The 133,833-nt window shown below is 33.1% G+C and overlaps 2 protein-coding genes across 3 annotated transcripts; both read left to right on the top strand.

The window, feature by feature from the left end:
• Window positions 1–4,947: 4,947 nt before the first annotated feature.
• On the top strand, window positions 4,948–35,754 carry LOC124368793 (AP-1 complex subunit mu-1). Its single transcript, XM_046826168.1, has 10 exons — window positions 4,948–5,174; window positions 8,197–8,279; window positions 10,273–10,497; window positions 14,002–14,132; window positions 18,497–18,641; window positions 22,551–22,741; window positions 25,055–25,133; window positions 28,319–28,549; window positions 31,770–31,895; window positions 34,861–35,754. The coding sequence occupies exons 2-10, from the start codon at window positions 8,238–8,240 to the stop codon at window positions 34,957–34,959; spliced, it is 1,269 nt and encodes a 422-aa protein (XP_046682124.1). The 5' UTR covers window positions 4,948–5,174; window positions 8,197–8,237; the 3' UTR covers window positions 34,960–35,754.
• Window positions 35,755–49,322: 13,568 nt separating this feature from the next.
• Window positions 49,323–131,549, top strand: LOC124368792 (tetratricopeptide repeat protein 39B-like). 2 transcript variants are annotated; one of them, XM_046826166.1, is made up of 15 exons: window positions 49,323–49,452; window positions 56,055–56,113; window positions 66,177–66,205; window positions 91,515–91,619; window positions 94,772–94,847; window positions 99,573–99,705; window positions 105,513–105,645; window positions 105,735–105,834; window positions 107,921–107,986; window positions 112,620–112,787; window positions 116,051–116,214; window positions 124,117–124,278; window positions 125,430–125,659; window positions 128,393–128,633; window positions 129,825–131,549. In XM_046826166.1, the coding sequence occupies exons 2-15, from the start codon at window positions 56,081–56,083 to the stop codon at window positions 129,946–129,948; spliced, it is 1,764 nt and encodes a 587-aa protein (XP_046682122.1). In that variant the 5' UTR covers window positions 49,323–49,452; window positions 56,055–56,080; the 3' UTR covers window positions 129,949–131,549. The 2 variants fall into 2 exon arrangements, with proteins under 2 accessions (XP_046682122.1, XP_046682121.1); XM_046826165.1 differs by lacking the exons at window positions 49,323–49,452; window positions 56,055–56,113; window positions 66,177–66,205 and adding an exon at window positions 82,044–82,163.
• Window positions 131,550–133,833: the final 2,284 nt, after the last annotated feature.

The raw sequence follows: 133,833 nt of genomic DNA, 5'->3' as shown, positions 1-133,833 counted from the left end.
ATGTATGTTTCATAAGATTCTGCAAGAGTACACATTTGAGCTACAGAACTGAATTCATACCTGTATACCATTATTTTATACTCGGGTCTCATGTTACAAGGTATACAATCTCGTCACTCTAGAACTAGGTCCTCTCCTTCAGATCTACTGTATGTTGCAAGTGTGATTATAAAGTTTCTATACGGTTCACTCCCACCAATTACGTTTGACTTTTTATCTCATAATGTAATTATTCTTATATCGAAACAGCAGATATTGGGTTTCTAAAATAATTCTTCATAAGCAGACCAACAGGTTTTAGTATTCCTACACTACAAAAGGGCTAGACTAATTAGCAGTTCTGGTAACACTTTAAAATATAAATTTTGTTGATAGCATATGCGTCTATTAATCTTTCAAGGAAAGATACAGGATCTTTTCGACTATCATGAGAAATCCCTTGAGGGTTTGTCAGCACAACTGATGGTGTGGCACTCAACAAGGTGTGTTCAGATACTATTGGATACTGAATTGAGGTATCTGCAAGCATCTGAAACTCTTGGTAGGTAGTTATCTCATTATTCAATAAGTTTCTCTCATTCTACTGGACTCTTTATGCAAGTGTACGTATCACAGTCTTTGTGTTAGCACTGGGAGTAAGTTTCAAAATTGTATAAATAGCTGTCGATAGTAAAGATGATTTATTTCTTAAACCTAATCAATTATGGACTAATACTATCAAACCAGTTTGGATACAGGGGACAGACCAGATATCCAAAACTCTTTTTAAAAGTTTTCAACATTTGCGTCTCCTGTTTCTAATCCAAAATTTTGCATAATACCAACCAATGATTTCTTTTTTAGCTGATTTATCCAAAGCACTCGGAAGTCATCATTTGGGCTAGTAGAGATGTAATGTGCACCCTGCTTTTCTAACTCTACATTAAAAGTTGCGAGTGAAATGTTAACACCAGGATGTATTTCAGTACTAGGTGGAACCAGTGATTGAACTGTATCATCTGAACCTAATAGCTTTGCTGTTTTGGAACCACTACCACAATTTAATATGGAGCACTGTCCTAGTGCCAATGAAATGGATAAAGGAAATGTTCAAACATTCCCATGTCGCTAAAACTTAACACGCCTTAATCTCATTGGCTTAATTCACTATTTTTACTTGTTTTTTAATAAATAACAACGTTTCTGTTCAGGTGCCAGAACACTTGTGCACTATCGAGTGGGGATAATTTCCATTAGTAGCATCAATAAGCCTCAAGTTTGCTCAAAGGGCCCAGCACTATCAGCTCTTCCAGGATTCCAGTTCGAATTTATTAATTCCTCTTTTTACAACTGTTTAAAATTAAATTTTGAAGTGTTTTGCTTAGACCCCCTAAAGAAACGTCAATGGGTATAAATAATCATATCCAAACATTTAGCGTTTAAATGAAATTTTGTTTCCACCTTCACCTCAACTAATCAATCAGTCATGGCTGGAATTCATTAAATGGCCAGAATAAATAATTCTCTTCAGTTGGACAACAAAATGTACAGTATTCACATCACATAATGTTAGAACTAGTGTTGAATAGACCTAAACAACGAAGTCAACTGCAACTGTTGACGAAATAAAATTCACCCCTGAAATAAATCTCGAGGGTTTCTCAGTAATTACCAATTTGCCAAATTTCAATTTAATTTTAATTTCCAATTCAGATAAACATTCCACAATAGAAGTTGGAGGGTTCAATAGTTTAAAAACCTAAAGACCAAAGTGTAGAATCATCCTATGAGTGAACTGAGTTCAGTAAATTAGAGTTGTCAAAAATTTACTTTCACACCATGATAGAATTAGGGGTTCGGTAGATTAAAACAATCATGTGTGTAGAGGTTCAATCAGTACAAATTTGATTTTCAAATATGTAACCTCGCAGCTAAAAGAAATATATAATCACTAATCAACCTTAGTTATAAGCTTTTCTCTCTCCAGGGGGAGGAGATTTTTGGGGATTGTAAACTCTCCCCCCCCAACGATACAAATATTCAAGGTATATTTCTAAATTACGTTAAAGTTAAAGTAAAATTGTAGTCGAACTATGTATTATAGTTAATTTTTATTTTGATATTTAACTATAACCAGCCGAGATGTACTAAAAAGTAAGACTCGCGCTTAGTAATTTGTCGGAAGGACGAGTTCTTCTGCAGCCTGTAGTGTTTGACAAATATAACACGGCCACTATCGCTTCCACACTTCCTGCGGTTCGGGCGAGAGAGACAGCGAGTTATGATCATGACCATCTACCGGCCATTTCACTGAACTGCTCACTCGTAATAACATAGTTCTCATTTCGTTGTTGGTGATAGTCGTGTATTAGTGACTTGTTAATAATGAATAATGATAGTTGTAGTAGTACAAAAACAAAAGTACAAACCTATTTAGATTATTGATTTTATTATTAAAATATTTTATTTCTTAAAACTTATTTCGGTACATTTCACTCGCTGTTACTGGTACACTTCTTCGTATTGTTTCAATCAAAATGGTTTCAAACTTAGAATTTTGTAATATTATTAGCATTTAGCACATTCCGGGGGACTGGGAGGTACAGAAAATTTGTAGTGGTAACCCCCAGTTTCGGTCATCCTAGATACGCCTACTGTACGACCGTAACTGTAGGGTTAAATGATGTGATCAAATGAAAATCACCCAACAGTAAGAGTTTAAAAATGTCATGTTTGGTTCAAAGTATTTAGACAAAATATATTTACTTAAATAAATTTCAAAAGTGTTTGTTTTACCGAACAAAAGAGGTTGACAGATTGGAAAGAGAACAAACATAATTAACCTACAACCACTTTTAGAGTTGATAAAATAATATTTCAACGTATAAAAGTCACATAACAGTCAGATATAAGGTTTGATATTATAATTTATATTATTTTACAGCTGTTCAACCATGGTTCTGCGTACTGCCATCCGCTACCACACCGGCCGAGTGTCCTAAGGACCTTTTATGCTATTTTGGTGTCGATAATTAGACGCTTATTTTATGATTACATGAATGAAACTTTGGTACTGTTATATGACTTCACTCGGTCTCGTGGGTGGCAGCGCTTGGCGTGCAACTAAGACGTTGCGCAGCAAAAGTAGTATAAGTCAAGTCCATACATGGTAGGCTTGGCCTCGTTTATTCAGCTTTTAATAAGTCTGAGGTCTTCGCAGATACTATGGAGGAACAGATCAATTCGCAAGCAGCTCCAGAAAAGCTTTTTACATGTCTTGTTGCCGTGTTTAACTTATTGCTCTGACTTGTTCATTTCCTCAGCTAGAAGGGCGGAAAAAATCGTCCTTATTCCAAAGCCAGGAAAGTCACGTCTTTCCCCTGAAAAATTCCGCCCAATCTCTTTTCTCCCAATTATCTCAAGGGCACTCGAGAGGCTCCTCCTCACCCGTTTGCTTTCCAGAATCATACGGCTTCATTTAGCCTAACTGTTTGGATTTCGGAGAGGTGACTCAACAAACATTCCATCTTGCACGAATCGTCAACAAACTGTGTGTAATGTGTTCTGTTGCAGCTTTGCTGGAAGGCCTTTGGTAATTCCGGCATGAAGGCCTTCTTTATAAACTCGCTGAATCACTGTTACAGAAAGCTTCAGTACACCTTCTAAAGTCGTATCTGGGTGGGAGATTCTGTTGCATTTGCGTGAATAGTAAACTGTCAACTTCGAGACCAATCGATTCCGGATTGCCGCAGGGGACTTGCTGTGTACACTAACGATATCCCGACTATCCCAGGGGTTACGTTTGCTGACTACGTCATGCTTATGTGTCACAGCGTACGGAGTGCTCGCGCTCGGGCCGTAATGCAGCTGCAAATGGAAGAACTCTCCATGGCTCAACAAGTGGCGAATCACAATTGATACGGATAAAATTAATGCTATTTGTTTTAAGAAAAAACGGAAAATTCTTGGAGCAGCTGTATGGCCTGTTACTCTTTACAACGAACCGACTGCGCGGAGCTAAATGCGTTGGCGTTACTTCAGATTCCATGTTAATCACATACATGCCAAACTTATCGAGATCAAATGTATATATATATATATATATATGAGATATATAAATGACCTGCACGTGCCAATACTTCGCCGAGGATCGTCACTTTCTGTCAGCGTGAAATTAACATCATGTTTACTAATAATAAACTATAAAGTTATGTATGCGTCTTCTGCTCGGTGGGCTCTTTGTAGCCGAATCAACAAGCGAAAGCTGGAAACGAAAAGCTTTGGTATTGATTCGTTACAGGTTACGACGCTTGGAGAGTAACACAAGTGCAAAAAGTCTACTATATGGGACAGCAACGTCTGGTTGCCACACATTGAATACATTATCCGTCGTAATGGACCAGCGGATATATCCCGGTCTCGTCCAGCAGGTATCTTATACGATCCGCCGCGCCGTAATAGCTAATAAGACTGAGATGCCTTAGTTGACAACTGCATAAACTAAAGTGTTTTCTAGGCCTTCACACCCGACAGCGACCAAAATTTTGAAAAATAACTTACTAATAACTCATTTTATTGATATAGTGAATTCTTTGAGACTGGTACCGACACGATGACTGTAGAGCAACCTAACTTAAAATATAGGCTAATCAAGTTAAAGTTTATACATGTTGCATTTTCTTAACCACTTGGTGTGGCCTACGTGGTGTGGTTTTACTTGAAGTAATATCTATGACTTGGCTTATTGTACATTGTGACTAATAGACCAATAAAAATCATGAATCTTGACACTTCATTGGGGTATTTTAATATGTTTATTTAGCTGTATTTTAGAGAAAACCCCCATCTAATTGTGCATATGTAGATAATATAGATATTCTGTAATGTCAGAAAATGATAAGTGATTTTAGAAGCCTTTGAAAAACGTCTGAAAGTTGAACGTCATAGGCTAGTTCCACTTCAGCATCACTGATGAATTGTGGGTCATCATATGGATGTGTCAAAATGTTTCTCTTGCCCTAACCTCTATTATGTATTGGAGAAGCTAACCTTCTGCAATTACCTAAAATAAAGGGCGTTTTTCTCAAAATCTGTTGGATATTAATAATAGTGCAGTAATATTACTATTGATATGGAACATTAAAATGTATTTTTAATTGCCTTATGTAAATACATGTTTTACCTGTGTAAAGGAGGTAAGCTAATATAACATAGAACTATGTTTTTAAGCTTTTGTATTTAATGAACGTACATAAGAATTTACTATGTATATAAAATTTACTAACTTGTATCAGTTTTATTTACCACTGTTTTATAAATTGGTATAGTTTGATACTATACTAAGTAGGATGAGAGGATTTGGGGTTTTTGTTGTCCATGGGCCATACAATAGGCCTATGATGTTTAAGCCTTTTATTGCCAAGCAAAATGTTCTAGATTTATTCTTTAAATGTCTTGCCTTCACCCACATTTCTATTACAAAGGTGTCTGCCACTTTGGCCAAATTTACCCTTTTTCTTATAAAGGTTTAACTGCAATGGTTTTGAAAATATCTAGGCTTATTTGATTTTATTCTTAGAAAGTTATATTTTCTTAAATTGTAATTTATTCTACTATATATATTCACAGTTTCATATTTAAAAAAGAAATAAATGCTAGGATTTTATATATTAATTGTTTGAGTTTGACTTAGAGAAACAAAAGGAAAAATACCATTAGTACAACATTAATCACTGTATGACTTATTAAATTCTGTTCAAAATGAAAAATTTAAAATAGATGAAAATTGTTATACTTAAAACATTAATAATTTATTTAAATTGTTTAAAAAATTGGACACTGGCAATCTATGCCAAAATTGCAAATTTATAACTTTTCGGATGCTGCCATCTTTTTGCAGCTATCCAATGTCCGATTGGGTCTTGGCTCTAAGGTTTAGCATGTATGGCTCTTGTTTTTTACTAATTATTAACCATTGCAAACGTGTTCGTGCCAGTCCTATGACTATACTTGAGTCCTTGAAGTTGATTTCACTCAGTGAAGGTAACAGTAGTTAGTCACCAAAAAAGGTCCCCAGGTTTTACACCCTCCTTGTGACAAAACTTTGACAATAATGCATTGCTCTACAGAATGATGTGTGTACCTCTTGCTCAGATATGATGCTACTCATAGCCTATCTGGTCTGGTGATCTGACCCCCTCTTCTCAACCCTCAAATGGACAATGTGCCTGAATTTTAATATCAAATATTAATAATAAATCGTAACAATTCAATATATATCCCAGATTAAAGGGGGTGCTAATCAGTGCAGTGGGCATGTCCATGCCCTGAATAAGAAGCATGTTTGAAAAGGGTGGTTCTTATTCAGTGTCTTGAGCGTGTTCATGCTCTGATTTAGTACATATGTCAATCTATATAGTGTATTGGTATGATTTATTACTAATACTTGGTATTAAATTTCAACCATTACATAATTAAATACTAATGTAAAAAATGCTATACATAAAAATGCTTACAATAGGGCATTTCCACAGAAACGTCGACCTCCACCCAAAAAATGTTTTGTCATAAATTCCTATAGAACTATATATTTTTTAAAGCTCAAATACACCTTTATGAGAAACTGAAAGTAAATTTCCAAATGAAGTTTGGCTTTTAAGTATGATAGTTTTTAACAAAAATTTATTTAAACTTTTTGAACATTAGAAATACGCTCCTAAACAAACAAATGAAAAAAATATATATTATAGAGATTTTAAAAGTGAAACATTTATAGTTCAGAACCTTATAATGTAAGCCAACTTTTGGTATACTGATATAAAAGAAAATTTAAAACCAAAAAAGAATTTGGGTTATTGGAATATGTCTCACTCTTAATTTTACATCTGACACCAAAAAAGCACATTTAGTTTTGTGCTGAGCCACAACACTTTTTTAAATACATGAACATTTGGTTTTTTAACTAGCTTGTTAAGTACTTTAACAACATGCATTGAGAAAAAATTATCTTTTATAAATTATTTTATAGATAGATGTTGGACGTACAATATTATTGTGACAATCTGACTTACGTCCGACACTTACATCCGACCCCAAATGTATTTGGTTCCCGTAACAACCGATTAACAACAGCTAGGTCATACAAGTATTTTACACATGTCTTTTTACTAAGAATAATAACTTCTTAAGGTTTGGTTATGTTACTTTTAACACTTAATTAAATTAATAAATTGTCTGTAGGTTTGTCTTTCTATACAGCAACACATGATAAAACTGTGAAAAGCTGATGGGTATAATACCAATTAAAACCTTTAAATAAATTCTTTATAAATAAGTAAAACCTAATAAAAAGATTTTATTAACTCCATGGTTTGTGATTCAAGTTCCAGAGTGTATGATTAAAACATGTAACTGTTCAATAAGTGTATGTAAATGTTCAATCCTATGTATTTTATTCTCTACCACCTCCAATCCTTCTTTAAGTCAGACACTTTATGTCTGTCACCAAACTTATTATTTTATTAATGAAAACCAGATCATCAATCCAATTGATATAATTTGCATGTTTTCAAAGCATATATATTAGTGTTCCACCACAATTTTTATTGCATGTTAAAGTGAAAAGAATGAATAGAGTTTTTATAACTTATCTTAAATGAAGTCACCACTAACATTCTCAGCAGTTTACGTTCGACACCAGAGATATTTATTTTATTATTACTTTGTGAGTAATATTTAAGAATACTTTCATTTATCAAAATGTTCCTTATTGTTAGCTCTTTCAACAGAAGTAGTCAAAGTGTGAAATATTATCTGGTAAGTGCAATAAATTGAGAAAAACAATAAGAAAATGTATTATACGTCCAACACTGTGGAATTGCCCAGTACCAAAACTAGGCACTAACCATTAAATTAAAACTTAGAATGTTAAAACTTAGAGAGAAAAAATTCAAAATATACAAAACATTTTTCCACTGAGTTGCTTCCATTAATCAGTCAGTCATGAGAAATTATTCATAATTTGGCTTTAAAATACACTAATACGTTAATGATGGCTCTTAGTACTAATAGATCTAGAATGATCTACAATGTTTTGTAATAAACAGTTTGTCTATTTTTAATAATGAACTACTTCTGAGTAGTTTATGGTAGTCTACATGCATAATTTTTTGTAGGTGTTTTTGAAATAAGAACTACATTTTATCATTTTTTGTTTAGGTTACCTTACATCATTGAAGAGATACTGAACAAAAAGGAAAATGTCTGCGTCTGCTATTTATATTCTAGACGTAAAGGGGAAGGTAAGTTATTGCTCATTTTATTTCAAACTGAACTATATGCTAACTATTTTGTCTTGTTACCACTTAAGTACCGAGTTTTCAACGGTTCTGTCACCTGGTAATGCCAGGTTTATTTGCTGTGCACAGAGCTGCTCCAGAATCAGCGTACATGTAGCATTGTAGACTCTTGGAGCAATTGGAAATTCTTTAAATATTATTAAATATTAATAAAAACACTACTTTTCCAAATTGTTTATTATTTCGGGCGAGGCCTTTCAAAACCAAAGGTTTCATCTTCAGGCAACTCCACAAATAAATATTTACATATTATTTATATGTATTATATATTATAAATATTACATGTAGCATGTTTCTCGTCCACCATGATCAACTTCAGCAACATCTTCATTTCTCAAACTGCTGCCAGAATCTCCTGATTTTCATGTCAGATCGTGGTTAATACATTGAGTCCACATCCCGATCACCATCATTCTCAAAAAAATTACACAGCTGCTGATTGCTTAACTCACAATAATACATCTGGACAAATCTAAAATTGATAAAATGCCCTTATCAGTATTACAAATAGTTCCTGCCAAACTGACTGAACCACAATCAAAATAACAAAAATACAGTAGCAACTTCAAAGACACAAATGAAAAAACTACAAAACAATGTTCTGTTTCTAACGTTCAGGTGAAACTTCATCATGCGCGTTTGTGATAGTTCCTTAGTTGACCGTCAGAGTGTAGTAGCAATTAAACAGCACTATTGCGGATTTGCAGTAGTTCAAGCAAACACTACTAGAGGCCAATGTGTATCATAGAGCTGCCAGGCGGTGTAACGAGGCAGCTGTTTGGCATGTGATAACATGAGCGTGGCAGTTGAATGCAAAGTGGGATCTTCCATGTTAACATGGGTGTGGCTGTCGAGGGGTTAACATCTGCTCCTAGTTCAGTAATTTTTATACACTACACTTCTTTTATTGCTACATTTCTTCCAGATACAGCTGATTTTAATTATTTGCTACTTTCACTTATTGGGGACTATCAGAAACTGATTTCTTTTTAACCTATTTTACCTTTAAAATTGAACTCTAAACAGATTAACCCCCCTTGCTGGAACATATCTAAACCTCATCTGGCACACTATATTGACGCTTTGCCTAAACTTTTTTATTTTTTATCCTGTAAACTTAATTATTGATCAAAACATTAGGAATTATACATTAATATACTCAGAAAGAAGCTAAGAAAAATGTTTCTCTTGAAGAATAAGATTTTAGATTTGTTGATGGGCAATATAAACCTTACATCACTAAAACACTATTGGTCTACAGACGGCTTGTACCATTTTTGGATGGACCATGTCCCCCAATTGATTTGAGTGTATTTTAAGATGTTTGTGCAACCAAAAAGATGTTGATCATCCCATAAAAGATGCAGAGAGGCCAGCGTCTTGTTTTCTGTTGGTCAAAAATGTTGTGTGGTGTGGTACATTTTCTCTGAATCAATTCATTCTTTGATAGACTTGTTACACCCAATAATTATTTCTGGCTTGTTTTTCTGGTTGATACTGGATGATTATGCATCGTGGATAAATGCACGATTAGGAACATGTTATTTCAAAAGAACATTATCGCTTTGTTACTGTGATGATATAATTAAAACACATTAAGTATTGTTTTGTTACTAAAACGTTCAATGAAATAAGTAAGAATTCGTCAACAGGACTATGCAATATAACCGTAAAACTTACGTACACCATAAGAGTACATCAGAGTGTAAGATCTTTTTCAAAACTTTTATGCAGTAATCTGTTTCTTGTTTTCCATTTCATGACAGTTTGACGTTTAATTGTAAGCAGTGTAATGTTATACTGACAATTTTGTATGAGTGTAGTGATTTTCAAATTATATTTTAAAATGTAATGCTGTACATCAATTAGTTAAAACAGATCACTTTATGTGCACGTGTTTTTGCTTCAGCAACTAATAGTATAATCTTTATTTCAGGTGTTGATATCGCGTAACTACAGAGGCGATATTGACCTTGGGGTAATTGAAAAGTTCATGCCTCTGTTGATGGAGAAGGAAGAAGAGGGCATGCTAACTCCAATGCTGCAAACTACTGAGTGTACTTTTGCCTATATAAAGTACAATAACTTGTACATTGTCTCAACTACAAAGAAAAATGCAAATATTGCTCTTGTATTTGTGTTTCTGCATAAAATAGTCCAGGTAACCTCTTTTATCAATCAATTATAAACATTATACTGAATTACAACAAGTAGAAACAAGGCATATATTAATTAGGAGTGTAATCAAAATTGACAATGGATTTTTATTTTTAGACAAGAAAGGTTTTTGAATTCTTGAAAGATCTAAAAAGTATTAAGACACAGTTATTAACCTTTACTGATATTGTTGGCTGAGCGTTAGCGAAGCTTTTTACTCTTTGGGTTGGAATAATTTAATATCTGTCTGTCTGCATGATACCTCAAAAATGAACTAACCTATAGATTTGAAATTGTGCATGAAGCTTCATTTCTACACGAGGAACACAAGTTAAACTATGGTGCATTTTAACCCATGGGATTGGCTGAGCATGAGTGAATAGTGTTACATTGGTCTTATGGGTAACCATGATGGAATTGAGAACGTAGCAGAATAAATACATTTGTAAACAAACTGTGTACAACCATAAGAGATTTTAAAATATGTGACATATTAACACTTGTAACCTAACTATCCCAACACCTTTTAATGACTTTATGTGTAGAATTTTATTCATAAAGTAAAAAAAAAAAATAATAGAGTGGAAGGTTAATGTTAAAAGTTGGTGACAAGACTTGATTTCAGCACAAACTTTTATTGTACTATCATTCCTAGCTCATCAGAACTTTTATTAATTAAAACACTGCTATGAAACATGAGTCAGTGATCATCCTTCCATGGGGTTTGGCTGATCGTCATTGAAGCCTATTACATAATCGTCATTGAAGCCTATTACATAATCGTCATTGAAGCCTATTACATAATCGTCATTGAAGCCTATTACATAATCGTCATTGAAGCCTATTACATAATCGTCATTGAAGCCTATTACATAATCGTCATTGAAGCCTATTACATAATCATCATTGAAGCCTATTACATAATCGTCATTGAAGCCTACTACATAGTAGACTGACACAATTTATCTTTTCTCATTCAATTGGATGTAAATGTTGTATGATTGTCTGTCTGTCTATCTGTCCGCTGTACATCTTGAGAATGAAATGAGCTATAAACTTGAAATCTTGCATGCATTGAGCGAAGCCTGTAGTGCGACACGTGACATGGCGTACTTATTCCTCGTATAAGTAACACTTTAAGGCCTTTTCACACTGCAATCCACAGCGTCCATGGATGTCCTTGGATGTCCATGGACGCTGTGGACGTGCCATTTCACACTGCATGTGGACATATTTGTAGTAGATGTGTCATTTCCCCGGCTACTCTTACAAACGTCAGTCTTCGACAAAGAGATAATGTCTTCTAACGTGCCGTGGTGTAGTGATGGGTTTTGTGAAGACGTACCGTGGCTTGATTGTAAAAGTAGCAGTAGTGACGAAGAAACAGTACTGTTGTACAGTCATACAAATAGATCTAAATGGGTTAACCCAATAAACAAAAAAACGAGAAAAGTTTGGTGAGTACCACCATTTAATACGCGATCTCAAGTTGGATGACGACAGGTTCAAGACCTATTTTAGATTAAATAAGGACGAGTTCGAAGAAGTTTTGTCAATTATTGATGAAGACATCTCGAAAAAGGATACAACCTGCCGGAAAGCGATTAGTAGTCGAGAACGCCTTGTCTTGTGGGTCGACTGCGCATGCGCGTCCACTCGGATGTTCCAAGCTGATCGCTCCGAGAGCGATCTATGTGGACGCGTCCAAGACGTCCTAGGACATACGTGGATGTCCATGTACGCCAGTTTGAATGGTCCCATTAAAATACATGTTAAGCAATTGTTTTCCATTCCCGTCCGTGGATGTCCATGGATGCCAGTGTGAAATGGCCTTTAGGATAAACTTTAAACAACTTTTAATGCTGTCTATTCGGACAATCAAAATTTTGATAAAGAAAAATGTAATACCAAAGAAAAAAGTTTGAGTTGGAGTCCCAAACAGGTCTGTCTTTCCATAGCCCATTGTAAATGCTAGTGAGAGATCTCTACTGCTATATTTAGGGACACGAATCCAGAATGTGGGTATACGATGTTCATATTATATCCATAGCACTTTATAATAATTAATATTTGCCGTGATCCTGTCATTATTACTTTAAATTCATTTAAAAGCAAAAAATACGCAAGTAACACTTTTTATATATTATTTTATACAATACTGCAGAAAGAAAACAATCATACTGTGTGACTATAAAATGTCTTTCTTGACTGTTACGGCAGTACCAGAATATTTTGTATGTTTTATATTCCATACGTTATTTTCTATACGTTCCTAAGTATCAAAATTAGACTTAGTGCTGTATATATTATTATCTTGATTTCCATTAGAAATTGATTAAATTCTAAGGAGTTTAGTAGCGAACGCATAATTTTACTGCAGGTGCGTAAGCGTGTTTAATCGGAAGCAAGTTTTTAATGGTGGCCTTATCCAAAACTTTGATTATCCATTATAGGTTTTTTCCCATCAACTTTAAATAATTGGATTCCTAGTGTAATAATAAAATTAATAATATATAGTGTATTGAGTATCCATATTGAGAGTGTAAACAATCAAATGGCTACTTTCATAGTTTTTAAATATTGCCATTTACTATTTATTCGTGACAACAGGAGTATTGATTTCCATTATATTTCCAACTGACAGATTTGTGTGGTTGTGGATCACTCTGTGTATGAGTGGTACAGCACCACTAAGTATATGTGGTACGCTACCACCACAAAAACAATATGTTGTCGTCATTGCCGTTCAAAGAAATCTGTTGACACTAGATACATACTTTACTGGTATTATTAACTGTAAGTTGAATGTTACAAAAGTTGTAATTCCAAAATAGATGTTTTAAAATATTTTTACTGTGTATATTTAATTTTTATTGGCTGTTCAGTGTTCAAGTTCTGAAACATTTTTTCACCACGCTCAATTTGAATGTCAATAACAGCTGTACTTAATAGATCTTTAGGGAGTTAGGTACTGATGAGATAAATTAATAGGGGGTGTTGTATAAGTATTCGTAAGGTGTTGTTAGCTGTAGCGTAAATACCGTAAGGTTTAACCCCTAAGAACAATGTTAATACATAAGAGTAAAGAGTTGAATTGGATTCTTCTTCATCAGAAAAACTTGTTTAATGAGTTCAATATACTCCTCCATCGGACAAAATTTACATATACATAGTCACGATACACTAAAGTCAATAAAAGACACAACACTAGAAAATAAAAGAAGTTGGTGATCTGAGAATGGTTTGTGCAAAAAGACAGTGGAACTGGCACTACACGTGCCCATCACAACCTTCCCTGTCTGGGCCCACACTAATGCAATGATTCAGGGTGCAGTGGGGGGCTGGAAGTCCGGCCTCGTGCAGTGAATGTGTTAACTAATTGGATGTAAAACTGGGTACCAGGGTTAATTCTTTTAAATTCAAAGAAATATTACTTCATATTTGTTAAAGAATTGTAATACCATTGTGCACTTGGAAAACAATATTGATATTCTTTGTTTTATTTCAGGTTATGACAGAATACTTTAAAGAAATTGAAGAAGAAAGTATACGAGATAATTTTGTTGTTATATACGAGCTGTTGGACGAATTGATAGATTTCGGTTATCCTCAGACGACAGATAGTAAAATCTTACAAGAGTATGTATTATAATAGCCTAATTTATATTTTACATTACTTCACTGTAGGGGACAGTTCCTTTTTCTTATTTTAGAACCTATTATGAACTGTGGTAATGTGCCAATGTGTTAATGTTTCACAAATTACTTGATTGTGTTCAAAGAAATTATTTACAAAATGTGTACAAAATTATGTACAAAATTATTTTACAGATGTTTTATCAAAGACCGCAACATCTGCTACAATCCAATTTTGGTACTTTGGTATTATCCATAGGCCACTATTTTTGCGAGAGGTTTTCTTACCAGGGATCTAAAAAATAATTACACTAATAGAAAGAACACACTATATTTCATGTACTGTGAAAATTACAATTAATTGTGACGATCGGTTCTTGTTTTCTACTTCTCAAAAGAAAGCAATGTCAGCGAGAAGACCACTCTGTCCCTATCTACAACGTGTTATTATACAAAAGGCATCACGGACAGCCTGCGTGATGGCCAGGGGCATTTCCGATAAGTACTTTCCCGACCTCAGACCACGTCCCAGATCGTCCAACTTATCCTACGCCGACACTGTTTCTTTTGGGAGGTAGAAAAGAAGAACCGATCGTCATCGTTATATGTAATTTTCATAGTAAGTTAATTATAGTTTGTTCTTTCTAATTATGCAGATTTTTTAGGTCCCTGGTAAGATAAACTCTTCTAAAAATTGTGGCCTCCAGATAATTACCAAAGTACTCAATTTTTATAATTGTACACTTTTTGCATAAGAAATGGTTGTGGATGAAGGGTGCTGGAGAAGGGCATTGTAAAGAGCATTCTACAAACATAAAATCTAGTTAATGTGGTAGACTGATGGCCATCATATTAAGTTTACCATCTTTAAATATAATACTTTACTTCTGATATATACACTCTGTTTGCCACAATAAAGCATTATCTAGTCATCAAGTCTAATAGCCTATTGTAATCTAAAATTAAAAACGTGGACAAGCATAAATAGATATATTTCAACTTGTTGTTTCATTAGATTTATAGATAATTACAAATTATGGTGCAATTACTAAAATTAAAAGCATAACTTATTTTATTCATTATTAATTAAACTAAATTGGTCACTCCACTTCATTAAAGATTGGAATTTATTTCTACCTACATTATATCTATTAAAGCTAAATCTATTAAGTCATACTTGATGGATAGATATCAATTGTACAACTCTTTGGGGAAACTCGTTTGGTGCTCAACAGGTTTTTATATGGCAAAAGAAGGCCATGATATAGATATAGATGTATTGTGGGAATTAAGACATTAAATCATATAGACCTCATTTTATTGATCTAAGTATTCTAACGTTACCCTGTGTGTTTATGTTTCAGTAAATTATGCATGTTAAAGAGCATTATGTAGAATTTAATTTAAGAAGCAGTAAACATACATACAACACCAGAAATACAAATCTTATTAATGAACAATTTGTACGTCTAAGTAAGACGAAAAGAAGTTACATACATATTGGCATAAAGCTTTTTCACAAATTACCTCTAAATGTAAAGTCTTTGTCTGTAAATAGTTTTTAACGAGTTCTTAAGAAATGGTTTGTAAAAAAAGGTTTTTATGGTTTAGACAAATTCTACAATGCCTCATTGGATGATATAATATTTTAGGCGTAATATTGTAACCTACATGTTATTTAACAGCAATACACAAATTGAATTGAGTTGAACTGCAATACTGTGCCACTCAGATTTGAACTAAAACATTCAGTTATCTTTTATATTGCTCCCACATCTCAACCATGCATATCCTGCAGAAAAAAATCAAATTAGTAAAATTGAATTTGTCTCATTTTACAAAATGTTCTTGCTTACTGACTTAGTAGTCTGACCAAATACTGAAACACATCTTCATTTGCTTTTTAATGTCCTCATTAATAATGTCTCAAGTAATAGATATCTAAAGGTAATTTCATATGATTTCATTTGATACGAGGTGTGATCCAAAAATACGGTGAATAATTTTTTATTTATAAAAGTAATAAACTTACATTGAATTTGATTTAATCTTCTTCAAAATACTGTCCTTTGCTGGCAATGCACTTATTCTGTTTAATCCATGAATGGATAACCAGCAGGGATCACTTCTGGCTGGTTTATGCCTTCCAGTTGAATCTACCACTGAGCACAGCAAAAACCTATGTGTTACTTAAATATAGGCAACCTGGATGTATCACTAACCGCAAATGTCGAGATTCTGGGGTGCAAGGGCAGTTCGATAGGTCTAGTCTACTGCGGGAGATGACTGGTGGGGTTCGTTCCTTAACTATCAGAGGTTCTTGCTAGCCTCAACAAGGGTGTTGCCACCCCCTGCCTGCTTTTACTGGAAAGGTTCAGAGCTGGCCTCCCCTTCATCCGGCGGGACATGACTTTGAGATTAGTGCCCTAATTCTTCCTCATGGATCTCGATAGGAGGCGGCCCCTACCCCCTAATCTTAACCTTCCAGAATATCCTGTCACTCCGGAAGCAGCACTAAGGTTCTTACAGGACTAAGTGCAATTTATAAGCTTCTTGACCTAAGAGAAAAAAAAAACCTATGAATAGAAACATTTCTGGAAGGCTTTTTTTCAGAAGGGATTTTAGCTGCTCGGTCATGGCCGTCAAAATGTCCGCAGTGGTGTCAAAACGTTTTCCTTTAAGCACAGTTTTAATTTTTGGGAAGAGCTAGAAGTCGCATGGTGCTAAATCGGGTGAGTATGTTGGACGTGGACAGACAGGAACACTTTCTTGGCCAAAAACTTGCAAATAAGAAGCGAGGTGTGACACAGCGCATTGTCGTGTTGAAGAAGAAAGCAATTTGCCCATTTTTCTGGTCTCTTTCTTCGTATGTCGTTTCACAAACATTGCAATACGCCCTTATAAAATTCAGAGTTCACAGTTGTTCTTGTAACAAATTCTGATTGCACTATATATAAAAAAAAAAAAAAAAAAAAAAAAAAAAAACATGACCTTGATGTTCGATTTGAAATGACGTGCCTTTTTAGGGCAAGGAGATGCACTGGTTTTTCATTGGAAACTCTGCATTTTGGTCTCTGGCTCATATCCATAGATCCATTGTTTTTACTTTTTGCACATTGTCGTCTGTTTTTAAGGTTAATGACGTCCCGAAAGCTGCTCATCTTCAATCAACTCATTTCTGGTTTTAAATCAGTCATACCACTTGGATATAGCCTTCAGAGCTATCACATTATCGCCATACACAGATTTTAATATTTCTTGAGCATCTGTCACATTTTTTGCAACTTAAAACAAAACTTAATGTTAATGCGTTGTTTGAAAACCATGACATGTGACAGACACAATAAACACGACCTCACTTTAGCGACTCTCGCAGTTGACTGACAAGCTCCAACGTGTTGAAACTTGTCGCTGTCTATATCAACAGATCACACTACTAGGCAAATTTCATCATATGGATGTATTAGCAGTTGCCGCTATAAAAGTTTATTCATCGTAATTTTTGATCAAACATCGTATCATGTACTAAATTTTAAACTATTATCATTCACACTCAAACTATTAGATGACAAAAATGGTTACTGATTTAGTTCCGTATTTTTATTTTCAATTTGGATTTTCTGTTAGGAGTTTTAAGTACAGATGTTCAAAAGTGACTTACTTTTTCATGTGAGTTAGCATTCCAGCTAAGGTTGCAGTTATAAAAATCATAGTGTGTACTAGATGGAAGTTCAGTAAATTAAAATGTGTCTTGTAAAATGAAAACTAATTAGTGAAGACGTTGCCAAAATGTGAAAGTCTTTGAAAAAAATTTTAACATTGAATGAATATTGTTCAAAAATTATTTGTAAAGCACATTTACTAATAACTAATACCGTAATTTTTTAAATTAATTAATTTATAAAACAGTTTTGTTACTAAAAGTACTGATATTACGTATAGTTGTAGTATTTTAAATGCCTTGTGGGTTTCAATAATCTTTCTTCAAATTCTAAGATTGCCATCACCAAGATTTGTTTTCTTCCTTTGCAACTATTGGATTTTATAATATTATAGATATTATGTCTTTGAAGTAAATTATAGATATTATGTCTTTGAAGTAATATTTTTTTGAAATTATAAATTTTATATTGCCAAATTAATGTGCAGAAAACACTTACATAATTTTCCATTTTCTGGATGATGCATTTTAGTTGTATCTTCCAGAAAATTATTATTGGGTATTAAATTGTGTGACACCCTAATTATCTTTTTTGAATTTTCTACGTAATTTATTTCCAATACTTAATGTTGTTGTTCTTTGTTAAGATGTAAATTCATCTTACTATTTGTTTGGCATATTTATTAATTTATAATTTGTTTTTCAGGTATATTACTCAAGAAGGCCACAAACTAGAAATTCAGCCACGAATACCCATGGCTGTAACCAATGCAGTCTCGTGGAGATCCGAGGGTATCAAATATAGGAAAAATGAAGTGTTTCTAGATGTTATTGAATCAGTTAATTTATTAGTAAGTGAAACTTTTTCATTTTCCTTAACATACTGTTGATAATTTTACACTTTCTATTCTTAACAATCAATTCCCTATTATCTATGTAATTTTACACTTTTTACTCTAACAATCAACTCCGTATCATCTATGTAATAAATGTTCTGTGAATGCTGAACTCTTGAAACCTCAATATTATTTGTATTGGTATAGTACAATTTTACAATATTTACTCTAACAATCAACATTTTTGAAACACACAACATTTTTTGTCAGAAATTGATAATAATTCATACATAAAAACCTTCTTTAACCTTATAAATAAATAAAATAAATAACCTCTTATTTTAAGCGTTTTTCAACATACAGTTCAAAACAACTCAAATCATACAAAATGTACATATATATATTCCTAGTACTAAGGCTAATACCAAACAAAATATATTTCTACACAATTTACACTTAAAAATATCATGTTCCAATTGTAGCTTAAGTTTATTTTTAAAAGAGGCATAGCCGAGTGCTTTGAAATGCTGTAGGGAAGTGCATTGTAAAGCTGGGGAGAAAAATAAGAAAAAGCATTTCTCCCCACCTCGAGTCCAACCTTGGGTACCTCTAGTATTGTTGGGTACGCCAAGAATCTTTACAGTGTCAGATACTGTCAAAGGTTCTCCTCCTAAAGATACATACAGCGAATCACACGTCATGATATGTTTCACCGAAGGACGTTGAAAATGAACAATTGAGCATTTATTAGGGTTTAGTTTCAGATCATGATCATCTGCCTAAAGCTTGACTTCCAACAGATCCGCGTTAATTTTTTGTACAGCTGAGGCTACATTGGAAGGGTGGTATGATAATACCAGCTGAGTATTGTCTGCATATGTGTATAGAGGAACAATAACTTAGTTCAGATTCGAGATCTGCTGTGTAGAGCAGAAACATGATGCTGCCCAGACAGCTGCCCTGAGGCACCCTGTGACCATAGGTGACATCCGAAAGATGATCCTTCATTTTAGTGACCCGAGTTCTCCCAGACAAGTATGAGCGCAACCACATCAATGCAAGACTACCAAAGCAGTAAAAGCGCATCTTTGTCAGAAACATTTCAAAATTGGCGGATTCGAATGCCTGGGATGTCAAGAGCGGCCAGACTACCACAGAGGCCCTTGTTATCCCTAGATGAAAACAGGTAATCAGTTAGATTCAGTAAAGCTGATGTAGTGATGAAGATCTTTCTGAATCCTAACTGGCAGTCAGGCATGATATTGTACAGTCCAAGAAGGAAAACAACTGATTACACACAGCTGTCTCCAATATTTTGGATATCGCAGGCAATATGGAGATAGGTCTTAAATCAGACAAACAAGAAGGATTGTTAGTCTTTGGCAGGGGTATAATGAGGCTTTTTCCAATCAGTAGGAAAATGGCCACTGAATAGAGAAAGATTGATTATATGAGTAATGGTGCTGATGCAGAATGGGCTAACAGCTTTTACCATTTGTATGGAAATTCCGTAATCCAAAGGCGGTTGTTGAAATCCCATTTATTATATCCTTCACCTTAGTCTCACTCACTTTACAAAACTGAAAACTTGTTGTGTTTTTGTAAAAAAGCAAGCCTCTCTTCACTTTCTTTGTGTCCACATCCCATAGCAGCAAAATAACGATTTATGTCATTGGGTGTCACATTTAGCATTTCCAACTCACTTGAATCATTGTCTTTCACCCCGCCAGCACGATATGTTGCCCAGAAGGATTTAGAATCCGTTACAGTTCAGTCTTGCAGCAAAATCAATCCTACTTTGCTATTTCGAATTGCGTAGTTGAGATTGTTGCGTGCCATGCAATAAGCATTTTTACAAGTATACCTTTACTAGAAGCAAAATACTTTTTCAGCTTATTCTTTATGTGTGTCAGGTTTTTTATTTCACAGTTCCGCCAAGGTGCTTTCTTTTTGGTTATGCACTAGTCACGTATTCAGATCTCAGATCAAATACTCTCAAAATATCAGAAGCTAACATTTTTACCGCCTCATCCACCCCAGTCTCAAGTTTAGTTTGATTCTGTCCCAATCGACCGCACGAACCTCTGATGTAAATTTGTCTAGATCTAACTTTGAGACATCTGTACAAGTTGCAAATTTATTCTTAACTCTCCTTTCGGTTTTACAGGAACTGTCACAGAACAAAAGTTTGATGTCTGTGACGCGCCTGCCTCGGCAGTCAAAGATACTAGCGTTATCGATTACGCCAACTTTTAAGCTACTCAAAGATTTGCTCACAATAATATGGTCAATTAGCGCCCTCGTTTTGTCTGTTATGCGAGTTGGTTCTTTAATGAGCTGAACAAGGTTTAAGGATTCTAAAAGGTTAGTGAGGTATGTGATTTCGGGTTTGGTGGATTCCGAGGGGTTCAATATTTGTGTTCCCAATCAAAACCACCTTCTCAGCCAATATCAATGAAAAGCGCATGGTAAAGATTAGTGAAACATGAACAAGCAGTGTTGGAAGGTTTATAAGCCCTTATATGTTGAGGGCCAATACTGCTATGTATCTAGAGAGTGGTTAAGCTCATTGACCCAACAGGTCCTCCCACTGAATACACCCACAAAATCCAGTTATTCAGAGAATTTTGCAGATGTTAAAAAATACAATAAATCTGTTTCTATGAATAGATTTCAATGAAATTTTCAAAAGAGTTCTTCTATAGGTAATGGGTATTGATTATGTTTACTTCAATAAATTAAGTAATTTTATGTAAACTATATAAAAATAGTAATGATCAACTGTTGCACAAAAGTGTACATTGATTCCCAGTATATATATATATATATATATATATATATATATATATATATATATATATATATACAAGTTTCCTGCTACGTTTCAGCACTTGTCTAGCGAGTTTTAAAGACATATAGATATATAAGAATACTTGGGTGAGACAATCTCTTTGGTCGATATTGAACATTAGTTCCAGTTTCTCTGCTAAGTTTCAGCACTTCAGCAGTTTCAGTGAGAATGGAACCAATGTTCAATATCGACCAACGAGATGGTCTCATCCAAGTATTCTCTAGCTTATATGGAGCTGTGGTTTGCACTCGTCCAAGGAGGTTAATGGATTAGGAGAGACAAACAAACCATAAGCAAGGAAAGAATCTTGTATTCCTTTTAAGTAAAGTGGATGTATTTTTGTAAAACGATTAGCCTTGTTGTGAAATATTGAATATATTAAAATAAATTATTTAATACGCATGTATACAAAAATTTGTGTTTTGTAAAAACCACCCTAAGCTTATGACAGTACAATTGTACTATAAAAAATACAAATTCGGCACAATCCACTGTTTTTAATCAGTCAATAATAGGGTAAGTGAATTAAAACTAATTTGCTTAAGAGCAGTCAATTAGTACAATTTTGTAAACTTAACTTGTTAAAATAAATATCTATAATAAGAAAAGGAACTGCTTATTTAAATATACAACATACGATATGTTTGTTTGTGTAGTAATAAAATATATTGTTGTAATAAAAAATCATGGTCCGTATAATGGAGAATGGAGATAGTTATAGTACAAAGTAAACTATGCAACACAAAATGAATTCAGTCGGTCAGGTAGGAGGCGAGTTGAGTGTTGATGGTTGCTCTTGGCTATTCGTGCAGGAGGGAGATAACAGAGTGTGTTACAATGTATTGAGTGATAAACTATCTTATGTGTTTCAATTTGAACTTTCAAGACATCGCATTGAGATTGTAACTCAAATATTATTGTAGTCAGTTAATATGAGAAAGAGAACACGTGAAAATGTTGTGTCTACAGAATAGTTTGTGTTATAAATATTTTAGTCTTAAAAATCTGAGTTATAGAGTGAGTTATGCATCTTTCTCTCCAAAGCAATCAAGTTCAAAGCGTGTGTTTTTCAGGCAAATGCAAATGGAAATGTGTTACGCAGTGAGATTGTTGGAGCTATCAAAATGCGAGTGTACCTGTCTGGAATGCCAGAACTTCGTTTAGGCCTCAATGATAAAGTGCTGTTTGAGAGTACCGGTAGAGGGAAATCAAAATCTGTAGAATTGGAGGACGTCAAGTTCCATCAGTGTGTCCGTTTGTCAAGGTGAGATATCAATATGTAATACTTTTTAGTTCTAGTTAGCTGGTCCTTCATCAATTGATCCTCCAGCTATATCTCGTCAAGTTCCATCAGTGTGTCCGGTTATCAAGGTGAGACATCAATATGTAATACTTTTTAATTCTAGCTAGCTGGTCCTTCATCAATTGATCCCTCCAGCTATATCTGATACGCTACCTCTCTAAGGCAAATGTTCTTAAGAGGGGCATTGAGGAATTATTCCAATGCATGAAGTTTGCCATTTAACCTTTTTGATCCCAAAATGTTTTAGAAGTACAGTAATTTTTATGTTAGGTTTTAGCTAGATTGTATTATTTCACGGAAATGTTGAATTTATATTTCGAAATCATAATTTTTGTAGTTTTCTTGTAAAGAAAAGTTTTGTTCTTTATATAAGTGGATACTGGGATTCTAGACAAATACTAAATATCTTCAAAATTTATGTTAGCTTCTTAAGTTGTTAAGAAAATTATAATGTGAGTTCTTCAGTAACAAGATTGACATACTTACACTTAGAACTTTAAGTTGATGATAAATATGAAGAAATCTTTAATCTATGATTTAGGTACAAACTCAGGCAGTGCATTGACAATGTATGTTATCAATGAAAACTTTGCCAATGACTTCTCTACAGTTACAGTAAACCCAATAGCCTCCCAATATTCCTGCACCTCACCTCCTGTTACTAATTCAATTAAATATCCAAAAGATGCAAGGTTTTAGCAAAATTCTCTCTAAAATTCAATTTTATTGCTATTTGGTTGATTGAGCTATTGTTTTTTTACATAATGAAACAGATTATAACATAATGTAGTTTATAAGCATGTGAAGTATATTCAAATTGTTTTATTTCCAGGATAATTTTTAAAACTAAATTTTTTGTACATTTTTAAAGCAAAAAATTTATTTTAGTACAAAGCATAGTTATAATCCTTGATATTTGGTGTAGTTTTATAGAAAATTAAACTCGATGTGGAAAATTTTATTTAATTCATTTATCTTTATTTTTTCAATATTACATAGATTTTTTTAAAACCTGACATTTATGTTCTTCTCACACAAATCCAAGCAAAAAGTGGTTTGGTAAAACTAAACAAAATTCAATTTAATGTGATTTGGTTGACTGAGCTACTGTTTTTTAGCTAATGAAACAGTCTAGAATATAAACTCATTTTTGAGAAAACACAATCAAACTCATTAGAGGCTCTGCCATTTTCGCAAAATTCAAACTACACTTCCTGTAGTAACAACAAAACAGAAAGGACATCAACCAGTAACATGCTTGTTTACTCCAACCATAAATTATACTGCAGAAACAACATGTATCAGAGTCATTCAAAAATAAAATACAAAGTTGTACAAAATACATCACCGATCTATCATTTTACCGAAATATAACATTACGTACGATTCAATTATGTAACTGGTAAGAAAAAGTTCAAAAATATAGTATTATACCTTGATTTACGTTCTTTTTCTAGGGTTAGTAAATATTTATATGTATATAGTAAATGTTCTTTTGTTTAATTTTAATACATACACTTTATTATTTAAGCCCACACTAATGTTTAAAAATATATTTAATAATGTGTGTTGTCATCACGGTAACATCTTGTGATGAGTGTTTTGCTACCCCGTCGGACATTACAGATGGTACCGTGATATGTCGTTAATGGATTAAAGTTTCTGAGCTAACCTAATGTGAATAGTGCTCAAGCCACTTTGAAATCAACAAAGTTCCAGTATATTTATCCATTTTGCAGGTTAGCCATGATTTTGCAGTATATATATATGCTTCATTAAAATATGTTGAGATATAAAAATACTTTCACAATTATTAAAGTTAATTTACCAAGTTTTCTGAATGATGAAATATATTAAAAGAGATGATAAATAATAGAAAATACAGTTTCAACCAATATAAATGGCCACTGTCAGCTACTTTGGGTCTATTATTGGCAATTTTGTGGATTATGTGTGGTAGCCATGCTGTTCATTTCCACAAATAGTTAAACGTTTACTGTATTAGTGAGTTCTGTAAATCATGTAACAAGCACAGTATTGGATTAAACATGGAATTTAATGAACTGATCTTTTATGTACATGTTCATGAGCATATCTTCCACATGAAGATAGTAAAGTAATTTTGAGTTAGATTGAGATTAATACTCCATAATATTTAACATTTCATATATTACTTAAAACAAACATGATTTACTTCAGTAGTACAATAATGTTCCTAAACCTGAAATCTGTTAATACTTTTATGATTCTATGAGTGATCTGACTTTGTTTTAGATTTGAAAACGACCGCACTATCTCCTTCATTCCACCTGATGGAGAGTTCGAACTCATGTCCTATCGTCTCAACACTCATGTAAGTATAATTTGTTATTTATTTCACTGATATAAATGTCCAAAATATAAGTATTATTCATATATTGTCGTGTATCTCTGTCATTTTTTTTTTATATGAGACCTACCTTACTCCTTAACCCATTGCGGATCACTGACGAGCTGGGCACGTCACGCAGCGGCCGAACGGCACGATGACGAGCTCAGGTCGCAAAAGCGGTCTGCTTTTAAATTTCCCTCCAAATAGTTCTTTTAATGTCTGATAGATCGGGCGATCGTCTTCACTTGTCTACTAAGAGTGTTTAACAACGGTCTACGTTCAGAGTTTTCAAAAGTTTTATAAATATCCTACAGATCGCAGTTGTATGTCTAAGTTGAAAAATCATTCATATGAGTTTACTCTCTGCTTTTTAGCGCTTCTGATTGGGTGTTTTCCTCAGTTGTTATTGTAATACTTTTGAGGTTAGTGACACAGAACTAAACGACACAGGCGTACATGTTGGCGGGTTTAGTCTAGACAATGGCCCGGATGTTGTAATCGCTTCGCCGAGCCGCTTTATTTAGACTATGATTCAGACATCATCCCTGCCACCCCGGAACCTTGCTCGCGTCTTATCGTTCCTACATCACGGATACCCCACCAGGCCTGTGTTCCATCTGAACGAATACCTTCACAGCTGAATTTTCTAGTATACAATAGCGAGTGATACGATGTGGCGCACCATTGCTGTTCGTGCGGCCGCTGACCGTAAATTAATTCGTGTCCGCTGGCGCCCGCGCGCCAAAACAATACGATCCGCAATGGGTTAACCATGTTCAGCCCGCCCTCATGGCGTTATGTAACGGCCAGTTGTACACCCTGATCTAGTTCAGTCATTACATCATATTTACGTAATATACCTTACGTTACCTTCTTATTTTAAATTTAAACTGATTCAGGCTAACTTTTCTCAGGGATTCTACAGGTCAGGGAAATCAGGGAAGTCAGGGAAAAGTCAGGGGAAAAAAACAGGACTGGAAATCAGGGAAAAATCAGGGAATCCGGTCTCAAGTCAGGGAAAAGTCAGGGAATTTCGACGTTGGTCAGGGAAAAATATAAAATCCCTTTACACAAATAAACTTACTGCCGCTGCGCCGAGTCCAAGCCTGCAGACGACGCGGCGCATGTAGCAGGCAGCCAAAAACCCTGGGGATTGCATCGAAAAAAGTCAGGGAAAAATGAAAAATTTGGTCTAGAAATCAGGGAAAAGTCAGGGAATTTCATTATTGGACTCCTGTAGCAACCCTGTTTCTTATTTTAAATTTAAACTGATTCTAATTTATATTGAGGGTGACTACAAGAATTCGTTAGACATTTAGATGTCCATTCATTAGTATAAAATATTCTATGTTGGCAAATAATTACAACAATGCAATAAACATTATTTATTTTCATTAAATTTTAATTAAACAAAACTTGAAATACTGAATATTCCTCTGGACAAGTAACTCTCTGTCATACATAATTAATTCACTTCTTATGTTCAGCTAGTAGGAAGGTTCTCATGTGTATTTTGTAAAAATGATAACCTACTGTGTTTTACTTTGTATTTGTCGAAATGTTTGTTATTCTACTATGTTATCTATTTATAACGTAAATAATAACATTTGTTGTTACATGTTAATTTGGGATTTTGTAGTACAGTAGAGTCCCGTTAATCCGACCTAATTGCGACCCGAGCCCTATTCGGATTATGTGATTGTTCGGATTAGCCAAAATTACAGAAAAATACGGTTTTAAACTTGAGAATGGGTCTATTTTGTTATAGAATTATCAACATTGTTTATTAAAACATGTTTTCTGACTGTTGCATTGTATTTCTTGACAAATAAACGTGTTTGCGAATACTAAGCACATTTACCGTATTTAGTGTGAGAGTTCTATTGTTAAGCAAAGTGAGCGTACTGGATATTGTACGGGTCCACGCGTTCAATAGTTGTACGAAACTACGCGTCATCCAATAGACTCTCTTTAATGCGACAAAAGACAATAACTGAATTTATGTCATTTAACAATTAATATTGTACTCAATAATAATATCAGTACTGTACGTCCCATTTTTGTTTGATTTCACTTCTTAATACAGTAATTTAACTCATACTTAACCTATAAGTTTCAATTTGGTACTGTATTTAACTTCATTATTTATGTACTGTACCGTACACAATTTGTCTTAATAAAATACTGTATGTCTATTTAATTAAAGTTTTCTTTGTTTATGTACGAAATGATGCATCATTTTAATTTTTTATGAAATTAGTTCCTATAACTGTTCATTATCGTTATAAATAATTCCTCCTGGACCTGTTCGGATTAACCGACGTTCGGATTACATGTGTTCGGATTAGCGGGACTCCACTGTATAGTCTAACATAGCACCCTGTTAGTTTTAATCTAATCTAATATCTTTTTAATAGAATATTATAGATTAAGTAAACCCTAACATTTACCCACAAAAGTACTTTTTAAGATTATTCCAAATTACCTACAAGTTCTTTTGCACCATCAACGATTGTACCTCAAAATGAACTATACTACCACCAACTTATTCTCTGTTTCCGTGTTGTATAAAATACAAGGAACAAAATACTTTCACTTTCTAAACTGACAACTCTAGTTGGAGAATGAGAGTTTTATTGATGATCTGTAATAAATAATCAGCTGATCAGTTTGCTTGCAACTGATAAATGTAAACCAACAGGAGTGAGTAAATTAATATATGTATGTTACAGTGAATAGATTACACTGTTAACGATAATGGGTATATCATAACTATTTATGTTTTATTTATGGTGAAGGTGAAGTGAGTGTTGAAAATGTTGAAATGTTGTTGGAGTGTGACAGAAATGACAGATTTTGCCGAAATATTCTAAATAAATTAGATTATCTCTATGTTGCACTACTCATTATCTAGAAACATTTTTGTGAAAACTAATAAACATGAATTCACCCATTTAACTTAAAAATGGACCTTCAATTAATATAGACAAAACTTAGAATTCATATATTATTAATACCCCATTTCTGGTGGTATTATCCAAAATTAATGACACATCAATTACTTAGGTTCTTATCAATGACTATTCTTTATGATTACACCAGAAATTTCATGATACAAGATTTCGGATTTAAAATGTTTTTCATAATGAGAGAAACTTGACTTGCAGGTGAAGCCACTGATATGGATCGAATCGGTGATCGAGCGCCACGTCCACAGTAGAGTCGAGTACATGATCAAGGCCAAGTCCCAGTTCAAGAGAAGATCAACTGCTAACAACGTGGAGGTGGTTATCCCTGTGCCGGCCGATGCAGACTCACCCAAGTTTAAGACCACAGTCGGCAGTGTCAAGTACGCCCCAGAGCAGAATGCAATTACATGGACCATCAAATCTTTTCCGGTACTTATTTGCTGCTTCTTACAAGTTATAAGATTTCCTGAGAAAATTTTCTTTGTACTCAGTCATTTTTATCCTCCTATTCCCAATAACTATGTAATATATTAGTTTCACTGTTTATCGTCAAACGTACATATGACTTTTAACATAAACAGCCCAGTGTACTTTACAGACACAGCAGTACATACACTACTAGCACTCTGTGTGACATTGTACTTAAAAACCTGTGGTGTTACTGGTTAAAGCTGTGAAAGGGTTGCTCGCCAGGGCAGCCCAGCGTTTGACATATTGGAATGATAACCGAGCATCGATAGGGTTGATGCTGCCACTCTAGCTATTCTCCTTTCCATAGATGTGTGCTTGCTTAACACTTTTAGGAAAGACGGAGCAAAACGTACATTGAAAATATCATTAAATGGATTTGGCACGAAAATCCAAGTCTATTCGTTACCTTTACCATAATTAGTTGTTAGTAGTATAGGTAATTCCCTAATTTATTAGTTGCCTACAATCATTGTGTCTAATTTACATATAAAAAAATAAGAATTGAGTGCTCTAGATTTTAGATCCCATAAATATAACAGTTGCAGTTTCCACACTTTCAAACAACAGAGAGTGTAGAGGTTCACCAATTTTCAACACTTCGTCTCAAGAAGAGTGTGTAACATGAAAAATGTTGTACATAATTCTTACTTGAAGGTTAACATCATTGACTTTAAATTGTGATTTAGTGACATCTAACAAGGTCAACTATAACTAGAAAGGAATAGGAGATTATAACCCTCTTGTTGTAACAGCTGATGTCACAGCTAGAGCAGAGGCGAGTATTCCAACTTTGAATTGTATTCAAATACGTTGGATTAAATTTTAGTTGTTTATGATTTAATATTTCTTACAATAGTACTATCTGACATTTTGATTCAATGGCAGTCTAGCAGCTACTACACATAGCAGTTGGATTTTCATGCGATTTAACATACTTTTGATATATTATTCTATTTGAATATGTATTTTCATTAAGTTAGAAAGTGATGTTTTTAATTTTATTGGACATATACTTCTATATATTTGTGTAGTAGTATCAAGGTAGCTTGTAATTTTGTAAACACAAATATCTTTGTCAAGAGGTGACTATTTAGTTGATTAATTATTTTCAGAATGTTTGTAAAAAATAGCTTTTTTAGTTTTTTGATGTAATTTATATACTCTTAAATTATATTGAAACTGTCTAAAAGCCTTGAAATAAAATACCGAATGGACAAGGAAAAGTGTTGACAGTTTCTGTTACCTTAGAAAATGTAACACGTGAGGAGCCTGTATTTGATTACAGCAGTGTTATTATGCTGTTTAAAAAAATAGGCTCTCTCCGTCTTTTAAAATGTGAAAGTATGTGCTATGCATGAAAAAGTAGTTTTTTTCATTAACTAGGAAGAATTGCCATCATAGGCAGAATGTGTTCTTTTATCAAGGTTTGTTTTTCCTACCTTTTCTTTCTAATAAACTTTCATTCAATCAGATTTAAAACTTACAGAAATATAGAATACTATATTTGAGTACAAATAGTGTGATTGTGTAGTTTCGTTGTATTACGATTAACAGTTAAAATTTTAGCAATCTTAAATACTTAAATTTTTAATATATTTTTCATAATGTAATATCTGTAAAAAATGTTTGAAATTAATTTTCATTAGTTGAGCAAAATTATAAAAAAATGTTTGTATATCTTGAAAGGTAACGTTTATTTATTATTATTACAGTAACCCTTTCAAAATTTTATCTTTGACTTATAAAACAGTTTTTATCATTTTAGATAATCTCTTTGGAACAAATATTGTATGCAAAAATAGATATATTATTTCAAGTCACGCATATTAACTATTTATTAACTTAGCATATCTAAGTGATGATAACTTTGTCAATGAGTAATATTTTAATGCTAAATAAAACTTAGTTGATTTTAAGAAGTTCCCCTTTTCAACCTTACTCTGACCATTACCAACAGATTTAAGATATATTTAGAGTACTTCAGATTAATCTTTACTTATAATTATTGTGAAGATTACAAATGGTGTCTGTTAATACATTTAAAATTATTGTTTTTAATTTTTTTAAAGGTAAATATATAGAAAAAAAGAAGTAACAGTCAAGTCGTTCTTTTTATGTATTTTTCCAGTGAGTAAACAGGGTAGGTCTGTTGCTATTCTTGCAGTGCTGCTGACTTAAATGGTTATCCTGTCTTGGCCTGCAGTTCTGTTGGGAGGTTGTTGCAGATTTCCCATCCATTGTGTGTTGGTTTTCTTTCTTACAGTTGAAGATGGTGGTTTGGAAAGTTGTGTATGATGTTGATGTATATCTTTATTTTTGGGAAGTTCTATGCCATCTACCTCCTGGACATTAATTACTTGTGCTTAGTCTTTTGGAAAGATTGTCAAAGTGTGGGATCCAATTTATTTTTCATCTATTATTATTCCTAGAAATGTGGCTTGTGATTCTATTTCTATGCCAGAGATCACTGGGACATCAGCTGCTCTTTTTCTAAATGTTAGTTGGCTGGTTTTTGATAGATCGACCATAAGGTCATTCCCGGAGCATGTACTGTGTTGAGAGCAATGTACAAGCTCACTGCTAGCCGTTCTGCTGACCTCTCATGCTACTGGAGGCTGGTCTCATCAGCATACATGAGAAGGGTGCAGGGACCTCTTAGATATTGCGGCATATAATTCATAAATAGAACAAATGAAATAGAAACAGGTTCCAGTAGAGACCCTTGTAGCATGCCTCACTGAATTGGTAGACAACAGGACTTTACTTCCCTTGTGATTCGTTTAGTTGTATGTCTGAGTTGCACCATTTGTTTTCTCCCCTGTCGGTAGCTTTAGAACGATTCTTTTGCGATATCAATTACACTCAAGGACTCAAGCTTCTCTAATATTTGTACATGGCTGAGACAGTCAAATGCTTTGGTTAGGTCTAGTAGACTATTGTAGTTAGATTGCCTTCTATGCTGTCAATAATGGCCCCAAGAGCAACTTAAAAGCAAGAGTCAAGGGAGAGTTTTAATCTGCTCTATGTGTAATTAAAAAATTCAAAATCTGTTGTCTTTACCACATTGCCCCAAGTCCTATATTGGTTAATTTATCTACAACTAATCTTAATTGAAAGATGCAATATGAAATAATTATGCTATACCTTGTGTGTTTTAAAATTAATTGGCTTCTTCCAGGGGGGTAAAGAATATTTGATGCGGGCTCACTTCGGACTGCCCAGTGTGGAGTGTGAAGACAGCGAGGGCAAACCTCCAATTCAAGTTAAATTTGAAATACCCTACTTTACCACATCTGGAATTCAGGTAACTTATAAAATTGCACTACTTTACTCTGTAATATATTTCAATAGAAAAGAGTTCAAATAAGACATCTAATGGAAAATGGTGTACAGAGAGTTTTTACCGTAAGCTTAGATCAAGATGTACATCATTATAAATTATAAAGGGGTTTTTTAGCAGAGATGAATGCTAAAGGGAAAAACCTGGTATCAGTTATTATAATAGAAAATTCTTATTTTTAGGTAGAGCCTTGGACTTTACTTGATGTACATCTTACATTACACTTTAAAAGAATGTACATCTTGAGCAATGCTTATGTTACGTTATATTTTTTTGCCGAACTCCTTGTAGACCACCCTCCATTGGATGTGAATATTCACTAACAACCTTAAAAACTATTTCAAAAGTCTAGTATTCATTTACTAGTTTAACTTTCACAACTGGAGCTAAGTCAAGTATATCTAGAACAGGACCTATATTGTTAATGTTTCAAACTTTAAACCAGCATAATAATTGGTTGAAAGTGAGAACCCTTTGAGGTAGGATTTGCAGCATTGTACTCTACTAATAAATACCTTTAATTTTCTTCTGACTTCTTTCGGGCCATCCCTCTGATATGACAAAAATATGGTAGTTACTTCAAAAAGTACATTTGTACAGGTGCAGTAATGATGTAAGTTTTATTGCTTTACCAGTAATTGTTTGAGAATTATCAAGCCCGTGCGGGACTTTTCTTACACCCTGTATATGTATTGATATTCTTCATTAATATTCGTGTTCACTGCGGAAGCACCGTAGGCGAAGTGCCACATCTCTGAATATTTGCTATTGACATGAGAGGATGCACTGTTAGCATATTGCTGCATTTATCTCGTTCAGGTTTTAAATTGTAATAATATTACAATTATTTACAAAATTAGTTTATTAGTTTAGTATTTACCATGACGAAACCCTCAACATTATTTTTAGATAATAAAAGAAATCAAACGTTTCTTTTAACTAAATAATATTTTTTTAACAAAGTACTGTAAAAGGCTTGTTTATTGTAATCTGGAGAAACATATTTTGTCATAATTATTTTATAATTCAATGTTGAAATACACTAATAATTTTAAATCTAAATAAAATTACCTCATTTTTGCTACAATTTAAACAAAAACATATGTATATTGTATACTAAAAATATACATACAAAAAATGAAGTTATTCATTTATATTTGGTATAGAAAAGAAATAATATATATATATATATATATATATATATATATATATATATAAAGTATGATAAACTAAAGGAGTCTTGTTTTCTAATCAACATAACAGTTGTCATTCTTGTCATCATTTTGAACCTTTGAACATCTTGTGTATGCTGCCTCTGTGTATTTTTTACAGATTAGTGTCTGGCATTTTCAACTGCCAGTTTAATTCCTGCTTTTTCCACATCAGTTATATCCAACAAGTTCTTGTCTAACTCACTTTTTCTTGGTTTTGGTACTGATTATAGCAAGCAGCTATATGCCTTCCCCTTTGTTCTTAAAAAAACTCCATACTTTACTTTCTTTAACCAAACTAAACAAGTTGACAACAAAATGCGCTCTACAACAGATTTATAAACCATACCATATTGAATAGCATTGAATTTTAAATAGTAGCATGCACATGTGCAGATTGCTAATGGTGAAAACCCGACAGCACCTGAGTTAGCAAATTTCTCACAATCAGGGTAGTGTTTGAGTGTAGAAAGGCACTGCACTCTCCTGCAGCCAGTCGGCAGCTAATCCGATACAAAGTCATGTGTAAGGGAGTTGACTGACCTAAGGGATACCGACCTACCTAGCCTTCTTTGTACACATTATTGCAAAAATGTGATAATTTACCGCATGTGTTAACACATTCACTGCGGATGACAAAATTACCGGTGACAGAAAATGAGGGAATTTTGTTGTTTGTTTTTTACTTACCCAAAACGGAGTCAGGATAGCCGAAAGGGTTGTCCAAGGTATCCCGGAAGCTTTGTTGGCTGGAACAGGTGACTTCATGTCCGTGCCGAGTCTGCTCGTCATCCGCACCGGGTGCCGGACCCCGTGTTGTATGTGCTCGCAGCGCACTAGGTTTTGGCACAAACACTCGCGAATTACATGTATATAGTACATGAATGACACGTAGATAGTACATCAATTACACGTATTGGGGTGGGATGGCCCACTGGGGGTGGGGGACGCCGCCTTCACCGTCTCTAGAACTGTTCGAACTCGACTCATTGTCTTTCATCAGATGAAAAATTATCATCAATAACATTATCGTCTTCCTCCATTATGAGTACATACACTTACACAGTCAACAGACACTATAATCCACTCACACAATATCCCAAAGCATACACAACAAACGAAAATGGCGAACCGGCGATGAATCGCAGACGAATTGCACTAGCTGACTCACCGAAACAGGCACACCTCGCTATGAGTGTTACAGCCTTCCCGAGCAACTGCTCAGCTCACACTGATTCAATATGAAAGTAGCTGCCGTATGCCGAGCTCGCCCGTCCACCGCCCGGCGCGCCATTTTCGCATGACGAGCATGCTCATCACCCGCAGTGAATGTGTTAAAAACCAAATTGTGGACTTTATGTTGCTCTTGAATAAATAACATGTAATACAGGGAAAATGTGGTAGGATATGAATGTTTAAGCCTGTTTTGTTTTTGGCAGTAGTTTTGTACAAAATTTGAACTATTTATTGTGAGTAAACATTTTATAATAATGTTTTTATTAAATCCCAGCTTCAACTTTTAATTTAACATCATTTTAATACTGCATCCTATCATTTTAATTTGTGGTCCATCGTTTAAACCTATCACAAATTTCCTGATCCAAGTGGAAAGAGAAACCTAGCTATGATATAAAATCGAGAGATAAAAATGATAATATAGTTTTTAACACACTTAAAAACATTTTTTTATGCCCTTTCTTTGTTGTTTGTTGTTTCAGGTTCGATATTTGAAGATCATCGAGAAAAGTGGATATCAAGCTTTACCATGGGTTCGATATATCACGCAAAACGGTGATTATCAACTCAGGACCAACTAGATTCTTATAGGGACACATTTCAGTTAAATTAGGACCAATTAAGTTTTTATAGCACTGCAGTATACTAAATTAAAGTTTCAAAGGCAATTGTAATTTTTCACCATTATTTATTTAAAATTTTAACTTCAGTATTATTATTTATTGCTATTAACTTCCTCTCTCTATTTCATTATTATTCATCTCTAGAATATCTCTAACCCATAATTTTAACAAGACCAATTGTACTAAACAATTTAAGATTCATATAAGTTTTATAAAAATCTATCAAAAAGTGTAAATTAAATAAAACTTTCGTTCTAAAAATTAAAAGAATTTACATTTGGATAAGAATGGATAGTAGCAATGATATTATTTGCATCATTTTAAAACTAAATTGTTAATAAAAGCCTTTTATTATTGATATTTTGCTATCTTAGTAAATTTACTCAATATGAGGTTTCTTTAATCAAAAAGGTATATAAACGTTTTGATTTAGACACAATGACTTGGATTGGATAATCCTTAAAATTGGAAAAATAACAGTTTTTACAGTTTGATGTGTTTGAGATGGTCTGGAATTTTTGAAATTACAGGTTAGAAGGCAACAAAATTCATTAATAAATCTCAAAAGTAAATTTAAGTACCTTTAAACAAAAGTAATTTTCCTTTAGAAATTAGGTATGTACTCGTACCCTGAAGAGGCAAGGACTTCAGTGGAATATTCCTGTTAAAATTCTTTCTATTTGAGTGTATGTTGAAATGTATTTTTCTAACTAAACTGTTTTGATTCAATAAAACTCCATTTACCATATCTGATGCCAAAGTTTTGTTTTGTAATTGAAAACAAGGTTTAATAGACATTAATACAAGAGCAGACCTGAGGAAGGTAAGGATATATCTTGCAATAAGCAAAGATGGAAGAGCATGGAGACACATTGTTGGTGAGGCCAAATCCCAACTGGTTCTGAGTGGCCGCATGTGTAAGTAAGTACATGTATGTTTCTGTGTAGGGTTAGAAGGGGTTATTTTCAGTAGCGTATCTAGATGTAGGGGGGATATCAACATATATCCCTCACCAAAAGTGTGAGATGTTTAATACTATTTAAATTCAATGACCCACAGTCCCTGATATTCCATTTGCCTCCTCAATAATATCCCCCTTCTGAAAATAATTCCTTGATGCGGCACTGGTTGTTTGTGCTGATGTACCTTGAATGAAGAATATGAATTTGTTAACGAAGGTTGTGATCATCTGTAGTCAAAATGATTACTTTCAACACTGGATGAAAGTCCATCTAGAAATAATATATTATGCCCAAAACATATCATAATGGCTCGTCATCATAGAATATGTAAATTAAATGAAATAGTATTTTACTACCCTAACAGCATTATTGCACTTCATTCTTGTTTTGATGAATTAATTTATGTGTCCAAAATTATTGTACATTATCATTAATTGTTGTAATAATGGCCCAGAGCATATTTTTATAAATAAAACCTATTATTTACGACCATGGTTAAAAAAACATTATAAATTATACTCTATTGATATGCCAAGATAAATCGTTGCAAATCCATCCCAATCCAAACAGTAAATTGCATATCTAAAACTAGATAGACAATTCACCTTCAACATAGGTAAAAAACTTTGAAACATTTCAAGTTTTTTCCATTTATTTTATCTTTTTAAACATTAACATAAGAGTAAAATGACCTGTTGTGCTTCACAATGGTTTTGAATGTTGTTTCCTATTTTTGTACCAGCATTACCAAGCATTGCCCTTTTTATAACTATATTTTAAAATCCCTAATTTTATTTTACTTGCTCGGTGAATGTCTCTATTTGTACTGCACAATAAATTACATAGGCTACAAATTTAGTACAACACTTGACTGACTATAGTCTAGGTTGTAAAATTTCAATTTCTAAATTGAGCAACAAGAAAAAAACTATATTCCACACGTTTTTTGATTTTTGATTTGTTATGTTCGTCATGGGTTTAAGACATAACAGTTATTTACCTACTGTAAAAGGCAAATGGGGAGTAAGATACAAACAGTGTAGTTCTGTTGTTATTTTGAAATTGCCCGTTAGAGAGATAGAAGTAATAAAATTTAGTTGTTATTTATGTTTGAATTAAAGATTATTATATTCAGTTTTAGATATATTTATTATAATTTTAGGATTAGTTATAGAAATATTTTACTTAACCGTTTGGATGCCAGGTGATATATACTAATATATATATACTACAATGAAATATATTTCAAATAATATTGTGGCCCAGGAAGCAACAGCATATGATTTTCACTGGCATAGTTAATTTATAAATAAGTATGCATTTTATTATCTTGCTTTTTTCAAATTTATACTATTTAAATATAATTATACAACCCGTGTTATTTTATAAAAACAAAGTAAAACCATAAAGACCATTTGTATTGTTAAAATTGCCTTCTAGTGTCTAAAAAGTTAATAATAATTAATTGATTTCAGTTCTGACTGCTGTGAATATTTATTGTATTGGATTTAATGACTACTTATATATATATATATATATATATATATATATATATATATATATATATATAAAGAGTTGCGTTGTAGATTATTTGTAAAAAGTATTGAATATTCTGAAGTCTGATAAAGTATCCGTGTATTCTTTATAAATACTGTACTGTATTTAAGTGCATTACGATGTATTGTACTTACACTATGTATGACAGTCTGCAAATTGACAAGTATTCCGTCACATAAGGGTAAATTTTAAAGTAAGAACTGAGCAAATGTCATTATCATGTTCAGGTACCGTCAATTCAAGGTGAGTTCTCCATACATTACTCGGCCAGTATCTGTGTTTGTGGGTTCCACTGCATTTACTGTTCTCATTTTAATAAATAATTCAGCCGACAGGTGAAATCCACAGTACTATTTGAATGTTACAGGCAAAATATTTCCGAACTTCAAAATTGATCAATGTTTGGGGAGGATGTAATATGCCAGTGAACTGTTGCTGGGACATTCATAAAACTATATCAGAAGTTAGTCGTGCCATTCAGAACTACAGGGGAGGAATTTCAAAGACATTGCTTGGTTTCTCGTTGTAACGTGGATTACCGGAGGAGTAACTCCGCGCAACCGGAGGAGTTTCTACGAGAAGTACTAGGACATGTATCCTACAGTCATGATTTAACACCTATGAATTTCATAATTTTCCAAAAGCTAAAGAATTTCTTGTGGGAAACTGATTAAATTTAATGTAAAGCTATTACTGACTGAATAAATGGACACAAAGTGTAGTTCTTTAAATGACACTAAACCAAAAATGGTGGTCACGACTTAAAAAATGTTTAGATATTAACAGTGGTTACATAAAACAGTGAAATAATATTATATTTTTGCTTCTTATAAATGTCATGTTCTTCTTAGAATAAGAAGAGAATTAAACAGTTCTTACTTCAATAATTACCCTCATAATTATGGTACAGTCCTTACAAATAACAGACTTGTCAGTAGGATTTGCAAATAAACAGTGTAAGTTGTTTTGTGTTAAATGAATACATAGGATATTTTCACTATGTAACAGATTTTAAAAATTCCATTATTAAAACAATGCATTTATTTTTATTAATAGATTTTCATCTCTGTGAGTATGTATTAATATATGTACGCTTCCTGGCTATCAGATCTAAAGTACAATTATTTGAATTTGTTGCAATTTGCAGGCTGTGTTACAGGTGTGTATGGCTTTAAATATGTAGCTAAGTAATGTGTTAAAGTTATTAATATATTGTTTATTGTTCTGTACTACCTGAGATTCATTATATTGATTACATACCTATTTTCTTAATTGTATATGTTTAATTTCATGCATTAAAGTTGTTTAAATGGTTATCGTCATTTTATATTTCCATTACGGTAATTAACCTTTATCTAACATGTGTAGGGACAGGTCAAGGTACCAGGTGGACTAGTAATTACAAAGTCTTCAATTTGAAAGGATAACAGGTTTTCATTAACCTGTAAGGATAGCATTTGTCATCGTTAAATGTGGCCAGCTTTACTGGCCGCTGCCATTTTTCGGAAGTGCAGATTAATTTTTGCCGTAATGTTATCTTAGCTCATACCCATAGCTTGTAAGGCCCGCACTACTGGCCACTAAATATTCTCTTTGTTTCATAATGAATGGTGATTTCTGAAGCCTATCGAGCAGCTTTATTTTAAAGTAATTTTTAATTAAAGCAGTAAATTTTAAATTAGCCTATAATTCTTCTATAAACATTGACTGTGCAAGTAAGACGAATGACGCGTAGTGGGCCTATACACTGAAATGATAGAAACCTAGAAAATTTTACTAGGAGGCGTATGCTAACTATTCTTGACTACATATAGTTATGTATTTTTTTTTTTTTTTTTTTTGTAAAAAAATGTAAAGATTAAGATAATGTAAAATAGTTCATGTCTGAGTATAAAATAACTGTAACAGTTTACTTTATAACATTTTATTACATATCTTTGTTAACAATATACAAATAAGAGTTAAATTTCCTAACATATGTTTATCTTTGTGTTTGAAAGATTTGTTAAAAATAAATTTTAATTTCTTCTTCAAACATTTCAATTACTATGTAAATAACGCAGAGGATATTGAAAAATAATTCCGATCTGGGGAGGCAAACAACAAAATATGGCTGCCGAGCTGTCAATGAAAGTAGTGCAGCCATCTGTACTGGCCATACGAGTTGCGAGGACAAACTACAGCAAAACTAACGCGAGCTGTCTGCAATGTTGGTGTGGCCAGTAATGCTGGCCTTTCGAGCGCAAAGGGTTAAGGTTTATTTACACTTGAAGGAGAGAACAGGACAGATGTTAATCCTTGAAAAGTAATGTTTTATTTTTGTAACAATAACAAAGGTAAATGACTTAAAACCTATTATACTTTTAAACCATCTATTAATAATAAACTTTAAACAAAGTCTTAAGGTTGATCGATCTCTTTAGTTCAATTTAGAGTTTGGTATGTCTAGGCCATTGACATTTACCACAAATTGATTATACATTACTCAGTTAGATGATCAGTTTTTAGATTTATTTACGTTGAATTTATTTTTTATCTAAATTTTAGAGAGGACGATCGCCTCATTTATAATATCAATAAACTTATTAAACAAGCTGTTTACATCATTGATCATAAATACACTATCCCAAGATTCAAAAAATCACAAATGCCTTATATTCGCTATAAGGTTTTGCAGTTCTAGAGGTGAAATGTTAGAAGATGGGATCGGTCAATTTATTTTAATAAATCATGTTCTTGGATATAAAAAGTTAATGTTATTCTGATACACAGCAGACAGTGTTAAGACAAATTTCAAAATGTTTTATTTGTCTTTAGACATTTACAGAGTGTAATCAACATCATCAACAGTACTTAATACAGTATGAACTATTCCATCATTCTTGTACATAATATGTCCACATACCGACATTACTTATAAAATAAACACATACAATATTTAATGTATACATACAAAACAAGGACATACACTATTCACCATTGACAGTCACATTTAGTTTAAAATTTTTATCAAATAAGCAATATTAACAGATAACAACAGTAGCTAAATGCAATAAAAATATTAAAACTTTAAGGAACTAATGTTACAGGCCATTCATTAATGTCAGAAGTCAGTAACAAAATACAGTAGAACGCCTGTGCTTTCAACCATGTATCTAGTCTAGTTTTAAATCTGAGAAGAGGGTCAGCCCATGCCTCTTGTGATAGTTTATTCAAAAATTTTATTCTTGTACTTTATGTTTTCTCCAACCGAATAGCGGGTAAGTCAAGCAAATATTTCTTTCTAGTAATATGCAAATGAATTTCTTGTCTAACTATGAAGCTGCCTATGTTTTCTTTTACTTGAATGAGGAAACAATAGATAAATAAACTGGGGTCATAAATTTATACAAATTTGTAAACGTGATTCATGGTCTGAAACATGTTTTATAACTCTTAATGCCTTTTTCTCCCAGATGAAGACACTTTCTTAGCTTGTGCTACTTTCCCAAAAACTTATTCCATAACTCAAATGAGAAGGAAAAATGCATTATACGAGCTAAGCAACATTTCCGGGCTAACACACTCTCTTAATCTAAGTAATAAAGACAACACAAGATAATATTGTACACAAACACTGAACATGATAATCCCAGCTTAGCTGTTTAAGGGGAGAGGGTCTAAACCAATACCCAGTAGATTAATAGACTCGTTACTGCTTGTATCTATTTGTTTTGACAATAGACAATAATCTTTATTAGCATGTTCATGGAGAATAGTACAATGCATCAAAAATACAGAGATTGTGACTAAAATTGTTGTGAGATAAATTCTTTTTCTGTATAATACTTTTTAGTAAAAATACTATGTGTTCTGTTCATACTCCAAGGCTACATTTTCAAATTTTTCTATCTCGTGTAAGAGAGCATTCAAATCTTTGTTGTGATTTAGTAGAATGGTATCTGCATGTAAAACAGACATACATGAAATGTTATGAGAGAAATAATTTATAGCAATAATGAACAAAAGATGTCCCAGAACACTTCCCTGCGATATCCCTACAAGATTTGTTTTAAAAGCAGATTTAGAAGACTTTCCGCTTGCCCGGCCATTGGTGGTGGTTCGGAAGTCACCTCTAAGTCGTTGGTCCCCAGGTTAAGTGTTAGAGAGGGCTTCTTAACCCTAACTTCGCCTGGTAAAATAAAACATCTTTACTTTACTTTATTTTCATATTTGTTCCCTATCAGTCAGAAATTAATAACTTTAACTCGTTCTTTACACCATAACCTGTAAGCATTTTTAACAGTAGCTCATGATTAATGCAGTCAAAGCCTTTACTCGAATCAATTAGCATTGCTGCTGATAATAATTTGTTTTTAAAATGATTAAAAATATTATTTACTATTGTTTCTACCACTTGTATTGTGTTCTTTTTAGAAAGGACGCCAAATTGTTCAATACAGAAAAGATTTTTACTGAAGAAGAAACTGTACAATTGTTCCTTTAAACAGTACTCAAATATCTAACTAAATATTGGAACTAGGGAAATGGGTTGATAGCTAGATGGATGGATCCGATTTGAGTTCTTTCTTGAAGACTGGTGTAACTTTGGTAATTTTTAATGCTTTGGGAAATGAGCCTCCTAATAACAGCCAGTTAAACAAAAAAGTTATGGGTTCTACTATTAAATATAATTTCCTTAACGATTTTATTGGAAAAACCAAAATAGTCTTCAATTTTTTAATTGCTCAGGCTTATATTTTAATACTTCTGATTTTGTTATTACTTGAGACTGAAAAGTTATATTCTGCTTAATCAAACTTGACATAAAGTTTTTGAACATTTCCCTAGCAGGTTCTAAGTAAGGTACAGTAGAGTCCCGTTAATCCGACCTAATTGGGACCGAGCCCTATTCGGATTATGTGATTGTTCGGATTAGCCAGAATTACAGAAAAATACGGTTTTAAACTTGAGAATGGGTCTATTTTGTCATAGAATTATCAACATTGTTTATTAAAACATGTTTTTCTGACTGTTGCATTGTGTTTCTTGACAAATAAACGTGTTTGCGAATACTAAGCACATTTACCGTATTTAGTGTGAGTTCTATTGTTAAGCAATGTGAGTCATCCAATAAACTCTCTTCAATGCAACAGAAGACAATAACTGAACTTATGTCTTTTAACAATTAATATTTTACTCAATAATAATATCAATACTGTACGTCCAATTTTTGTTTGATTTCACTTCTTAATACTGTAATTCAACTCATACTTAACCTATAAGTTTCAATTTGGTACTGTATTTAACTTCATTATTTATGTACTGTACCGTACACAATTTGTCTTAATAAATACTGTATGTCTATTTAATTAAAATTTTCTTTGTTTTATGTACGAAATGATGGACCCATTTTCATTTTTTATGTAATTAGTTCCTATAACTGTTCATTATCGTTATAAATAATTCCTCCTGGACCTGTTCGGATTAACCGACGTTCGGATTACACGTGTTCGGATTAGCGGGACTCCACTGTAGTTATAAATTGTAATACCATTTGTCCTAGATGGCACTTTAATAAAATAGTTATTAAACATCAGAGTTTATAATTGTATCAATGTTTTAACAATTTGGTTCATTTTATTTTTTGCAATTCACGAAACCGCTTTGCATGGATTAGAAGACTGCCCCATATATTTTTCATTGGCTAGTTTGTTTTCTATTTTAATTCTATTTCTATACATTTTCTTAGTTTCTATATAAATACGTCAATTTTTTCTTTCATTTTCAGTACCCTAACTTAACTTAAACTTATCATATAGTATTGTTAATATCTTAATTTTATTTATTGTGGAATAAACCATTTAATACTTGGCCAGCCATTATTCCTAATTATAACATCTTTTACTTTACAGCATTCTTCTAGTGAATTTGTCATTATATTTATAAACAGCTGAAAGCATCGCCAACAGATAAAAACTGAGAGTCTTGTTGCCAGTTTGTATTCTGAAGCTTAATCTTAAGTTTGTGAATGGCAACTAGACAAATCTCTTACATTTCTTGTTTGCTTCTTGCTATGTGCTCTTACACATTAAATTCAGCTCATGAAATTTTGCAGAAATTCCTGCATGATCAGACACGTTGGGCTGAATAACCATACAATAGACTTTATTGATATTACTAATAATATTGTCCAGACAGACATCTTCTCTTGTGTTTTTTTTTGTTATGACAGTATAAGTTGTATGATCTGAAAATGTTTAAGAATGCTACTATTTCTAATTAGTTACTGTTTAAATTTCTGTTAAAGTCTCCTGTTAATATTATGTGCTTAAAATGTTCGGTAACATATATTAGTAAAGATTCTAAGCTCTGGAAAAAGCTATGTACATTGGTATTTGGTGTGTGATAAATAGTGGTTATCAAAGTACCGTACTAATTTTAGCTAGAAACACAGCTGATATTTCAGTGCCAAACCTGTCATTGTCTACTGTTTCAAAACAATGCCTGGCCTAACAAGAACTGAACTCCCACCTCTAGTTAAGGTTAGCTTTCTGCAATAAATACTACCAACCGAATAACCAGCAGGAATATGCAATAGGGATTCTGTTCATGTAACCAGTGCTCATTCAGTGTCAGAATATCAAACTTATAGTCATCTAAAAATAAATCTAGTCTATCTAGCTTATTTCTTAAGGATTGCATACTTAAATGGTAAACTGTTAGAGGTCTTTGAAAGTCTTGGTGGAAGATTAAGGCTGGTGATTTGGTGATGTGAATTGGTCATTTCTCTGCAGTGACTCTGTACCAGGTGGTGATGTCTGCTCTCCTTTACTGTGTATCTCAGCACTCCCAAGATGTACAAAGGCAGCTGCTTCATTATTTGTTTTGCCAAACTGTAATTTAACTATGTTTCACCCCAAAGTATTTATTAAAACCTTTATATCTTGAAGTATAAAAATTATTCTGACTGTTGAATACTAAATGGTTATTATCAGTAACTTTTAAATAATATTAAAATTGAAGAATTGACTCTGAGCTATACTTGCAACGACATGTGCTTCTTGAAGACAAGTGCACTTTTGAAAACATGTGCTTTCTTGAAAACTTGCGTTAGTTATTAAGTGAATTCAAATCTTCTTATTTCCCTTTTGTATAAAAATGTATACAATATCCCTGTAAAAGAAAGCTACCATAAGTAAACAGCAAAACTCCCATCTGAAAATCTTAATCAACTATAAAAGAGCTACTTAAGCAAAATCCCTCGCAGATAGGTACAGGAAACTATTAAGACGCACACCACCAACTAAATTAATTGCAAAAGAAACTCCATAAAGACGCTGAGAATCGCGTGTCGTAGCTATTTATACCTCCCCTTCCAGTAAACTAGCTAACTAAAAACCAATCCTTTGACGGCCTCCACCTATCCAAACACAAGGTCAGAGAGAACAAAGTAAACTTCAAATTACCCCAATTGTAATTACGTTAACAAACTAGACTCACTGTATCATCCTATATCCGCAGAGCCTTTCTTGAGAAATTATATAATTTAATTTACCTATACTTTGATATCACTAATTAAATTCTAAAATATTTTCGCATATACTTTCTTCCATATATATTTAATAAATCAATTTTAAATTGCCTATGTAGCAAATGCTACACGTACAACACAAACAAGAGAGGACCGAGTATGGAACCCTGAGGAACACCACATTCAACACTCAGCCAGTTGGATTTTATGTCACCTAACTACACACACTGCCTTCTGCCAGACAGCTAACACCTCAGCCATTGAAGGATATTTTCTTAAAAACCAATTATTCTCAATTTTGCCAACAGTAATCTGTAGTTTATACAATCCAAAGCCTTTGAGAAATCAAAAAGTGTCAGTATTGTGCTTAGTTTTTGGTCCATTGCAAATCTATATCGTTAGTGACAGTCGGTAAAGCAGTTTCAGTACTATGTCCTGTTCGAAATCCTGATTGTAAATAATTTAGAACATTAAGTAATCAGTAATCTGAAAGTGCACAATTTTTTCGAGCCTTAGGATAGAGCAAGTAGAATACTAATTGGTCCTGAAGTCTTGGTAAGATTTTGGAACTGAGGTCTTGTTCAATGGGCGGACAATAGCAGACTTCCAAAGTGAAGGGAAAATCCAGGTACACCGAAAAGCCGGAGGCTGTTACGTCGCTGGTACTGAGTAAGATCGTCTAATGCTCTCTGCCTCTTTACGCTTCCGTCCTCAATCTGCTCACATCGGGCATCAGTTAAACGATGCGATTGTTTGCAGCGGTCAGCGCGGTAGTCAAATTTGCATTGACGATCTCGGAGACTCCAGCCGAGATGTCAGCTACAAGCCGCTGGGATGAGATGGCATTGTTTACTGCCAACTCGATTGCCGCAGTAACCTGGGGCGAGATTTCATTGCCGATACCGGTATCAGATAAGGTACGCTTGAGGTCTTTATCAGTTGGCTCCTTATCTGTTGACCTCGAGCGGGTCACTGCAGGCGAGGCAACGGGGGATCGATTCATTGCTATAATTACACTGATAACGATAATTTCAGGTTGAAAAATAAAAAAAGGTGATAAGCTGTTCTTACTATCCAAAAAGTACTTAAACCACACTATGTACAGTATTCACGAAAACAAATACGAACAAACCCACTGGAGTTGTAATAAAACACAGGAGCAATAGAGCCACATGCAGTCTTATCAATCCATCAGTCGACCAATCCTTTGGCATAAAGCAGATTACAATGGAATAATCTAAAATAAGCCATGAGTAACATACTGTATGATACACAAGGTTTCAGCTTTCTTAGCAGAAAACATGACTTGGAGATGAAGTTTTGCGTGTGGGCATCCCAGGAAAGTTTCGAATCCAGATAAACACCTAATAAGCTAACAGGATAATTAGGGGCGACCTTTTCTATTATCCTAAGTGAAAAGAAGATTTGTCCCATTTTGTCATTATTTGTTTCTAAATAAATAGCATTGAACCATTTAGAGGATTGGCACAACTGGTGCTGTGAAATGAGTTTTTGGTGAGATTTAGCTGCGCATAAATTACTAGTTTTTGCATCGGATATTTTATCATGTTGAAATTGAACCATAAATATTTTTGTTAGAGTTTGAAGTAAGGGACACAGACTCGGAGTTAATTACCGAGTTGATAAGTGCACTTAGAACTGACTCGCCTTGTAACTCGAGAAATGTCTTTAGGACAACTAATGAGTGGTTTAACTGGACAAAAAATCGCAAATCTTGTGGCCAAAGAGGACTTAGGAGTAGTTACAAACAGGTTATTTGTGCTAGAAAATTAAAATAAGGGGGTGGAGGTAAAGTTATATGTGCCAAATAACTAAGGAAAATAAAATAATTCAGAATAAACTTGTAGATATACAGGCAAGAGGAAGGATGAATAACTATTTAAAGGACTTGAGTGGAATAGCAGTGGCAATGCATACTTTAGACTCTTGGTCAAGAATCTTTGTAGTGAAATGTTTGGTACAACAAACTCTTTATGGAAAAACAGGGCTCATCCCTTCGGTAGTAATGGACTGGTAATTACGCATTTCCCCTAAAATACAGACATAGACTACATAATGTCACGATTAGGCAGAAATATACAGGTATGCCATATATCGTGATTACTCCTTAGTTACGCGGGAAAAGAGGTGGAAGGTAATAGCGATAAAGCGTGAGATAGAGAGCTGGTAGACTTCGAATGTTCCCTTGTGTTCGACCGTCTCGTGATAGAAGGAAGGCGATTTACGTAGGAGTATGGTAAGCTGGTAGAAGCAGGTGGTCGAGATGGAGCTGAGTAACTGAGGAACACAATACAACGCGATATCACAGATTTCGATGCTTGCAAGGAGGGATGATAGACAGATGAAAGTTCAAGACAAGAGTTCGGAGGCTACAGGGACAGAAACTGCCAGGTTCAACTCAAACTATCGCGCAGGTGACGGGGAGTGGCTGAAGGTCACAAGCCAACCCTTCAATATATTCTTAAACCATGATCTCAAGGTACTTAAGAATTATGAGTTACAATGTTTGTGAGCTTAAAATAAGGTAAATGAAACTTTTATTTCTAGAATTTGTTTATGAATTTGATGTTACTTTTTTTGAAGCATTTATAGATGAGAATGATATACAGTTTATTTTAAATAAATTTTTCCAATACAATTTTCATTTTAATTTTGCAAGCAGGCAAGCTCAATTTGGGCGCAACATACGTGGATCGATTACTCTAATTTATTTATCATCTCCTCATCACAAGGAATCTATTGCTTGTAGACGGTTTAAATTGGCGTATTGATAAAGATAATCATCTGCCAATTAAAATGTTATTAAAATTGAAAGAAGGTGGCAAAATTGAAAACACCAATAATAAGAATAAGTTTTGCCATTACCACCAAAATTAAAATCGGAAACAAGAAATAAAAGCCCCTTGTGTACGGCTGTAGGTTAAGCTGCTTCAAATTTAGTCATATGAGACGACTACCAGGTAAATGTTAATGATATGATTGATTGAATTCATATTTCGATAAAGAATCAAGAGCACCGCGATGACTCGTACAAGAAAGGTGCGACCAACTTTCAAACAGCCGTGGTATGACTTCGAGTGTTACAGTTCTAGAAAAAGGTCCTTAGGTTATTAAATTTATTCAGAAAAACTAATTCTCATCAGGTTCGATTAAATTACATTGGAAAGCGGAAAGGATATACAAAATTGTGCCAATATAAAATAAACACAACAATGTGATAGTATTATTTTAAATATGAATAATATTTCGAATTCAAAGGGGTTTTGGGAATCGATAAATAGTTTTAGGAAACAAAATGGAAGAGTGGTGGGAAATATTTCAGTGAGCCATTGGATTGCACATTTTAAGAGCCTGCGAAACCCTCCGTTATTATGAAATTATATCTGCTACGTACAGCCTCCAATTATGAATGAAACCCTAGATAAGGAAATTGATATTGGTGAAGTCAGGGAAGTACTGCGTAAGCTGAAGGACGATAAGTGGAAGAGCTTAGGAAGTAAGTGTGGAATCGAGATAAATTTTAATTTTGATAACGGCGTTGGATTGGTGGGCCAGTTGACGAGTGGTTGAGACGATGCGAACAGGCTGGCGAGTGGAACGTACAGGCCGTGCCTGTACATCTGCCTATCATCCACATAATTTGACAATCAAACTTGACCTTGGAGATAAGACATTCCTGAAAGATTGATATAACGTGAATATTATATCTTGGGTAATTAAAGCGCGGGCGGGCCTGGTTGATTTGAATTACAAACCTTGGTTTCCTGATAAAAGTCCCGTTTGTTCTTTGTGTAACAGGAATGAATATGAGACGGTGTTTCACTTTGTGGGTATTTGTCCTATTCCGGCAACGATTCCGAGAAAATGGTTTGGGAATAACATACTAAGCGAAAAAGAATTTTTGACTACTTTGATGGAAAGGATTGGCTTCAAATTGGAAAATATATGATAGTTGCGTGGAAAATGCGATGGAATTTAGTCCATGAATTTAACTTTAAATTTTAAAATATACATGAAAAACTTTGTGATAACAGTTGTAAGGAACCTAAAACTAAATTAAAACACATATATTATTTTATTTTAATATATATGTGTTTTAATTTAGTTGTAGGTTCCTTACAACTGTTACCTCAAAGTTTTTTATGTATATTTTAAAATATACAAATATATATACATATATGAATATATATATATACATATATATGAAAAAAGTGCAAGGTAAGTTTTTTGCTACTTTGTTGGAACACCTGAATCCCAGCTGTATGTACTATCACTAGCATCTGTTCGTCTGCTGTCTGTCTGTGTTCTGTCAGATAGGTTATGTTTAGGTTATGGCTGTAAATTTACTTCATTATTTCTCTTAAAAAATTAATATTTTAATGGATCTACGATTTTAAGGTAAGAAATTTCACAACCTTAGTTTTACAGCAGTATAAAACATGAGATGTCATTTCACAAACGTCTGTTTCTACAGATAAACTATTACATTGTTGTTAATTCGTTCTAGCCTACTTAGATACCCTACTTTTGCATTTGGAATACATCACATTAAGTATCATATATTGACTTAATTTTCAGTTTTCATATTCCAATTGTTAAGGTTTTCTTTTTTTTAACGTATATTAGGTTTTTCAAATAAGAAGAGCTCCTTCTTCAATGAAATATTAAATAGGGTTAGAATTTAATTGAGTTTTTTCATAATTTGCTTAACTGCCAGGTATTAAGCACATTCTGGCATATTTTTTATTTATTTAAAACATTTTATATTTTTAAATATGAGACATTTGTTGTGTTACTGAGTTTAGCATAGCAAAATTAGTGGTAAATGTTAAATTAACGGCTAGAGTAGCGAAATGTGAGTTTCACTTTAATAACCTATTACTAACGTCCTTTTGAACAAAACAATTCAAGATTTGAAGGGGTGGAGATGACAAATAACACAGTAGTGGACATTAAATGTGAAACTATTCTTCTCTTGTAGACAAATATGTCTTTTTTCTACATCCGCTTGGGCGTCAATTAATCCTGTTTAGACCCTAAGTCAACCTTTTATTGATTATTGCTGATGTCTTCCATTGCGTCATTTGGAATATGTATAATAACAGTTATACTAGAGTGAGAGTGGATTTTGACTCAGACAAACAATGTTTTTTTTTAAATTTAGACTCTTGAGAATAACAGTATATTTCGGGCTGACATATCAGCACCATCCAGTGCTTCTGGCCATCAGCACCTGCTGAGACAGTACCTTCAGAGCAAGGAAACGCAACTTTACAAAACAAACAAATATTATAAATTCACCTAACCATAACTTTCTATAATACCTTGCAAGAAAAGTAGTTGCACTACTTCGTTATTTGTCTTTTTGACCCACTTCGAAAACCATTGGCGATACTAAAAAAGTTTAAATACACACCTTGTTCGTCTTAACGAGACCTTTAAAATTATGCCTATTGCTATGGTTGCAGAATATAAAACGGCCATCACCACAATTGAATCGTGATTTTCAATTAGGAGTATTGAAACTATCAAATACAACATTGACCTATAGATATTCATAATCATTGCCAGCTGTTTTTATTTCATTTACGTACTGAGTAGGCAAGTGACATCGGCAAAAACAATGGCGATGAACATGCAGTTATTGTCTCAAAATGTATTTTTAACCATTGTACAATGTTTTAAATGGTTACCTTGCTCCTTTAAATCTGAAGCGTCCAGTTTTTTAGTGAGGAGATGAAAACTAGAATTAAAGGTGGAAATCAAATAGCGTTTCGCTGCAAGAAAAGTCAGAACAAACATGATTTTGCAAATATTGCACTTAAAAAGACTTTTTTTTAACATTCTAAATTTGCTACTAAGTATATATTGAAAATCATGTACTATTTCATCTGGTATCAAATAAACTATGACTTTTTAATAAATGAATGTAGTTTTGACGGCATCAGTACCTGCAGAAATACCATTTCAGATTGGCTAAAGTAATCGTAAGTACTACGCTGCTCAAACATAGTTTAAATAAAATTGAGTTATATAATGTGAAACAAATATATTTCTTTTACATATAAAAGTATAGATTCACTATAATAAAATTTTACAAGCCTAAAGCGTAATTCAGTTTGACATTATTGCTCCAAATTAATTCAGAGTAAATTAATTCTTTGTGTCACAAGGAGGCAGACATGTTTATCCATGAAAATAGTAAAAGGTAGTAAATGTTACTTTGTTTTGTTTGTAACATTTTATAAACATAGTTTTTTTATTTATTGTTAATATATTAATTTTTTAGATTTAAAACCAGCAGAACTGAATTGTTATTTGAAATACCTATTATGTATTCGGTAATCATTACTGGATTGTGGTGGTGGCCGCTTATTATATTGTAATCGTTGCTAATTAAAATGTTTGACTTATACTTGCTTGATGTTCAGAAATAAAGCATTATTCTATTCTATTCTATTCTATTCTACAAATCTTGAGTTTTCCTAAATTTGAGTTGGGGGTCAACACCAAAATACTCTTAAAAGTAGTCTTGGTATATCAGAATGAAGCTGTTTCTTGTGAGCAAGGCATCAGAATCTGAATAAACAAAACGCAAACGGATAAAAAAAAATACAGAGTTATAACGACTTGGATTGTATATTAACCCTACATCGGGTGCTAAACGGAGTTTTCCTCCGTGTATTTTTTATTATTAAAAATAGTAGTACTACTTTTCTGATGTTGGCAGTCGTTTCCCGCAGTGTAATTCACGAGCATCTTTCAGGGGAAGCGAAAACAATAGCCTCCCGCTTATCTTTGTCAAAATCTGTCAGTGTGAGGTCTACTTCCGTGCGAGACTGGACGATTCCTCCGTGAGCGCCCGATGTTGTGTTTGTAGTGCTTGGACGAAATCTCCGTGAGCGCCTTATTGTGTTTAGTTTTTATAGAGTAATAATCCGTGTGTGCGCCTAAATGTGTGACCTGTGATGGTTTTTTTTTTAAGTTTTACAATATATTTTATTTGAATTTTGTGAAATGGAGAATGAAGACGAGAGACTTGTCAGTACAGTACCCGTGTGCTAGGGAACATTTCAGTACTGTTTATGGAGTGAACATTGTCGTTATAAGAACCAGAAGGAAAATGTTTTGAAACTTTGTGTAGTGTGTTAAAACAAATTTTAGTAAAGAATACATTTTTATTTCAGAGTAATAATTGACATTACAATTGTATAATATCTCAAGAACTGAAGTAAGTTGTTTTTGTAAGAAGTTAAAAAATAAGTTAATTTCCATATATTATTACAGTAGGTTAAACATTTTTACAACTAATTGCATTATTCCTTAAAATAAATCATGTTGTTATTATACAATAACATTTTTTAAGATTTTGAACTTCTTATTTGGAAAATTCATTACATAAGAGAGTAATTTTTATTTAATTTCTAAAAATGAATATATTACATTGTAATTATATCAGTATGAATTTTTAAACAAATAAAAACAGTTTAAACGACTATGATATCCATTATTCGCTAACCTGGAGGAAACCTCCGTGAGCGCCGGATGGTGTTTCTAATTTTAAGTGTCTGATGGAGGGTTAATATTCAGACATCCAAGACGATATAAAATATTTTTTGATTAGTAAGCTCCGAGTGAGTATTCAGTAAAATTTATTACTAGATTTTTAACTATTAAATATTATCTGTTTTGTCTTAAATAAAAATCACAGTTCTAAATAAAAATAATGGATTTATTTTAAAATGGCAAATTAAAAAAGTTCAATATTTCAGAATTTTCATCACTCTATTTTCCACAAAGAATTGACAAACCTGTTTAGTAATACTAAAAAGTCCTTTGGCAAGAAATAAAAATATCAGTCAAATATATCAAACTAAAAATCAGAGCTCTCTTCTGAAATAAAATAGTTTTCAAATAAAAATCAAATACCACTTGGAAATAACTAAAATAAAAATTTTAACTTCTAAGTTCACTCAAAATTCAAAAATAAAAAAAATTAAACTTCTCTTTCCACTAGTGGTACCTTAATTTTCAAGTTTTTGCAATTCAGATACTACTCTCTCAAACAATTATTAAAGTTCAATTAATTTCCAATTAATAATTCACAATAAAACAGTTAAAATTAAATATTAATAAATTACTAAATTTCCAAAATTCAATCAAAGTTATTAACAAAGTTCAATTTTAATTTACTTTTCTTGCAAGTTTGAACGAAATGCAACTTGTTTGATTCTATTGTTCTTTATTGTTCATCAAGAATCAGTTATGCAGATTGCTCTTTAGTTTCTATAAATTTAATTTTTCCTATAAAAAAGACAACAAAATTAATTTAATATCAGATCTGGAAGACTATTTCAATATAACGTACAATAAATTTGGTGCTTACCTCAAAATCCCTCGCGGAAAAATTTTAGAAACACGGCGCACTTTAATCAACTTAATTAACGATAATAACCAAAAGAAGAGGGCGAAAATTATGAGCTGGCAGTTTTATAGTTCCCCTTCTCCTCCTTCTGATGGACATTCACAGCGTTCTCTCATTGGCCCAGCCGTATCCAACTTAAGAACAATAGCCTTCTCAGATCTAACGTAACTGCAGTACAAGACAAGTTCTGATCACTTCAAGGCAGTGAACCGCCTTCCTGATAATTTAAAATTAACAGCACTAACTTGCCAAAGGATTACATATTCGTTTTTACCCTAACTTCTCACAATCTAATTAAAATTAAATCCCAATATTTCTTTTAAAAAATTTTCATATAATTTAAGTTTTAATTAAAAAATAAACCAATGTAGCTTTAAAAACGCTACAAGAGTGTACTGTAAATTTCAGAAATTTTCATAATAACAGGCTGCCATTTTTAAACGGGTTGAGATAAGTGACTTCTGTTTTCGCTAATGAGTTTCTTTTAACAAGACATTTAATGTAATTATGTATAATTATCCCTATTCTTACATTTAAAAATTTTTAGATTCAAACACTTGACTCTTAATTTTGGAACACCTTGTACATAGATTTTGATGAACATATTTTCAATGGACTCCCTATGGGCAACTTATGGGGACAACACTCTATTTTATGTCAATACACCAAACGATTCTCCCGCACAAGTGGTCTGCCTCACCTGGTCTATTCTCAAAATCAGTGGTGAGGCCGAGTGCCTTCTTAATTAAACCAAAAATTATATTGGAAAATGTGAAAACTGTCCTTTTTAGCTTTACATTTTAAATTTAATTTTGGATAACAAAATAATTTTTGTTTGTTTATACATAAAATTCAGGTTAAATAAGCTTAGACTCACAGTTAATTTGTTCTCAGGAAGTTTACTTCAAATTTGAGTGAAACATTTTTATGTGACAGTACTGTGTCTAGTTGATTCAATCAGTAACTGAGTGTACTAGTTGCCAATATGGATTTAAATTAGTTAATTCTCAAATTGGTCTACTATTATGAACATCACTGTAGTATACATTCCTCAATATTCAGATTTTTGTCAGTAACAAATTATTGAAGATAAACATTTTGTAAGTAATCTCACGCTATGTATTCTAGCTACTATAAAGACCTTAATCCAGTGTAGGTACCTAACACAATGATTAGTTTTAATTGCTTTGAGAAATTCTCGTTTAAATACTCTCTACATCAACTAAGCCTCTTATAGCGAGGACCATAATATTTTGGCCTAAAACTTTTCAATACGATAAAAAAGATATATATTTTCAGAAATGTAATATAAGGCATTGTGAGAAATGTGAGTTCTTTTAACAGTTTTTCAAAAGACTCCTAATTCTGATTTGCACAGATTTTGTTTGTCTTAGAATTTTGAAGGAGTTTTAATAATTATCCCAAATGACCACCTCATTATTATGGACCACCTCATTATTATGGACCACCTCATATCTCAGATCCGTAATATACAAGCATCTGCACCTCTAGATTTGTAACATTGTAGATCTGTAGCAAAGCATGATTGGCCAAACCCAGTTTAGATTAAAGATTAAGTCAAAGTAATGATAAGCTACAATTAATCAATCAATCAATCAGTAGGCTTTATTCGTGAACATCAAGTACAGAATAAGGGTCAACAATCGATAAAACAAATAAAAAAAATTAAATCTAAGTAATACATAAGGTTATGTCTCTCCTTGGGATGTTCTACAGCATGTCACAAATTTTTCCAGGCTGTACATTGATTCTCTCAGCAACCAGGTCTTCAGTCTTCGCTTGAGAATTTCAGGATTGTCTTCTTTCAGATTAGGTGGGAGTAGATTATAGAGTTTCGCTCCTGCATATGAAACACAGCACTGGTCACACTGAAGTCAACAGCAACAAATTGTCACCCAGATTGCAAAATGACATGTTTTCATTACACCAGTTATGGAAAGGATACAAAACAAATCTGTCTTCAGTGTTACTAAAAATATGTATTTTACAAATAACATTTTTTGCAATCTGGGAAGTTATTAACAAAGTGTGTGTTGGGCAAATAAGTGTTGTATCAAACCTAGTACAGTAGTTTAAACTATCAGAATCAGAATCAGAATCAGAATATCTTTATTGTCATTTGTCAATATTACAATTGCTATAGACAACGTCAATATAACTAATATAATAAATAAAAATGTTATAAGGCTACTTAGTTTATTTGAATGTCATTAACTGATGACATTCAATATAATGTTATATGAAATACAAAACACAAAAGATTGCTACGAATTTGCTCAACTTTATTGTTTTCAAGTCTGAAAAGTGTGACTGATTATAAAAATTGTTTAGCAGATTAAATTTGTACTGGTTCTAGAGGAGTCCAACAATACTATTAGTATTTGGTGGGAAATTATTTTATGAGTTGTACTCCATAGATGTGGACTGTACACAGTTTAGTGGAATAAATATATTGTTATGATTATTGTCAACTTTCCATTTGTAAAGTGAAAAGTAATTATGTTCTTTATAGAGTTGAGGAAGGGAATTTTAAGTGGGTATATATTGTTCACAGACTTACCCTTTACTGGCAGCTTCACCATGGATGTGGATGACATCGAAGTTGATGATGAGGTAAGTAGTAGATAAGTACTTGTAGCGTTTTTAAAGCTACATTGATTTATTTTTTAAAATTAAAACTTAAATTAAATAAAAATTTTGGGATCGAAATATTGGGACTTAATTTTAGATTAGATTGTGAAATGTCAGGGTAAAATCGAACATGTAATCCTTTGGCAAGTTAGCACTGGTAGTTTTAAATTGTTAGGAAGGCAGGTTGACTGCCTTGAATTGATTAGAACTTGTCTTATTGTGAGTATTGTTCTCCTGGTTTGATACAGCTGGACCAATGAGAGAGCTCCACGGATGTCCTGCAAAGGTGATTGGAAAGGGAAGTATTTAAGCGCCCGCTCATAATTTTCGCCCTTCTTTTGGTTATTTTCGTGAGTAAAGTTAATTGCAGTGCGCCGTTTTTCTTAAATTTTTTTCCGCGAGTGATTTTGAGGTAAGCACCACTTTATTGTACGTTTTATTGAAATAGTCATCCTGATCTGATTTTAAATTAATTTTGTTGTCTTTTTATAGGAAAAAATTAAATTCATAGAAACTACAGAGCAATCTGAATAACTTATTCTCGAAGAACAATAGAGCATAATAGAATCATACAAGTTACATTTGGTTCATGCTTGCAAGAGAAGTGAATTAAAATTGAACTTTGTTAATAACTTTAATTGAGATTTGAAAAGGTAGTAATTTATTAATATTTAACTGGAACTGTTTTATTGTGAATTATTAATTGAAAATTAATTGAACTTTAATAATTGTTAGAGAGAGACTTGTAATCTGAATTGCAGAGACATGAAAGTTAAGGTTCAAATAGTGTAAAGAGAAGTTGAAATTTTTATTTTGAATTTTGAGTGAACTTAGAAGTGAACATTTTTTATTTTTATTATTTCCAAGTGGTATTTCATTCTTATTTTAAAACTTTATTATTTTATTTTAGAAGAGAGCTCTGATTTTTAGTTTGATATATTTGATTAATATTTTTATTTCTTGCCAAAGGAATTTTTAAATTTACAAAAAGGTTTGTCAATTCTTTGTGGAAAATAGAGTAATAAAAATTCTGAAACGTTGAACTTATTATTTTGCCAGTTAAAAATAAATCCATTGTTTTTATTTAGAACTGTGATTTTTATTTTAGACAAACCAGATAATTTTTAATAGTTAACAAATTTAGTAATACATTGTACTTAATATTCACTAGAATCTTTACTAATCAAAAAATATTTTATATCGTCTTGGATGTATTATTGATGATTTAAATATTAATACTCTGGAATATTAATATCAACAATCCAAGTCGTTATAGTACTATTTTTCCCTTTTAGGTTATGTCACTTTATCCGTTAATTAAAATGTCATAACATTCATAGGAAAGAAACTCATGACTGAATCGTATTATACTGACAAATAGAATGTATCTTCTCCACAGCTGCATGGAAACCTCTCAGCAGTGGACGTCGTCATAAAGTAAGAACAAAAACAGAGATACAGAATTAAAATATTTTTACAAACTTGGCAGTCTCGCTCCTGTCCACCCACTGCCGAGTCGTACCGCTAGGCCTTCCAAACGTTCTTGGAATGTTTTCAAAATATTTTAATTCTGTGTTCGTGTCTGTATTCATATATTTGTCCGTGTTTTTGTTTTTAATTTTTGACCATGCGCAGTGCTGAAACATTTTAACAATTTTTAGTACTGCTTTGACAGTAATGTAACATCAAAACGCGTAAGCGCAATGTTGTTTTTTGATTGCTGGCTAAACGTGTATAAAAACCTATTTAAATACTGAATAAGAATTTGCAAGTCTGTTAAGATAAGTGAGATATTGAGACTTTTCTTCCCCTCCCAACTTTTCAAAAAGACTGTTCTGTCTTGCTGATGGTTAAGATCCTGTATTAGACGTAGAAGATCATGCAACATTTTATTCCTGTGTTTTTGTTTTATAATGCAATGTTATGGAGCAGGTGCAATTGTATATTAATACATTTTTACTATGGTTGAATTTAAAGTGAAACAAAAGTCTGTTAATGCAATACAATCTTAATTTAAGTGCTATTGAAAGAGGTTTTATCGCTAATGCATGTAGCTTATCTTGACATATTGCTCTTGAGAAATTGATAAGTCCCTTTGTTTTACTAATTTTATATCCAGACACAATTATATAGGTTAAAATTAAATGATGTGTTTTACATTGATTGATGTTTATATGAAAACATTTGTCAGAGAAACCCCTTATTGCAAGTAAATTATTTTGAGTGTAAGGAATTGTTTAATGTTCATCACCATAACATATTATGATGTAACTTTTATGGGTTAGTCGGAAACAATTTTAAGAAGTTGTTCAGTACAAACAAAATTTTACTCTCTGTAAAAGAGAGCAGGGAGCAAACACAGTTAGTCCAATTTATTTCCGCACTTAAAAGTGTACCAACTTGAGAATGTGCTTTTCTGTAATAGTTAATACAGAATCTACCTTGGAAAACAAGGTGTGCTCAAAATATTAATGTGCTAGGAAAAGAGCCAAAATACAGTTTCAAAATGTTGTATTCCAATTTGATTTTTTTTAAAGTTAAATACTTTCCAGATTTATAAAATACCAGAAAAATACGAGACCAACTTTCATTAAGCAAGTCAGTATTATTTATAGATGTCTCATCTTATCGTATTGTATTTCAATATCTCTTATCCCCACATTTAAGATGGGATTGGAAAAAGTCTTGTACAGTTTTTAGCATATTTCCATTTAATAATAATTGTCGGCTGAGTGAAAACTGTCATGAAGTTCACAGTGCAAGGGTATGTAGAGATTCATATTAGTGTTTAGAAATGTACTGGCTGAACAGATCTGAAAGTTTAGGATGGACCTATCATTAATAGAAGTAAAAATCTAATCGATTATTGAGAACTCACGTTTATAGTCAATACCTTTGTAAAAAATAATGGAAATTGTTTTATATAAAATTAATTTCGTACCAGTACTGGATTAGATCAAATATGCAGCATATTTACAAGTATTAAAAATAAAATGAGAAAAAAACATGTACAGTATCTCATGAAAAACGCTGATGTTCATTGATATTATTAGGAAATGAATACATATGCATTATGAAGAAAATTAGTTGATAAATAATGCAGTTTACTCTAATATTATTACTATCTTTTGTTGTAATTTACAAATTAGAATATCAAAGTAGTCTGGGAATGAGAAATGGAAAAACATTTATTTTCATATCTAATTTCTTGTATCAAAAGTTGAGATGCTCAATATCTGACCTTAACTTCTTTATACGAGTACATTCATGATAAGCCGCCAGGATGTCTGTAATTACTGGATTAACTTAAAGTCAGTGTAACTGTGTTTAAATGAATGCAAAAGTTGTAAAAAAGATAATAATAATCTAAACCTCTAAACCCCATGTAGTTTACAACACTTTAAAACTGTCTTGTACTATCTGTAAAAATATACATTGATACAATGCAATCACATAACAGATTCAGGTCAAGAGCTAGAACCATGTAATAGACCACTAGCATAGAAAAGTAGCTTTTGAACATTTGCCTTCTCAAACTGGTATCAATCAAACATATAAAGTCTTACTGTACATTAATGTATATTTTATAATTTTTTAGCAGTCTATATTTGACAATGAAATAAATATATTTTATATTACAAAATATTATTTATAGTGTTCAAAGTAAAGTTGGAACCAGCAGTCAAGGGAGAGGGGATCGTTGTCTCCTTCTGTTTTTGAGAGAAAAATAATTCATTTATTTAATAAACTGAAAATTATAATAATACCAAATAGGGTCTTTCCTTTCACGTGAATATTTTTACAAAATGTAAGTATATTAGAATTGTTCTCATAGTTCAAAAGTTAACATGACTTTTTGATCATTTATGATCTACAGAGTACAGGTGCATTGCATACAGGCATACCTGTACATTGGCATTAGTAAAGTCAGCTCCAAGAAGATATATCAATTTTCTAAGTATCAGGCTTGCAATTAACAAAGTTATTGATTAAAACTTCAGTAATATTAACTGTCTGTTGGCTTCCAACGGGCAAAAACCATTAGACCAGATATTGTCGTATTCTGGTGTGTACAACATGACTCGAACCCAAGATCAGGAGTGATATGTTGGGTACAAGATCTCTGGTATTCTTGCCACGAGTCGGATGTTGCTCTCAGGAAGTTGTGGGTGAAACTCAAATGACCAACAACATGTAGGACATCTCGGCCAGTCTTGGACATTCATCGTGTGAAAGTAATAATTAGTATTTTTTATGCCACATTTTTTTGGTTCTTCGTACAATCAGAACTGTGTGTTAGTTAAGCAAACCACAACCTAAGAGTAATGGTATAGTACCTAAAAATGGTCATAAAAGCAAAACATTCTTTCACTTTTACATGAAAGTCATCTAAACCAGCAAATAAAAATCAAACTATTTTGACCACACTAAGTGATTTGTTCTAGCATATCACATGAATGCAAATACAAAATGCAAAGAGTATTACCTGCTAGTTTCTATTGGTAATGGTTTACACAGGAACATAGGCGTATGTAGGATGATCTAAAGGGGGAGGGGGGATTACTATTAGAAATTTTCCGTACCTCCCAGACAAGCTGGGGTACTGGAGCCTCCTTCCCACACCCGGAATATTTTAAGATGCTAATAATATAAAAAATTGAAAGTTTTACAGACATCTGAGAGCATTATTATTAATATTTTATGCTCTACAAAAACGGCTATAACTTAAGTTAAACTGTACCCTTTTGGATACTGCCCGATAACACAAAAGAATTTCAAGAAAATTATGTTGTATTAATGAGAATAACAAAGGCTCAGGAAAATCGTTATATCTTAATACGTAAAAGACACATCCTCAACATTTTACCTAGACTTTATACGTTCTAATATTGGCTTCTAAGATACATATCTTTCACATATATATTACATATATTGTAATTGGAAATGTGGGAGTGTATTTGCATTACTTAAATAATATGTATTTGATATTTAGATGCTTTTTAATTTCAAACCATATCATCCCTAAAAAAAAAATCATTGGGATATAAATTGACATTTTTTTTTATATGATATCTTTACTGTGTATACAACTGCACAAATTTCGAGAAATGAAATTATTAATTGTGTGATTTTTTACCGCGGCGGCCGAGCGGTTCACATCCACTACATGCGCTGTGCATAGACACAGCAAATACTTGGCTATGAAGAAATGTAGATATACAAAATATAAACTTCAAGGTAAATATAATTTACAAAGCACAATATTTCGTTACTTTGGTTGTATAATTGTGGATTTTCATGCAAAGTTTGACAGAAACACGTTATAGCGATCAGTTAGTAACTATTGTTATAATAAATGTACGTACAGGAATATAAATCGACAAAAGATAAATATATTGTTTTTTGACTATTTTAATGTCGTCATACTAGTAATAATAAGGACTCTATTGCCATATTAGACACTCTTTTGGGTTACAGTGTTAGACAAACTATTACAGGCACCAACCTGAGATTTGACGGGGGGGGGGGGAGGGGGGCACGGTACAGACAATTTGTTTGTTTGTTATTTATCTTTCACGTACCGGTAACTAATTTGGTTTTTATTTTAGCAGTTTCGTAGAAAAAAGTATGTTAAACCTGAAAAATAAAACTAACAATTTTTAGTATGAAAAGTATCAAAAAACATTACAACGTGAAAATTTGAATAAAGTATTCAATGAAAGAGTTATTGAAAGACAAATCTTTAATTGTGAATAGCCAAAGTTTCTTAATCAGTAAATTAGAAATTAACAGACGAAAATTTCAAAATGCTTATATTTTATATATCAATGGCCCTCCAGAATTAATAGTTATTATAAATTAAAGAAGTTTGAATATAAAACTTATTGCTAGAGTACAATTTGACCATGCCAGGAGTTTCATTATTGTTTTTGGCAACCAAGAAAATTATCACCAATTATATTTTATTATTTTATCTATTTATAATTTTATTCTTGAAATGTATACAGGGTGGAAAAAAAGTATGGAAACGCTTTCACTAATTTTGTATGGCTTTACTTATAACAATTAAAAATTTTGTACATCACCACTTGTATTAAGAACCTAGTTTTTGAGACCAGTGGGGACATTTTATCTTTTCAGGGGGATGGCCCCGTGAGGAGTCGGACGAAAATCTTAAATGTAAGCATAGGCCGAGTTTGGTATCAAATTAAAGGTCTAGTAAAGAGAAACCTCATTACTGCAAACCGCACTTAAAAAGAGTGACCCTATCCAGAGTACGGGCCATTTGAATTTCATAAGTAACGTTTGATTAATTATTATTTCTCCGCAATTTCACAGTCTCAAGTAAACTGTTCTGACTGAAAAATGACACTTTATAGATAGAACACAATTATCCAAAAGAATTAAATTAAAAAATTATCTATGTATTACAAAAAATAACCATACCTTTTAAATGAGGTGCTCAAACTGCTCTCCTAAAAAACACTTGTTGGCAATGAGCTAGTCTATTATAAAAACCTACTGCAGTCACATTTTGAAGCATCTCGGGTGTAATTCTTCTTGCTTCTTCTAATAAACGATTTGTCAGCTCCTCAATGTTGGCTGGTTTAGTTTTATACACATTATCTTTTAAGAAGCCCCACAAAAAGAAATCTAGTGGATTAAGATCCGGTGACCTAGCCGGCCACTCAACGGTACCCCTGCGACCAATCCAACGGTTAGGAAACACTTCATCTAACAGATTGCGCACCCGCAAATAGTAATGGGGCGGTGCTCCATCTTGCTGAAACCATACTGCATAAAAAAATTTGCCCCAAGAAGACCACGCACTGCTGGCAAAATGTTATTTGTCAACATATTGAAATAAATTTCGCCTGTTAGATTTCCATCTATCACAAAACGGTCCTACAATGTTATTGTTTATTATTCCAGCCCACATATTCACTTTCTGAGGCCTTTGTGTGTGGCCTTCTATCATCCAGTGTGGATTATGGTCGGCCCAGTAACGGCAATTATGCCTATTTTAACTTGTCCATTAACAAAGAATGTAGCTTCATCTGAAAACAATATCGAACTTGAAAAAATTTTGAATTTCGTCACACTTTCTCATCATTATTTCGCAAAATTCAGTCCTTCGATCAAAATAATCCTCTGCAAGTTCTTGGGTTACGGTTACTTTAAAAGGGTGATACTTGTTTTTGTGTAAAACATTCAACACAGGTATGGCTCATATCAAGATCTTCTGCAGCCACTCTGGCCGAGGTTCTGGGATTTTCAACAAATGTTTGGAGTACATCCAAAGATTTTTGTTCATTTGTTGCCGATTTAGGCCTGCCACTTTCTTTCGCGATCTTTGACTGTTCTAGTTTCTTCAAATCTTTTTACTGTCTTAAACACTGTTGACTTACTAATTGGGGGTCTATCAAGAAAAGTGTCATTAAACAAATGCGCTGTTTCTTCATAGTGACGAACTAGATATCCATACCCACGCATCATAAGCAGCGTGATTCTCTCAAACTCCACTGAGTGTGACATTGCTTTTAAAACTAGTAGAATAAAATGTAAACACTTAAGTAAAAAAAATTTATAACTATCGCAGTACCTTCTAGTGAAGACTTTCAACTTTATCTTACGTGGACGAAATTATAACGTTAGACTAAAAACCAAGCTGATATTAAAAATACAAAACTGTGGAGTTTTGCTGTGACAGTACTGTTTGTATTGCCTAAACCAGTTTATGTTTGCCTGAGATAAAAGGGCTGGAGGGACTGGACCTTGACCTCATGTTGATAAGGAGTTACGGTGGTATTATTGAATACTCTCAGTTTCTTGAAGACAAGACAGGAAAAACCCCTATTTACTGTGATCCAAGAAATGTAGAGGTAAAAAAAAATAATTTTTTGTTGGAAATTGTTTTTCAAATTTACATAACCGACATAAAACATACTACTGAAAGTAAATTAGTTACTTCACAAGACAAAATTACTAAATTTCTTTGTCATGAAATTCATACGGCCCGTACTCTGGATAGGGTCAACCTTTTTAAGTGCGGTTTGCGGTAATGAGTTTCTCATTACTAGACCTTTAATTTGATACCAAACTCGGCCTATGCTTACATTTAAGATTTTCGTCCGACTCCTCACGGGCCGTCCCCCTGAAAAGATAAAATGTCCCCACTGGTCTCAAAAAACTAGGTACTTAATACAAGTGGTGATGTACAAAATTTAATTTGTATAAGTGAAGCCATACAAAATTAGTGAAAGCGTTTCCATACTTTTTTTCCACCCTGTATACACAAAACATGTTCTAGTGTGTAACATACAATATTACAAAATTCAATTCAGATATTATTTAAATGACCACGACATTTCTGTACTTTGATTATGGACTTGTGAAAATTTGACTAAAACAAATTAAATGGGTTATTTCATAACCTCAGATATATCAGAAGTTCACCACCAAAGGTTTGAAAGTTCATTATTTTATTATTATTGTTAGGTCGACTATAAAATTCGTTTTTATAAGCCTTTAATTTTGTATGCGTCTTACACAATTTTGATTGATGCAATACCGGAGAAGTATAAAAGTAACAGGAAGTAAAACTTTTAAGAATGTTTCTAAATGGTAAAATCAGCAATCTAGAGGTTTTGTACTTATATTTTATTTTTGTTAGTACTACCACTATTTGTATTCATTAATAATACAAGTCACTAGTACACGAATAGCTTCAACAACGAAAGCGATGAGAACTACGTTTAGACTATTTCAAATTAGCCGTTTTATTACAAAGAGACAACTGTTAGGCATTCATTGTCATTGCCCGCTGCATCCCTCTCGCCCGAAGGGCAGGAAGTGATGTCTGTATTATATTTGGCAACCCTCAAGGGTTGCAGATGTACTCGTCATTAAGAAGTATGAGTCTTGTCGTTACTATATATCAGCTGTTATAGTTAAAATATCAAAACAAATTAAAACAAAACTGAACTATGTTGCTTGTTCGACTACAAGTATACTTTCAGTTTAACACAAGTTACCTTGAATATTTGTATCAATGGGGGGGGGGGGGTTATAACCCCCAAACTCCCCCTGGATGCGACTATGCACGGGAAAGAGGCTCCTCCTCAGTGATTCAGGGTTAGAATCAACAGAGAGAGTTCTTACGCGGGAAACTGTGCACATTGTAAGGTAAAAATGCTGTCTACTGCTCTGTACCACACAGTACAAGCACTAGTACTATAGTACTGTACATACTATAGTAGTTTACATTGCAAGCCTTGGTTTGTAACAAATAAACTGTTGTTGACTGTGTTGCACTTAGATCCGAGATATATAGTTTAAACTTTGAGTATAGAAGATTAGTTTCACACGATAAAACCTGTATTAAAATTATTAATCGGAATATTTTTACATTAATGATAAAGACTTACAATGATATGACTCATATTATAACAGAAAAATTCTTAAGTTATATACCTGTTGTACTCTATTATAATTTAATCTAAATGCAAAACCATACTGTTTTTTTCCCTGTCATTAATATTCTTATAAAGGTTATACTTGAAATTAGGCTTTAAACGAATTATATAAAAACCCCTGTTTATATAGGTATAAAGCATATTATATTGTGGAGCATTGTTACTAATTTTTAAGAAACTGATGTTATGGAACATAAATTTTATTTAGTAACAAGTACATGCACTTGTGAAAGAGTCAGGTATTCATTTTCATTATGTTTATTACTTTAAGAAGAGGTTGACCAAACCCTTGTTATATGCCAGTAGCATATTATGTAGTTATATATAATCTATCTGTGTGTTTATCAAAGTTGGTGAGGGAATCAGATCAAAGATCCATTCTCTGGGTTGAATCGTATATTTAGATTTGTGGGCCAACATGTTGATTGTTAGGATTACACCTTGTGAAAAGCTTTAATCGCTTTAAACTGGCAATTATCCCCGGTTTAAATGTGCCAAACGCTTTGAAAAGTAATATTAAAGTGCATTAAGACTCATGCAGAAGTGTAAATATGTTGTGTATGTTTCAGTTCGAAGATGCGTACGAGACTCAGCCAATGTAAGTTACAATTCAGTTATTATCCAAACTCCTGTTAGGTAACATTGTATTTGCTTTAGCAGATTGCAGTAGAAATGTCTGAAAAACAGCTTTCTCTTAAGAATAGAGTTACTTTGATTAATTTTGTAAAAATCTTTAAAATGAGGTTTAATGAGTGTAATATGTGGAAGATGTGTTATTGATGAAATAAGCTTCCTACTTGTTTTATTTTAAGGTCTACTCAATCCTTTTTTATAGCTTAGATCTTTCTTTGGTTGTTATTCTTCATACATTTATCAAGTCATGAACCTTAAATAGTTGTTTTTTGTACTGTATTTGAGAAAAAATTTGAACATATAAGAGAATTTAAGAATTGTATAAACATCTTAATGGATTTGTATGTACAGTATTTTAGTTCTTTGACATGCTCAATTTGTTCTTGAATAACAATATTAATGTAAGTAAAAGAGTGTCTACTGCCAATTATTATGTTAACAAACTCTAGAGTTGTAACTGATGTTTTTAGGAGAATGGAGGGTAAAATGGGGAAGCACAAACCTGCCTAGTACGTAAGACCGTCACATTTAAACTTTGGGTTCTTTGTGCAAAGACTGAAGTTTATACTCAAGAAATAATACTGTTTAGTAACATATATTGCTCCAGCCGTTTCAGTATTAAAGGAAAACAATACCAACGAAACTCCAAGAACGAATGTCACAGAACCAGCTAATCGTATCATCAAAAGTTGCTTAGTAGCAATTATAGCATTTACACAGTCATCACTATTAGTTGATTAGGTGAGATGAAGGAAAACTCAGCTGTGTCATCTTACTTTATCACAGTGAGCCTCCAGCTGGGTAGAGAGAGATGATCCGGTGAAGCTAATATCAAAGCTTCAATTGATACAACATGAAGAAGGAAAGATAGAGGATGAGGAAAAGTTGAATAAATTAAGTCCAGATCCTAACTTAGTTAATTTCAATGGAGTACTCCTATTACTTGTTTATCATTTAATTATCTTAGATATTAGTATAAAAATAATATGAAAACTAAACACAAATTCCATTCCTCCAAAATAATCCTAAAAATGACCAGGATATTAAGTAGTTGTTTTGGAACAAAATAATTTCAGTCAGTATTGTCACTTAAAAATCACTGTAAGCACATTTTGAAACCACTAAGTAAATTGTTCAGTATGTCTTGAAAACAGGATGTTCCCAGATTAGTTGAAAACCTCCAAAATTATCCCAATTTTCACAAAGATGATCCTTATTTCATAAATATTTATCAGTTGATTTGATTTCTACCACTAGTCATGAGTTTACCAAAATAGCAGATTGCTGTCTGAAATTAATTAATTAAAATTTAGTTGCAGAATAATTTACTTTTACACAGTAGAATTTTATATTTGGAGGTCTGCTTAACAAGACACGCTAAACGTGTACAGCAACGGGTAACAGAATAATCGTCCATGAAATGTAAAGAATCATTTCTATTGCATTCCTTAAATGCATTACTTACATGTAAAAAGTAAAAAGTACATATTTCCCACACAGGTAGATGTAACCCAACACAAGACTACAAACAAGAGAAAGTCCCACAAATCCCTGTGCCAAGTAGTCATAAACAAAATAACCTGGGCTATTTACAGATATTTAAAATTAGTATAAAAACACAGGTTACATCTTTGAATCCCTTGTCTGTTACACAGAAATTGCAAACTAATTTCCTCATAATATATGACCACTATACAACTTTTCGTCCTCAAATTTCGGGATCAAAAATTTTCAAATCCCTTTCGGGATCAAAACTGCAAACTATGAATGGGACTGTATATTTCTTTACCCAATACAAAACTTTAAATTTATTTAAGAGCCAGCCATACTGGTGGCACTTCTTTGTTTTGGCCCAATAAAAACAACGTTAAACCTCAAAACACTTTTTCACCTCCATTTTTTGCCATAGATTTATAGATGTCTCATTAAAGACGTAACTTGTAAGCATCCAAACGGTTTTTAGTTTGTTCGATAATTTTGTCACATATTTAGATGATCGCATATTAAGGATACATACTTTAGAAGAAAGTATAAAAGCGTTTTGACGCGCATGACACATTTCCAGTAATTCTGTGTTCAACTAACAGTGTATACAGTGTCACTGTAGCCGCCTATAGCCGCAGGAAACCACCTTACACTATTATTGAAATAATCTGGCCCGGTATTTGCTGAGACAGAAACACGTTGTTTACGGGGCAGAGTGCCGCGGGCGGAGTTGTGTACTACGACCGTTGTTATTGGCGATGGTCAATGTTGTTATTGCGTTGTTCTACTGGTAACGCATTGGCCATTGTGCCTTGTGACGTGTCGGTCAACTATCACAAATAATATGTTATATTTAAATCATCCTCGGAGATGAAATATATCGCAACACCGCCTGCACAACTAAATGCGATGTTGTCACTTCAACTTAGTAATACAAGCTGTATGTGTTATTCCCACGACAATGCACCACAACTTCAGCAGACTAAAATTTCCATCGGGGACCTCACAAGCGTGGTGAGGCACATTTGACCCTGAATATCTCCAAGTATCACAATGCATTGATAATCCTCGAGAAATTTGTCCATAATCAATCTACCGTACCTAGAATCTAACTTAGAAAGAATTGGTTAGTAGGAACAAACTAGCACCACACAGCATTGTCAGATTTCCGTATTCAATTCCATTTCCATAGAAGTGGCTCTACTAGCACCACACAGCATTGTCAGATTTCCGTATTCAATTCCATTTCCATAGAAGTGGCTCTACTAGCACCACACAGCTATAGCTGGGGGGATGTCAAAATGTGGTCCTTCACGGGTTAAGTTTCTGTCTTGGGTTAGTGAAAAATCCGTCTACATTTCACAGTAGCGTATCCGGCAATTATATGCACTGTATATAATGTAAAAATGTGAATACACCAATGTGTAATACATACATGCAATATATTTAAACGTTTTTGTACTTTAAATTAGCCGTCTGGATGGCTGTTGGGTCAATCAGACAGATCTTGCAGTTGGGTGTCTCTGATGTCGAAACATTGTAAGGAGTTCGTGGTGAACGTCTTTATCGCAGACTTGTTTTTGAATCACTTCAGACGGACTTGAACTTCAGATTTCAGGAGTCGAGTCTGTGAGAAAGTCAGATTTCGAAAGAAATAGAGAAATAGATCTATACCTACTTCTCCTCACCCACCCGATTTTACTGAGATCCGTATTGTTGTCCTCAACCTCGCTCCTTGTCACAAATATTTTAAACTTGCTCATATTAATGCGCAATTACTTTAGTTACCAAAACATATAGTTGGCGTGTTTGCTGTGGCGGAGGCCTTCAAGTGAGATTTCCTTCGGTGACCACTCACTGTTTACCACCCTCCAGGGGTAGTGCAGTCGAGGAAATGATTCTCGTCGTTTTCGTATCGTTCTGCTGTCATGTACTAATGATAGGTGAAAAATATTTACGATACTGAGTGGATCACGACTGCTGACTACTATGGCATCCTCTTGTAATTTGACTGAAACTACCACTTGACGCAGCTCATCACACTGTTGACACAGCACCCTCTTGGAACTCATTATCGTCCATCATGGACAGCTGTATTTAGCGTCCATATATGACCTTGCGTTTTCTATCTTATTAATTAAGGGTCAAAGACCAACAATTAATACACCCGTTATAGAAATTTAAGAAAACTGAATCGGATATATTTTCTTATTGATGATTATCAGTTCACTTTAGAAATTGATTGGGCAATTAAATTAGATTAGTGGCACGTTGGGCTCTGTAAATTCACTGGTTCTGCGTTTCAGTGATAAAAATGCTACTATTGTTTCAAAGAAATTAAACAAAAATAATCCAGTTTCTTTGGCGACAGAAGACACAAATATGACACAAATAGGTCTCGAGATGTGGATGAATGAAACTATTTCGCCGGCTTCACAACCCGGTGAAACATAATCTGAGGAACTGAAAATAAAGATATATTGGTACTTATTATTGTTTGGTGATAAGTACCAATCTCCACGTGATCTTAGGCACAATGTAAAAATCTCTGTTTTGGAAACTATGAGCACCTGTTACATTTGAGATTCTATTGAATGGTTTGAACGTCTATTTTCTTTCATTTTTTTATTCAGATTGTAATCGATCATATATCACATTGAATTGAACATCACTTTCATATTTTCAGTTCATTTAAAACCCGTCTTACAACTCGATGTTTTAAAAGCTATCCTTCGGATCCGAGGCAATGCAACTGCATCTTACAAACATGGATATATTATTCGTGTAAAACGAATCCTATTTGCCATTATTTTGATCAGCACAGTGGTTTTAACTATTCTTAGACTTCTAACGTATTTCCAGATTCATGGGAATGTGCTCTTGTCCATTCCCTATTATAACATCCTATCCCCAAATCTTCTACAATATATAGACAGATCTTACCAGCTAGTATCTCTCAAATTTGGTGTTTTCTGTTTTCTAACAATGTAATAAATATTGTAGTTATATGTATGTATACATATATATATATATATATATATATATATATATATATATGTATATATACATACATGTATATATATACTATGTGTGTGTGCGTGCGTGCGCGCGCGCGTGCGCGTGTGTGTAGATATGAATATGGAGTTTCTAGCTCACTTTTGGGACAGTCAGAAAATCAATGTCAAATACTGTTCATTGAACCATAAACGAATCTGTAAATCACGATTTAAAAATAACCGAATCTATAGCTGTTTGCTTCTAATTGCTTGAGCTGTCTATTGGAAACTTAGTCAAATCTGCTTCGAATCAATCTATTGGAAATGTTGTTGAATCTGCTACGAATAAACGAAAAATCTTCGAAATCTTAATGAAAAATGTATAAACGGAAAAAAATGAAATGAGCTCTTTTTTACTAGAGAAGTCGAGTAAAAACTTGCGAATGAATAACGTTTTCGCGGTTCTTCATTTACTTTCTCCAAATGTACTATGAAATAATCAAAGATTTCTGGTTTGAAGTCATAATCAAACTTTAAGTCTAAATAATAAAAAATCAGAGGTAATATCTGTCCATAGTAAATATGCTTATTTAGACCAACAAATCTAACATATTCTACAAATAATATCTTGATTTTTTTCAATTTCTCTAAGAGATAACTTAAAATATTTATTCTTCGATCTAAATTCTGAGACAAATTTTGTTTGCTTCTTGTCTCCATATTGTAATTTTCTAAGCAGATTATTCAAATGTGTTAATTTATTTCGACGTTTCTGTGGTTTAGGTCTTTCATACAAAATTAAATTACAATCTCTACAAACTAAACTTTTTTAATAATTTCTCCTCTATTATCGCACTTGTAACAGTTGGGACTATACAGTTCTCTATTAATTTATATAGAAAGATGTTTTATTATAAATGGAAATTATGGAACTAACTCTGCCGAGATATCAATTTTTTAGCACAGATGTTTGTGTTTACATTTCTACAACAGAGATAAATAGAAATAATTTCATTCTATTGTACAACTGTTTAGGATATTATGTGTATGATTATAAAGATTATTACGGAAGAAATTGGGATTTTTCAGTGGCGAAAGAGTATATTTTTGAAGTTTTAGAAGGAATGAAAGAGAATAATATGAACATCATCAATTACTGAATTTCTCTAATATCGTTCTTAATTACGTCATATGATGAAAATTTCTCAGAAACAACAACAACATAACAAATCGCATTTGTAACAGCATTTTGAAAATCCATATTGATAATTATATCGTTCTTTGAACCAGAAATATTTGTCAAACTCTTTGTTGTATCAATGACATAAATGGGCCTATTTGCTATAAATTCTTTGGGATTGTAATACATTTCCATATTTTTGTAGTCAACTTTCTTAAAATCTTGATACATCTGATACATAATTCTGAAAAGACCTTCGGAAATGTTTAAATTTTGTAATTCATCTGGATAATAAGAACCATTCAATTTTACTCTGATATTTTTTACATTCAAACTATCAAACTTTGAAGGATTTTTTTCTTGATTATTCTGTCTATCTGTTTGAAAACCAACAATAATGAACTTGGGATTGAAAATATTTCTATAAGTATTTGTGATATCGAATGAATAAGTTGTTCCAGTAATACCTTTTTGTTCAATACATTGCCAATCTAGAAAATTAAACATAATGTTTTAAGATTTTGTAATTTCATCAATCAACATAATTTTTCTCGTAGTTTTATAATCAATCATCGGCACTCTAATGAAAAACTCGTTAATTGTAATTTTGCCATCAACTAGCATATCATTTCCAGTTTTTGTTTTTAATATCGCATCATCATCTTCAACTCTTATGAAACTAATGTAAAATCCACCTTTATAGATTGGAAAATTTACATTTTCAAAGAATCCTAAGCCGAAATGTGCTAAAATCACCGACCGCTTCAAATTGTCCAAATTTAAAAGTTGATTCAAAACTGTTTGAAAATACATCACTTTTGGAATAAGATTTATTGAATAATGAGAGTAAAAACAACAATTTATTTAAGATTATAAGTTACTAGTTGAGTTTTTTTCTATCTAAATGGAGACAGTTGTGGATCTGCTCAATAACCAACTTACATTTGATAACACGAATATCTTAACGATTGTAGACGAAAACAATGTGATCTGGTTTAAGGCTAAAGATATTGCAGAAATTCTAGAATATGAAAATACTATGCAAGCGATCAGATTAAATGTTGATGAAGACGATAAATTAACGTTTAAAGACATAAATCAAGGGGGCCTATTGAATAGCTTAACTTCAAACTTAAAAAAAAAACACTGTTTTCGTTAATGAATCTGGACTTTACACTCAAAATAATAATTGCTTGTTAAATTTTTTCTATCTAAATAAAGTCAGTTGTGGATCTACTCAATAATCAACTCAAATTCAATAATAAAGAAATTTTAAAAATTGTTGACGAAAATAATGAATTTTGGTTTAATGCGAAAGATGTTGCAGAAATTTTAGAATATGAAAACACAATCAAAGCAATTAGAGACCATGTTAAAGAAAATTATAAGAAAAGGCTCGAAAATATACATTCTGATAAGAAGAACGAATCGTTCTCCTTACAAAAAGTACATCCGGACACTGTCTTCGTTAATGAACCAGGTATATATATTCTTTAATTTTGAAATTAAACTCTCGATTTATGATATTTTGTTTGTAAATGTTTTTGAAGATAACCATTGAATAATTCGTCCACACTCGCAAAGAGTCGGTTTCTTTGGACTTTCTCGTTGAATTCTTATAGCACAATCTTTACAATATGCCAGTTTTTTTTATCTTTACTATAATGCCAATCGTAAAATTTGGAAATATCCTTAAATTTCTTTACAAATGTAACATTTTTTCTCTTCTAAAGTTAATTTTTCTATTTTATCGTACAATTCTTTGCTATATTTACTTCGAAAATCCTTACAATAATAGTTTAATCCATCTTTTCTAGTCTTATCTTAAGAAAACGTCGACAAATCTTTAAATTCGTGACACATGGAACATTTCTTTTGAGCCTCCATTTATATAGAAAAAATTATAGCTTTGACTTTCTCAATTCATATTCATAGAAATTTCCGTTTATTTCTTCATTATTTAAATCTTTTATACTATAAGTTACAGAATCTGTGTTTTTAATTTGATAAATTACAAAGATTTCTCTCGACCAATTGTTCTTATATTTGTTCGAAAATGTTTGTTTTTTACTAACAATTCTTACATGATCATTAATTTTGAATTTAGTTTTCGTGTGAATTTTTGGTGGAACACACTTGAAAACAGTTTCTAATAACTCCTTTTCTGCATCCTTATCTACGTCTTTCGGTTTCATTTTGATTGTGCTATGAACAGTATTATTATAATTTGTGACTATTTTTTGAAGAATATCAATCCATTTAAAGTTTTTATTAATCTCAAAAATAACTTCCATTCTCTCATTTTGAGTTCTGTTATATCTCTCTACAATACTTGATTTCTCTTCGTTTTCAGTATGATAAATCTTAACGTTGTATTTTCTCAAAACATCATTAAATTCTTTGTTTTTAAACATCTTTACAGTTTTTTTTCTTTTAATCGCTCTTGACCAAGCATATTTTGAGAAAGTATCAATAACATTTAACATATACTTAAATCCATCATTTTGATCCGAATAATTAGACATTATAACTAAATCTGCGGCCCATAAACCATCAATTCCTAATGTTATAATTTGTCTCTTTTTAAATTTTCTTTCGTACGGGTGCATACATTTCTCTAGCTTCAATCTCTATCTCCTCTTTATTCTTCAATTCTTTCTTAAAAGGTTTTTCATTTGGATTCTTTATAAATTTACTTTTATTTGTCTTACATTTTGAACATTTTGCAGCAATTCTATACAATCCATTTTGAGTTTGAACAATCTTAGAATCGATATTTTAAGTTTTCTTTTTACATTTGTGGCAGTGAATTAAATCATCTTCCATTTATACGTCAAAGTTTCCAAAGTTTATATAATTCATCTAATATATCAGATTTCGCTTCATTTTTATAGCCATACGGTACTGTTTCGATCTTATTTTCTAGGACAATTCTCTTATCATCTTTCGAGCTCAGTGCTAGTTTGTTGATTGTTATCATATACAATTCATGTTTGTAACTTTTTATTACAGTCATCTCTCTAAATTCTTCTTTATCTTCGAACAAACATCTCTTTATATTTTCGATATTTATTGTTTTATTTACAACGCTTCTCTTAATTCCTTTGCATCTTACTGGATTTTTGTCTAGATATTTGTACGAGTACATTTTCGATCTCAATCCACAAAATTCTTCTAATATTTCGCCATTTAGCTCGTCTTTGAATTTTCCTATGACTTTCTTGTTTTTGCTAGTGAAACATTCATGATCTTTTGGATAATCACTCGTATGAAACTCATCTATATTTTCTTTAATAATCTTATAAGGATCTCGTTTCATTTCTAGAAAATAGCTGTCTGTATCCATGTAACATAGATTCAAATCAGGATCATAGTTCTTTAATTTATCGTAATAAAACTCGTACATTAGCAATTTTGATAGGCTAAGAACTGAAAATCCTATGTAGATCGGCTTGTTAAATTTTACTTTCTGTTTGTACATATGACTCGCTATACAGTTGTCGTCAAAGATATTAAAGCATTTGAAATTTGTTTTCTTGGCTTGTTTCATTGAAAATTCTTCATTTCCAAGTTTAATATCGCATCTATTTCGTACATTTTCCATAGATTTTCCAAAGACTGAGTTGTTCATTAGCTTATAAAAGTCCTTCTTAAGTCACTTGTAGCCTTGGTTCGCATATTTGTGTTAAAAATCAATGTATTCTTTCATAAAAGGCTTCTGATCGAATGCAATAACTCTATTTACATGTTTTAACACCATTCCTTGTTCTAGATAGAATTTCAAATTTCATGAATGAACAACGTATTCAGTTTTATTTAGTAAGGTTGTGCAAAGTTTCTTGTTAAAATGTACAGGAGCAAGAGGCAAATCCTTGTGATTTTCATGTAAATTCGTTGGATATCCAAGATCCACTTCGAAAATACAGCCATAAAAATTCTCCAGTGAGTTCTAAAATTGTTTCTTGCCATTGTTCTTTTGTATATGTTTTCGGATCCATCCACTTAATATCGTCATACGGTAAATTTTGCGACAGAGCCCAGCCATAAAGGTGTTGCATCGACGTACAACAGAGAGTTTTCGGGCTTTGTATTATCGAATTCTTTCAAGTATTTGTTATTTGCTTCCACATATCGTTTAAATACATTGAGAAATGCCTCCACGAATGCCTTTTTCAATCATCAAATACATATTATAATCGTGTATCAGCTGAAGCTCGATTTTCGTTAATTTTAGCATAGCGTCCCATGCGAGACTTGGAGCAGTCAGATAATGTGCTGGATCAAGTTTATAGCAATTTAAACAAATCTTTCTGAAAGTTTAAAATGTATCAGCAAGAAATAAAATATCTTGGATGTTCTAGAAATCAGAGTAATTTCCTAGATTTTTTTGTTTTAATTTGTTCCAAACCATTAAATAGTGTTGATAATATAATTTTTCAGATAATATTTTTCAGATATTTTTCAGATAATATTTTCAGTCGTCTGTCAAAAGTGAATAGAAATCTTAAATTTTCAGCTCTTCTGTGTAATCAAGTTTTTCAATATTATCGATAAATTCATAAGGAAATATGCCTTTACCAGACAATATTTTAAAAATCTCGTCACCGTCATTTGGCTCTCTTTCTATAATTTCATTCAATATTCTTCCATCCTGTATAAAATGATTTGTATGCTTGAAGTCTTCTTTCTTTAAATTTTTAGCTAATTTTTCAATAGGTGACGCCATGAATCTGAACGTATCCGCAAAAGAGAATTTTATAAATTTTCTTGGTTTATCACCTTCGAATTCATATCCATATCCTGAATTTACTGAATAATTTATAAATCGTTCATCAGTGTTTGCGATCAAATCAACACTCCCATATTGTGTAGCCAAGTCTTTTATGTACAAATGAGTATCGTAATTTGACATATGGTGACAGAAAACTGGAATATTTTGAGGAAATTTCAAATTTAAATTCCAAGATGAATGAGGTGCTCCTCTAAATTTTCCTGTTAAATGACAGTGACCTCTTACTTTTAATATTTTTTCATCATCGAAACCTTCTGTTTCACAAATATGGCATATGTTAGAATTTTGATATGAAATTTCTTGTTCATCAGTTAATTTTATTAGGCTTCATGGTCTTTGAATTATACTTTTTAGCTATGTACTTCGATAATTTATTGAGCTCTTCAAACAATTTTGTCGGAAAATTAGGCAAATCTTCTTCATTTTTTGCTCTATAACACATCGGTTTGTACATGCGATTGGTTACATTCGACACTAAATATAGAGTAAAACCATAAGGAATGTGTTTCTGAATCTTGGTTGTAGTCGATCTTTGTGGATTGTTCTTACATGTCGAAATTTTTACTAATATGCTCTCAAAATCCATATAAATAACGTACGGATGGTTAAACTTCTTTTGATAATTAGTAAATGATGTTGTTTGACCAGGAAACGGCATAATTGGCTTACAAACTTCATGATTTTTGCAAATTTCTAAATGATCAGCTAAATCTCCCGATTTGTAGAAATGGCTTAAACATCTTCTACACAAAAATTTTCTTTCTTTATGTTTAGATAATTGAGAGAAAACGAGCTTATTTAAATCAGTTATAAAAACATAATGAGATTTGTCATCTTGTTTAACATACAATAAATCGATTTCTAACTCTGCATCATAAACTTTGGAAATTTGCAACGGAACAATGTTGAGCTTTTCGTCATAAGTATATATAGATATTTATAGACACTTTTGGATATTTATACTTGGAATTGTTGCATCGTTTCTCAAATATTTGTATATCTTTTAAAGACATTGGATAGTCGAATCCAGAAAATATTTCATCATTGACGAATTTTTCGTATTGCTTTGCTCTTTCAGCATTCTTTTCAAGTTTATCAATTTGCGCACCTGATTGAGTATATAAAACATAAATTATCTTTATTTTTGATATTTACACAAGCTTTTTTTACCTTAATCTCTTGTTGTAAATCGATATATGATCCAGCATTCATCATTTCGTGTTTGTTAAGGCTCAAAATCGATAAATTTTACAAGTTTACAAAGTTTATAAAGTTTACAACTTTAAATGTCCATCCAGAACCTCTATTTGGATGATTCGTTTGTTCTCGATGTGATAATTTATTAAATTGTTTAGTAATAAAATCGTTTACGTCAGCTTTTATAGTAAAATACATAGGACATGTTTGTGTTTCACCGTTCACTAAAGTTCGTTCGTATTCACATTCTAAAGATAAATAACCTTTCATATTTTTAACATTTTCGTGAAATTTTTCGATTAAACCTTTAATTTCGGGCCCCATAATTGATAGATATTTGTAAATTGACATGAAATTTTCGTTTAAATTCGTTAAAATGTATTGCTTAAATAGACCATGTATAAGATGATAAAACTTCGACATTAATGATATTTTCGACAGGTTTTTCGTTTTATCAATGCTTTCAATAATTTCAGACTTAGTTTTATCGTTAGTTTCAATGGATAATTTTATCCGCAATTGAATGAATTTTTCATCGTTAAATAGATTCAAATCTTTTTTATTTCCCTTAAAGTTTTTCTTTAATTCCCGTAATTTTTCTATATTGTACATCTTTTCGTAATCGGCAATTTGATTTTCTCTAGCCCATTCCTTAAATAATTCAGCTCCTTTTCATAAATATCTTTATTTTTGAGATGATTTTTTTATTTGTAATGTCTTGTATAATGATGTTCAAAAACTTCTTTTTTGCAGTATGGACATGTCATTTTACTTCGCGCCATTGTTGTATTTAATAAGGAACATTTTTTATTAGTGATTTTCTAAATTCCAGTTTTATAGTGAATTTTGTGAAATTTCATTCAAATTATCAACTTTTAAGCTAAAACTTCGCAATAATTAGAGATAATTCAGTAGATTTTTAGGACTTTTCTTAAAAGTAAAATAAAATGTAATGGTGGAGTGTACGGCCATTACATTAAAAAACCGTGATTTTGGCCCCAAAACACGGTTTTTAATGTAAGTACACACTCTACCATTACATTTTTTTGGAAGTAGAATGTTGATTTTTAGCTTAAAAGTTAATAATGTTTCTTAAATAAAAAGATATTTTACTAAATAAAGAAACTTTTCAAATTCTTAGTTAAGAAAGTTTTCCTTTATAAATGGAGCTACTAAAGGAATTAAACGTAGTTGGTGATTTAAAGTTCAAAGAATATAAGAAATTAATAGAATTGGAAGAAAATAAGAAATATAGAATTTTGAATTTGGAGAAAATTAAAGATAAATTCGGGTTTACAATCATAGCAGAATTAGAAGATTGTAAAGTACACTTTAACGAACAGATTTTTGAATGTTTTAGATGAAAAAAGATTAAGATTAAAGAATTGAATAAAAATGATAAATTACACTTGATTGTTACGGGTCAAAAGATAATAAAAGATAAAGAATGTGTTACAATTAACTTTGTAGAATAAAGATTTTTCGTTTATTCGTAGCAGATTCAACAACATTTCCAATAGATTGATTCGAAGCAGATTTGACTAAGTTTCCAATAGACAGCTTAAGCAAGTAGAAGCAAACAGCTATAGATTCGGTTATTTTTAATTCGTGATTTGTAGATTAGTTTATGGTTCAATGAACAGTATTTGACATTGATTTTCTGACTGTCCCAAAAGTGAGCTAGAAACCCCATATTCATATCTACTTGTGTGTGTGTGTGTGTGTGTGTGTGTGTGTGTGTGTGTGTGTGTGTGTGTGTGTGTGTGTGTGTGTGTGTGTGTGTGCGTGCGTGCGTGCGTGTGCGTGTGCGTGTGCGTGTGCGTGTGCGTGTGCGTGTGCGTGTGCGTGTGCGTGTGCGTGTGTGTGTGTGTGTGTGTGTGTGTGTGTGTGTGTGTGTGTGTGTGTGTGTGTGTGTGTGCGTGCGCGTGCGTGCGTGCATGTAGTCAATCACTGACAACATCCGATTAGACATACATCACAGGCAGTGCACAATTTTGACTCTGTTTCGCTTCCCAAAAGCTTTTGACATGGTCAATCATAACAATATTATGCGTAAGAATGTATGCGTATTGGTTTTACATGTGCCGCATTATCTTGGGTGGGATTTTTACCTGGGTAGCTGGAAGCAGTGTGAGTTTTGCCGAAGGACATCTGGCTGGAAACCTGTTATTTGTGGTGTGCCACAGGGGTCCATACTAGGCCCTTTACTGTTAACTATTTACGTAAACGGCATTAGTACAGTACTTCAACATACTCGTTTTCACTGTTGTGCTGTTGATATGCAAATATATACTCACTTTTAAGTCTCTAATATTGAACATATTGGCATTGAACACATTGGACTCCATGGTTTGCAAATCTCTTTAAATAATGAAATAATACAGAAACTGAATGTTAATTCGCTGTGTTATTGGGAGGGGGAGCGGTAAGACGTATGATGGGACGCTGGACTTGTCACAACTATTTCAAGAGTTTTCGTAGCGGTCTTAGAGTGGATTAGAATTCAGTAACGGAAATTTATCATTACTAACTTAGTAAAATAGTTTTATTTCGAAATGGGTAATAATGGATTTAAATATGAATCGATATTAAAGTAAATTTATGCTCATTTAAGAAGATTTAATTTTCTTCGATTGGAGGTAATGAGGCCCTACCACCCCCCTCAATATCCCGCTGACATTTTGGTCAGTATTTTTGTTGAACTTTTCCACATTGTTTAGTACATTCTATAGAACGCCCTCTGTAAAGCACAAAAGTTTCTCGTTTAATGTGAACAACGTATTGTATTAATTTCCATATTATATAGCACTGAACTGCGGATTGACTAATAAAAATAAAACAATGTACCTTCGTGAAACGGTTCAAACAGTAGTCATACACTTCTATAGTTTCGACTTTTAATAAGTCATCTTCTGGTGTCAGTGTCCCTAAATATTGAAAGTGAGGATTATCCATCTGGAGTCGTCATAGTTTAAAATTCATGAACACAGTACAAAAAGCAACGAATAAATAAATAGATAGTACGAGAAACACAACATTTGATAGGCCTATCACGCATGAATATTAAACTTGATAAAACATCGCGGCCACCAGAATACAGGACAACTGACACTGGGTGATACCAGTTCCCGGTGCATCGACTTTTCAGCTGACCGGTCGGTTGGCGAGACGCTGTTGCGATGGAGTAATGTGTTGAACAAATAATGGGAGCTGAATTTTAGTTTCTCATTTAACCTAAGATCACCTAATAAATTCTGTTTAGAATGTTTATACATTTCATATTCTTCAAGCGTGTTTAATTTGCTGCCTTTGCGACACTGATGTAACACTTCCATATTTTCATTAATTCGGTTTATTGTGAGGTTCTCATCCATCAAGTGTTGAGCAAATGATGGAGTCTGCTTTTTACAATTTAGGTTTCGAGCAATACTCTTTAAATCTTTACCTAAACGACCTGCCGCCAGTCAGTGTCAGTTTTGTCCTATCTTCTGCAGGCTGTGATGTTCTATCATGTTTAATATTCGCGTGTGACAGGCCTATCAAATGTTGTGTTTCTCGTATTATTAATTCGTTGTGTTTGCACTGTGTTCGTGAATTTTAAACTATGACGACTCCAGATGGATAATTCTCGCTTTTAATATTTATTGACACCGACACCAGAAGATGACTTATTAAAAATTGAAACTATAATAGTAGTGTATGACTACAGTTTGAACTATAGGAACGTAGTTATTGTTATTAACATACTGTAAGTTGTTACATACCGATAAACTATACCAGTGAATTCTACTTTAATGTGTTAGTCATTCCCTTTTCAAATCAATCAGGGTTCCAGATATTGACGTATTACTTTTTGTATACTTTACTAGGAATAAATATCAAGTGTAAATATATCTTTTTTTGCTTTGCGAGTTGCTGGTTTTGAAATTTAAAATGTCGAAATTGGCCTCGTTTATGAGCAGCTCGTAGGTATATAAATAAGCACGTCCTTAAAGAAACTCACCTTTTCTAATTTTTATTTCGTGTGAAGAAATGATGCTCCTGATCAGAAGTAAATTAACAGCGGACTAAGTAAATGATGGCGAGGTTATAGATTAACAAGGCTCGGACTGATTCATATTAAAAGGCTGATTGGGAGGCAATCACGACAATTAGTGACCGGACTGCGCCTGGAGAGCCTCACAGTTGCGATGGACCGGGAGCAGGAGGAGCAGGTAGAGGATGTAGCGCAGGTAGAGCAGGAAGACTCGGACACTGAGGATGTCGTCTTCGAGTAAGTTCTCGGAAGTAGTGACAAGATTTTTTTATCTAGAACGGCCAAGTCAAACAATAAAATAATGCAGTAGAATAGAGTTAGGAAAATTGAAAATACAGTAGGTAAGAGAACAACAGCCCTAAATATAATATATCAACTGCTAAGAACAAACATCAATATAAAGTCTGCTTTCTCAAAGTTTATTTAAAAGTTACTTTTACTTTGTTTATAACGGTTTGTACTTATTATTGTTTGTAATTATTATTTGCTCTTACACGATTTGCTCTAGATACATACGATACATCTGAAATGAGGTTGCTGTTTTGTCAATACATGTACCAAACCAGTGCATAAATTTAATATGTGTGCAATATACTGTATTCGTTCTGTGTATTTTTACAGTACTCGTATGTAAAATGTTAATCACAAATAAAATTGTAGTGTAGTAGTAGTATGCTCGACCGGCAAGCGAGATCATTCCTGGTTTCGAGTCTTGACGGAGCGAATACTTTTCGTTCATTGAAATTTACATTGGCGATTGATAGAATGTTAAAAGACGGTTGACAGGAGTTTATCTGATATTTCGGCCTCGCTTTAGTTTGAGTTTTATAAACGTGTGTGGCAGAATCGGCCAAATGTAACTGTATGACGAAACAGCGAAAGTGAGTGAAAAGTTCGTTTACCGTTCGTTTGTATATGTTTTTAGTTTCTACTTCAGAAACCAATAAAGATAAAAAACTCAAATGTGCTACCATTATTTTTCTTGCAGGCTCAAGTCAATAGAAAAGTAATATTACTTTATATGATCAAATTTCATATATGACGGACGTTTGAAGTTTTTAAAACTCAATCTTTATAGTCTTCATAATCTTGAAACTATTTACAGGATAATTAAAGTTGCTACATCCAATTACAAAAAATTTGACACCTAAATCATAATATTTGTCAGTAAATAATGTATAAATAAGCTTTGAAATGTTGTAATGCAAGTTAAAGATAGAAAGTACGATGAAAATTTTGCCATACATTACAACCGTTAAGCTTGTATCTACATTATTTAATGACAGTTTTTACATTATCTGGATGTCAAAATGTTTGTTATTCAAATTGTCAAAATTAGATGTGACGACTTTTATTATTCCTTACAAAGTTTCATAATCTTATTACTTTTTACTTATATGTTTAAACATTTTAACCGGCTACCATCTTGAAATTTGTTATCATAGTATAATCTATTCTCTTGATTCGACACTGCAATACAATAACTGTACTAAATCTAATTGTTATGTCTTTACTGGTTTCAGAAATAAAAATAAAAACTAAAACACGTCCACACCGAAAAAAAACATTCACTGTTTACATATTTACGGCGTCATTTTAAACGTGCATTTCAACCGTTAAAATCTTACATCTACATTATTTATTGACCGATCTTCATGATCTAGGTGTCAAAATGTTTATAATACTTTGTATAATATTGTTAGCTTTTACTAGCAAGCTTTAAAAACTTCAAACGTCTGCCATCTTCAAACGTGATAAGAATATAAAATATTAATTTTTGTCTTGATTTGAGACTACAAAAAAAAAAATAACTGTACCAAATCTCACTTTTTTTGTCTTTACTGATTTCTGAAAATAAAAATATTAAAAACTAAAATCATATAAGACAGACAGATAGTAGCCGAAAATAGGTAGACCATTGGTTGCATTTAGTTCTTAACTCCTCTTGGTCCTTGGACCAATATACTTAAGTTTTCGTTAAACCCTGTATAATAAATTTTACATTATAGTTGTAGTGTAAACTATTTATATTGTTATATTTTATCTTCGGGTGTTCTCCCTTGTGATTAGTTCAAAAATAGCTCAAAATTTCAACTTTAAAATGCCTTTAGTTCCTCGTGAAGTGACAAAAGAAGTTTCTTTTCAATTTCCCTGACCCCAAGACCTTTAAAGGGCTGTGACTCTGAAATTAAAAATTGACAACTAAATACCGACAACACCATTTTAAGATATCAACTAAAATATTGTAACACGTGTTGATACCCGAACGTTGGTCTTGGAGCAGGCAAGGGAACATTTTTGTCAGATATTGAATCATCGGTTATACAACGGGATTGCTTTGTTTATATCCTCGTTATAATCACCTTTGCTCGTTTGCTTCAGCACAAAAAATGGCGAGTCACTCTTATACAATTCATTATACGATTTATACGCTTCATAACACAAAAGTCAGTGTTCCGCCAATCATGGAACTGAATTCTTCTTATTTTTATTTACGAATAAAGGAGGGTAAAGATTAAAAAATAGGAAGAAATCAAAATTCACCTTTGTTGAAGAAGAAACGCGCATGACGTTTTTTTATTGAAGTTACACTTGTTATAATGGAAGAAACTACCGTACTGTAATATACAGGTGTAAAAAAGTACCGCACGGGCTCGATAATTCCCGATTGTTTACTGGTAAAGCAAGAAAACTTGATACATCATTACTGCATCTAGAAATCTACTTTTTGAAGTAACTACCTTTTTAACTTTTTGTTTTTATTAGTAGAGTACAATGCCACTAATCCGACCTCAAAGGGTTCACTCTTTAAAAATTCACGACTTGAGCGAAGACAAGAATATTAAACCACCTAGAACAGGATCTATATTGTAAATGTTTCAAACTTTAAACCAGCGTAATTTTTTTAAAGAGTGAACCTTTTGAGGTCGGATTTGCGGTATGTACTACTAATACAGACCTTTAATTTTATGTACTACTCGACCTATGCTCTCATTTAAGATTTCCTTCTGACTCCTTGCGGGCCACTCCCTTTGACAAAAATAGTAGTTAGTTCAAAAAGTAAATTTACAGGTGCAGTAATTATGTACAAAGTTTTATTGCTTTACTTCTAATCTCTAATTCAGGAACTATCAAGTTCGTGCGGGAATTTTTGTATACCCTATATAATAATACAACCAGAAAAAGTGCCCGTTCCTTCAAAGCAGTTTAAAAAGTAGGTACGAACAAGTACATTTTTAGTGTATCCGATTATTTGTTGATAAATTTAAAGTTTAACTTAATGTTCGAGGTCGAAAAAAAATATAAACTCTCGTCTTTAATCCTTTCCTCGGGAAAATAAATTATGTTCTTACATCCACTTGCAAGTCGTATTCTACTGCAAAGAATTCGATTTCATTGTTTTCAATACAAACTAGAGAAAAGGAAAAATTTTTTGCTGACAAAATTCAAAATATTTTCTCTCTGTGATTGCGTAAATACACTATACAATTGATTGTAGTATTCAACAGATAATATAACTATTCAAAAAACGTTTTGGTAAAATTGGATTTTAATGCAATCGATCTACTGACCAAAGTATTAGTAGTAATACATTTTATAACATGTATCTAAGATTTTTGGTTGTAATTTTTAAAACGTCAATGTGTGTTTTTTATATGTACTTTACAAAATATTAAAAATAAAAGCCTTCTCTGTTTATTTTTTTCTTTTCTTTTCTTTTTTTTGCCGTGTTCGATTATTATTCAATATTTTAAAATATCACGAAACCTGTGCAATTTATGGTGACGAATAACAAAATATTTTCAACGCGAATTGAATCACTTTCGTTTTCGACTTCAGGCCGAGGCAGAGTGTTCATTTAGGACGAGATCTGACTAAGGAAAAGTTAACTGACATTTGAAGCGTCCGCGGGCAGAGATAATTGGAGCTGACCTTGTATTTCTAGTACAGATGTTACGATCGTGTAGGAGCTGAAGTTGTTTATTCACCAGCTTGAGACAAATTAGTCACACAACACACTAGAGCCTAGAGCGTTGTCGTAGTGAAAGTACTTTTACATGCCCTGTAAATATGCCATTTGAGGCGAACAGGTCTATGCAAATGTAAACAATTTTAAAAGTTGAATTTTCATTAGTTCTGAGCTATGGATGTTTGAGTGTCACTCTTCTCATCCCAACGCCCCATTGACATTTGAATGTGGAGGACTCACTCACACTTGTGTTACACCGTGGGTGTACAAACCACCCTTTGCGTTATTCCAAGAACACAAAATATTTCTGCTTTAAGTTTTGTGCACAGACCAGATCTTTGTTAGAGAAATTGGAAGGGAGAAATTGTTTGAAGAGGAGCTCATGGAGTCATTTGGCAACGGACTTGTGGGTTATTAACGTGTTTGGGAGTAGCTGAAAGTGGATCCAAAAGAGTAGTGACGGTTGTAGCGGTTGATCCCAAAAGTTTAATGGCGGTTTTAACCGTCCAAAGTGGGCTTGTTCAAATACTCAAAATCGCAGCGGTGGTTTACATTCTGTAATGACGTTCTTCAGTACTATTTCGACTGTAAAATATTCATAGTAATTATTACTGTGAGGTGCTGCCTCCTAGTGACAGAACATGTAATCACACCTTTGCCGCCAAATCTTCTGTCATTTTCTCACGCCAAGTCCATTTATATGCTATTCTCGGTTCTTACAATTGATGGTCATTATTGATCAGTGATGTACGGTGTTGACTCCTAGCGACGGAACGATTATAAAAATTGCTGCTTTGTGTGGTCAAATTCGACATGGAGTGAACGTAAAAGGAAAGTAACACTTCACATGTACCTGTTAAAAAAATTATCATACTTTGCTAAAATTCTAAAAAAAACAGAATTTTTCCTTTCATACATTTTGAATGAATACACAACTAAAAAGTATTTTTTACTCCTTGGAGTACATTAGTGATATTTTTGCATACTCTAGTAGACCCCAGACAGGTTGACGGTTATATACGTCAGTACTCCTCAACAGGCAGCTCTGCCCGAGACAGTACACATGAACTAAATATTTAGAACAACTACATTTGGTCCGATTGGAGCCGCAGTTATCCATATACCGTTCTATTTCCCGCTGTAGGTTTGCTGGTACAGTTGTGGGTGCGCCTGAATTAGCACCCTCTGGACATAGCACCCCCTCGCTACTGACGTCATTTTGACGTCACGAAGGGGGTGCTAAATCAGCGCAGTGGCAGTTTCCATGCCCTGAATAAGCACCCCCTTCGAATAGAGGAGTCCCAATTCAGCGCCTTGACCGTGTCTATGTGCTGATTTAGCACCCCCTTTGAATCAGCGCCTACACCTCGTTGATGTGAAGAATAAGCACCCCCTACTGAATAAAACAATAAAACTAAGCATATTGCGATTTATTAATGGGTATATTTATTGTATTGTTATGATTTGACTTTTGTATTTCAAAAACAATTAAATACCTATTGTAAAAAAATATTATGTATCGAATATGCTTACGTAAAAAACTAGGCTCTAGGCATTCAAATACAACTTTATTTTAACAATGTTGTACTCTAACAGTGAACTTTTTTGTCTAAAATACGAGTTCAGATTGTTTGTCGGGAAACATCGGGAAATAAACAAAATTATATTAGTTTTTTAATTTGATATGATTAAACTTAGAAAAAAATACATTTTTGTGAAGCTATTACATCAAATACCTAATTTAATTATTGTTTCATATACACATAGGGTAGTTTTAATTGTATCGAGAATTCCATTGCGTTTTCACGATTGGATTAAACTTTCACTGGTAATGCTCAGTGAATACCTGTAACTCGACTATCAGTAGATTTTCTATTGGTGCGGACACCAAATAAGCAACTTTTTCTTGTTAAAACAACCAAATAACCCAATGTTAAATCAAATAAAAATACAGCTTTTATTTTTACAAAAATATACAAACTGTACATACAGCAGTAAATATCATACATTGAAGAGGAAAAATAACAAATTATGGTATTTTTATAGTATTCTTATAGTTGACATGAAAGAACTTAATACACAGTAATAAAAATCTTATATCTCGAAAGGATGAACCATTAAATAAAAACAGCATTTACCATTAGTTTTACTTTGCTGTCCAATTACTGTTTATTAAGAAACTTTCAGGGACAGAGCCTACATAGGCTTTAAATACCTGTGCGTAGACTCAAAGTTGAAAATTGTAGGTTTATGTTCTAATTATCTTTATCAGTGCGTTAATTCATTTTAAAAACATATCAATTGATATATTTAACTCAAGTAGAATAAATGACAAATATAATTTAATTAATTCTTTTAATTAGCGATATTTATAAAAAAATCAGAAAACAAAGTCATGAGTGACATTTTTACAAAACTTGGACAATGTGTGCGAGAGGGAGGAACCGTAAGGTCTGTCACAAGCTTGTTAGTCGGATTATGTAATATTAAGTCTATGGTAATTTCGAAGAGAAAGTTGGCATATTTGAGAAACATATTATTTCATCGTTTATCAGAAATTTTAACACAATCGTAGATTGTAGCTTATAAGTGTCACAAAAATCCAGATAAATACTATTATATTTACGATTAAATGAAATATCTAAAAGACAAATCTGCTTTTGTTGCTGGTTGAATGCTAGGGGGTGCTAATTCAGTGACTGCACCATGTCCATGCGCTGAATTAGCACCCCCCTGCGATGACGTCAAAGCCCGAGGGGGTGCTTATTCCAAGGGGTGCTAAAGCAGCGTCCCCTAGTTGTGGCGCCCACTAGTACCGTCTAGTACTGGCTGCCTGTAATTATATATTTACTGTAATAGTGTGACTGTATATGATTTAGAGTGGACAGTGTTATATTTAACATTCGAGTTTGGGTATAGATCGGCTTCTTTGTATGTGTTTAAGTGTTATCTATTTATTGCAAGTTCAGGGTTTAAGAACATGTGGACTTAAACTTCAAGTAAACGAAATTAATTTGATACAAAAAATGTTTTACAAAAGTATGAGTTTTCCAATTTATTTACTTAATAATTTGTATCAATAAAATTATGAACTAAACTACTTTAATGTCTTTAATCTTATATAAATGGCGGTATTCACTGAAAATAACCTAAGAACAGGCGGCCACCTTTATTTTAAACTCATAAGAACAATGTTTAGTTTCGAACACCTAAGTCCTTATTTTTAATCTGTGGATTTTGAAGATATAATTACTCGTTTTTTATTTTTTTGTATTTTTTATTGCTTGTTCAGAAAAAAAATCTTTAGCTTATTAGTAGTTTAAATATTAAACAAAATTGTTACTAAACAAGAAAAACTATAAAGAGTTGGTATATGTATTAATAAAATCCTTAAATGAGACATCTACCATAGTTAACTGTTATAGACCAAAAATATGGGTATAAAAAAGTGTCTGGAGCGTTGTTTCACATAAGCTGCAGGGCTGGATTTACATATGGGCTGAATGTGCTATAGCCCAGGGCGGCAAAAATTCAGGGGGCTGCAAATTTTGGTAAAAAAGTAAAAAATAAATTATTCCAAAAGTTAAAAATATGTAAAAAATTACTTGTAATAAATTTTTTAACATAACAATTTGTTGACGCCTCTTTTATTTGTCTAGGTTGACTTTTTGATATGTGTTGTGTGTTTAATTCGCATAACATTCGTAATATTTAATAGCTTCATTTCACAGTATAAAAATTACAGCTCGATTCATTCTCATCCAGAATATCATTTTCTCCCCGTTTCCTTTTTATTATTTAAAATTTCTAATTAAATATGTGCAAATTACAATATGATACAGTTCAGATGACCTAAATTCTAAATCTAAGTATTATTATAATCAGAGCCAAGTTATTGTATTGTAATCCCTAAATATATCTTCTTTAATTTGATTGTCCTTAATCCAACAGAAATTTTCGACTTTTTTCCGTGATTTTTTTTAGTAATTTGCCAGTTCATAAATGTTGTGACATCTCATATTTTATGATAAAAACAATAACTGCAATTCCGTAACTTCAATGTTGACAATTCAACCTATTTCATTTCAGTTGTATTACAAGCTTAGCGTGGCCGATCCACCGCAGGTACCAAGGTAAGCCTTACATGGTTTTTTTATTTTTTTTGGGGGGGGGGAGGGAGGTGGAAAATTGTGGATAGACCAGGGTCGGCAAATCTTCAAAATCCGCCGATATTTAGCTGGTTCATAAATTTGGTTTCAGATGTAACAAAAATCCTGAAGCGCATTCAAAGTATATAGCAGTGGTTACCGCAAGGTCGGAGATAACGCGTGCGTGGTTGTGTTTCTACATGCTGCTACTACTGTGATATTCGTATTCGCATGTTTGTTACAAAAATAAAAGGGTTTCTGACTGAATAATCACATGATTGTAAACTACGGTAACTCTGATATCGCTGTCAAGTTGACGATCGGTATCGCACAGTCTTGTGGCACGTCCTTGTGGCACGTGATAACAGCATCTAAAGCGTTCCTTCTTCTGAATAATAATCTCATTGATGAAGCATACAAGCTTATAAGTGAAATTCAACCAGTCAATACCAATACCATGAAGTCTAGCGAGTTTTCCTCCCGGTTGTAGCGTAATAATCTAAGTAAATTGATTATTCCAAAACCGATGCTTTTAGTTTCTGAAACTGAAAGGCAAAAATTGTACACTTTGATTTCATACTACAGTTATTACTCATTAAATTATTATAAACGGCAACAGCGCAGTTTGATTGAAGTTCAGTACAGGTTGAATACTTGCTCCAAATTTGAAGTCCTGGCGGAGAAAGTACTTTTTGTGATTCAGTCTTCGGTACCGATACTACAGTTATTAGCTATATTATACAGTTGTACAATGTAATTGTTTTTCAAATGATTTACGAGGGAGAGTAGAAATTCTCTACCCCTACCGATGAGGGAAAATTCCTTAAAATGCAACGCCCCTTATAGACAACCTTAAAAGTTGAATATACGTTTCTTCGTTCCACACAATCTTTCAACAACACTCTACTTCTATTTAATATTTCTTGTAACTTTTCACACAAAGAAAAACTTTTACTCTGCGTTACTTTGAACATTCACCTTTGAAAAAACTCTTCTTGGATCGGATGACCGTGGCTGCCAAGACCGATGGTGTGGACATGGGTGTAAGCGGGCGGAAATGAATGGGTTTGAAAATGTATTTTCTTTGTATTACGCAGAGTAATATTACTCAATTGTTAAACCATTTTAAAAGATTACAAATAGATTTAAGTTGATTAATTTTTCTACTATTTGTTTAGTAGTTAGATATTGTTGAGGTTAAATGTAAGAAAGGGCAATTTGGCCTAACTTCTCCTCTACTCATGTACTGATAAAGAAATTATGACTACGACCGTGACATAGACACTCTCAGTTCTACTCTCTCACAATGGATGGTACTACCGACCCCATGTGCAACCTTACTAACTGGTGTGTATTTACCGCCGTTATTATTCACCATCACTAACACAGGTCTTATATGATGATTTATCATTCTTATTATTGTTTTTGTCCACACAGCTCGATAGTTATCACTACTCTATATATTTCCAGGCCAACTTCCATGGACTTGGACACTGCCATGCAGGAGTCTCGCACCGCAGTTCATCTGTTCTTCAACAACAAATTTGATGAAGCTTGGGAGTTGCTCAGGCCATGGTTAGTGACACCTGCATAGATATTATAAGTAGTTATTTTTGTTTACTCGGTTTGATATTTAATCTAACATAGGAAGTTAAGTTCTAAAAACATTACATGTTATGATTCAGTAAATATTTATACACGTTCTATCCCTAAATATTACTACCTCGCACACTGCAATTAAAGTGTCATTAAACCAAAAAATGTAGGGTGTAGTGAATAAAACACTGTTCGTAGTGTCCTTGACCTGTAATCTGGTGAAGTGTGTATTGAATATGATTATAAAATTCTGCCCAAACAATCAGATTAAGGATCAAAGTTGTAAATAGCTTTTGTGATGTAAAATAGCACATCTATACAATGCTATCCCAAATCCATTGAGCATTTCTTGTATTTGGCCATTTTTGTTTTTCAATGCAAAGATGCTTCAATTCTATAAAATAGTTATAAATAAAACTGCATGTTTTAGGGGAATATTCTAAGGCCGTACATTTTTTAATTTAAGTATTTTTTGACAAAGTTTGTTCTAAAAAATACAAAAACATTTAACTCCATTTTTAAAACAAGTCAATTATTTTGCAGGTTTGATTTATTATATTAGATATATTAAGAGAGTAGATAATAACTTATCTTCTTCTTTAAATATATTTACAAGAGTTATTAAGAAAGAGATTTTTAATTTCACCTTGCCACAAAACGCTTTTTGCTTAGAACATAAAATGGTATGGGTGTGCAAAATGTAAACCCAGAACTTTGCCTAATAAAAGAAGTTCAAATTCTACTGCAACAATAGTTTTAAAATGTGTTAGTAGCTGCACTCGGAATAACAATGTTTTTGTGAGAACGTTTGTTGTCATGTTTAGGACAATAGTGGTATTGATTGTAGAACAATACAAGATAGAGTGATTTTATTTCATCAGATTGTTTAAATTATTCAGATGTTGTGTAATGTGTAAATATCAATGCGTGAGAAGTGGTCTGTACAAAAGTGATGGATGCTAGTGTCAGACCTATCACCTAAGAGATAAAGAAGTCACTTTAATTAGTGTAAAAAGTGACACAGAAAGTATATCGGTCTATATCCGTATTCAGTTCAGTTTTGGTTTGAATTTAGTGAGCAATTTCCATAAAAAACTAGTTAAATAACATGTAATTTAAAATTTGTGCAATTTAAAATTTGTGTAATTTAAAATAGTTCTTCTTTCTTTATTTGGTTTATGGCATTAAGAACATCTAACTCTTGAAATACTTAAAGTAGGAATTGTGTACTGTGTTCTCTTGCTCTCTTTTCAATCACAAAGAAGACTAAAGGGTATTTGCTAACCTAATAAAATCAACATGGCACCAACATGTTACCTATCATCCTTGACTGGGAAGGCAGACTGCTCCTAAAGATATTCATTACCCATCTAAGGAATTTTACAGCTAAAAAAATTATAAAAATGGACCCTTCTGTCTCAAAAGGATAAAAAGATTTTGGACACTGTATCATTTTTTTTATTAGCTCCTACCTGCACAAACGCTTTTAAAAATAACAACAGAATTCTAAATGGTTGTTGTTCTAGTAGATACGAGCTGATCACGATTTTCAATTCCAGAAACAATTTGCTTTTCCACAATAACAAGGTATCATTGATTTTGTGTATTTAGCATTTTTACTTGATACATGATTGTGTAGGGAAGTTTGAAACTGAATCACTACCCTCTAATCTCAGTCGGTTTAACACACAACACCAATTTCCCCCATTTTAGTACAAATATTGTGTAATCAATTTTGGCACAGATTTAAATTATGTATCAATCAATGGCTTAAGAAAGTAGTGGCCACAACAATCGGACTAGTCACAACTTTTGTACTGTATTAACTTCTTGAAGTCGTGGTGCTATAAAAATAAAAACAAAGCTGTATTGTTTTAAAGGTCCAAGGCCGAGTATTTACTTCTGTTCCCTCACTTAAATGGTAATGAATTTTACCAATAATTGCAACTTAGTGGTTAATATGATCACCAGTGCTAAACAGAAGTTATAAAGGATTCAAATTGCTGCATATGTTAAGTTAACATTGTGAAACATGTCGTACTATATTTAGATATATTTTGAAATCAATGGAAAAAATAACAAAAATTCTTAATTTGGTTTATTTAGTGTTACAGTCTGGATTTCCAAATTATTTTTAGCTTCCATCTCATAAGGGTACAAGACCATTGTGTATTTGCCGTCTGTGAAACTCTCTTCCTAATGCAGTAACTAACCATCCCTGGATCATGGCAAACTGAAGCAGTTTTATTATTTTAAGAGGTTAACTGAGGCAGATCTGGCCTGAGATACAGTGACTTGCTGAGTTTCTTCTGTATGCAAGACTCATAGTAATACAAATTCCAAAACAGAATCTCTGAACTCTTTCTCGTTTTAGTACAACTTTTATTTTTACCAAAATATTTACCAGCAATATTTGCTATAACCAAAGATTGTGTGCAGTGATGTTTATAAAACAGTCTCCCAGCTTATCTCTGTACAGCAACCGGTTCCAGAAGGCCATCATTAACGATTTAAACATATCTGTGAGGCTGTGAAAGGGCTTAGTGTAGGACAAGGTCATGTGAATACCTCAGTTATCATTATTTTTATGACAAATTCTCCATGGTACAAATATAGCCAACACAAAAAAATATTTTTCAAAAATTCTCTTAAAAAATAACTTAATTTCCTAGTAGTATATTTAAATATTCTTTCCACAAATCAGTATGAATTATTCAATTCATTTTTAACGAATCACCATTCTATGCCTTACTTTTGCAATATGTCTCATTTTAAAAGTGTGACGTGTACACATCCAACAACCTTTGGTATTTATAATAAGTTATAAATGGAAAAGTTTAAAATTTATTTTCAATAAACAATAATAACATAAGGAAAATTAGATATCAGATGGATTTATTAAAATAATACTTTTAAAATTAGACACATTATAGAAATGTTTAACCACCAATAGGTGAGTAGGACAGTTTTAAGATCTAGCTTTTTTGTGCATACTTGCTTTAAATTGTCTTTTCCTGGGTTAAAAAAAAACCATGAAAAATAGTCGTCCTTAGACTGGTTTTCAAAACACTGCCACATTGTGTTTGCCACATTATGGTATATATTTGCAGTGATGAACTGTGTTGTTTCAGGGTTGGATCCAGCATGTACCATACTGTAGGAAATGCTGTGTTTCATTTCTTAGAGGCAGTACTTACGTTTGAACCTGTAAGTGTGTTATTGACATAAGTAAGCTCATTCAAGTTAAACAAATCACACTTTTCTGTATTTAATCATAAACTTTTATAGAATACCATTTTTGACAACGTAGAAAAGTATTTATAGGCTGAGACAAATATTTTCAGAGTCACATTAAAAAAATATTATGTTTTCATAATTACAAGTATTGGATAATACAAAGTAATCTGATAATACTTACTTTAATACTTTTCCTTTCATCCCAGGCCAGAACCATTCTTTAGCAATATGTGCTGTAATACCTAGTTTTAAACTGAAAAACCAATTTGTGTTTTACCAGGTTTTAGGGTAGAATACTATTTGAAATCAACACCAAAATTACAAATGTTGAAAATAATTAATGTTATTATAATGTGTGTGTTGTGGTGTTTGTATTTTTGCTGTTTGAAAGTTACAAAAACTGTTTCAAAAGTAAGAACAGTAAATGGTATATCAATTGTTGTTATCACATGTATTTTTTCATCAGCAGCCTTAAAATAATTAAAATAGCAACTTGTTGTTTACAACAGGCACTATACTGATAAGGAAAACAGATCAAGGCACAACATAACACTCAAGGAAATGACATCTAGACACATTAGAAATAGACATAGTTGATTGTGTTGTTCAGTATATTTTTATAATCTTCTTTTAAGATAAAATTAACATTTTTATAAGATTAAAAGAATTTGTATTCCAGGCAATGGCCTAGTGAGATGGAACTTGATAGACCAAGGCCAGCGTCTTGTTTTATTTCACAGTTTTTCCCAGCAAATCTTACATATACTGTTCATGAATATTTATTTATTTACTACACTCACAAACACATGTGACCCCAAAATGAATACAGTGCTTCCTTAAGCCAAGACAACCATATGTACAAGTTTTAAATCTTTAGGATCTATCTATCAAAAGTTTATCACACAGACAGACAGATGGACTGACTTTGACTTTTTGCGCCCAAAATTAATAGAAGAAACCTTTTGTACCAAGTTTCAAATCTCTAGTACCTTTCTGTCAAGAGTTGTCATACAGACGGATGGACAACAACACAATTTGAAGAAAACCCTTTCCAGCCCTTAATATCTTTAACATGATTCAATCATAATAAAATATAATAATTTTAACAAAATTGTATAACTCTGCAGCAGCAACTGAACAGATTCATGTGTCTTTAGGCCTGAAAAATGCTTGCAAAGTGATTGATTTAAAAAAATTTTAAATTAGCCTAGTGCGAACTGAGCAAAACAACCAAACAAAGCTTTTTCTAAACTATTTAGGCAAGTTTTGAGGCACTTCTTTGGAATGTAAAAAAGATTTCTGTTTTTAAAAACTGTAGCAGAAAATGACAACTAGTAGAGCCTCATCATTTTATTGGCAGGTGAGTTATAACATAGATTTGGCTTGCATTATGATATATAAAAGCATTAGTGGTCTGTTATTAATAGGATATATATATATATATATATATATATATATATATATATATATATATATATATATATACATTAATGTATATGCATAATTTCGAATAAAAAATGTCATATATACATTGGTCGAGAAATATTTCGTTTAGCCGCCATTTTTGATTTTTATAACTAAATTTATATCTCTAGAAATAGTAGAGCTACAGAGACCAAATTTACACATAGTCATACATAAAAAGGAAATTTTACAAAATACGGTGTGATTTGTTTTAATATTAACAAAATGGCACCTATTGAAAATGTAAAAATTCAAATAACCAAAAAACTCAGTATAGTTATAAAAACTCCTTAAGATACAAACTATTTAGTAATTTTTATAACAATTCCAACAGTACTTTTCTGAACGAAATCTGTCAATGCCTACGTGAGTACGACCACTTTAATGGTACGCTTGCACAAACCGGGGGCAACAAATATCTCATACATCTCAACTATGACATGTTTGTTCAAAATGCAGTTTGTATTAATTGTGAGTGCTCATATCTGTACTGGATCTGTACATTTTTAGGAAAACGTGGATATTGTAAAAAAAAGGGATAAAAACTTAAGTTGGATGACATTGATTGTGTAACTTGCTTTTCCTTGTAGATAAAGTATTGTTTTCATTCAAATAAACACTGACGCGGACAATAAGAAGGGCTTCTGAATGGTGAGGGTGGAAGAAGCCAAAGCAGCCCACAAAGTTCTACGCATTAACGCATCATCTGATAGAAACTGGAACGCATTTACTGCAGTGCTACCAATCACAATAACTAGTGCCAAAAATGTAAAGTAAAATTTTGTTATTCAAACACCTAGACTTCTACATTAGGCCTACCAAATAATTGTGGAAGGTTAAATTTAATTTTTATATGACATCTAAATTAAATATTTTTATAAATATGAAAATAGTTCACAATGTTAAACATTAAATAAATGATAACCTATGAAAACTTAATCAGAATCACTTGAGTCTTCGTATAAAGCTTTTTTTTCATATCAAATAAACTAATTTAAGTAAAAATAAAAATTTATCGAGTTTAAATTTGTTAACAATAAATTAAGTCCTCTGTAGTGAAGGTAAATTAGATTTGTAAATTAGCCCTAAATGCTGAATTTCATTAAAGTAAGCACTAATAAAAAGTATCATCTTTAATTCATCAATAATTTTTAACAGCAGTATTTTTAGAGTGATGTAATTTGTGCCATTTTGTTCTCACAGGTTACAAATAATACAAAATTAATCAAACTGGTAATAGAGGTTTTAAAGAATATTTTTGTCACCTTATACATACAGTGGAGTCCCGCTAATCCGAACACGTGTAATCCGAACGTCGGTTAATCTGAACAGGTCCAGGAGGAATTATTTATAACGATAATGAACAGTTATAGGAACTAGTTACATAAAAAATGAAAATGGGTGCATCATGTCGTACATAAACAAAGAAAACTTTAATTAAATAGACATACAGTATTTTATTAAGACAAATTGTGTACGGTACAGTACATAAATAATGAAGTTAAATACAGTACCAAATTGAAACTTATAGGTTAAGTATGAGTTAAATTACTGTATTAAGAAGTGAAATCAAACAAAAATTGGACGTACAGTACTGATATTATTATTGAGTACAATATTAATTGTTAAAATACATAAATTCAGTTATTGTCTTCTGTCGCATTAAAGAGAGTCTATTGGATGACGCGTCGTAGTTTCGTACAACTATTGAACGCGTGGACCCGTACAATATCCAGTACGCTCACATTGCTTAACAATAGAACTCTCACACTAAATACGGTAAATGTGCTTAGTATTCGCAAACACGTTTATTTGCCAAGAAATACAATGCAACAGTCAGAAAACATGTTTTAATAAAAAATGTTGATAATTCTATAACAAAATAGACCCATTCTCAAGTTTAAAACCGTATTTTTCAGTAATTCTGGCTAATCCGAACAATCACATAATCCGAATAGGGCTCGGTCCCAATTAGGTCGGATTAACGGGACTCTACTGTATATAATTTGCATTTAATCCTAGAAACATCGACCAACCCATTTGGTGTTGATCACATAACTTCCAAAGTGCAATCGAGACCGGAAGTGTTGATTCCTACTTTAACGGTAAAAGTATTATTACCTGTAAATCATCAATCAGAAACCTATGAGTTTTTTTTTATGTTTGGTAGTCCTGATTGATTTTCTTTTATCCTGTATCTAGTTGAAAATATGTGTGGTTTTTCAAATATGATTTTGTTAGTAACCTCTGTGCAGCGAAGATTGTTGTTTGCAAACAAATGATTTTATTCTTTGTTAAAAAGTATCTGTATTCAAATTGAACAAAGTTTTATCATTCATTGTTGATTATAATACTTCAGAATGGATTTTATCTTTAAAGATGAAGTAATATTTGTGACATTATACTGGAATATGACATGACTGACATTATTGAGTCTCAAGCGTAAGTGTTGCATCCTTTTATTAATTTTTATTGAAGTCAAAACTGACTTACACACATTACTTTGCATGAGAGTCATTTTTGTTATAGTTATTTCATTATGTTACTTAGCACCTAAGAGTTGGTAAAACTTTTCTACTTTGCTCTTTTCTCTGTAAACATAAAAATCATTTCTGTTTTTATTTCTAAATCTCCTACAATTTTGTTTTTTTGGTTTTTGAATTATTTTGTATTCTTTTATTTTATATATATATATATATATATATATATATATATATATATATATACACTACAAATGTTTTAAATATTATAAATATTTATATCATATATATGTAATAAAATATAATAATGCATATGTAATATATTTTACATGGCAAATAGTAATACAAAATATGCTGTAAAAATATTTATTTTTTATATTTTTACTTCATAATTAAGTAGTTTTATTCTCTGAGTCTTAACAAGAAAAATGAAAAACCTATTATACATAAACCACATGATTATATATATGTAAACTATAGTTTTTTAATGAAATTTACAAAGAGACCCTGTAAAACTTACAAAAATCAGTGCACACTTTAGTAATTCTGATAGACGTTGCATCAAAACAAATTTATTTAAAATGTTATACTGTTATTACTATCAGTTGTAAAAATTAATCTTATTAAAAAAAGAAATAAAATTGAGAAAAGTCTTATTTTTACATTTAAACTTATAAAAAAATAGTTTCAATAGTAAATTATAAAGTGTGAGGTGATGACATGAGATGATGTCAATATTGTGCTGTTACAGGAAAGCATACAAAAAGCGTCAGCTGCACTGAAACAAAGCATCCAGCTGTGTAACTTTTATCGCAAAAGACAGACACTTTCTGAGTCATTTGGAAAAATGGTGAAAAAACAAAACTATGACCATTATACACCAGGTGAATATCTATATGTGTTTAGCTTGCACGCTTGTTATTACCTAACACTTTTGAGTGTCTCTCTCTGTCATATGAGGGCTATCCAGAACGTAACAGCCGCCATCTTGTTGTCTAAACACTCTGGCGTTCAGTACGCATCGAGCTGTATTCGCGCACGGTCTGTCTCTTACTTTTCTTACTGTGATTAATTGTAATGTGTGCTGCAATTGAAAATCCCACCATTTGTGAAGTGAGTTCAGTGATAAGGTTTTTATTGGCAAAAATCCATAAACCAATTGAAATCTAATGCCAACAGTGTGATGTTTATGGCAAGGGAATAATGAGTGAAAGCAGAGTAAGGCAGTAGTGTATTTTGACTTTAAAAATGGCCGCACCAATGTTCATGACGATAGTCGAAGCCGTCCTAGCCTAGTGACTGAAGATTTGACGTTAAAAATCAATGACAAAGTCCGTGAAAATCACTGTTTCACAATGACTGAATTCTCGGACATTTCCCACAAATTTTACGAATTTTACTTCATGAAATTGTTGTAGGGAAGCTTGAATACCACAAATTTTGTGCCAGGTGGGTTCCAAAAATGTATGTGGAAGATCACAAAAAACAAAGACTTGATGCATCGTTAACTTTGCTTGATGAATACAGCAAACATGGTAACGAACTTCTCGATCGTATCATTACTGGTGATGAAAGATGGGTGAAGCATGTCAATTGTGAAACAAAAATGCAGTCTATGGAATGGGGGAGCACAATATCTAAAAAAAAAAACCAAGAAAATTTCTCCAAACTTTGTCAGTGAGAAAGATTATGGCAACTGTTTTTTGGGATGCTAAGGGTGTGATTCTGGTTGATTTCCTTGAACGAGGATCAACATTTAACGCAGAGAGGTACTGTGAAACATTTCAGAAGCTACGGCGAGCAATACAAAACAAGTGTAGGGGAAAATTGAGTTCAAAAATTTTGTTTTTCCATGACAATGCACGTCCCCATACAGCCAATCGTAGACAACAAGTCTTGGATGATTTTGATTGGGAAGTAGAAGTGTATCACCATCCGCCATATAGCCAAGATCTGGCTGGCACCAAGGCTACCATCTCTTTCCAGCTATGATGACCTGGCTCGCAACGCAGCGCTTTGATAGTGGACGCTGACCTTCACGATGACGTTAATCAGTGGTTAAGATCTCAGGCAGCAGATTTCTACAAAGCTGGAATCAAAAACCTTGTGTCACGTTATGATAGATGTCTCAAGAGTGTAGCTTTTAAATGTATATAATAAAATGTTTCTATTTCAGGTGGTTAATTTTTATATCAAAACGTCTGTTACTTTCTTGATAGCCCTCGTATATATACTTTATTGAATTTTTTCGTCATGTACATACATTTTATTTACACTAAAAATACCAGGCAATGGAGTTCTCATTTTTACCTTATACAAATTTTAAATATGGACTTGTACTGTATAGCCATATGTATTACGTGTAGAAATAGTCAGTTATATGTAGCAAATATGATATTATTTTGGAATAGTAATACTAATTTAAAATGCAAAAATTTAAAATTTTTACTTTGTTAAATAAGATTTTTTTTCTAAGAAAGTATTATTCCTTTATAGATACAGACAGAGAATCACAAGGTAATGTACTAAACCTAGATTTAAAAGAAACATTTTTGCATCTTGTACATTTGAGAAAAGAAATTGTAGTGTTTTTCACATAAACGGTGGTTACAAAATTTTGTCACTGTGACACTCAAAAGGTCAAAAGCATTTTAGTGCATTAATTTAGGATTAAAACAAAAAATTACCACTAACCAATTTGATAAAACTGTTTTATGGATGGAGTTTGTGCCCAAATTGTAGGCAGACTCATACAAGTACAATATAAAAACATATTCAAGCCAACAACGTTTTTACTTAAAATTGCACTTTATAAACTATTGCAAAGCAGTGACCAGTTGACCAATTTATTGAAACCTTCTTGGAAGAAACATAAATTTCTTGACTTAGCTGATATTCCTGTATTTATAGATCCACAAGATTGTCATTAGTGTCAATATCATATTTTTCAATATATTGCAGAGCAATATCAAAGGCTTTCTCGTTCTCTGTGTGTAATACAGGAGGCGGTTCTTCATCATCATCAGGATCTTCATTTGCACTTTTATCAACTCGCATAACAGCAGTGATCTGATCGTCATTCTGTCCACTGTCTGTTTCATTGTCATCAATTATAGCAGTTAGTCTGTTAGACTTTAAATAGAGTACAGCATTGTTTCTGGTAGACATGATAAATTAATATTTTAAACACTCTAAAGGCATTATAGAAACCATTGTAGTAACAACTTATGTGTACCATTGGAATATGGCTATAATTATCAATAGGGAAGCATATTTTTTGGAAGTTTTGAACTGCCTACAGTATCATTTGAGGTGGCTTGTGTTTTTGTTGGTAACATTTTCAGAGTCGGGTGTCAATTTACTGTTTTTAATTACTTTTTTGAATTCTAAATAAAACTCGGTGCATCGTTATCAGTTTTCATGTGATATTTCCACAAGTCTGACACCATGACAAACCTTCACTAGCTGTGAAGTCACATTCAACTTTCAATTTTTGGTGGAAAATCAATACCTTTTCTTAGGTAACTGGCCCAAGAGAGGAATCCTTTTGCTCCTTCCTTAGCAAACATCGTATCCATAATGTGTTGTCTAGAAGTTCCAGTTTTGGCTTGTTTTACAATTCCTTGGTGCTTTTTGAACCTCAGGGTTTACTGTATAACTTTCAATATTTTTTGTTCTATTTTTCCTCCTGTATTTTATTGTAAATTTATCCACATTTATTTTGTTGGAAATTTTCTGAAATGATTTCCCCTTGTCCAGTCAGTGTAGCATATTAATCCAGTTAACCAAATGAATGTCCATGAGCGGCATGGCACTAAACAAAAATGCCATAAGGGCATAAGTTGGCCGATAGGTCAAGTTCAATGCGGTGCCAATTCTTGAACTACTTTTAAAAATAGATAACATTTAGATTTAAGCACTTATCTTATTAAGGTACAAGCCTTTTTGCAGCATCAAAGTGTGACTCCACTCCATTGATTTTATTATTTGTTTGTTCTTGACATGGGAAGCGCATGTTCCATCACCAGTGACTATGTGGTTATAAAAAAATCATAATCTTTTTCATGGTATCGAATAAGAAACTTTAGAGCCGGTCCCATTCTCTTTGTTTTGAGTTCTTTAGTCAAGATGTTGAGTACGTATTGGGCATAAAATTTACAATATGCAAGTTTTTCAGTCACAATTTTGTACACTACATTTGTGTTTGTGAACCTTTGATTTTACTTAACACTATGATTAATTTGTTTGGTTAGATCGTCGGTAACCAAAGGTGGCCACTTTGTTTTTTGTCATTGATTGAACATTGTTTTTCTTTTTTCATGAAACAACTGGCACCATTTTTAACTGCAGTATACCTCATAATGGCTTATCCATACACAGAACAAAATTCATGATGAATTTCCATTGATTGCTTTTTGGTTTACCAAAAGAAATCTAATGGCACTATTTACTTCACAATTGGCAGGAGATTTGACTGCAGTGGCCATTGTTAACACCAGTTTAGAGTTTGTTACAATTAATGGCGTCAATAGTAGGGAAACCACCCTAGATTACGGCGTCATTCAAGGGAGTACGCTCGGCCCCACATTATTCCTCATATACGCGATTAACCTTGCTAAAATAAATATAACTGGTAAGCTTTATCTCTTTGCTGATGATACAGCGATATTCTTTGATGGTAAGAGTTGGGAGGAAGTGAGGGGCAAGGCCACCAAAGATATTGAGTCTGTTAAAAAATGGCTAGACCACAACCTACTCACACTTAATGTTCCAAAAACAAAATTCCTGCCGATATCATTAAGAGACAGAGGAGACATACCTATCCAAAATATTAAACTGCATAGTTGTGGAAATTTCGACAACACAACGTGTAATTGTGAGGAAATTGAAAGTGTGAGGAGTTATAAATATGTGAGTGTTTTTTTTTTATCGCAAGTTAAGCTGGACAGAACATATAGATTATTTAAATAAAAAACTTTGAAAATTTATTTATGCATTTAGACAAATTAGTCACTTTTTAAATTTAAAGGAATTTAGAATGGCCTATTGCGCGTATGTACTGTCTATTTTAGAAAATGGACTGATAGCATATGGTGGAGTATACAAAACAATTCTACAACCATTATTAATTACACAAAAGGCAATAGTTAAAGCAGCTCTAAGAGTAAATAGGCGATACCCTACAGATGCTGTTTTTGACAACTTAAAAGTTTTTGACATACGACAGTTATTTGTTAGGAAATTGTTGATGCATATACACAAGCGATTCGACGAAATCTTCGACGAAATAACTCACGACTACAACTCTAGCAAAGCGGACAATGTTGGAATACGTGTACCAAGACTTTTAAGGACTTACTCGACCACTAATCCGTTCATTATAGCCCACTATTTATACAGAAATATACCTTAAGACCTACAGCACAACAACTTTTATACAAGCACAACATATAAAAAAAAAGTTAATACATGGTTACTGGAGGTTGGAAGGGACAGAACTGAACAAATTATAACATCAATCTATAGATAAAAAAACAATTATAAACTTAACTTTCGACCTACCGTAGTACAAATGTGTTGTCCTTGTGCGCTAGCGTGTATGAGTGTGTGCGTGCGGTGTGTGTGTGCAGTGTTCGAGTTAGTGTGTATTGGTGTATGTGAGTGCAAGTGATTGGGGACGTACGAGTCATTAGGTAGGGGGGTGGGAGGGTTGCAACTGCCATAGTCTTCTCCCATGTAACCAAACAAATCTTTAGTATATTCTTTTTAAATTATTAAAAATATAACCAATTAATAATTTTAGTTTTTGAATATTTATATATTTATTTTTACAGAAATTTTAATTAGTTTTATAGAAATTCTTTTTAGTTTGTTGTAATTAAAGCTACAATAAAATATTAAGTAACAATGCGGTACATTACAAGACTGATTCTCAAAATACAAGTTTTTACTTAGTTTGGGAATTAATTTCTAAGTTTTATTTCATAGAGTTTTACAGCAACGTAACTAGTTATTGTAGTATATTTTATTTCACCTTAAGGAAATGCATGTAAACTAGATGTAAATGTTTTTTGATGAAGAAATAAATACTTTTTGACTTTTTGAGAGTATTTAGAATGGCATAGTGACTTGCCAGATGAAATGAATGTAGCTACAAAACACCATTCAGACCGTGCTGATACCACAACCCGTTTGACAATGAGATCACTTGGCAACTTCTTTCTGAACAATACTCTCAGTTACAATGAGAACCGAAGGCCACAATATCTATGGCCTCGGTTTGGAAACAATTTATGTTTATATTATATCTTGATAGATTTTTTCAGTACCATCCACCTTGTTCTGTTGTTTATAGAATATTGCAATCTATTGTATCATAAAAACGTTGCACAAGCGAGACCAACCCACCAATCTCAACTGCAATTGAAATTCTTTAATTCAAGATATATTTATTCGACTAGCATACAAAATACACAATAAATTAAACAGTCCGAATCATTATAATTAAGTTTCTTGGAGTTACTAACAAAAGCCTTTCAATGAATACAAGCAATAGGCACATGGCAATCAACTTTCTGCTTACCAACATTTTTATTTCTTTTCCTTTACCGATTTATTTCTTCTAAGTTGTACACATTTTACATTTTTCTGTTGCTGTAAAAGAGAATGAATTCCTGTTGTGTTTATACAGAGGCCATACATGCGGAACTCTGCTACGCTGAATCACTCTTACTGAAATCTATGCTCACATTTATCGAAGATGAATCCTTAGTTAACTTCATCAAGGGTGGTATCAAGATACGTTCCTGTTTTAATTCTTACAAGTAAGTGTTTACTGGAGTTCTTGTCTTTTACGCTAAAAATTTAAAAAATGACATGTTTTCCTATTGTGATGGTTGTCTGTGTTTGCCAGAGAGTGTGCTAACATCCTCCACCAAAGACACTGGACTGACGAGACACATAAGGTGCATTTCGAGAGTGGGGTTCGTATGGGCATCGGAGCTTTCAATCTGGTAAGTGTTCTTTAACTTACTTGTGCATTTACCTCTTTTTATATCAAATATAGTATTAAGTATTATCTAGTGTTTTTCACTATATCTCTATGTTCACAATAAAACAGGCAAAAACTAGTGGGTTGCTAAAAACTTTTTGTAAAAGTACAAATGTTAACTTCCTTGATTGATTTTCAATGTTGAAACAAAATTTTAAATATCAAAAGAATGCACAATTCATCACTATATAAGAAATTAAACATTATTTACAAATGTTTTACATTATGTAGTTTTGTATGCATTATGTTTATTGTACCAAAAATCACAAAAATATCATACTAACCAAAAACAGTGTTTTTTATAGACCCATATGAAATACAACTTTATATAACAATCCAACATGTTTTATGTCATAGTAATCCTGAACTCGTGTTTTATTTACAAGATAGTCTTAGTAGAATTGTTGTAAGTAGTAGAATTGTTCACATTTTTGATCAAAATATACGTGAAATATTTGATAAAAAACCATGTGTAAATTTGGTATTTAAAAATTGTGTTTTCAACACTTTTACCAAATAGCCCAAAATTTAAGCTGTACTACTTGCTGCAAACCTCTAATAAAGGTTAAAACATTGAAATAAAGCACATAATATGTTAAAATGTTCACAGTAAAATAAACAATACATCGACGATTTTATATGTTCCATCTAAAAATTAATAACATTTCACAACATTAATGAGGTAAAATGTTTATGATTTGTAAAATAAATAACGTACCAAATCACTTTCCAATCATAAGAGAGAAAATACTTGCATTTCATTCTTCATAGCAGCCAAAGTAATAGCACTAAACCAATGTACACATCCTGCTAAATAAATACCAGCATTTCTTCAGCTTTCACAGTATATAATAATTTCATAAAAACTTATCAAATACACAGTTTTATTTGCTAAAAAGAAACTGGCTCACCAGTCAGTGGGCGTTGTGGAGAAAACCCACATGCGGTTAATTGCTAGGCATCCAATGGCGTTTGTTTGCTCATTATTTTTAACTATGAGCTCTGATATCCCGTGACTATGACTACAGCATTAAAAATATTGTGTTTGGGTAATTCTACTGATTCTTTAGAACTATTCTTATAATGTGATTGCTCATAAAGTATATCAAGGTTCAAACTGGTTGGCTGGGAGATGGATAATAAACAAAACTATGTTTATTCAACATATATATTTTAATGTCATTTTGACTTACTAATGTATTAAGTCAATGCAAAGTCTTGTCAAAAACAGTGTAAAAAACAAAGCAAACATGTTTTTAATAAATGCAAAGTAAAGAGCAATATAAACTAATAGTAAATTAAAATATTTACTCAGGTAACACAGAGTGTTTACATCCATGTACGATCTGTACATGTGGATGTTTAAAGGCGACATCCATGTGTAGGGTCATGTGTCGTGTTTTGTGGATAAAAGTTGTCTAAAGGCCATTTTACACGTTTCATTTTATTGAGTGACTGTGACTTATTGATGTTTATGTACTGGAAGTGTAAGCACTAGATCCTTGTAACTTATCAAGGAGTAGAGGAGTAGTTCTGTCTCCTTCAAATCTCAGCTACTAGTCACTGCATCTAAACAGACTTGTATGTTGTTATACAGCCAAACTGAGTTTTACGACACATCATGGACGGACTTCTGTAAATAAGAAGTAAATTACAAAGTGGATTATTGTTTTATCCAGTGCCTGCAGTTGTGCCTAATTCAGTAAGTTAGTAATTTACACTGAATCGAGTTGATTATTGGAATCCACTGATCGTGTGGCCGTCGAATATGAATATATTGTTCAGGAATATATTGTATTATATAATATATAGTATTATATTGTATTATGCCAGCACCGCCTTCTTTTAACATTTTAAAGATTGTATTCATAATCATCAAGGGCCATGTAACTAAGAAATGAAGTTTATAAACACATCCATTTCCAAATCCATTTTATTTGTCATGACACAGTTGCAATAGAGCATTGAATTGACCCTTCATGTAAATTAGCTTGAATAAAAATGCTATGTAATGAGCAAACTGTTGATGCAGTATTTACATTTTTCAGATGATATCTCTGCTACCAAGTAGGATAATTAAACTTCTCGAATTCATCGGCTTCTCAGGTAGCAAGGTGAGTTTTTGTGTAACAGTGTAATATACTGGATTTTGAATAGCTCTACAGTATTTATCTTTTTATATATTCTTATTTTTTTAATAAGGTAAACTTGAATAATAATACTAGTTTGTAAATTTGACATTCCCTGTGATATTATTGAATGGTAAGTTTAGTTTTATTAGCTAAGCATTTTATTAGAGTGCATTCAATATACCACTCTATTGTTGATATTGATATGAACATGTCACAGTGGTATCAGCTAATTGTTGCTCCAGGCTTGTGCAAGTGTACCTTTAGAGTAGTTTAACTCGGTTATGCATTGATGAATTGTGTTGAAAAAAGTACTAATGGAATTTTTATAAATATTGAAAAACAGTTCGCATTTTATAATTTTTTTTATAACTTATGCAAAACAGCTGATACCTTTCAACTGACAAAATTGTTAATGCTCCTGGCTTGTGCAAGGTATACATCAAAAGTGGCTAGGCAATAGCTTAGTAGTTAATGAACAATTGAACTAGTTCACTTAGTTAGTTGAACTAGTTGTTTGTTTCACTACAATAGTGGTGGCAATATTGTATTGCCATGTTAATGGGGACAAAGGAATTAATTTTGAGAGCTCCAGGGTTTTTTCTCTAAGGATGAATACGGCGTCATCAGCATACACAAGAGACTTGGTGTAGTCTTCCATGTAGTACGGAAGATCATTTGTGAATAAGACAAAAAGGATGGGGCCCAGTACTGAGCCTTTTGGAACACCCCTTACTACTGGCAGTGGCCTTGATCTCACTGTTTGTGTAACCCCTCTTTCAGTATATTTAAGTTCAACCATCTGGCTTCTTCCCGTTTAATAGCTATTGAACCATTCTGCATATTTCCCACCCTCTCCAATTCCTCTCAGCTTGTTACATAATTGGGCGTGATCCAAACAGTCAAATGCTTTACTAAAATCAAGAAGGATTGCAGTTGGTGTGTTTCCTTTCTCTAAGTTGTCTATTACATACTCGGTTAAAGCTAATATGGCAGATGTTGTTGATTTCCCACGTACAAAACCATGCTGATGTGGTGTAAGCAACTGATTGGTTGATAGGTGTTGTAGTATTCTGTTAAGTACTATTTGTTCAAAATTATGGAAAATATGGGAGTTAGTGAGATAGGTTGGCAATTCTTTGTGTCCAGATGGTTTCCTTTTTTTAATTTTGGATAGACCTTAGCAATTTTCAACTCACTTGGAAAAACCCCCTGTTGGAATGAGCGGTTGATGATGTATGATTGTATGTCTAACAAGTTCTTCTTTACATTTTTTCAAGAGATTAGCAGATACATCATCTATTCCAGCTGATGTTTTGTTTTTTAGGGTGTTAATTACTTGACTCAACTCCTGCTCGTTTGTTGGCCGAAGAGACATTTGGGATATCTGATCTTGCGCTTCTGTATTTTCAGTTGGCTGATAGTGGCATTGAGGATTTTTTTTAAGAGTTTCGTTGGCTATATTAGTGAAGAACGCGTTAAGATGATGAGCAACTTTTTGTGGGTCATTGGTTTTGTGACCATTTATTTCTAGTTCAATTGTTTTCTCTGTATCTTTTGCAGTTTTCCTTTCTCTATTGATCACCTTCCAGATAGTTTTGCTTTTGTTGTCTGCTTCCTCTATTTGGACTGCTGTAGCCTGGCGTCTAAGTTCCCTCAGCTTTAAGTCATAAGTATTTTTCTTATTTGACATCATTATTTTATCTTCCTCTGCTCCGCTTAGCAGATATCTGTTCTGTGCCTGCAGAAATTCTTGTTTTAGAACCTCAGCTTCATGATTTGTGAAAGAAAATTGTTTTGAAGAGAAAACAATTTTCTTTAACAAATCATGAAGCTGAGGTTTTTCCTTGTTTTTGCTTTGGGACATATTTGGTTAATAGCTTCTGCAATAATGTTACTGAATTTACTATGTTATATATGTAGTTATATATGTTGGATGTAACAAAAAAAGGTTGGTTTGGCTATTTATTTTCAAATTCGGTGTATGATTCTAAGCTAAAAATGAAGAATAACTTTTTCCAATTTCTGCTTTGTTTAGCCACTAGCCGTCATTTTGTATTTTGTATTAACAAATTATTATCTCTAAAACTAGTGAAGCTAAAGAAACCAAATTTGGCACATAGGTTTGAATAGGAAAATTAAAAAAAAAAAATATTGTGTTATTTTCTTTAATATTAACAAAATGGCATTTGTTAAAAATGTTTAAAGTCAAATAAACCAGTGTAGTTATACAAATATACTAGATAACAACTATTTGGAGAATTTTATTGCAATTCCAACAGTACTAGTATCAACAGAATCTGTCAAGGTATAAGCAAGCACAACCACTTTAAATGTACGCTTGCACAAACTGTGAGCAGCAAAATTTTGTCTTTTGATAGGTATCAGCTGTTATACATTTGTTTTCAAAATTTTAAAAGATACCAACTATTTTGAAATTTGTATAAAAATTCCAATGGTCCTTTTTTCATCAAAATCCAACAACGAATAAGCGAGCACATCCACTTTTAAGATACACTTGCACAAGCTGGGAGCACCAAACATGTCATAATTGAGAGTTATCAGTTGTTTGTTGCTCCTGGCTTCTACAAGAGTATCTTTAACGTAGCCGAGATCGCTTATGCCTTGACGGATTCTATTGAAACTAGTACCATTGGAATAATATAATTCTCCAAATAGTTGATGTTTAGTACATTTTTATAACTACACTGATTTTTGTTGTTGTTTGTTTTCTGACTTTTGTCGTTTTGTTAATATTATAGAAAATAACACTATTTTTTTCTCTTACCTATTCAAACCCATGTGCCAAATTTAGTTTCTATAGCATTACTAGCTTTGAAGATATTAATTTGTTAATAAAAAAATATAAAATGACGGCTAGCGGCTAAACTAAGTGGAAATTGGAAAAAAGTTATTCTTCATTATTAGCTTAATATCACACGTGAAATCTGAAGATGTATAGCCAGCCCAACCTTTTTGTTAGATGCTGTATATATACTGAACTAGCCCAGGAGATGCGAGTGTTAATAGTATCGTCAGGGGAGTGTTGGAAAGCAGTGAAAAGTGTGTGATAAAATTGTGCCAAATTTAGTTTCTATAGCATTACTAGCTTTGAAGATATTAATTTGTTAATAAAAAAATATAAAATGACGGCTAGCGGCTAAACTAAGTGGAAATTGGAAAAAAGTTATTCTTCATTATTAGCTTAATATCACACGTGAAATCTGAAGATGTATAGCCAGCCCAACCTTTTTGTTAGATGCTGTATATATACTGAACTAGCCCAGGAGATGCGAGTGTTAATAGTATCGTCAGGGGAGTGTTGGAAAGCAGTGAAAAGTGTGTGATAACAGTCTTGATTGAATGTCCAGTATCCGCAGGACATGCATTGGTTTTGTAAGTGTAGCTCAAATTTGTATGCCTTGGCCTTTTAGAAAATAAGGAAGTTAATATAAAATATACGAAATTCTAGAAAAGGCACTACCTCGTGTCAAAGTAACATGCTCTTTTTAGCCATGTCTAAAAGTTTATAACTTATTTGAATTTAATTATGAATCATCACAGTAAACACAATCTAACTGTGCAAAATTACATATCTAGAATATTTTGTATTAAATAATAAACTTCATATGTATCAACTTGACATATAAAGTCTTTCAAAACATTACTGTATTTACTGAGCATATAAGAAGAACTACTATTAAGAAACTTGTGCGCTCAATAACACCTTAACACGTTGACTGACGGCGCATAATCAGACCGACTCTAGTAGGTTTCACTCAGTAGGTGTTAATATTCTGTTTTTAAATTTCTTCAACTTCTACTAGCTCTCTGTGAACTGTATATTTTTCATGTTTTGTAAAATAGCATATTTGTTAGTCATGTATTTTTAAACGTAATTTAATATTTTGTTACACAGCTCCTTTTAAACATTGTGTCAACATTTTCATTTTAATCCTTTTTTTAATACTAAAACTAATTTGTGGAAAAGAAGGTAAATCCAAGTCTCAGTATTTTTATTTGAAGGGATCTCCCGTGTTACTTACAGCCCTCACTATTGTCATTCTGAGCAAGTCTCGTAATTTAATAGATAACTCTCAAGTTTTTTCGAATGAGAATAAACTCACCAAGGATGTTTGTTCTATCTGAGTTAATTGACCTGTGTTCAAATTAAAAATATGAAACTAGGTGTTTCCATAGTTAAAAAAAGAAAAATGTAAAGATGAATACTTGTTTAACAATATATTAAAAGATAGCAGATAAGTAGCAGTTATCCTGAAAAAATAACTACAGCTTTAACACGGGTGATAAACGGAAAGCCTCAGAAATAGATTTATAGAAATATACAGTTTGCATCTTAAGTCTATGTAAACCAAAATGAATAAATTAATTTAATTGAAATATCTTGAAAAAAGTTAAATTTAGTGAAGTGTGAGACTAAATAGTAGTTTATTTGAACACAAAGTTTTGTTATTATAAGAAAAACACTCTGGCTAAAGTGCAAGGTTATATAGCTCTAATTGAATCTACTTCATTCATTCATCCCTTTAAAACATCAGTAATATTATCATACACACATTATAGCAGTTATTTTAATGAAGGTGCCAATTTGTTACAGGAGTTGGGACTGAAGGAGCTCCACTTGGGGTATGACCTCAAACAGGGGTTGAGACACGTCTTGTCAGTCATGACCCTTTTGTCCTATCACCTGATCACCGTTTATGTCCTTAGCCACTCTGACGGTGATCTTCAGTTGTGCGATGAGATATTAAAATCTCAACTCAAGGTAAGATTACTCATGACTTGGTTTCTTTTCCAATATTAAAGGCTAATGCATCAGTGTCTCGTACCAATACAGATTCATTTTCCACAATAATATACGTTGTAAATATTATAATTCTCAATGAAATGTAACTTTAACCCTTTGAGTGCCAAGTATTTATTGGGTGGATGTACTGAAAAGTGCCAGGTATTTTTCTAGTGGGTGCACCTAAAAGTGACAGCCCTTTTGAAGGCATTTTGCAAGGTTTCAGTAAACAATTCACAGTTTGATTATTTAATAAGCTATCAACAGACTGTTTTTGTAAATTTTCTTTGAAAACTCTACCTAATTAACGTAACATAACAAAGTTACCATAAAATTAAATTTAGGAATATAAAAAATGGACTTACCTCAAAAAATTCCAGAATTTATTTAAATTTTTCAACCTAATTATCATTACCAAAAAAATCATATCCTTTCTTTTGTCCATATCACTGGAAAGGGTATTCAATTGTCTATAAACCTTGAAAATGTATATCGTTATCTTCAATAATGAGTGAGTTATACTACATTTAAGAAACTAATGTATGTTTCCAGTAGCCATGTCAACAAAAAATGTTTATATGTGAGTTCTATATTGATTTTCGTTAAAATCGACTGATCGGAAGTGTACTATAACAATATATTTTGAAAAGAACAGTTCTTTACAAACAATTTTATATAATATTAGTTTAAAAATATAAAATTTTCGAGTTGTAGTGATTTTTTTCCCGAATGTCCGGTAAAATCGGCCGTTGGCACTTTTCGGCCAACTTTTGATGTCCGGTAAAATCAGACGTTGACATTCAAAGGATTAATTGTAGAATGAATTGTTTTTTGTTAAGAAAATAAATTAATATAAATGACCTTCCCAATGAAAGATGTTGAAATGACAACATATCTCAGTGGTAGAAAAGTGTCAGCTCCTCTAAATACTTTGTTCAGTTATTTTCAACTGTCATATTTGCCCTACCATTGGGCTGCCACACTCACGTGATGTGCTCCCAATATGGATAAATTCTGGGTTGTAAACTTGATATGGATGTATATGGTACAATACAGGGTCATCGAAAAATAATGCCTAGATTTTAAATAACTGTCATAAAAAAGTATTAAATGTAATTTAAAGGTTGTAGTCTTAAAATGTGTGGAAAGAAATAAATTTTTTTTTCATACCTTAGTATGTTTCAATGTGAGCACCGTTCGTTGCCCTGCAGATATCAAGTCTGTAGTCAACTTCCTGCCACGTGCGTCCAATCATATCTGGCGTAACAGTTAAGATTGCGGAAGAAATTCGCTCCCGAAGATGGTCCAAATCCCGAATCTTTTCTGCGTAAACTTCCAAAAGAAAAAGAAATCCAAAGGGGTAAGATCAGGACTTCTAGGAGGCCATGAAATGGGGGCTGCTCTACCAATCCAACCGTTTGGGAAGCGTGCGTTTAGTGCAGCGCGTACCTCGCGATGGTAGTGAGGTGGAGCCCCATCTTGCATAAAAATGATTCGCTGTCCAGTCTGTTGTTCGATATCGTCTAATTGGGGGAACACAAACAGTTCAAGCATGTCCAGGTAAACTAGGCCTGTAATGGGTTTTTCTACAAAAAAGAAAGGTCCAATAACTTTGTCATGAAATAACGCACACCACACATTGAGTTTGGGAGAATCACGCACATACTCGTGGATTTCGTTTGGCTGTTGCGATCCCCATTCACTGCAATTGTGACGATTTACACATCCATTTATGTGAAACTTTTTGTTGCACGGTCAACATCGTACTGAGCGGCGGCACGTCTGTGGCCGGCTGACCTTGACGATTGCGCAGCTTGTCTGCGCATCACAAAGACAGGAAACACAATCAGACGAACTAAAAACAAAACTTGCGTTCACCAGTTATCGTCCAGTGAAAGAATTACTCATTTAACATGAAAGGTTTTGATGTTATAATTTTATTAAATCTAGGCATTATTTTTCGATGACCCTGTATGTTATAATGAACTCAGTACGTTGGAATTGTTGAAAATTAATCTCAGTTTTATATCACTTCCCAATGAAACATGTTTAAAAAAAAACACAGTGTATAGTTATTAGTTCTTGGATAAGCCCTGATTCTGTTGTACTCAATTCTCATTGTCAAACTGCTCAAAATCAAATATTTGATGTCACTTTAATTGTTAAATACATTAGGTAATTGTGTCTTGCATCCTTTTATCATATGTTTGACATATATACTTGAGAAGCTTTGGTATATTTGTTTTCTCTCTGAGCACAAAAAACGCCCAGCCTGCACTTTTTGCACTGTTTTAAAATACAACCCTGTAAGCTGTAAAACTATATTTGTAAGAAACACGAGAGATAGAGCCAAAATTATTACTTGTATGATTTTATTTGCAATAAAACTAAGTAGTGAGATGTGAACCATGATTTTATAAGTGTAACATTGGAGGCACATGCCAATCTATGGTGATCACATATAAAACACACTCTAGTGTTCACCACATCAGTCAGAGAAAATGTATTGTTTTATAGTGTTATTTGTAATTAAGCATAAACTTTTAATTCCATGGAATTTTTATAATATGTAAACATAGTTTTTTAAGAACAAAATATACTCTTTTACATTTTAAGTGTTATTTAATAAAATGCTGTTATTCGTGTATGTTGTAAACTATTTATTCACCTATCAAACATAGAAAGGCTTTTATTCTTTTTTTGAAGTTTGTTTTTGACGAAGAAAGGATTGCGAAGGAAACAAGATTTTTCTGGAGATTTGCCATTGTTCAGTGATACAAAAAATCCGTAACACTACGTTTCGAGATCTGCAATCTGATCTCTTCTTCAGGTAAATAGCTAACCTAACACATAATTAAAAACTAGGTTAAAATAAACAAATAATACCAGAGCGTTGTGACACGCCTAAGTAAGGAATCATAACCACCATGTTGTGTGTCAACTTCACTAACTCTAAAACGTGCACTTAATAAAAACTAAACATAACACTAATAATTAAAACTAAACTACAGAATACCGGTCATAATAGGTCTGCATTTGCCAGCCAACCATCTACAACTGACCTGACCAACTCAATTATTATGTTAGAGGCTGTTAAAGCACAGTCGGGCACTATTTATGAACTGCTATGGTGGTAGAGGGTTACCATTCGATAGACGTAAGGGTGACATTCATCATTTCACCTGTTGATTTAGAACGTAAGAAGGTTAGCACTGATTTGTAACTAACGACTTGTGTTTCAGCTCTACCCAGAAGGTGCCTGGTTCCTCTACTTCAAGGGGCGCCTGGAGTTGATGAGAGGAAACATCAGTGACAGTTGTGCGTGGTACATCAAGTCTTGGAACTCTCAGAGTGTCTGGCCACAGTTCCATCATCTTTGCTTCTGGGAACTCATGTGGGCACACAGGCAAGTGAATACCACATGACTCTCATGAGAGTCAATTTTCTGCCTAATCAGATAATATCCCCCTATTGGATTTATGAACCTAGAGTTTTCAGTTTTAGCCATCAAAAATACCTTAAATACATTGAGGTTGACCGTTCTGATCTATTGGCAGAGGACAGATGTAATTAAAAAATGCCTACACTTACTAAATAATTGGGTAAAACTTTGTTTTTAATGCAGTTTTATTCCTTTAGGTATGTCACTTTAAGTTATAGCATTAAAAAGGATGAAATTTAATTTGTAAAATAACAAATTTGGTTTTCACATATTTATTTGTAATAAAAGTATATTTATTTTTATTACCCATTTATATAGCTATACAATTTAATTTTATAAGTGTAAATTGTATTTTGTTTAGTTTTTAAACTTTATGTAATTTTTTGGAAATCAAAGCATTTTTGCAAAACCAATTCTTTTAAACTAATCATAATCATAAAAAATATCCACATTAATTTAGCCAGTAAATATGTTATTTTTGTAACTTATTTACAGCATTTAATAGATAGATAAAAGTGTTATTAACCCTCCGACTGATAATAACAAAACTCCCAGAGTGATACACTGGTTATTGTCTTTGCACGGTATATTTTTTTTATATTTTTTAAAAATATGTGCTAAATGCTAAGTAATAAGTGTTGCATGTATTTTTTTTTGTTAGATACCAGAGAAAACTTTAAAATAATATAAATATGCACTTTTTTTTTTTTTTTTGCTTTGGGATATTGGGGTGGATTCATAGATCCTCACACGTCAACCTGAGCTTATTGTGTGCCCCTTTGATGTTAGAGGGGTAAGCCTATCTTTGTGCCCTTAATTAGGCTAAGAAGCTTTTCCCCGATACTAGCATCTGGTTCGTCGCCTGGTTGTTTATCACCGAAAAGAGCCCTTCTCCTTGCTCCCAGTCTCTCACAGTCCAGTATTATGTGTTTTGCAGTCTCTTCAGACTTATTGCAGAGTCTACACTCCGAGTCCTCATTTCGTAAACCTAGAGTGTTTAGGTGTTTCCTGAAGTGGCCGTGTCCAGTGATCAAGGCAATCACTTGCTTAACCCGATCCCTGCCCAGCCCCATCAGCCATCTGGTGAAGCCGGAGCTAGAATCGGCAAGCAGTCTTTTGCCGAGTGCTTGTCCTTGGTGACTCTGCCACCGCAAGCGGTGTGTCTTCCTGGACCATTTGTTTATACTTTGGTAAGCGGCTGACTTGCTTATACCACAACTCGGTTCTGGACCGGTGTATGGCATGCTTGCTCCGCTTTTGGCAAGCCTGTCGGCGCATTCGTTGCCGCCTATGCCTGTGTGGCCCGGTACCCAACCAAGACGCACACAGTTGCGTGATCCAAGCTTGCAGAGAGTGTTAAAGCACTCCCACACAAGCCTGGATCCAATGCTGTTGGAGTCAAGAGCTTTAAGAGCTGCCTGACTGTCTGACATTATACAGATGTTCATTCCCTGGTACCCTCTGGTGAGGCCTAGGTTGGCACAGGCTAGGATACCATAGATTTCGGCTTGAAATATGGAGCAGTTCCGACCCAAACTGCCGCAAAGGGCAGTTCTAGGGGATTGACTAAACACTCCATATCCAGTTCTACCCTTAATAAGCGAGCCATCCGTGTACCAGACAAAGCTCTTTCTTATTGTTGGGATGTTGTCTTGCGATTTCCACTCATCTCTGGAGTAGAAGTCAACAGAGAATGGCTTATTGAATACGAACTCCGTTCTCATTATGTCGGAGACCATTTCGAGAATAGCGCTTGGGTTTACAGCTTCAGTGATGGCGCCATGGCTCGTGTTAGACGCGCCATTCCTCCACAAGCCAGCAACCATCAGCCGATAAGCTGACTTACGCGCTTCAGCTTTTATATGGACATCAAGAGGTAGAAGTCCTAAAGCCACCTCGAGGGTCGCTGAGGGACTGCTCCTGAATGCTCCGGTTACAAAGATTGTGCCAAGCCTTTGTAAGCTTTCAAGCTTGGCTTTGGCAGTTACCTGATTCACCTTTGTCCACCAGACTAATGAACCATAAGTGATTTGAGGCCTTACAACTGCTTTGTAGAGCCATAGTGCTATATGGGGTTTTATGCCCCATGAGATTCCTGCAAGTCTCCTGGACGTCATGAGCGCCCACTTTGCTTTGTGCAGGATATTATTAAGATGATCATTCCACGTAAGCTTATGGTCTAGAGTCAGTCCTAAATATTTGACTGTCTTTGACCACTCAAGCTGAGTGGATGCGAGTTTCAGCCTAGAAAGAGACTCTAGGTTCTTTTTCCTAGTGAATGGTACAACTACTGTCTTAGAGGGATTTACTTTCAGTCCCTCTCCCTGACACCAGTTGTGTACATGTTGAAGGTTGGTATTCATGATATCAACAACAACATTTGTATATTTTCCCTGTACCATAAGGACTATGTCGTCTGCATATCCTTGGACATAGATTCCATTGTTAGTAAGGTCCTCAAGTAGACCATCTACTACTAGATTCCACAGTAGAGGTGACAGGATGCCTCCTTGAGGACATCCCCTTGTGGGTGCGATCACAAGCGATTCTTCATTGAGATCGGCCCTGATCCGTCTGGAGCACAGCATGGCCCTAAGCCACCGGCACAGGGCTGGCTCGAGGCCACGTCGCTGTGCTCCACTTACCATTGCAGTGAATTTGGCATTGTCAAAAGCTCCTTCAATATCTATGAAGGTGCACAATGCCAATTCCTTGGCGGACAGGCTATCCTCAATCCTACTGACTAGTTGGTGCAGTGCTGATTCACAGGATTTGCCTTGCTGGTATGCATGTTGGTTGCGATGAAGGGGAGTGTCTGAGAGAACTCCCTTTCTCAGTTGCCTTTTCACCAGTCTTTCTAATGTTTTCAGTAGAAACGAAGATAAACTGATGGGACGAAAAGATTTAGGGACAGAGTAGTCCGCTCTCCCTTTTTTAGGGATGAAGACCACCCTGTTGAGACGCCAGACTTGTGGTATGTACCCATAAGCTAGGCTCACCCTGAATAGTTCACATAGAAGGGTAAGGAGATTCTCCGGCCCTTGTTGAAGCAGGGCCGGAAAGATTCCATCCCCTCCTGCAGATTTGAAAGGGGCAAATTTAGAAATTGCCCATTTGGCTTTAGAGAGAGTGACAATCCTTCTGGCAATGGCCCAGCTACCACGATAAGCTCTTGGCCGTGAGCCTGCCTCATGGTTACCAGACGTTCCAGTGTCGTCATTCTCAAAGATACAATCAGGGAAGTGAGTCTCAAGGAGAAGTTTGAGGCTATCACTAGACCCGGAGGTGTGTTGACCTCCCTGGGACCTTAAAGATCCCAAGTGACCGGTTGGACTTGAGGCTAGTAAACGTTGCAGTCTAGCTGCCGCGCTTAACTCATTTACCTTCTGTGTAAACTGCCTCCAGGAACTTTGTTTTGCTTTTTTAATTGCTAGGCTGTATTCTGTTAGAGCTCTATGATAGGACTCCCAGATACGGCTCCTTTTGCATTGATTGTACAGCTTCCTGACATTAGCCCTTTTGCGAGCGAGGTCCGCAGTCCACCACTTAGTATTGGTTCGACTCTTCCCCCGTCGCAATGGGCAATTGTCATGGAAGCTATTGATTATAGCATTCTGCAGGTCAGAAGCTATCTGATCTATGTCTGTGAAGCATCGCACCCTTCCGCCTACCGATCCCAACTGTGACTGAAGGTCAGACTTATATCCCAACCAATCAGTCCTCCTGGGATTGCGATAGAGGACCTCTGCAGCCTCATCTTGCAAGTTAAAGCGGATATACCTGTGATCCGATAATGAGGCCTCTTCGCTTACGTGCCACTTATCAACCATTCCAAGTATACCTTGTGTGCAGATTGTAATGTCAATAACTTCTTGTCTAATTCATGTTGCGAACGTAGGGCGGTTACCTTTATTACATATAAATAGGTCCCTACTTAGAAGAAATTGTAAAAGTGCCTCACCTCTGGGGTTAGTGTTGGTGCTGCCCCATCCAGCAGAGTGATGGGCGTTGGCGTCACAACCTAGAAGAAGTTGTTGACGTCTGGCTTGTGCTTCTTCCACCAGGAGCTCTAGGTCTCTTGATGGAGGGAGTTCCCTGGCATCATATGGCAAGTATACGGAGCCTACAATTGTGCTCTGCACTATGCCTCCATTCTTCCAGGTTAGTGTGCCCACAGTGAGATCTCTGGAGCAGAATTCGTTGAGGGTTAGAAAATCCAAGCCTCTCTTCAACAGGATGCAGGTTCTGACATTCCTTAGAGAGGTACAGTAAATTAATTTACCTTTGGTTTCATTTAGGCCCGCCACTCTCCCTTGGTGAAGCCATGGTTCTTGAATCAATGCCAGATCAAATCCCTCCTGGAGGAAGAACTGGCAGAAGGCTGGCAGAGGCAGCCCTACTGTGCTGGAGGTTGATTTGTAGAACTCGTGGCATTGTCCTTTACATTTAGGTTGGGGTTCTGCTTATTGAACATTTCAAGTACCTTTTCAGGTGTCTTCTTCAGAAGCTTCGGGTGAGCTCTGAAAAACACCCTAGTGGACCTCAAGATGTCCTTACGCAGACCCACTCTCAGAGAGATGTCATCTCCCAGAGGTTTTATTCTTTGAATAACTTCTTCCAGCCAACGTTTGGTGTGCTCGTTGATGCAGGAAGCAATTAAAACACCTTTCTCTAGGTAGGTGCCCGCAAACGATGGAACGGAACCATCCTCCAGGGGTTGGATTTCTTCCATAATTGCGTCCTCGATGGCTTCTCCTTGCTCTGCACTAAACTTCGCTTCCGGGTAGCCTTCGAGGGCTATGGCCATTTTGATCGCAGCGACCTCTCTGTAGGTAGCCTTGGGTGTGCTACCAAATATGCACTTACTAGAGTATTGTTTTTTTGTATTTGTACATGAATTGAAAAATATGTATTGCAAATTTTTTGTTTTCTAAGTTTCACTCCATGTAACTTTCACGTGACTTGAGATAGTAAGATACTTTAAATGTACAAAATGTACACAGTTTTATAGTGAACATAAAGATTATAACATATGTACACTTATTTACAACACAAAAAAAAAGTTTTTTGAAAAAAAAAAAAAAACGTAAAGTATGTACAACTTTGGCATTACCCGTATCCACATTGGTGTTTGATGAATTCTTTGGGCAAGAGGAATATCAGATAATGATGAATTGTTTTCACTGTCTCTATCAATTTTCACAACCCAACTCACATTCCACCAGTTTATATTCATCCGGACTACCTGACAACAAATCTGACAAAGAAATATCAGATATATTACGCACTTTATTTGCCGATATGTCACTTTCATCATCAGAACTAATATTTTCATCATCCAATAGTTCACGTATATAATTTGAACGAGGATTGCCCATTTCACAACATAACAATCAATTATAAACAACTAACTAGCCTACATAATAACCTAGCAACAGTAGTAACAAAGAACGTCAAGGTTGTGTGCAGTGCATCACCAGCTGCATAGTCCGTCAGCTGTATGCCACGTGTAATTTGGACAGATATCAGCTGACAACGAGTAGTATTATGAATATAAACTATATAAAATGAATTGGTATTTATGAGTAGAAGATTCAACTGGTGCAAGTTTTGTCTTTATAACTTAAACAGTTTTCGCATAATAATAGCAGAAAGTTCACTAGTGGCTGTGCCGTCTTTATCAGTTCACAAGCGGTATTGATGAACGTCTGTGCTGTCGATCATCAGTTGTAGGGTTAAGGATGTGAATAATTAGGAAAATTAAATTTTTTTGAGGGCACAAGTCATCAAAGAAACATTTTTACAGTTGTGTAAATAAAGTGTTAAATTTAATTTTTATATAAGCAATCTTAATTTTTTCCTTAAAAAATGCTTTAACACGTTGAATGTGGACTATGTTATTTAACGTAGCGTGCTGGTGTTGCGTAAGGCGACCACGTTAAAAACAGTAGCAGCCCTGTTCCGATTTCATTGAGAGAAAAATATGCAGACTTTCAAGACTCTAGAACCTTTCTGTTGAGAGTTATTGTGTGGACAAGTATGAGTGTGAATTTCACACGTTGACTAAGGCCTGAGTCAATATTAGAGCCAAGCTCTAGAATAGGCACAGATTGATGTGTACACAAAGAAAGAAAATATAAAGGTAAGATTCCTGGTACACCAGGCTTACCATTCAGCGTGTACCATGCAGTAACTATTTTCAGTAGTAGTAGTTTCTGTATTCACCATGTGCTGCAGCAATGTGCCCCCTCCTTCCCTCTGTGATCGCATTATAACTTCAGTTACACTTTCAGCGTGTGTAAGAGTGTAAGCTCATTAATTCGTGGAATATACAATCACCAAGTTTCATAACTGTGCTGTAATTAGTTCTCAAGTAATGCATTTTTATCTAAAAAACATATAGACAGATAGAAATAAAACTAAGTTCAAGGACATATGTACGTTTTAAATAATTTGTATGTGTATAATGACAAACTCAATTTGTGGAAGACATTTTATGAACTCCCTGTATGCAATTAGTTGCCATTTTATCCAGTATACATTTATAAAAAGGAAATGTTGAATCTCTTAGCTTTTCGCCCTTAGATGTGTCACTGCTTCAGCGATATGGGGCAGGAGTTTGTTCATGCATTGACTTTTTTATACATAGGATAAGTTTTAAACATTTATTAAAACACATTTCATAACTGAACAATGGAGGCTTTAAAAAGTATTGTTTTACATGAGGTAGTTTTTTGGAGGCATTCAGAGAATCGAGGAGTGGTTTTGTAACAATTTAACACTATGAACTATATTTCAGAAATACCAGTACATAAATTGTTGTGAAAATTAAACACAATATGGTTCATGCTGTACTGCATATTGGTAACGATCAAACATAGGGGCCTCTGTTTTAAAATTCCCATAGTTAATATTCAAATACAATATTTTAAAAAGATTAACCACAAACGACTTTGAGAGGAAACCTTTCAGAGCCAACTTCAACATCATTCCACTAGAAAATGATGTTCTGATGCACCGGTTATAATAAAGACAATAATATTATAATTCTTGATATGGAATTATGTTGTACTGAATACAATAGGAAGTTGTATATCTCAGTGCTGATCTCTAATATTCACTCTCTCCCACCTCCTATCGTGGTGAGCAGATTCTTCAATCTGGCGGTAAATCAAGGTATTCCAATTCTTGACTTAACAGCTTTTGTATGAGTAAGTGACCTCTCTGTGACGCTCTTCTGATGAAAGCCTGTGTTGAATGTTGCAGCCTAGCTCTAGAATGGGAGCAGGCCAATGTGTATGCCACTCTGCTGATGAAGGAGAGTAAGTGACCTCTCTCTACTCTCTATGATGCTCTTCTGATGAAAGCCTGTGTTGAATGTTGCAGCCTAGCTCTAGAATGGGAGCAGGCCAATGTGTATGCCACTCTGCTGATGAAGGAGAGTAAGTGACCTCTCTCTACTCTCTATGACGCTCTTCTGATGAAAGCCTGTGTTGAATGTTGCAGCCTAGCTCTAGAATGGGAGCAGGCCAATGTGTATGCCACTCTGTTGATGAAGGAGAGTAAGTGACCTCTCTCTACTCTCTATGACGCTCTTCTGATGAAAGCCTGTGTTGAATGTTGCAGCCTAGCTCTAGAATGGGAGCAGGCCAATGTGTATGCCACTCTGTTGATGAAGGAGAGTAAGTGACCTCTCTCTACTCTCTATGACGCTCTTCTGATGAAAGCCTGTGTTGAATGTTGCAGCCTAGCTCTAGAATGGGAGCAGGCCAATGTGTATGCCACTCTGCTGATGAAGGAGAGTAAGTGACCTCTCTCTACTCTCTATGACGCTCTTCTGATGAAAGCCTGTGTTGAATGTTGCAGCCTAGCTCTAGAATGGGAGCAGGCCAATGTGTATGCCACTCTGCTGATGAAGGAGAGTAAGTGGTCTCGCACGACATATGCCTATCAGAAATGTTCAATCTTACTTATGTCCGAGGATGCTCTCTCCACTGAAGTACAAGAATCCATTGATACACTCATGAAGTAAGTGTTTATTAACGTATCTGCAACCATATCAGTTATCTTGCTTGGCTCGAATCCTTGTACGGCCCGAATTAGTTCTATATCAATAGAGATTTTTAGTTTATTTTACCATGGTAAAAGTTCTGAAGGAATAAATTAAAACTATTTTTAAGTAAGTTTTAAAATATAAATATTTTACAGTTCCATTCAATTTATGGGTTTATTTATATATTTCTTTAACAACGTAAAACTTTTATTTTGAATCAGGGAACTGGGGTGGCATTTTTATTATTGTACATCCACTAAGTAGTTCTGAAAACCATATTGTGACTGTGCATTGGTTTATCTGAACTCTCTGCTTTGTGTGATTTCTTAGGTTTCCTTTTAGTTAATTTTTGAATATTGGCATTAATTTCAAGCAGCTTAATTTCTACTAAGGGTTGACTAATTGGTTGGCACATTTAATGTACGAGGTATTTTGCCTTTAAATAAATGATGTTTCAGATGTTATAATAATCCCTAATCCCAATTTATGAGACGATGTTCAGATGAACATTGATGATCATTTTATTACTTTTCTGTTAGTCCCTTCTTGCTTTTCTTTGTGCCCTTTTATTGTGATCTTTAATGTTTTTGTCTACATTTATACTGTAAGCAGCTTTAGGAGTCCTGGGTATCATTTTTTGGTTTCTTTTTACGAGACTTTATCTAAGAATATTATGTGGCTTAAAAACAATTCTATTGTGGTTCATTGTAAACAAAGAACTTACATGGATACGAAATTAAAAAATACTATTTATTTTATAATACATTATAGATATTATCAGGGTTTACCTAACCATAAGTTAGAATGTAATAAACGTAACAAGAGCTTAGGTCCATTGCGACCTAAACATGCATTGTGAGGGCAGTAAATTGCTACTGACCGCTCATGTATTTTTTACTCAAGAGCCAACGGTTTGTAGTCACTTGGGAATTTGCCATTATTTTTACTAGTTTATGGTGTATTGGTGTTAAAAGAGTTTATTAATGTTATTAAATTCTTTATGATATCAGAAAATTTTGAAGATTTTCGGTCCACAGATTTGGAACAAATTTTTTTTAATGCGGGTCTCTGAGGATTAAACTTTACAATATTTAATTGCATTCATGATTTCATGTCTCTATTCAAGAAACTTACCACGCTGGAAGAAGAGAGTGGCTGGAAAGTCTCTACCGATGGAGAAGTTCTGCATCAAAAAGTCGGAGAGATACTGGGCCCAGGATAGGAAACTGGTTCTACCTGTGTTTGAGCTGTTGTATGTCTGGAACATGTTCAAGGTTCTGGGCAAGAAGTGGAGCCTAGTCGAGGCTGTCTTTATCATCGTTGACAAAACTCTCAACTTAATGAACTCGGGGAAACGTGAGTCCTTTTGTTACTTATGCTTCAATCTATATCAGTCTGGCTCGTACATGTAGTCATTTAGAATTATAAAATTGAAAGCAACAGAAAAAATGTCACCAAAGACACAGAGTTTCCCTTTCATCCAAGCTGATGTGACTGTAAGACAGTGTCTCCCAACACTCATAATGGCAAGGATGGATCCCAGTACTGATTTTGGGGGTGAGGGGATCTTGGTTTTAGTTTATCATATTTTTACTGTAACAGGTGATTTTGCATATACATGCAACAAAATAAAGTGTATAGAAAGGAATTTACTCATACTCCAAGCTTAGTTTATCAAGTTTATTTTATATTTTATGGTAAAAATACGAGAGTAATTACAAGTAAACACTATGACAAGTCCGTTTTAGCAAATAAACAAACAAAAACATTAGATTCAGTAATTGAACATTTCTGTGCCAAACCTTGGCCATTTCATGTTTTTCAGCATCCTGATCTACTATCTGGAATTGCTTCATGAATGAACATGACATGGTCAATAAATAAACTGTGATGTTTTCCTGTTATATCCCATCTGAGCTCTCCTCATCAACTAGATCCATTACCATCCAAATACATGTTCCTTTTGCACAGCCTATTTGTTCATTTTTATAATTCTAAAACAGAAAAATGAATTGGGCATACTAAAAATAACAAGAAATAATAGTAAACCTCTAAGTAGATTATTCCGTGTACGGTAGATTTTCAAATTAAAAATCTATTTAACGTTTTGTAATATCTGGTAAGTTGTATTTGATACATGAAATACAATCCCTCTACACTATACTAAAGTATAGTATACAATTATATATAATAATAATATTCTGTATTATTAGTTTTATAAAAATTCGAATACTTAAACATGGAAATTGAAAATAACAGAAAAAGCCTTGTACAAATTATCTTGCCCATTGATTGTACAGTTATGCAATTGAGTCTCCTCAGAAAACTATTACTTGTGGTTAAAATAAAAATTAAGCTCTAAATTAAGTTAATTGAAGAGAGAAGAACTGAAAATGCCAGCTGTTCTTGTGGTAGTGGCTGATGTCTTTAAAGGTCTGATCTTATCTCACTTCCTTGTACAATTTCCTTCTTCTGTTTATAGTTATAGTGATTTTATTATTTAAATTTATTCAGTCACCTCAACATTCTTTTGGCCATTTGAATGCCATTTTATCACTCATAGATTTGTATACATACACTTAACACATGTGATGGTGAATTTCAACTGCTTTCACACCTTTAGTGCCAAGAAAAATAACAGCATATACTTCACAGTCGGCGGGATTCACTTGATAGGAGCATTTTAAATATGCCAGATGTAAACGATTGTTTTTGCTATAATTGCGTCTGTGGCTGGTTAACAGTTTTATGCAAGCGCAGGATACCAACCGCAACCCGACAGCAATGAAATTACAAAATGGTGGTACTTACTTAAAAAACACACCACAAGACATGATGTTTAACCAATTTGGGTAGACGCGAGAGCTGGTTACGTGCCTATCAACCGGGACCGAATGCCAAGTCATGTGATAGTTACATGTTCTGTATTTGACATTAAACTGTTCATTTTGTTTTAGATATTGTTGAATGTTCATTACCGAGTTTTTAGATGTAACAACTAACCAAATTATTTCATTTTCATTTTAAGTGTGGTTAACCTGTGTTTGTTGATTATTGTTGTCTGTTTTGTTTCTCATCAGCCGGCAATTCAATTGTCAACTGTATTATCTGAAAGTTTGTTTACATTATGTATAATGAAGGATTGTAAAAACTTGCATGATTCCAAAGTTCATAAGGTATTTTTTTAGAATGCCACTTTACCTTTGCTTGTTGGGGTGAAAAATTGGCTCAAGGCTTTTTATACTTTATTACATTACTAAAGAAAGAACAGTAAACCATGTAAATACTACTATTAAGAGTTTGATGACTTTTTGAATTCAGTGTTATGTATGATCTTTGAATCTTCCCATCGAACAAAATTGTGACTGAGTTTTGCGTAGAATCTTTCCATAGAACAAACTAGTGACTGACTTTTGCGTAGAACAAACCAGTGACTGACTTCTGCGTAGAATCTTTCCATAGAACAAAACAGTGACTGACTTTTGCGTAGAATCTTTCCATAGAACAAACAGTGACTGACTTTTGCGTAGAATCTTCCCATACAACAAAACAGTGACTGACTTTTGTGTAGACTAATTGAAACAGTGGTTTTTTTCTAAATTATAATTTTGTATTTGTAGTTAATTATTTGTCTCTGTGTAAAAAACATTAATAACTATTAAAAAATGAATAAATATGCATTTAAAATTGTTTACTTAATAAATGTGTCATGCTTATTAAATTGGTTTTGTAATAAATTTTAAATAAATTAAATACATTTTAATATGACAATGTAGAAGAAAATTTATTTCAAAACCATGTTCAAAATTTCATTGCTCTACCATAAACAAAAAAATAGTTATTTTGGTATAACCAACTACACTCTTACATTATCACCAAAATTAATTAATTGCTGATGCCTGGCCTGCTAAGGCTTAAATAATGACTACCTCAATGGAGTAAGTTTGGCAACAATGTCATTTCATTTCAAACATTTGATTCACAAAATAACAATTTACAAAGAGTATATGTAGGGATCATTTAGTGGTATATGTGACGACTAAACGGTTAACTTTATTACCAGCCCTGAGTTCTACCCTCTGTTCCCAGTGAAGATCAGCTCTGCGTACGAGGCTGACAACCGAGGTCTGCTGCTGCTGCTCAAGGGAGGCTGTCTGCACCAGATGAACAGCCCACTGCAGGCTGAGGAATGTCTGAATAGCGTTCTTACCTTGGAAAAGAAGATCAAGGAAGACCATTACCTGGTCCCGTACGCCCTTGTCCAGCTTGGCATCATCCATTTTCAACAGGGAGCTCATCAGAAAGCAATCCAAATTCTGGAAGATGCCAAGTACGCAGATACGACTTTTATCCTGTTTTAGTCAAGTCATTATGAATGACTATGAATAGTGTAGTTCAATTTTCATAGTTATTTTTTGTTTTATGTATCTCTTTGGTTTAGTGTGCTGATTCGTTTTTTTTGCAAAAAGTGATAATGAAATTACCAATCCATGTGTGGTATTTCAATCTAAGGTATCATTTATTTGCAATAGTTAACAAATCTACTATATGCGTGCATATGTGTGGATGTACGACTGTGTATATGCATGTGAAAGACAGATCATTATAAAATATTCATAACACATTGGGATTTGATTCTGTTTTAACTCAAGTACGTTTCCTTCGTGACTATTTATCTCAACTCTTAAACACATGTACATGTATTTGTTTTTTTACATAAAAATACTCCATATACAATTCGTATTGATTTTTACACTTTGTATCTAATACTAGTATTATTAATAGGAAGGAATTATGGAAAATGACCAATTTAAAAAAAATAATGTACCCATTTTGGCTTACAATATATGTATTTATTTTCATTTACTTTCAAACAAGTTTATTTATCAATCAATGATTTTTATGAATAATTTAAGTAGTTTTTGTTTTGTAATTTGCATTCATCTTATTACCCCCTGTGGACTGTATGGATTCGTTTCCCAAACACAGGCATTTATTTATCCATGAGGGAAACTAATGTTTTATTGATATTGTTAATTTCTAGTTTGTACTTTTATTGAAAAAATTAATTTGAATCTATACTGTGATATAAGTTTCAAATGTACACAGGCAAAGCTAAGATCTAATGTGCCTTGGGGACAAACTTTGAAACTATTCTCTCATTTAGTAATGTGCTATTCAAGTCCGATTTGGAAAGAATTTCCCCCTTTAGTCTTAACCCTCTGATGGAGAGCCATCACATTGTCTATGGACGTACCGTGTTCCAGACTGGATTTCAGCAACTGAAAATACACATTTCACGTGTTTAGATAGTACTAATCAATTAATTATTGCTTGTATATGTAAGGATTGATGTGAAAAAATAAAATATTTAAAACAAACACTTATATATGTAAAACTTTCTTATAAAATCATGAAGCAATTTTACACTGGTGTTACACTCAAGATTAGTTTTAGAATTAATTTCATCGGATTTATTTCGTTATTAGTATGAACTATATCAATTTTGTATATTTTACAGGAAAAATTACACTGGATATTCTCTGGAATCTCGATTGCATTTCCAGATACACTCGGCTCTCCTGGAATTGAATTCCAAAGACAAGAAGGGTTCCCACGATGTTATCGAATCAACTCACATGTGAATAGTTACCTCTGTTGATTTGAAAACAATTTATATTGTATCAGTTCTGTATTTTTTTCATCGTTATTATTAGCTTTAAGCATTTCTATTCCATTTATACCTGCATTCCTTAGTTGCTTAAACATTTTTATTTAAAGATTAGTCTATATTTTGAGCTAGTTATTATTTATTTACTTATATTTTTTTATTATTATTTATGGACGTTAAATAGTCTTGTACTACACAACCACATTACTTCTTCAAAGAAGTTTGAAAAATAAGATTTGTAAGAATCTGTAACGGGTAATATATTATCATAGGAAAATTTGATCAAATTTCTTTTAATGACAAAATAAAATTTATAAAATATTTTATGAAACGCGTCAAAGAAATTATACTGTGTAGTAGAAGACGTAATTTTATGTTTTTAAATGCCTTTAAAACTTATTAGTTAATTGATTTAAGTATGAGTAAGATTGAATATCAGGAAATAATTTTATAACTTGGAATTTTGTTCCTATTGAGATCATATTGTTGAAATGATATCTTATTTATGGGTGTGGTTATCACAGTACCATAATGTAGAAAGATTGCACCTTACATTATATATTTACTTTGATATATAATGATATAATCTGTGTCATTTCATAATCCTTTTTACTTATGTATGATAAATTTAACTTGTTGAGTTAATTGTGGTAAATTTAACTATTTTAAGGGTTCTTAACAATAGTAATCTCACATTACATATTAATAAAATGTAATTTGCTGAGGCATTGACTACCGCCTAACAGTGAATAAACAACTTTGTAATGTGTATATATACACACACACACAGTATATATTACCTATGTTAGGTAATTTACATTATCAGATATTTAAATCTGATCTAAGAATACAGGCAGTATTATAACAAATCATAGCCTATAAAATATAATAATTATTTACTAAAGGAAACACACAATTTCACAATTTGAGACTCAAAACTTTATGACCATTATAAGTATTTTTTAAGTTTTAACTTTGGGGTTCTCTAAGTCTAAAACTAGGTTCAATACCACTTGAGTTTCTTGAAAAAATTTAATTTAATGATTTTACGTAGGACTTGAAATGTAATTTTTACTGCACATTGAGGTTTTTTACCACTTCCATCTCCAAAAGCGTTATTTATATTGGTTTAATTTAGCTCAGAGTTCATGTTCTTTAAACATATTCATCTTTTTCGTATTTATTGATTACTAAATACATTGTAGTTGTGTCAAAAGATGTTATCTTTAAAAAAAATGTTTAAAAAATATTAAAACATATTCATTTAATTAAATGATTATTTATAAGCCTACAACAATAATGAAAATTGTGTGTGAAAATTGTAGATACCACTCTTTCAAGATAGTCTGAACAAGTTACAAATATCTAGTCAGATGTGTTCTAAAGTCACTGTTTATTTTTCTCAAATCTGATTTTATTGTTTTAGTCACGGTCTACAGGACTTAATTTGTGAAGTCAATGTAACAGCTCAAACTAATGTTCTAATTTCCTTTTACTAGTTTGTGACTGTTTTATGTATTTGTTACATAACAATTTAATAAAAAATAAATAAAAACAGAGATTAAAAACATTTTATATTTTCCGTTTTATTATATCCGCTTACAATTTGGTTTTATAAAAAATGTGTATTTATTCATGTTTTCCAACGAAGTTTTCTTCTAACCTACAGTACTCATCAAAAATTTGCAAAGCAACAATTAAAATCCCTTTTTACAAATACAGTATGCTTTTACTTGTTGTACAGGGCAGAGAGGGTTTTTGTTAACTCAATGTAACCACTGTACAAGTTACCTCAACTTTTTAATACTTAACCTTTATTGGAGCATTGGGAAACTTCATATTTTATATAGTTTATTTATGACAATCCTCCAATAAATAAATAAATTAATTAATTTATCCTTCCTCTTGCTTTAAAACAGTGTTATAGCCACTCTAGATTATTAAATTTTTGATCAGGACCTAGAGAACATTCATACAGGACCACATAAAGGTGCTAGGTGAAAAGTAATTTCCCATGGTGAAGTCTTGGAAGTAGATTACTTTGTTGTAATGGACACAAATGTTGCTTACAACTTTAAAAAAATGTTGAATATTAAAATACAACTTCGGTGTATTGCAATTTTGCAGTACTCTAGTCTCAACCAAGCCATGAAGTACACGGCTAGGGATGTGGCAGTTTTACAGCCAACTCCTTCCCACATCCGAATTGTGCTCTGAACTGGTCAGACACTCCGCCTCCTATGTAAAGGCAGATCGATTGTTTGATTACAATTGCATTGTATCAAGTGACACCATTTTCAATCTTGAAGATTGTGAAACAAAGATATTCATTCATTCTTATCGCTGATGACCCACACACAACAAATTTCATGTTTGTTCTATAGATTAGCAAACATCTAAGTTACGCATTTCCTATTGACTTTCAACACATCAATAGTTCTGCACCAGAAACACGATATATGGGTTGAAGTATTCTGGAAGCATATTTGATCCTCCACTGTACCAGCTTGAGACGGAGATCCGTAGGGAATACACTGGTGCGAGCTATTACCACTATTGTTACAGACAGCCAGGTGGTTTTTAATACCCTGTCATTCTTTTAACTTAGGTCAGGAATCATTTTGTTATTGTTACATTGCAGTCTCCAAGTTGCAGACTTAACAATTTCAGTGTTGGTTCTCAGGCGACGCTGATAAGTAATGAAACAGCTGATAAGTGGCAAACTCTGCAATCAACAAAATTCATGGGACTAAAACATTTATGTGAATGTCAGGTAGTTTAATTCTGGGCAACAGACCAGAACAAAACGTAAGAGCTCGGAATGAGTAAGCTTATTCTACATTCATTTTCCACAGAAGTTGCCTCTAAGGAACAAGATGTAGGATGCATCAGATAACAAAACTTGTTATAAGGCATCTGAGAAAGCACCTTCACAACAGGACGGGAGATTCAATACACTATGTGAATAACAAGAGGGGACCGTGTGATTTTCGACTGTAACAGAGTTTACATACAACCCTTTGAAACACTCATTAGGAGCTCATTGGTAATTTATAGCACCATGTCAAACTCCTCAAACTGACCAGAGTGAGCTGAAAACCTCTCTTTTGTTCAGTAGAGTGCAAAAAAAACCTTTGAGGATGGCATAGGTCTCATCCCTTTTGAAAAGAATAGAATAACTAGAGAGAAGCCACTCCGTAATAAATAGAAGGGTTTTGGTAGTGCCCCAATTCCACCCCTGCAGCTTCCACAGCAAACCATGAGCTGGCATCTAATTTAGTACCTTTCAATTACCTAAGTTCTTATAATGAAAAATGTGGTAAAAAATTATTTATATTTTGGTATGTATGTATGATACTCATATGTGAGTTCTCAGTCAGTGAACTTCTGCAACTCTGAAAACTGCATTTTTGCTTAAAAAACATTTCATTATTGCTATTTATAGGAAGATATGCTAAATTGATCATATTTAATATATTGTAACTATTATAATTTAGAGCATCGATAAAATATATTTTTCATTTATTAAGTTAAGTATTGTGCTATAGTATTAAATTAATGTTTAAGAAAACTAATGAACCTTGATGATAAGCGGCTATGCCAACTTGACAAGATCAAGGTCTGTACTTTTTATTAAATATTATATAAATGACTTTGTATTTATTTTGTAGAAACAGACATATATCATTATAAACATATAATTATATAGTTTTCAACTCTTTTAATAGAGGTGAAGTAGCTATTTATTGTGTCAGTTTCAAAAGGAAATAACAGAAGTAGTTGAGGAAAACATGATTTTGCCTACTTTAAGTACAGATATGTAGTTTTCAGATTCCTCTTAAAGAGAATTGTGGATAAC

The sequence above is a fragment of the Homalodisca vitripennis genome, chromosome X, assembly GCF_021130785.1.
Source record: "Homalodisca vitripennis isolate AUS2020 chromosome X, UT_GWSS_2.1, whole genome shotgun sequence".
Lineage (NCBI taxonomy): Eukaryota > Metazoa > Arthropoda > Insecta > Hemiptera > Cicadellidae > Homalodisca > Homalodisca vitripennis.
The sequence above is the reverse complement of the archived record's forward strand: the minus strand, read 5'-3'. Positions and strand labels throughout refer to the sequence as shown.

Excerpts from the sequence above, each read along its gene's own strand:
- LOC124368793 (XM_046826168.1), top strand. The coding sequence starts at position 8,238 with ATGTCTGCGTCTGCTATTTATATTCTAGACGTAAAGGGGAAG. Across the intron at positions 10,498-14,001 it reads TTCTGCATAAAATAGTCCAG|GTTATGACAGAATACTTTAA; the intron begins GTAACCTCTTTT and ends GTTTTATTTCAG. Across the intron at positions 18,642-22,550 it reads TTGAATCAGTTAATTTATTA|GCAAATGCAAATGGAAATGT; the intron begins GTAAGTGAAACT and ends TGTGTTTTTCAG.
- LOC124368792 (XM_046826165.1), top strand. The coding sequence starts at position 82,081 with ATGGACCGGGAGCAGGAGGAGCAGGTAGAGGATGTAGCGCAGGTAGAG. Across the intron at positions 91,620-94,771 it reads TGGGAGTTGCTCAGGCCATG|GGTTGGATCCAGCATGTACC; the intron begins GTTAGTGACACC and ends GTGTTGTTTCAG. Across the intron at positions 107,987-112,619 it reads TCGGCTTCTCAGGTAGCAAG|GAGTTGGGACTGAAGGAGCT; the intron begins GTGAGTTTTTGT and ends AATTTGTTACAG.